Consider the following 144,179-nt stretch of genomic DNA (forward strand, 5'->3'; position numbering starts at 1 on the left):
CTGTAGTTAATTATGGTCAGCTCGCAAGCACAGAACTCAGAGGGAGGAGCAATGTTTTTCTTCCTTCTCTTGTTAACAAGGTATTCATACCAAGAGCATACTTATGCAAGACATTTGCATAAGCTATCAAAGAGAACTATTAGACACATTCCTATCTCTCTCCATTCCTCGCGTGCATTGTGTCTGAGCTCCACTGTTTTATGCATCTGCTTATCACAACTCCTTCAGCTCCTTAGAGCTATCTAGCTGGCTGCTGGAAGCAAGTGAATCTGGAAATATAGTTTCCCAGCACTTTCTGAAGGCAAGAATCCACCAAAAGTAATACAGCTAATTTGAAATCACAAAACAATTTGGATCCAAATTCAGCTGTTCACCTCCTGTCCATTATGACTGATCCAAAGGCCATTGTATGGTTAGTTTCATTTGAACCAATTTTTGCCAGCAGTATCCTTTTGGATGTCTATCCACAGCTAATAGTTCCTCTCTGCAACATGACTTATTAAAGGAATATCATCTAGTCCAAGTTAGCTGACAGATGAAAATGAGATTCAGAGCTAGAGTGCAATTACATTAGCCAGTATAGATTGGAACTTTGGTTAAAATGTGCCTTGGCTTCCCCATAATGGAGTATGCAATTTATAACAATTCTGGCTCAAGTGTACCTGCTCTCAGTGTCAGACATTTTGCTTAATTCTTCCTTTCTTTTCATCTTATTACAACGCAGACTAAAAGTTTCCATTAGATAACATTGGCAAGTCGAGCTACAGAACAAAAAGTGCAGGGAAATGCTGACAAAAGGCTTTGATGCACGAGGATGGTATTTCAGAGCGCTTCATAAATAAAGAAATGGAGGCGTGGGAGAGAGAAGAGTAACAAGGCCCTGGTGAGTCTGGATCTTACAGAGGACCCAGGAAGAGAGAGAGAGAGAGAGAGAGAGAGAGAGAGAGATCAGAATCTCCGGGGGTACCAGAGGCCACCAGAGGGTTGGTGACTGATGATACTGATGAGAACCTTTGAGTGCTGGGTGGAGGCAAGGTTACGCTGCGTCTGGATAAGTGGGTAGACCTCAAAGACGAGGCGCATGGCGTGTGCCCACTTAATGAAGGGTGCTCTCTCTCTCTCTGTCTCTCTATCTCTCTCTCTCTCTCTCTTTCTCTCAGCAGAGCAGAGCACTACATCTGTGCCACCGAGTACATTGTTCCAAGTAAAAGTCAGATGACGCTTCAAGATTAAGAGCTGTACTCTCACAGAAATTGGGGGGAAACTTCTGCCTAGCAATGCAACTTCTGCTTGAATCTACATTTTCTCAGATAGTTCATATTCATCCCACACTTATGATTAATCACATACAGTGTGCTAATGTAAAGGTAGGTGTGTGTGTGTGTGTGTGTTTGTGTGTTGGAACAAATAATTGCACTTTCTTCTGCATATGTTTCCCAAGGTTTTTAATGCACATCGCACAAACTAACAAAGCCTGATGCAACTGTCATCTCCCTAACCCACTCTGTGTTCTTGGGTAAGAATATTGTTGACATTGTTGATTGTGTATTGTTAATATTATTCAGATTCAGACATCATTGATTATCATGAATTATTATCACTCACTCAAGTCATTAATAATCACTTTGATTACTTTCATGCGTCATACATATAGACCTATGCATTATTTTATGAATTGTTTAAGACTTGACAAGTTTGAAGGTTCATTACTTTGTGTGATACATGGTTGCCCTGATCATGTCTGTGTTTCAAATAAACACCATGATGAAACAGTCCTCCCTTGACATAGTACATACCGTAGTCAAAGCATTAGTAGAAAGAGTAGGAGCGAGTGAGAAAGAGAGAGATGGGGGGGGGGGGTAACAGGGTATAAACATCATGATTCTTGCTAAATGAATTACAACACATCTGTGCTGTGACTGTGTCCTTGACTACACTAGAAGTTGTGTGTGTTATTGGATGAAACTGATTGTTAAACAAATCCACACAGACAAACATCCTTCCATGTACGCACCGACAGATACAGTACATATACCGATAAATATGACATCAGAAATTGAAGATATGAATCTTGTCTTGGTCCATATTATGACTCTCGCAGATGCTGATATAGAGCAAAATCTGTGTAAGCCATAGCCCATCCAGAGCCCTGTTTTGTTTACCGTTTTCCAGGGTGCTCATCAGAATAGTGTAGTAGTGATTCAAGTCAGTGGGGTCTATGTGGTGCTAAATTAATTTCATGTACAGTACAGCTGGGAATGAAGAAAAGCAACAACCAACAATTGATATTACCAGCTTAACAACTCTATTCCATCCCTCCTGTCGTAGAGTTACATTTTGTGTCTGACTAAATCATATTGTGGGAGCTTTTTCCTTGATTTCCTGTACCAACGCCGGTGGGATTTAAAAGGCTGTGACAAAGTTAAGCTTTGAGAGAGTTCAACAAAACATAGTATTTACGGAGCAGAGCTGCCTGCAGTGGAGACACAAATGGGCTCTGCAGGGGAGGCCAATCCAGTTATGGCTCCCTCCTGTAAGTCTGCAGCACTTTACTTCCCGTTTCTCCGCAGAAACATAGCAGCTTCAATCAGCATGAGAAGCCAGGTGGACAGCACAATGTTTAATGACTTGCCTGTAGTGGGAGGAATTGCTTGCATTTGTGTAATTATGGACATGCTGCTTACATTTTTGCGTGTTTCTCTATGTACCTCTCAGAATGGACTGCTACGATAAAACATAGTAACACCATGGATTAATGCAGCTTTTTGGCAAGGACAGCTTGTTCCTCTGAAAACATATGTAATTTATTAGTGTTTGACTGTCTTGTATGGGCAATATATTAAATGTCAATTCTGTCATTGCAAGACAAGAAGGAATATATGCTCTCTCTGAAGACTCTTCAGTGAAGAGCCCAGTGTGTTCCTTTCTCAGGAGCAGCCCTCTGGAGGATGCAGTGCACACAAACATAGCTTTTTATTGCCTCACTGCTTGTAGAACTGACTGCAAGAAACATCCTCAGTGACCTTTATTTCATGTAAGTAAACAGCTGTCTCACTTTTTTTTATTTTATTTGTGAAGCAAAGTGATGTTTTGACATTTTCTCACATTGCCAACCACTGAGTCATGTTTGAGGAAACTTGAATTTATTTAAAGACTATAGTCTGCTGTAAAGACAAAAGGCAAAGAAAGAAGCCAGGAAACAAGGGAAGAGCAATACCCCCATCCCCCACCCCCAGGTCCAACCTCCACCCACCCCCACCCCCTTTCTCTTTCCTTTCACAATAAAAGTGTTTTCTTCATCAGCTGCTCTGATTGAATCACGTTCAGCTCCAATAACCAAGCAGAAAAAGAGCTGGCATGGTCATGGTGGTGTCTGGGGTGGGGGTGGAAGTGGGGTAGGGGTCTGCTGCAAGGGTAAGGGCTTGACGTAAGTGGTGGCTGGGGTTCGGTGAATGGGCGAAACTCCTCTTCACCCCCACCCCCCATCTCCATTTTCCAGTCCATGGCCATACTGTAAATTGAAATAAAAGAGGGTAGCCACCATCACTTGTGGTGAAAACAACAGCCAGCCTGGAGACCTAAGGCCAAGGTGTATGAGATGGGGGCTGGGCTGGGCTAGAAGGGGCTAGACTGGGCTAGACTGGACAGAGGGCCTCCAGCCTTATGGGCATGACACTAATGCAAGAGATGGAGATGCCATTATGTCTGCTTCTATAACAAGGCCTAAAACAAATGGATTTCAGGACAATCTGTGTACATTGCTACAGTCGAATGAATCGTAAAAAAAAGGAAACTGTGGGGAGAGAAGGACCATAGACTAGAGGTTATGTACAACTGGCAGAGCTGCAGGATAAATGCTGCTTGCATTGTGTTAGATAACTTAAGGAGTGCAGCCACTGACTATCTCATCATCAGGTGCAGGCTGATACAGGACTGGGAAGCACCCATGGAGGTTTCAAGCGTGTGATTCATTTCCTTGTAATGAGCTGCTCAAACAGACGGCCTTCGTTGCAAAAGTCATTATTTCTAAGGTCAGACTCAACTCTTCTTCCCACTGATGCCATATCTCCATTGAAAAGTCCTTAATTGTGGCAACATCAAATAGCCTCTTCAGAGAGAGCACAGACATGTCCAACTCTGAGAAGTTGGTGTGAGACGGACAGGGAGCTGACAGCAGGCCCAGTTGTGTCTGCTAAAGCATAAAATTGAATGGTTTTGCGATGTGGCAGCAAGAGACGTCCCTCATGATGACCCAATATTCTCTGTGTGTGAACAGAGGCAGAGTTTGGGTCCCCTAACAGACGCCTTCAGACTGATCAACTGGAGCATGACGCTCCGCACCCCCACCCTGTGCAGCTCACAAATATGAGCGAGAGCCGATCGTAATAAGGCACATTCATCATACAAAGCTCATGCATTGCAAACGTTATGGGCATAAACAAGTACTGCAAGCTATCAATACTGCACATCTTTAAGGTCAGAAATGAAGTTTGCAGCGGAGCACGACAGCTTGTCACAAAGTCACGAGTGTTTTCCAATGAGTTATATTGCTCCAGTAGATGCAATGGACTGTAATATACAACATATAAAACGCTGTTAGCATACTGCACCTGGTAAATTCTTATAGAGGTACAGCCACATTGTGTGATTTCCTGAATTATCTAGTGTGGGTAATGTGTAAATATTGTTTCTCTGTTGCTGTCAATAATTGTTTTTATGTATGCTATGTCAGAATTGAACAGATGTAATGTACAGCTGTGATGATGTGTGTCAGTGTGGCATTGAGAGCATAGTTTACTAGCCTGACGTAGTCATACTCAAATAGTCAGAATATGAGTCTGATACTGCTCCATTGGGACATAATTATGGGGCGTGTTTCAACCGATACAGAGGGGGAATGCCTCTGCACTCAATTGGATAGACCTAACCAATCAGAGCAACGAAATAGCTTACTGTGAGGTGTAGGAAGAAAACACACGAACCATCCTTCTTTTCCACAAATGCCTTAACATTGTTTTCTGGTCTTTTGTAAAAGTTAATAACTCCTAGCCTACAACACTCATTAGCGAAAACTAAGAGATACGTAGTAGGGTAGGCTATTAGGAAAAAACGGATAGCCTATATCCCCACCGTTTTAAAAAATAATTCTGTTGAACACTGATATGCTACAAACATGTTAAACAGCTGGGAAAAGCTGTCGCAAATCCCTGGAACAGGTGGTCAATCAGAGATTTCAAACGAACGAGGAAACATGTCGCAATGCAACAGCGCTGTTTTCTCTTGATGAAAGTGAAACCACAAGTTTTCCCACATCTCAACTTTGGCCAAAGTTTTCAGAAATAATCATTTTCAGTGATAAAACCTCATTAAATAATATGCATTTTCCATATGGGGTCTTAAAAGACGTTTTTGTTTCAAACATAAGCCTAATCTAAGCGTGCTCAGATGACGTGATAGACCAGGCGCTGTTGCTCACCTGTCCATCATCGTAAAACGCCCGATTTGATTGGTCCGCCTGATCTGATGCCAGACCGAACTTCCCAGGGGGTCAAGAGCGTGCAGATTAGCTTCGGCATGTTAGCATACGCCATTTTCAAATATGGCGCTGCATGGAGCATTTGGAACCAGCGCCATGCACGAAAATCCGTGTTGGGCACGAGCTCTCATGCGCGTACATGTTGGTGGGCGGGTACCTATCCGGCGGCTACAGCCAAACGTTATTCAGTGAGTATTTCTTGAGGATCCTATGAGAAGACGTGCATATTATGGTTGTTTATCCATCATATGACAAATAAACAAATAAAGCAAATTGGGTAACACTTTCTATGAAGGTTGTATTTATAACGCCCTATGAATGCATTCATAATGTTTTATAAGGTGTCTATAAAGCATTGTAATGCTCATTATTACCATCTATATGTATTCACAAGTCGTCATAACCAATTTCATGATGCATTATGACAGCTAATTATGAATGATTATAATTTTAATCTGAATAATGCATTATAAATATGTCAAGATCTGCCTACTCACTTGTCAGTTTTATGATGCATCATAACTACTTCTCTCTGCTAAATGCGTATAGTGATGCATAAAGAGTTTTGACTTCTACTGTAGTCCTATATATATCTATAACTATAAGTATATGTAATAAAGTTATCATAATTTATACATCTCCCTATAGCACACACTTATAAACAGCTATGCAATATCATAAGTGTTATTTGTCAGCTCTAAGTAAAGTGACAAGAATATGACCCTATTATTAACAGATATAAGTTCACTGAGTAATTAAAGGGGCCCGAAAGTTCATAATCCGCCCATGGGTGCAATGAACTAAGTATCGAGTCTAGCATCTTTACCCCATATGCACAATATTAAATCACTATGTTAATGTAATAGGTGTTATTTGTCAGCTTTAGGTAAAGTAGAGCAAATGAGGTGTTGTTATAAATAGATATAAGGTTATTATAAACAAATATGAGGCACAATTAAATGAGAGCCTGGACAGTAAAGACAAAAGGAATGACAAATGAAAATAAAGTGAACTAAATGCATTCCTTTTGTCTTTACTGTCCAGACTCTCATTTCATTGTAGAATAATATGGTAATATTCTTGTCACTTTACTTAGAGCTGACAAATAACACTTATGATATTGCATAGCTGTTTATAATTGTGTGCTATAGGGAGATGTATAAATTATTATAACTTTATTAAATATACTTATAGTTATAGATATATATAGGACTACAGTAGAAGGCAAAGCAAAGAAGGTATGATGCATCATAAAACTGACAAGTGAGTAGGCAGATCTTGACATATTTATAATGCATTATTCAGATTAAAATTATAATCATTCATAATTAGCTGTCATAATGCATCATAAAGTTGGTTACGACGACTTGTGAATACCTATAGATGGTAATAATGAGCATTACAATGCTTTATAGACACCTTATAAAACATTATGAATGCATTCATAGGGCGTTATAAATACAACCTTCATAGAAAGTGTTACCGAAAATGGTATTGATCTTGTTTCGTTGTTGTTTGTCCCGAACAAACGTAGCCTAAACATATTAACAGCGGCATAAAGACCTTGTCTCGTTACACCATCCAACACGTTGCTCTCAACCTAGCCGCCCCCTTTGGAGCTTGCCAGAGGCTGAAGCACTAGGCTACTACATTTAAACACAATTATTGCCGCGAGGCATTCCAGCCTACGAATTTAATAAAAAGTAAACCATGCATAATTAAAAAAAAAAAAAAACTCAATTTAGGCTACTTCTCTATGCAATAAGGATTCCATTAGAGCACAGCGCACGTTCAATGAATGAAAATGGCCTTGTCTCGCAAACAGCTGGAAATTCCAACACTTTTTCAACTACACGAAACTTTACAGTGATCATCAAATACCCTCTATATTTAAATGCCCATCAGCCTCAACATTTAACTATATAATAAAAGTCAAAAAGTAAATTAAATCCCATACCAAAGCCGAAAATCGTCTGCGTTTGATAGCCTGGTATGCCGCTCCAAACAAAACGCATGTCTCACAATAACGTACAATGTAAGAAATAAAGGTCTGCCTCGAATAAGCATACCTCAAATAAATACTTGTGCTTTGCAGCCTAAGTAAATAGCAGACCCTGGACATAATTTAGGATTTACGGAAATGCAATCATACGATGTTGGACGCCTGGCGATGCTCTGGCCGTCTACTGTGCCTCTGACACCGCTGCTTCATTTGGATGGTAACTCCACAGGTGAGCGCAAAGATTGGACGTCGTGGATGCGTAAGTAAACTGTTTTTTGCTGAGTCCGCAGACAATATTCTCTTTAACCGTTACTTTACGGTTGTGCGGTGTACAACTCAAAGTAAAGACTCCACATTTTAGATGAGTTGGGGACGTAATTGTCCGCTCAGGCTGACCGTTTTGTGCGTTATCTTCAATACTATCTTCAATATTATTTTCAAAACAGGGTGGCTATTGAGGGCTCTGGCTCCAGTCATTATTGTGGCTACTGGCTATTATAGGCTTGATTTGGTCATGGGCCAACGCTAGAATACGTTTAGAGCACCCGCTATGAGATGGCAAACAATAAAATAAAAAACAAACTAATCATAGACTGTAAAAATGCGCTACACTTGGCACTAAAAACAGAATAGTTTATTTATAGTTCGACTACGGATATTTCACGTCAAGTTCGAATGCATATTTGCAGCAGGACAGCAAGCAGACCGCTCCTAGTTAGAGCCGCTGTGTTATCCAATGAAATTAAGTTGCGCTTCAGGGCGACTCCACTCGGACTCCATGCGCGTTCCCGAGCAACTTTTTCTTCTTCTTGTTATGAGGCAAGGACTTTATGTGCATTATCGCCACCCTCCTACTGGAGGATGACACTCTTTTTACAGAATATCCAATAAAAATCGACGTTGGTCCATGCGTCATTTCCAGCTTTGTAACTGGCGCATGGTCAGAGTCGACTGGCGCTGGATCCGAACCCCAGTGTTCAAGATGGCATTGACTATGAATTGGCCGGATTTACTAGCCTAGCCTCCACCATTCATTTGTATGGAGGGCGGGACTTAGTCACTCTCTCCAGTTATATATAATACCTCCATGGAACTTCCCGACCTCAAATATTGTGGGCGGGACTAGGTTCGGAATAGCACCCAGGCTAATAGTTTACTAGAAATTCTGTAAAAGCAACAGGAGGCAGAAAAATAACAAGATGTGTATGAACAAATAAATGTTTATGTTGCCAGTAATAAGAAAAAAATATTGGATTTAATCATAGCATTTAACAGGAACATCAAATGGAACCAAAATGGGAAAGCTAAAAAAAAAGTCCTAACAAATCACACTCCGCAAACATGTGCAATCATCCTTACCACTGACAGAAATCATTCCACTTAGATCTTGAAAGGCTCCGAAGCTGTGTTTGTCCTCCGTGTGTACCTGCGCACACACGCTCACAGTGAAGATGAAAGGATCACCTGTCATCCCAATATGACCGCCCTCTTCTCACCATCACTCCTACCCTCTTGCCAAGCTCTTCATTGGTGCGTGTACATATGCACAAAACAAACACTCTCTCGGCCTCCTTCTCACTCACACACACACACACACACACACAGACACACACAGACACACACAAACAAAAACACAAGACTAAGACATACACACTAAAACCAACATCTCTGTTGTGTGCTCCAAATTCTCCAAACAGAGCTCTTTTAACCCTCAAATGTGCAATAATGTTTTTTGTTTTTATATGAAAGCACACTGAATTGTCCAGTGTCCAATTCTCACAAAATGCACCACCAAGAAAGGCCAATTGGGTTGAAACCACTTAGGCCGTGCTTTTTTCTCACTGCACCAAATTACACAGACGATTATAATTAGCAACACACACAGAGCAAACGTTTGGTTGACCGACATGACATGAGTATGGTTGCATCAACATCAGAAATGACTATCATTGGAATTCCATCAGTATACAGTGGATATGATGTGATTATACAGATATGGACCCATGAAGGACAAAGGAGACGCCTCTGACGCTTCGGCACGCTTTGGCCCTGTCGCCTATCATGCAGAAATGCGCGCTGAAGTGGCAGGTGAAGACAACTGAGAGATTACCCTTTCTATTACCCCCGATGACAGCTATTATGGGGCAATTTAGGATTATTTCACACCCTTCGTGCTCTGTACTCCAGTGTCATGGTTACCTGGTTTAGTTGAGGGATCCTATTTATGTGCCTTTCCACCTTGAAACTTTAAAGAGAGAGAGTGAGGGAGAGAAAGAAAGAGAGAGAGAGAGAGATTTACAGATCATCCCATCAAGATGGCAGGGAGGAGAGAGGAAAAGAAAGAAAGAGAGAGAGAGAGGGGGAGATGAGAGAAGGAAGCAGCTCCTGTCAGTTAGGAGTCATTCTTTGATGTTGTTTTTTTTGTGCCGTGGCTGCACCACCCCATCATTTGAATATCACTCAGCGGCAGGTTGGAGCTTGGACACTGTGTGTTTCCCCACAGCCTTTGTGCGCCGGTGATTAAAGGCAGCGCCTCAGAGGGATGTGTTTGTTAACGACATCTTGTATTTAAGAAGCCGTCACTCCCCTGTCACTGCCAAGCAATTGTTTCCTGAGCTGAGCACAACTCAGTGCATATGCTTTACATAGACTTAACCCAGCAATGCAAATTCACGCCGTGAAGGAGTAGGTGCAACACTTCACGTGCAGTTGTTTGTGCACTTGACAATCCCTTGACTAAGAGTTGGCACCGAAAGTGTTACAAAAAAAATCATTTTAAATTCCTAAAGAAATATAGTATTCCATATAGGCTTTTCTAGACTCTGCTTGGGATAACAAATAAACACAACCAATCAGTGCAAACAAGTGCAAACTGCAGATTTTTGCCTTTCACCTTCCAAAAAGACATAGCTGAAATATAAAAACTTCAACCAGCAAAAAAAAAAAAAAGCATAAGCCAACCCTGTTCAAATAAAAAGACCTCTAATGTTAGGATATGGCAGTTAGATTTTGGACGGAAGATATTAAATTCCAAGAATGTGCCTTGATGCTAACGTGGGTACTGGGTAGCAGTAATAACAGGGTCACAATAAGTTATACCAAGAATTAGAGGAAAGAACAATTTTGATGTTGAGTTAACACAAACACCTCAAGTAAATAACACTCATGCATTAATTTATGCATTGTTTTCATAACACTAATTAGCTGCAGAGACCAAAATATATATTTGAATATAAGTTGTCGGTATGTTTTATAGCCTGGTACTTTTTGTGATGTATCATTGGCTGTGTTATATTGACTTAATTCTAAACACTTAAAAGATGAACGTGAATAGAAAGCAAAATATAGAAATGTCCAAGCTGCTGCTGGAAGCTTATTAAACACAATTAATCTGTTTCATGACAATTAATGGTGCCCACTCCCAACAGCCTTCTGTACAATCAGGGATTATTTTAAGATCAAGTAACTTTCACTAATTAGTTTCCAGGGACCCGTTTTTCTGAGACATGTGACCACTTAGTGTGATGGTGCAGGCAGAAGGGAGGCTTGGAGTCAAATGTCTCGTAGCTCTCTGTGTCCTTCTGACTGCAAGACATTCGTCTACAGATGAGATATTAATAAATAAGAGGCAGTGAGGCACTGTGCTATTTCAAAATTTTTATTGTGACCGCAGATTCTGTTGGTAAATGCTTGATCATAAAAAGTGTTGCTTTAACAAAAAGAAACTTCATGAAACTGTACAAACAGTGTGTCTTAGAAGAAGGAAGGGCACACATTTGTTGATGCTTGCTGCCCATGTGACGCAAACCGCTAATTAGACCCAGCCAAGCTTGCTTTGTTACCAAGCAACAACCCTGGGAGGCAGTGGTGAGATTAGCACATTGGCTAGCCCCCCTCCTTGGCGCCTTGGATCGACACTTGGGTGTGCTGTGCAGCAAGACTCCCTGCACAGTACGACCTGCAAGGTGCCAAGCCTTGTTTTATAATCTGGCATGTGCGGTTGGGAGGGGCAATGAGTGCACATTCTTATATGGTGCTGAGATGCTGTAACTTAGTTGGGGATTTCCCTGGCCTGTGGGGTGAGCTGGACATGGCTTTGTCATTTGGTGATTGTGATATGTGGTTAGTAAGGCTCTAAAAAGAGAGTGGACATAGTGGGCCTGTTCACAGTGAGTGATGTCCACTTTGTGTGATGGCTCATTCCACCAAGCAGGAGTCGTTCACATATGTCATAACTGAACAGCATGTCGAGACATTATTCTGTTGCAACACTGGTTACACCTTTGCAGAGCCGTATATCTCTAAGCGCACCTTTGGCAGAACTGATTGTCATAGAGCACAAGGAAATAAAGGGTGGACATGAGAAAATAGAAAAATGTAGGTTGTCAAAATATACACAGCAGATAACAAGCCATCAATATTATAAGGATCTCATGTTATGTTGATATACTCGTCCTTCTCATCCTTGGACATGGTTAAAACTCAATTACTGTAAACTCCATATCCTTCCCAAGAGAGGAGAAACCTTCACTTTTAAAAGCAAGGCATTACAGCAGCACTCATAATTAATTTTCAGTTAAATTGACCGCTTTTTCCATCCTTTTTCCAACATAATTGCAAAAGGGTTCTTGCTGTTGTAGAAATAAATGGCTGATCTTTAATGCAATATCTACATTGCCCATTAACAGCAACCATTCATCCGATGTTGCAAAGGCACATTCTGTTTATCAATCTGATATTATTTTAAAAGGCTAACTGAGAAAACATTGGAGAACCCTTTTGCAATTATATGTAAGCACGTAATGTAATCTGAAAACTGCTGCCCTGATAAAAAAAACAATGCAAATGATCAAATGATGGGGGCAGCCGTGGCCTACTGGTTAGCACTTCGGACCTGTAACCGGAGGATTGCCGGTTCGAACCCCGACCAGTAGGCACGGCTGAAGTACCCTTGAGCAAGGCACCTAACCCCTCACTGCTCCCCGAGCGCCCCTGTTGATGCAGGCAGCTCACTGCGCCGGGATTAGTGTGTGCTTCACCTCACTGTGTGTACACTGTGTGCTGTGTGTGTTTCACTAATTCACGGATTGGGATAAATTCAGAGACCAAATTTCCCTCACGGGATACTTATACTTATCTCAGCCGGTATTCTGTCTATAATGGAGTGGAATGGATATCTCTAAGTGTCTCCTAACTTTTGACTGGTATATATATATATATATATATATATATATATATATAAATATATGAAGAGTTTGGTTCCAAAATATTTTAACGGCGTTTTGCTAATATCAATACATTCTGCCACTGGATCGATTCAAGGAAGTAGTTTTCCGCTGTCATGTAACCTGCCCCTTTTGTGGCGCCCCTGCAGTTGCAAAGGCAATCCCCTTATTGTGGCACTGTCATTAGCGGTGAAATCAGCAGTGATGTTGGGAAAGCATACAATGATGTCCAAAAAAATAATACCTCTCCTTAAGTATGTGTATTTTGTTACTTCTCACCTCTGCATATATGTAAATATTGCAGTTTCACAAAGTACACATACTGTATGTTGCATGCATGTTTTTAAGATGTAGGAAATTGGTTTAATTGGTTAAATCTCAAACTATTAATAAAAGACATGGGGCATACAGTAGGCCTCAGAGCTCTCACCTTCTCTGTGTTAGCTCATAGCCTCTCACACATATGGAGGTGAAGATCGTCTGCGTGCTACCTCGTGGTGTCATGCGGGCTTTCATTTGTCGGTGCTGATGTTGCTCCGGCCTCCTCCCTGACTCCCTCCTGTTTTTGAGGCTAATTAAAATGAAAAGCAGATTTACGGGTGGGCTCCTTCCTGTCACTTTCGCTTCACAGCCCGCCTTGTGACTTTTTCCTTGAGGGATTTGTGCCTATTAGTCATGGCTCCTTCAGGGGTCGACTCTTCACTGCTCACCCAAGCCCCATCCCACACACACACACACACATACACACACGCGCACACACACACACTCCTTGCCTCTGTGCACTCCAACTCCCTGCTGCCCTAGGCTCTGGGAGCCCTTCTGAACTGACTCCCCCTTTAAAATGCACCCACAGCACTCTCAGGTCTCAATGCTGTTATTACTATACCTCACACTGACCGCTATACCTCACACTGACCCTATACCTCATAATGAATAGGCTGAAACGTACCCAGAGTCTCAATGCTGTTCCCCTACCTCATAATGAATAGGCTGTTTCCTGCACGCTTTGGGAGTGAAGCTGTGGGTCAGCTCTAAGAGTAATGCTAATACACCTTCTCACATTTCCCTATTTGTTTATGGTTATGATTAGGGTATTCAGCAGACACTGAACAAACAAATACTACTACTAATGATTATTATTATTATATTATTATTATTAATGATAGTGGTTGAAAAGTAAATGCAGTATCCAGTAGGAGAGACATGGTGTATGGGCATGTAAGCGGACAATATGAGCTATAGGAACAGCAAAATAGCTGACTGTACTACTTGGGCACTAAAGTTATTGTGGATAAATAAATCATAAATAAATCATTCTTATTGTTTGAGAGTATATTGGATAAACACCACCTATTCAGAGATACTGCCAGTACTGCAAACTACAGTACTACACACTACACAGCTAGTGTCCACCTGTATAGGATTTTAAAAAAACACATGATTTATTTATGAACTATATATTGACTTATATCTTTTCAAATTGATGATTCTTTATTCATTGATCCCAAAGGTTGGTGCACAACTATGGATAAGGCTCTTGTTCATTTGCTGTGAGTTTGTTTATGTGTGCATGTCTGTGTGTTCATTCATCAGTGATGGAGCAGCATCCTTTAAGGCTGCCCTCTCCCAACATCGCTTTTTACACTCTGCTGCACGGCACATCTGCAGCTGCTGACCTGACTTAATGTCTCAGTCAGGCAGAGAAGATTGCCAAAGAGAAAAGGAAACTAGTCATCCCATCTTTCTCTCTTTTTTTAAAAAAAGAAGACATTTGCGTTGGATTGTCTCATGCATGTTTAGTGTGCATCCTAGATAGTGCGCATCCTAGACTGAATGGAAGTAATTGATTTATTTTCTGTCTTCCCTCCTGTTTTGTCCACAGTCTCCCTAATGGAATGAAGTCAGGCCCAACAGGAGAAAAGGTCCAGGGGATCTGTTGTCAAGGTGTAGTCGTCAGCATGCATTAGAGGACCTGAGAGACTTCAGCGAGCACGCTTCACCTCTCCTCTGCCTTCAAGGGATTATCAAACAGACAACAATAGCCAGGGAGATTAGCACAAGGCGTGTGCACAATTAGTCGGCAAGCTGTAAACATCTTTTAAGGCAAAATGCGATTAGAGACACTTGGAGTGCACGGGAGTCTTTACATGCTTAATTAATTGTCGATGTACGTTCAAAGAAAACTTGCGGCTCTGTCCTTTTCACGTATTTAACGGTATTCTGTGCAATGAGATCAAGCCGAGAAAGGTTTTATGTCTACTAGTGCCTTCAAGCATACATCTGAGACAGACAATTTTATAGACAATTTTATTTTTGAAAAAACAAATTATAAATGTATATATGGTAAATATTTTTGATGCATCCACATTGTGTGTAAATCGTCTGTGACTTTTTCTTTATTTATATAGGGCTATCAGTCACCACTTACAGATATCAAGTCAAACGTATATGACCAGATTCTTCAACCAGACATTCAATAGTGGCTTTTTGTCATTTTAATTCTGTGCAGTGCTCAGACGCAGAGATTAAAGGGAAAGCTGATACTGTAGCCTCTCAATATTTCACCACATGTGAAGGTGTCAGCCCCACATGATCAAATCCTTTCACAATTATAGCAAAAAGACAAGTTAGTTTTTTATTTCCTTCCAAATACATTTTATTATATTCGGCACACTGAAAAGCAGTGAACTTGAATATATAAAGTCATTTAAATAGCACCAAAATAGTATAACGCTGCTATATTGGCAGGTTTCTCACTAGTGCCCCCATCAAATACTATGAGGAGATGTGCACCATATAAATGTCATGAAGCCTTATAACATGGTTTTGATATATATTCTCTAGTGTGTCTTGGTGGAAAATTCTCATTATCCCAAGCTTGATTTGAGCTTGATGCATACAGGCTGTCCTGAGAGACTGCCCTGTAGAAATAAGAAAAAACCCTCAGAATCCACTCTGAGACCAGATAAGGGAAGTAGGGATGCCTATGAAGAACTAAGCCTGTGCTGCAAATTAGGCTTTGGGTCCCTTTGTGATCATCATCAAGACTGAGAGACTTTGGGTGACCAGGATTCGTTCCGTATATGCATTTGGGAAGAAATCACAACTTAAAGGTGCTCTAAGCAATGTTATGCGGTTTCTAAGCTATTTTTTTTATCACATACAGCAAACATCACCTCACCATCTGTTAGCTGCCTGTGCCCTGAATGCACTGCAAAATACTGTATGTTACATGCTCTGTGGACAGGCCAGGCTACAAAAATGGCAACAAAAACAACCTGGTCCAGCCTGGACCATAAAAACATAACAAACTGTTCCAGCCAATCACCGACAAGATGCACATTAAGGAGAGTTACAATTGCACAGGAGGGAGGGGGAGGGAGTAGCGAGCAAGCTGTCTGTTTGTTTGAACATTAACAGAAGTTACGTTACCCAACATCGCTTAGAGCACCTTTAAGGTGATGCAACAATTTGGGCAATGTGGCTGGCAACCACATAAGATCAATGGTTTCAGATTGAGTGATCATGATCATTTGCATGCATGATGATAAAAAGTTCTCCAAAAAAGAAAAGGTTTCTTCCAATATCAATGGGAGTGTGCGCCAGAACAACCACACTCAGGAACACTGTCCAGCAACACTGCTCAGGAGGTTGCCTTGCGTATGATCAGGTTAGGAATAAGGTGTTTCATTCATTTAGCATATGCCAGTAGAGAGCTATTATTTCTTTTCATCATAGTGGGAGCTCCTTGGCCTATCAAATCCATTACCTGACTGGTTGGGGTTTGCACCCTACTGTCAACCTGCAAGAACACTCTATTGTTTTAAAATATATATTGTACTTGAAACCAACATAAATCATATGTACTAGAACAGACTATTGAATCATGAATTGTCTACATAACTCTGAGATAGGGAAGCAGAGTCAGTCATAGTTCTTCAATAGATGACTTGTAACTGGAACACTCTGCTGTTGCTTTTTATCTTTAAAAAATCAATCGCTTCTGTCATCACAGTTTGCTCAAAAATCCTTGAGAGCACACACCTTTTCATGACTATATAAATCTGTATTAGATGATAAGCAATAGACGTGTAATATAACTCTTCTCTCCTTTGACATTGCCTCATCTGTTCATCTTATACTGTAGTATCTGAGCCCCGCGTTGTGCCGGCATGCACGGCAGTTTAATATCGGACTGGAGAGATGCGGAGTTCAAACCCCTGGGGTCTGGGCCCCGGTGTGTCCTTCCAAGCGCTGCTGCTGCTGCAGATCTCTCTCCTCCCCATCAGGTCTCCCTCCCTGTTTGTGTGTGATATTTCAGAGCTGTTTAAACACCCGCTGTGCGTCGGATGTGTTACTTCTTTCAAGCCATCTCCCTTTACCACTGCGACACGGTGGAAATGGCATGGTTCATAGCGTAATGTGCTCTACCCAAAGTCAACGGCAAGGCAGAAAACAGGACTGGCCCGTATTCCTTTTAAGAGGAAACGATGAAAGAATTCAATAAGAGAAAAACCCGCTCCACCAGTCAACCCGTCTCCCCATCCCCTCACGAAATCCCACTTCCCACAGATTGTTGTGTTACCTCTTATTTTTTCATCCGTCTTTTCAATTGACTGTATTCATCCCCTTTTTTCAAAAGACTGCTCGCAGTGCACAGGTTATTTTCTGATGGTAATGTATGCATTTTAACGGCTCCATTCCTCTATTTGAAGCATGCCTGGGTTACCCACACAGAGATATGAGAGTGCTGTTTGAAGTGAGGGCTCCCCTGCCCGGCTTTGTGTTCTGGGCTTGTTACAGGCATGAATAATGTATCACGGATTAGGAATTCATAATGCTCTTGTTTTCACCTTCTGCGGTACCTCCCCCCTCTCTGATACACCTTGGCTGGCCATTGAATAAAATCTCATTATAACTTTTTCCCTGCATATGGCGCTCCAAAATCCAAAGTGAGGCTGGGTCAAAGGTTAGGGCGAGTCACCAGCAGAGAAGAGGAGAGGTGCCGTTTTAATTACTTCACACACCCTCATGCACTCCAAAGCACTGACTACGTCTGCAAGACTGTGGCTATGGAGGGAAGTAGTGATATACTGTAACCTATTCTTTCAGAATGCTGAGAGACAAACAGCAGTAAAAAAAGCACAAGCAAACCTGTTTGTTCTTTCACACTGCCTGTGGTGATTTGTATTCCCAGTTCAAGGGTGTGTTGATGTTGATATTATACCTAGTTGGAGGCGGTTATTTAAGAATTCTGTCTTTCTTGTTGGCAGCGATCTTTTCTGGTGGGCAAGGTAACTCTTTGGTTAGAAACCAGTGCGCCCAACCTGACAGAGCTCTTAATAACATCTTTAATAACGTCTTTTCATACCATTTGTTTGACCAATGATAAAACAATAAAGAAAAAACTCCAAAGTGCTCAGGAATTGTAGAAAAAAGATCTTGAAGGTGCTCTTTGGTGTGGGGAAAAAACACACAAAAAATAGCCATGTTTAAATAAAGGCTTTTTATAACTTTTTGAAGAAGAGTGCCTTGAACTCCCTTTTCTTTTAATGATAAAACAATGTTTGATTTTGCATTCTGAGCACAAACCATGTTGCTTTAAAAGACACCTATCCTTCCTTACAGATAGGCTTAGGCTTACATATGCTTCAATGGTATGTGTTTCACTGTGCTAATCTTTTACTTTTAGCTTTTCTCCTATGGACCCTTAATTATACAGCAGTCCTCCTTTAAAAGTCACTATTATGAAACTTCCATGGAATTGGCCCCACCTCCAGGGGCTGTTCTCCTATTCACATCTACAGAGCATTTTGCTTGGCAATGGAGAATATCCGGCGGGCATTTCATTTTCTATTCTTCAGGATTTCCCACAAAAATGCTGATCAGGAGTGGAAATCAGAGGCTACTCCCCGTGGCCAAGCCTTTGTGTCCTGAACCGGCTGTTTCTTTATCTGGGAGAAAGACACGGCAGGGGTGCACACAGCATTTTGAAGAAGAGACTCTTAACTGCACAATTTACAAAAAAAAGAGGCAGAGACCAATTTAATTTAGTCCAACTTTCTGCCGACAAATTACAGGAGGACACCAAATTGAATTGCGCAATGCCCTCTGAGAGTGTTGATCATCCATCTCACACACAAAAGATGCCATCAGGAAACAAGCTCAATTACGGGGAGGTGTCGATGTCATCAATTTCACAGGAAAGCATATAGATTATGAAGAGGGACACCAGTTTAGGGCAGCATTAGACAGAAAGGCTACAACTACATAACCCCTTCATGGCAAGAAAAGCAAGTTTCATTATTAATTTCTTTACCCATCATTTCAAATGACAATTTAACTTCTTGTTCTCATCCACCCATGTATTAGTCCCATTTCAACCCACCCAGGCTCCTCTGACACTGAACAGGTCAACATCTGTGAAATCCAATGCAGTTGAGCAAAGGAACAGCAAAACCCACAAAAGTAGAATACGTTCACTCTGTTTGTACTGTACATTACTCAAATTGTTCAACGCTGCCACCTCCAACTGTTCTGCATGCCGAACCATAGCGAACAACAGGAAATCTGCCACTGGTCAGTGTGATCCCTGCCATAAACCATACCACTGGCTGATCCCTGCCATAAACCACAAAGGTTTAAAGGTTAAAATTTAAACTACTGTAGATGATGGAGAAGGTTGGTTTTCAGATAATTGTCAAACAAAATATTGTCCAACAAAATATGAAACTGGAATTGGAGGACCATCGGAAAGGAAAGACAGTGGCGCCAGCAGAAAATGTTGAAAGAATATGCTAGGCTATATCGTATATCGTCAGTCTAACCTACCCATATCTGGGAAAGTATGATGTGATCATGCGTGCATATATCTATGGCAAGCGATTTTAACATTTACCCGCTAGACTGGATATGTATTGCAGATATCTGTAATTCAGTTTTGCCTAGTCAAAATGAACATTTTAGATATCCGCAATTGAATTCTTCCTATCCATAATTGTCATTTCAGATATCCACAAAGACATTCTTCCTAGGACAAATAACGCCACATTTGCCATTCATTTCTATGGGGTTTATCATTACGGATATTTACAATTCAGTTGCAGATATGCAACTGAATTCACTATGTGAATTACGGATATCTGCAATTGAATTGTAGATATCTGTAATTCCAGTTAGAGATATCTACAATTTGATTCTGACTAGTCAGAACTCCTGTTGAAGATATCTTTAATAAACCTCAATTCAAGATATCTACATGTTCCTTTTCAGATATCTTGAATTAAGTTTTGACTAGGCGAAATGACATTGTAGATATCTGTAAATGGAATTATGACTAGTCAAAATGACGTTGTAGATATCTCAAACTGGAGTTAGGGATAGTGATAATTTGATTGTAGATCTATTATCAAGTTATAGATATCATGAATGAGTTTTGATTAGAGATATCTGAAATTGGAGATATCTATAACTTTCATTCTGCCTAGTCAAAATGTAATTATAGATATCTTGAATTAGAGTTTTGACTAGGCGAAATGACGTTAGAGATATCTGTATTGCTATGCAAATTAGGCCTGCATCCCACTTTAGGCGGGAGCAGAGCATGTTGTTGATCAAATCATCAAATCACATAGCACCTGTTAACTGTTAACTTTGTAATTAGCACTATGTCAGAGCAGCCAGAGGGCGAGTTTTTAATTGTCTTTTTAATGCTGCAGCCTATGCAAGACAGGAGCTGGCAGCAATAATTGATTATTCAATGTTGCTTTGATTTTTTTGATTACAGCCAACACCATTATGAATGGAGTTTCCTGTAGATGGTGCTGGTGCATTTAGTAGCCTAGCCTAGCCTAGGCCTACAAATTTATGTAGGCTACGAAACAGAGATCAAGCCAGTTGATAACGTGAGAGTCTAATAAACCACACGGTGTCCCCGAGTTTTAGTTATTTTAGATGTCAACAACCCTGATAGCACAGGGGCGTTGAATCCACGTTGAATCAACCTCCGCCGCTTCAAACAAACGTGGATTCAACGCCCCTCAACGCCCCTTTGCTATCTGGGAAGTAGCCTGGCGAGCCAGACCCACATTAAAATGTAGGGTCTGGGCACTCACCGTTCGCAGTGCTCAGTCCGAGGGGCGGGATAATCAGTTGTCTTTCAAATTCCCTCTGCACGCAATAGGACGCATAGGATATTTGTTTTCAAGTAGCAGGGAATTCAAGTCAAACCGTTGCAACTCTGCCATCAATCATTATGTTAAGCCCACCAAACGACTCTATACACGATTTCAATGTCCTGATTAAGTTTCGATTTCTGGAGCTCACAAGCCAACGGAGAGTTGCTAGACTAGCCACCCTAGACTTGCTAGTAGACTATGAATGGAAGAAGAAGAAGCAGTCATGGCTGTAATGTCTTGTTGACTAGCCTAGAAATCTAGACGCGCCCCTAGCGGCAGCAAGTAATTTGCTGCCGCTAGGGGCGCGTCTAGATTTCTAGGCTAGTCAACAAGACATTACAGCCATGACTGCTTCTTCTTCTTCCATTCATAGAAATAAGGAAATAAGCCCACTTCTTCTTCGATTAGCCTATGTTGGGGAGGGGAAATTAGCCTACGGACAGAGAATGTCTAATAAGTAGACAGGATCTGCTACGGATCTAAAGAGCAACGTCTTGCACAATAATTTGCACTAGTCATAATGACGTTTGAGATATCTTCACCTTTCATTCTGCCTAGTCAAAACTGAATTAAAGATATCTGCAATTGTCATTTAAGATATGTGACGAGTTGAATGTTGTTTTCAATGACGTGATGATAGATATCTGTAATTCAGTTTTGCCTAGTCAAAACTAAATTACAGATATCTCTATCTGACGTTTCGACTAGTCACAATTACGTTACAGATATCTTGAATGACAATTCCAACTATCCAAAATGTAATTGCGACTAGTCAGAAAGACGTTGTTGATATCTACAATGTTAATTCCAGATAGTCAAACTTAGCGGGTAAATGATAAAATCGCTTGCCATATATATCTTAGGTCAGCCTTTATATTAGGGAAAAATACTTTGTGTCTGCATCCATGCCACCTGAAGCATCTAGACATATTTATTCAAAAGCACAGTTGATCTGTACATGCCATGACCAACTTTTGATTCTTTGATTTGGAAAGCAAGTTCATTATTTTGGGCTGCTATTAGAATATATTAGAATTTCAGCCCAAAGTTGGATAACATGTAGAATTTTGCTGCAATTTTAAAACCGGATTACTTGGGATCCGCTTACTCTACAGATATATTGTTGATATATGGTTTGCTATATTTTGACCAAAGTGTTCTTGAGATATACCACTGAGAGTAATGGGTGTGGAGATAGACAACGCGCTGTGTACACAATGGAAATATGATTAAATAGCATGTATATCCAACGTTAATTTTCTCGCGAACCGTTTATCACAAGACCTAGCCGCTAATATCATGGGAAAGCTCAGGTTCTGCTCTTTCACGTGATATCTGTGTAATTTATGTGTGATAAGTACTCTGTGAGCAATTCAACAGAGAATAATGGATGTGAATTTGGACACATTTTGCGTCCGTCGGTCACATAGCCAGTGGTGGCCACAAGGGTGGCCAGAGTTTATGTTGTGGTGGCCGCGGCCACCCCTGGCCACCCCTTGGTGGCGCCCCTGAGGAAAGAGTCTTGCTTGGGATCTCCTACTACGTTGGGGTGGCAGCACCAAATATTATTACTGTATCAGATACCAGAGTGTAAAATAGAGATCTAAGTGAGCAAGCTTATGTAGATGGTATGTAACTGCATGACACAGCAAAGACTTACCAGACATGGCTTTTTGGAATCTGTAATTCTTCCAAAGAGAATACTGCAACTTTAACCTTGAGACATAATTTCCAATTAAGCTAACTCCTCTGAGGAAAAGAACTTCATTTACGGCTATCACCCACCTTCCCGCTATCCCACACTGCCTGCCAGGCCTGTTGGTCTTGTACACACGGCATGTAAGGGGTGAACCAAATAAGGCTGTAAGTAATAAGTACTGGCCATCAGGGTGGTGTTTCCCATTGAAAAAGATACTCGGTGGAGCTAAGATGGCTTACTGAAACTGAAATAGTGCTGGCACAGGTTCAACATTTTGGGGCACCCAGCACACTGTCCTAAATCTCCTAAAATGCCAGGTCATCAAGGGTGAAACCACACACACACACACACACACACACACACACAGACATAGAGAGAGAGAGAGAGGAGGGAGGGAGAGAGAGAGAGGGAGGGAGAGAGGGAGCAGCACTGAGTCAGCAGACTGAGTGATAGAGAGAGAAGAAGAAGAAAGGAGAGAGCAAAGGAAAACAGATTTATTAAATTAATGCAACACTCAGCAAATTACACAGAGCGCAGCCTGAATGGATTTGTGGAGTGACTGGGTGGGCAGAGGGCTATTTATTTATTTATTTATTTATTAGTTGTTGTATAGAAGCTGGTATGACAGAAATTGTCGTTATCCCAGTTCAAGATGTAACACTAGTCCTGTTTGTATTCCTTCACAAAACTATTGTGAAAGAATATATGTTTGTGTATATATGTTATCAGTTAAGCAGAGAGAAAATACTAGGGGTGCAATGTTGTTTACTTCGAAGCCAAAGGTTGGACTGAAGCTTTTGCCAAAGGCAAACATTTGCTCTTTGAAGCTTGTATCTCATTGAATCACTGAGGCACTGTCTACTCCAGGAGCTTGGAGATGCTGATGACATGCCCCCAAAGTATAATTAGCTCTGCCTCTGGCTCCGCACCAGCCCCACCAGAGGCCCATATTACTCACGATTCCCCAAAACATCCCGAGGAGCGTCTGAATGGTCAGATGGAGTGGAGATGGAGGACAGGGCTCCATGAAGACGAAGAAAACCTAATCACCTATCGCTGCCTCGCGACAGCGTATCTGCATGTCACCCCAGCGAGCACGATTGTCTGCTCTTTTCCGTATTCGCCGGAAGCTTCGGCGTCCTTCTCCTCCTCCTCCTGCTCTGTGACGGCTCTTCTGCTCAGCAAGGTCCTGGAGGCGTATGATTGATGGTCTTGGGAAGATGTCCTCGGGCATCTGTTTAACCTTTAGCCTCCAGGGCTACACATCCCCTTTCAAAAGGAAAAAAAATGTCTGATTAAAGGTTTGAAGGTATGGAGAGGTGGACAAGCCAGCACTGAAGTAAAGCATCTTCAATTAAAATGGATTACAAAATCAATGGGCTTGCTCATCCCGTCCAAGGAGAAGGAATTGACTGGTGTGCTATCTGGGTCTATCCTTACCATGGTGAAGTGGTGTCAGGATAAAGGAAGGAGATTTCTTATTTTACTAGGCAGCAGGCACAGGCAGCCCTTTGTCTCCACAATGTACAAGCATTCGAAAAACACTGCAAAGTTAAAGTTACTAAACTTATTTTAAATTATAGGGAATAAGTGAAAAAGACTAGACAACTTATCTTTATTGATGTATCTGAATTAATGCTTTTATTAAACTAAATTATGCAGACATATAGTACTTTGCAGATACTTTATCTGGCAGCTAACAAGTGAGTGGTCGTTAACGTGGAAAAAAATTGACTAAATTGATTCCAATCAACTTCAGTGTCAGCTCCAAGTGTTTTATCATTAGACAAACTTCCAGACTAATCACTATTGCAGCTGTAGTTGTACAATACTGTTTTGTGTGTGTGTGTGTGTGTGTGTGTGTGTTGGGGGGTAGCCGAAAGCTCAGTGCACTACCTGTCACAATCTATCTCAGTCTGATGGAACAATCAGTGAGTGATGGAATCATTTTCAGGAGGCGCTGTCTGAGGGGGTTTTGTTCCATGTTTCTTCCGCTACATGTGAGAGCTTTTTATTTAGGCCGATCAATGCTTTTAAGGTCAGACTAGTAAATTATGGAGGCCTTCTTGCATTGCGGAGCAAGCTTCCTGTGTGAAGTTGCTCGTCATATCCCAACTGTGCTGCCTGATGAAGTCCGAGCATGATGCCAAACTCAAAGCCGCGACCTTTCAGCAAGCTGTGTTGGGTGTGATTGGGAGGGGGTAGCTGCCGGGGCTCCTCTGACAGACTGCCGCTGAAGGGCTGATGTTAAATGTAGTGTAGGCTAGCTGATGACAGGGTAATGGCTGAATGCTCTTTTTTGCAGCGAGGTCTCGGGACTTGCCTCCTCTCCTCTCTGCAGTGGTCAGGGAATGCCCACTGGCTTTCATTAAGACATGCCAAATTATTATGGATCTCTTCCCTGTCTGCAACGACCCCCCCCCACCACCACCACCACTGAAAACCCTCTCCGCATCACGGCCATGGGCGATCATTAGCAGATGACAAACCCCATTAGTAGTTCTCCTTCACTCAGGCCAAGTGAGTCTGACAAGTCCTTTTTAGCCTTTTCCCAGATCATATGTACCAGCCCCTGTTTGTGTACAAACACAAGCAAGCAAATACTCTTATACATCCTCTCTTATGTCAGCTTCTCCTCGCCTGCTTCTTACACAAACACACAGTTCCTACACTCTCAAGGTCTCTTGCTTTCTACAGTCAGTTTTGCTGGTCCCTGCCAGTACAACGCCTCAAAAATGATACATTTTTGCAGGATGACAAATTCACCATTCTGAGCACTATAATGTGAATGCAGCAGGGAGAGTAGTAGTAGCAGTAGGACATATCAAATGTAACACCTCATAATGTCTTATTGACTGACTGATATATTGGAGTGAATGCCAGAGGTTGCATTTGGGATTCAAAGAACTGTTTGGATTATCACCGTACTAGTGATTTTCACCAGAAGACACTGCATGGCATTTATGCCTTTTTGATGTTTTCTTTGGACTCCAATAACAAAACTACTCCTTCATCGACAAAAGGTTAGTAGAAACATTGATCAACGTGATCTGTTTTACTTATTATTACCTATGACTGTTTTAATGCAATTTTACAGTTTATTATTTAGGAGACATTTTAGCCCTTCCACATTCATATAATATATTACAGTGAACCGATAATGAATAGAAACACTTTTTGAAAATCGCAAGCAGCGATGAGGGGACCAAGCCAGTGTTGCCATAGAAGTTTGGTGTCACAACAGAAACGTGTCTACAAAGACAATAACTAAACAACCACCATTGATCATTGGCTGATCTTACTTCCTGTTTGGCAGCTTCACTTCTGAATTTTGATTGGCTGTGACAGGTAAACACTTTCAAAAATGTAAATGCCATGTAGACAGCTGGTGAAACTTCTTCATTCAAAACTGTGGCCTGTGAACCATTTTGAAACGTTTTGATAAAATCCAATATGGCGGCTTAATCAATTAGGTTGATATAGTCATTCTATCAGGAAGCTTAAAACTGTCAGAACTTGCCTGAAACTTGCCGTGTGCCCAGTGGTTGTCATAGTGATCCTACATGTCAAGTTTCGGTTCTCACCTTCACACCACAAGATATTGGTGATGCAAGTGCCCGATTCTTTCATTTACATTGGTTGATGCACATCCCTGAGGTAACATATCACACACATTTTGTAATCTTAACAGTAACAGGGGCAACAGTTGGCAAGTTATCCTGTGAAACTGCTTTCGAACTACCCGGTTTTCGTGGGGTCAAGCTTCTATTCCTTATAAGCCTGTGGGGCTACATGCCCAAGTTTCATGTGCCCTAGTGGCTACATGCCCACCAAGTTTCATGTACCCCAGTGTTCTGGGGTCCCAAGGATCATCAACCAAATATTGCTGGAAAACAAGCAGAAAAAACTGTTTCGCTTCTTGTTCCAAATTATCCACACAAAAAGCTAAAGACGTCTTACCCATCTGGTTCACTTCAATCCATGGCAGATCGACCACTTCAGACCGTGGTGCCAGATACCCTGTGTCCTACATATGGCTTTAATTAGCCCACCGTGTGCCATTAGGATCTGAGGTTTGGAAAAGTTTCAGTCCCTTACCAATTTAAAGAGCACAGGACATCTGTGGGCTGCTCTGACAGCGTGCAGTGCACAACGCAGTGAGCCACTTCTTTATTGTGGAAGAGGAGGGATGTGTGACAGAGGGGAGTGGGCCACTCCGCTGCACCGCGGTCGGTTTGATCCTGGGGTTCAAACGTACACCACAGCTTTGGGTATCGCCTCACCCACAACCAATAAAGAGTTTGCGGTCATGCGCACGTGTGTGTGTGTGTGTCTGTAATGTGTGTGTGTGTGTGTGTGTGTGCGTGTATGAGTGAGTGTGTGAGTCAGTGGGTGGCTGTGGGAGGGGGATGAGAAGTGCTTGGTAGGAGGTGGCGGATGTGTGCGTGCACATATGTGCGTGTGTTGGTGTGTGTCATGTGCGAGAGATGTGGATGGGTCAGAGGAGGGGACCAGGGTGGGTTAAGAGGCTAATGCACAGCTGGGTAAATTCACTCCAGGGCCATCGGGGTGTCTGCTGCATCCTCCATCCATGAGAGGTGTATGGTGGAGCAGTGTGTGTGCAGTGAAGAGTGTGTCCATTGTCTGGAAGTAGGGCAGTGGTACAATGAGGTCTGGACCATGGAGAGCTCATTCCAGGTTTGCTGCAGTTGTGTGGTTGCCCAGGTGAAGAGAGTCAGCCACGGAGCGTGGCAGACAAATGACCTGACAAGTGTCGGGATATATTAAGCTGTCCGAAATTCAGCCACTGTTAGACTGGGTTAGCTTCATGTTACAATCTCTGTCTGGGTGGATGTCGACTGAGCCATGTTACATGTCAAACATTTCATGTCAATGAATATTTCCTGCACACGTGATGTGCACAGCACTCACTCACACACACGCATGTGTTGCCCACACTCACACACACAAACAGAAAACACACACACACACACACACACACACACACACATGTGCCTGTGCATGCACGCAGGAACACACACACACACACACACACACACACACACACACACACACACACACACACACACACACACACACACACACAGTCACTCTGAAGCAATCCAATGAATGAGTGATGTCAATGTCAATGTCAAAATCTTTCTCTAGCCCTCTGATTTGTCCTATAACCATCACAGAAAAGAATCCATGGCTGGCTGGTAGCTGTTCTTGAGAGTCACCTTCACACTGACTGTGGCATGATCACAGGCTGCAGGTAGATATTGTCATCAGCAGAAAAAGGGTCTTACTGTCACCACTCTGTGAAAACGACATTAGTCTCACTTCTGAGGCTATCTCCCACTTTCACAGCAGCGCTCTTCTCTCTCTCTCTCTCTCTCTCTCTCTCTCTGTCTCTCTCTCTGCTGGCCATATGTTTCTCTCAGTCAAACTCGCATCTTTAGACACTGCTCCATGCAATGCTATACCAACTGTGTCCTCTCATTGAGACAAGAGCAAGTAATCAGCCCTATGATGTGTCTGTGTTTCTCTTTTAAAAATACACCATCAAACCAGCATAAAACAATTGAAACAAAATAATGATACAGAAGCTGAATAGGCTACAATCATTAGCCAGTTGATTGAATCCATATTTCAACAGATATTGGCATTTGTTTTTTTTGGTTATAGAAAAGGAGTGTGCCAGTACACGTCTATTTTATTTCCCCCTTTTGTTTGTGTTGTAGACTTGGCTATTTGTACTATTTTGTAGGCTATCCCTTTTGTATTCGTCACGCTTTCACTCGTCCTCATCGCTAGAGTGTAATACTGACATCTAGTGTCCGCTACAAGCACTTTCACCCACAACAGACACTGTTACAAAATAACACATACAAATATCAAAACTTAAAGAAAGTAATCTGATTTAGTTGACAACAGTTTCAAACAAACTTGCGAGATGTCTAACAGTTATAGTTGCATGACTGGAACCGTTAGCTGGTAGCAAAGTCTGATACTACCCACTTTGCCCATGCCACACATAAAATGGCAGGAAGTAGTACCCTTCATCGGCCTGCAGACCCAGTGACGTAATGACAGCTTGTCCAAAGAAATCGAAACTAGCCAGCCTGCTAATGGCTTGCAGTAAAGTTAAAACCATTGTGTACATGGATTTATTTTCACGTTTTACTGTCTTTGACATAAAAGCTGCCTAATCTGCAGTGTTCTTCATGCAATAACACGTAACATGGCGCGAGTAACTGCTGGTCAGGAGTATGACACACTTGCTGAGGTATGTGCAAAGTTAGCCAGGCTAATTTACAACAAAACCCAACGTTAACGTTACCTACTCCATGCTAACTAACCTATTTGTTATGATGATTGGGTTATTTGCGTTGTAAACGGATCTGTCAATACAGTGGATTCATTAAACATAATCAGTCTCCTTATGTCACACTCGTTGTTGTGTTGTTGGTAGATTAAATGGGGCGGTTGTTTGTTTTGCTGTTACCTTACCCTACCCTACCCCACTTGTCCATAAGCTGTTGCTACTACTACTGCACCCACGAAGTGCATGTAGGAACTTTGCAAGCTGGCTAGAAGGGATTTTTCATGTTGACAGTTGTCAGGTGTGACAGTAGCCTATTACAAATAGAGAAATGGTTAGACAGAACGAGTGGTTTCAGCAACACCGTCGCAGGCTGTTTTCTCGGATGTCCCAAATGAGAACCAGAGTTAGCCTTCTTCCCCATTCTGGTGCATTGAATGCACAACAAACATATTAAATAAAGCTGAAGCAATATTTTTGTGTTAATTATAGCCTACTTTAATTAAATTAACTTATGCAATTTAGTACTAGATAGATACTTTATTGATCCCCAGGAGAAATTCAAGGTCTCAGTAGCATACAGACATCACACACACATTCACTAACAGCAGAAAAAAGTAATTAAAAGTATATAATATAAAAAACACAACTAAGCAATAAGGACAGTAGAAGATAAAGAATATACTAAATATACTAAAATAGTACTGTCTGTCAGAAGGTACAGAAGGCAGTTCTTCATCATCTTCTTCCTCGGCAGATTGGTGTGAATAAAACAGCATATTTTTGTTCCATTATAGTTTGCTTCCACCTAGCATTTTCACAGTGTGATGTTTTCATTGGGGTGTAATTGTTTTTCATCCTGATTTGTTATATTTCAGTGCAACTACTGCTTCCCTAATGAGGTCCTGGCTGACATTCAGAGTGCCATAACAACTTACACAGATCTTAATCTACATGTTGATTTTTACAGTAAGTACAATGTGACTGTAAGTGAATGCCTCTATGCTTAAATTATATGTTTTTTACTTTGTATTGAAGCTTATCTGCATTTTTGTATCAAGAAAGTGTGGGTTGAGTTTTTTACTGAAGTGCTATTTTTGGGCCGAGCGTGACACTTAGGTTATGCTCACCACTACAGAAGCAAAGTGGATTAACCTTGCATTGAGAGATGAAGTGAATGCAAGTCCTAGGCCTAAAATGTACACTGTTAAAACGAATGTGTTGTCCCTATCTGGACACAGAGATGTGCAAGTTGTGTTGTTTTTAATGCAAGTTGTGTTATTTTCAATACATCGTGTAACAAATTTAAAAAAAAGGAAACAACACAAACTGTGGTGTCCCTATCTGGACACAGAGATGTGTCTGCAGCCATTGGGCCATGTTTTGTCTTCTCTTGTGTCCTGTCTCGTATCCTAGGTTACCCTAATAATGAGAAGAAGAAGTTAGTTTACTTGGGTGGCACTATACCTGTTGTCTATGAAGGTACAGTCAACCTTATGGCTCTCCATGTGACTCATCAAATATGAATAAATAATTTTCTATCTAATTTATCAGTGTCCTTTGCTTTGCAAATGAGCAGTTATTGCATTTGGTTTGTTTAGGCAACACATACAACATCCCTGTTCGTATATGGATCCATGAGACGCATCCCCAGAGTCCCCCCAAGTGCTGTGTGTGGCCCTCCGTCTTCATGGTGATCAACACTAAGAGCAGTTTCGTGGATGCGAGCGGCCATGTGCATCTTCACTGTCTGAACAACTGGAAAATAGTGAGTTCTTGAGGACCGAAAAAGGGCCTTTGTGTTCTTAACTACTGTGACAGATGGTGTAACAAGAGATGGTCTGTGGAAGAAGCTACGAAGGCAGGACTTCCACTAGATCCTCAGTGGAAAGGATGTTTGTGTAATGGTATTTACACACAAGAAACATATGTTTCTCCAATGCCTTTGAGGGAGTTCCAAATTCTGTTTGTTTGTTTTGAATTGGGCGACAGGGCTGGTCCAGTCTGTCCATAGTGCTGGAGGAGATGAGGGCTGCATTCCAAAGGGAAACTCCACTGTTCACAGCGTACCCGGTGAAGTCTGTGACTCTGTCAACGCCTGCTCTGCCCCCACTCACTGGGTCGGCTGATGGTCATGCCTCTTCCTCTGGCACGTGAGTCCCTGTACTTTCTGTCATTCAGAAAACGTGTGTGTGTGTGTGTGTGTGTGTGTGTGTGTGTGTGTGTGTGTGTGTGTGTGTGTGTGTGTGAGAGAGATGGACAGCCTAACATTATTCTGTTGATGTCCTTTTATTTTAGTTGGCCATACTCAAACAGTACAGCTTCACCACCAAACCCAAGTGAGCCACACAGGAGGACCTCTGCATCTGTATTGCAGCCTAATAGCAACAGTGAGTACTTTCCAGAAAAACAGCACACTCTCCATTCATCTCTGTCCTTTCGTCTCTCTCGACTGTCTCTCTCTTGTCCTCTCATGCTGCTACGGCAGTCCTGCATGCCCTTGTTTTGCCTTGTGTGCACACTTGTACTGTGTACTGTTGCCTCCTGGTCATTCCACCCCATCCTTTAACTACATGATGTCATCCTTAGCTCTGCCCAAGAGTTCAAAGTCCAGTCAGTCCCTGGCCACCAGCGATCCCGTCGGCGTGGTGAGACGGTCGTACACACAGGAGCTACTGGACATGGGCATCATGTTTGAGGATCCGGCGGTCAGGACGCACCACCCCACCAACCCATTTCTGCAAAGTGCCTCTGGTAGGGGCCGCCTGCCACCCTCTTTGTCGTGCTCTTTTTTACACTTCACTCCACACGCTGTTTGTCCGGAAATATCCAGATCTGTATGAGGCATTGCGTTACTTGGCCGTTGATCTTTTTCATTCTCTAACGTTAGCAGCTGGCTAAGAAGGCTTTGTTGATGTGTTGATTCTTTAATCAGTGCTTTTCCGTGTGACTCATCCAATCAATGGTAATTCTGCTGTTGTCTCAGTTGTCTCTGTCTTGTCTCAGTTCCAAACGTCGCTCCCTCTAATCTGGAAGACGTGGACAACTTGTTCAAGAGCCTGCAACTGGAGAAAGTTGTTAACATATACCAGCTGGGGACCAAAGACGGTGGTGTGTGCTCACTTTTGAATTCTGGAACGCCTTGATCTCTTTGTGGTTTTCATGTTTGACTGATATTTTTAATCAGTCTTACTTATTAACATACTTCCGTACTTTCATTAGGGACAAAAACTACAGAAGTCCATTCAATATTGAGCTAACAAGCATGCTAAAAAAAAAAACGCCTGAATGCTCCTCTAAAACTGTTCTCAAATCAGATCTATGTAGTTGAGTCTGGTAGAAAGGAGACCATGTGCCCTGTGAAATGTAACATCTTAACTGTCTCTTGGCCATAGCGTAATTACCTTACTCTTAATGGCTTAATATTGAAATGTCATTGAATGGACTGAAGATATGGCTTTGTGTCTTGGGCAGACATCCCAGAGGCGTGGAGGAGGCCAGGGCCAGCTGAACAGCCCCATGATGCCGCAGGCTTGCTGGATGACCATCACACTGTGGTGGTGGAGCACCTGCCCCGCGGCGTCTCCCCGAGCCGCATGAAGAACAAGCTGACCATCTACTTCCAGCGCAAGCACAACGGTGGCGGGGAGGTTGTGGACGTGACTTATCCCGCCACTCTTCCGGACCAAGCCTACGTCACGTTCCGCGATCCTAGGGGTACGCACGTGTGAACTTTCGGGCTAAAGCCCAGGGCCCACCAAGCCGACTGCAGGGCGTCTAATAACATCGAGCCGGTTGATGAGTGATCGTTGGCCAACGGTGTGCGCAGTAGTGTCAGCTTGGTTACGGCACATTTAACATGTTGAAATCGGTGTCTGAGCTGTCGTTAAGGTTTGCTCTGCCTATTTTGCTTTCCTACGTTCTCCTTTCTCACAGTAGATATCACTGAGGAGCTTCAGTTCCGTTAATTAGTGTTTTGCTTCTCATGACTGGATCTAGAACTGTGGTTTTCTTTTCTTCTCTTCTTTCTTCCACAAACCAATCACCAGGACTGACGGCAGTGCAATTTGCAACTTACTTTTGCACTTGATGTGCGCTTAGCTTATGGTTTCTCAACACCGATAAATTCTACATCTCATAATGTGATTATCATAATAAGTGTAATTCATCCTTGTTTCATACAAATAGTGTGATGAATGAACAGGAGACGTTCACAGCCTTAGTTCACGGCGTTGTGTTTCTCCTCAGATGTCAGGCAGGTTTTGAGACAGCCAAATCGGGTGATCGGGTGGAACGAGCAACAGTTCCCCATCCAGGTGAAGAAGTTTGATCGCTCTCAGGTAAGATAAAGAAGAGCCCGAGCTCTTAGGCTTCATATGGCCTCTGTGCCCCGCTGCCTCTCAGCATCTTGTTTAAACCAGCCCACTGGATCTGGAGATTTCCTTGGCACTTAAAACCACTAAAAGTGTTTGTTTTCTATTACTCTTATACTGCTTTTTACAAAATTAATTTGCCCAGTTGCATTGACAAGACATGAAGTGCTGATCTTATCTGTCTCTTCACAGATCCAGATGCCTGAGGGAGTTGTGGGTGAGAAGGCGGCCATGTTCAAGAGCCTGCTGTCGATGGAGGGGCACACGTTCAGCCCGGCGGATGTGCTGGAGGCGGTGCAGGCGTGCCGCGATCTGCCCTCTGCCCTCAAGTACCTCTCTCATGAGTGCCCCATCTGCCAGGAGCAAGTGTGCTTCAGCAAGGTAAGACACGGTGGCGGTAATCCCCGAGCTTGTCTCCGAGCGAGACTCGAGGTCTGACGCCCAGACAGCTGCTCTCCTTGGGCGATGTGGATTTTATCTGAAGTTCGAGAGAAGTGGTGACCTTTTCCTCTTTGCTCTGCGTCACCGCTCTCCTTTCTCTCCTTTCTCTCTTTGTCTCTCTCTCTCTCTGGCTGTGTCCTTTTTGTTCTTTGTCTCGACTGTAGATGATCACCATGACTCACTGCTTGTGTGCCTTGTGCGAGAGCTGCTTTAAAGCCTATTTCTCCTCCGTCATCAAAGAGAAGAACATTGTGCACGCCGTCTGTCCCCTGTGCAATAAGCCGGACGTGCATGGACCTCAGAGCATGGAGGAGTCCATGGAGTACTTCAGTCTCCTGGACACGCAGGTCAGCTAAGGCCCTAATTTAACCCTTCTGTAGGTACAGTAAGAGCCATATCTTTCTATGGGTCTGGGTTCATGAAATCCATGGAATTTTAAAACCTTAGGTAGTTGGGGAGTGGGATCTTTTGTTAGAGTGTTCAAACTTCCCCTGCTGAAAAGCGAAGTGCAAAGTCTAACTAAACACAGTTTAATATCTAGGTAAAAATGTATTTGCTAATGTAATACAACAAGTATGTGCCTAAGCACAAACATCAGTGAGACTACTCATTTCTCCTACACTCCTTGTGCCCCCACACAAGTGTTTATTTTAGTTTATGAACAAGACACTGACGTTGGCTGGCTTTGCACCCTTCTTTTAAATTATATTTTCATTTAATGAAAATATTGTAAACATTTAGCATGTCAATCAGTGGGTAGTCATTCTCTATATTTAGTTAGTTAGAATGAGTACATACAGTGATGGCCAAAAGTGTTGGCACCCATGCTAAAGTTGACTGAAAAGAGGAATATAAAATCATCTTTTGGAAATTGATCTTAATGCCTTAAGTGAAAAATTAGGAAATATCTAACCTTTAAGGACACCAATTTATTTTCTTAGTGAATGAATAATGTATCATAAATAAATAAATGTTCTTCCTTAAAATACAGGGGTCATAAGTATTGACACCCCTATGTTAAATTCCCATAGAGACAGGCAGATTTTTATTTTTAAAGGCCAGTTATTTCATGGATCCAGAATACTGTGCATCCTGATAAAGTTACCTTGGCCTTTGGAATTAAAATAGCCCCACATCATCACATACCCTTCTCATGCTCATTGAGCTCAATGCAAATCAAACCAGCTAATAGGCTAACTGAAATAACACCATACCAATCTCTAGGTATGGTGAAGGGTATGTGATGATGTGGGGCTATTTTAATTCCAAAGGCCAAGGTAACTTTATCAGGATGCACAGTATTCTGGATCCATGAAATAACTGGCCTTTAAAAATAAAAATCTGCCTGTCTCTATGGGAATTTAACATAGGGGTGTCAATACTTATGACCCCTGTATTTTAAGGAAGAACATTTATTTATTTATGATACATTATTCATTCACTAAGAAAATTGGTGTCCTTAAAGGTTAGATATTTCCTCATTTTTCACTTAAGGCATTAAGATCAATTTCCAAAAGATGATTTTATATTCCTCTTTTCAGTCAACTTTAGCATGGGTGCCAACACTTTTGGCCATCACTGTATATTACTGTGCTCATTTACATAGCCAGGCCACACACATGAATTAATAAGATGTAAATACACAATGTCACATTGATATTTGGGTAATGACTTAACTGGTGTGGCTGTTCAAATGATATCTAAACTATATGGTATTTATAGTTATGGTAACGATATGAGAGTACCATTCGACTCGTTCGATCTTTTTCTCACAAGTATCATCAGCATACAGTCTTAAGCCAGCAGAGCAGTTAGGATTCAGAACATTCAGAATACAAGCCATGCAAACACAAACAGTAAAACTTAATCTTTATCTTGAGCTAGTATATGTGGAATATGAATTTTATTCACAAATTCAGAAGAATCCAGTGAGAATGTAAACATAATCAATTATAATATCATGGACAATATGATACGGCACCCGGCAGTATGTGATGGACGCCATGATATGGCACAGCTGGACTTGGCGCATCCATAGTTGAAATGCCCCCATGTGGTCTGCGTTTTCCAGATAAGGCACTACCTTGACCTGGAGACCCATGAGCTGTTCCAGAGGAAGCTGAGGGACCGGGCACTTCAGGAGATGCCAAACTTCCGCTGGTGTGCCCATGTAAGAGGCCCTCACCCCCCATCTGGCCCCATGCCTATCCCCACTGTAAACAGAGCCAGACAGCCCTGTGCAGTCATGCGCAGTCATGCCCTAAGGCTGAGTCTTGAATCTGTGTGTGTTTTGCAGTGCTGCTTTGGACTGCTGCATGAGGCCGATCGGCTGAGGATGGACTGCCCCAGCTGTGGCAAGAGCACCTGTTCCAAGTGCAAGACTGCTGTGAGTAGCTTAATCACACTCAAATACACACACACACACACACACACACACACACACACACACAAGCACAGATGCAAGTGCAAACACCCGTTATGTAAATAATTTCTGAAACACATACTCTCGCACTCTCTTAGATAAAGCACCAATGCATAGAGATTAAGACTTGAGAACATCTAGACATTATTGTGCAATGCCTCTTTTAAAATAATTAAATTTGTGTGTGTGTCAGTGGGCTCCCCAACACGAGGGCCTGTCTTGTGAGCGGTTCAAAGAGTGGCAGCTCCACAACAGCCCAGAGTACCAGAACACACGGCTAGAGCACCTCATGAGCAGAAACAAAATAGGTAGGACATCATCACCCCCATACACGGCCTTCATCTGTATATACCGTAGGCTCATATATATATATATATATATATATATATATATATATATATATATATATATATATATATATATATATATATATATATATATATATATATATATATGTATATACACACATACACAGTTCACCCTTTATATGTGGCCTATCTTCCCCAAGTGTGTGGTAATGATGTTCAGTTGCTCACTCTTAATTGGATTCCCTTCATTTGTCTTTGTCTTTGCGTCTTCCATAGATTGCCCCAAGTGCAAATTCCGCTTCTACCTGTCCAAAGGTGGATGTCTTCACTTCAAATGCACCCAGTGCCAGCATGAGTTCTGTGGGGGCTGTGGACGACCGTTCAAGCTTGGCTCCGTAAGCCACATTTCCTGAAGTCTGTTTTGTGATTGTGCAGTGGTGTAATTTCACCATCTGTTATTTTTATGCACACGTGTGTGTGTGTGTGTGTGTGTGCACCTGTGCATGTGAACATGTTTCATATCCACAGGCTTGCGGGTTTTCTGCAGAGTGTGCCACTAAGGGTTTACATGCCCACCACCCCAGGGACTGCCTGTACCACCTGAGAGACTGGAGTGTTCATAGGCTGCAGAGGCTATTACAGGTCATCTCCCCCCACCTCACCCCCCCAAACACACACTCTGAGGCCACCAGGCCACTTATCTGATGGAAAGAAAAAAATTAAAAGCACTTGAGTGACGTGTCCTCTCTGTCCCTCCAGTGTCATCGAGTGTCCAGCCCCCTCCTCCTACGGCACAAACACGGAGCAGCGGGCAGGAACTGGAGAGGTACGCTCAGACCATACTCTTACAACCAACAAAGAACTGGTTCTTGAACCGGTTCCGTTCAGAATTCTTTGAACCTTGTCAGTGATAGCCAGGCAAGCAAGACTCTTGGTCAGTCATGATGGATTCGTTTACAAGCTAGCGTGGTGACAGGCGTAGACATAGTGTTAACTTTGAAATCATTGGTCCAGCCTAACCAGTCACATTGATCAGAGATTCCTGATGTTACTTCCTACTAAATTAATTTCTGCATTTTTTGATGTTTGCAGGCAGTGCTCCTACCGTTTACTTTAGGTCCTTTCGGTTTCAAATCTGTAGTGTCATCCCCTCTCGTTGCTGATTGGGCAGGTAGCCTGCGGACCTGGGGAAACACTAGTAATCTAGTGTGGGCGTGGCATTTTTGAACGCAACGGAATGTCTCATCAACAGACGGTGTTACGTGCATAACTGAATTGTAGATTCACACGGCCACTACGGTTCACATGAAACAACCAGCTATTTTTTTGGTATACCAGCTCCAAACCAAAACCATCCCAACCGGAAGGCTCCAAATAGTTCAACATCTAGAGCATGAATCATAACGGAGCCAGTTCTCTGTTGGTGGAAAAGGTTAATCAGTGAGAGCAGTTATCTGGTATCTGCCCTATTGGAAAGGTAGAATGTGCAAGAAAATGATCCATAGGCCTTCTGAGTATGTTGACGTATTAAGTTGGATAAGCTCCTAACCCTATAAATGGAGAGATGTTTGTGCCAGTATAAGCCTATTATTTCTGTTACAAAGTAAATACATATAATTATGAAATGGATAAATGACAATTGAAATTGAGTAGGTGCCATTGGGGGGTCTGTGGTGCAGGTGCGTGTGGGGTACTGGAGCACAAAGAGAGTGGCGGTACGAAAGAGGAGCCGTGTGGACGCCCTGCGCTCCTGGAGTACAGTGGCTACTGTTCGTAAGTGATCACCGTCCTACAGTAACTCCTTCATGGTCAGCCAGACTGTACTGCATGTGACACAACAGCAACCTTTAACTACTTGAGGAAATTGTGTGAAGATAATAAGGTGTAGAAGATGTATTTCAAAAGATATGGACAAACTCTCAAGCTATTGTAACTATATTTAATTATATTGTTATCCAGCAATGCAATGCATATCACCACTTAGTATTTTTTTTATTATCATATAAGGTCAACAAAGTACAACACTACTTTTGAACCTGATTTTATCCACAGATTTCAGAGTATAGATTTCTGTTGAAAATGTATGCAAATTAGTGTATATTTGAGTAGATAGTACCTAATTTGCATATGTAAACAAATATTACATTTGAAGACAGTCCAACCACTCTCCAAACATGAACATTTAAAAATGGCATACATACACCCTCTACTATTACCAAAGATTCTAGAGCGGAGCGGAGCGCTCTAGAATCTTTGCTATTAGTATCTACCAAAGATTCTAGAACAGAGCTCTGTTCTAGAATCTTTGGTATCTACTACTGTCAGAGCTCCATTATAATGATCTGCATCCTCCAAAAGGTTGCACTATAAAGAGTGCCTTGTTGAGCTGATCAACCAGAAGCACCTAGATCCTGCTCTCCTGTTCGACATCCAAGAGATGGTTGCCGAGTTACAGAGATGGAGGATCCGGTTTCCACAGCAACAACCTCAAGAATCAGACCAGCTTTACAGAGAGCATCTAAGAAAGGTAAATTAATTCTCATCATAAACTTTTTGGAAAGTGCCATTTGCATGAAGCGCGAGTCAAACTAATGTGTTCCTATTGAGCATAATGCTATATCCTGAGGCGCTAGTCCTGTACAGCACAGCTACTGCCTGTCTGAATAATGTTTAGGGTAGTAGCAAGCATCCACCCTCCAATGTTCCATCAATTCATGTAACGTATGCATTCCGGTGTTACTCCTCAGATTCTGAGTGCGACTGTGGACCTCTCTGCGGGTCCTTTGGGTGGGAGCGGGAACAGAAGAGTGGAGCCCTCCTCCCCCTCCTTCCCTGGGCCCCCCGGGGGAAACCCCTGGTCCACCCCACAGGCAAGCCCTGCTAAGGGCCTGTCAGAAGACTCCCAACTTCTGCTGCTACTCAATGACTAGGGCAAGCTGCTCTTGGCCAATAACATCATAATAATAGTTTCTGGCACACATGTATGCTGTACAGAAGTCCTTCTGCTTGGGCCTCATGTCGTGTTTTTAAATGACAGCTTGTGACAAGGAGTGCAGATGTATTGAAGGTGAAGTGTCCTATGGTTGGGTAACACAAGTGTACTGTTTTCAGTTAGTTCTCAGGGCTGCAGTACTGTTGAAGCACTCCATGTACTTTCTGTACAAGATAATTAATGTCTGTCTGTTAGCGCCATCTAGTGATCACTGTGATTATATATTTTCCATTTTGTTGTAGGATTTGAATACTCATTCATTGATTTTCTGTGACCAGGGGGGTATACTACAAAGCCAGATTAGTGGTATGTTGAGCATAAAACCTGAGGTATGTTCATATATGACAAAAGCTGATTTTTTTTCTGAACAAAAAGGCAATTGTTCACTTTAAATTGTTTACAAAATGGCAATCAACAAGGTCAGGATGCAAACATTTGCCTCTGCTTGCTGAATTTGAAGTTGCCTTGGGTGTTCCGTACCACTTGTGTTTCGTAGCATACCCCTCAGAGGTGCTGGTTTGCATTTACAAGACTACTAAGTATGTGAAGCTAGTTTTTTGTGGGCTGTAAGTTATTAATGTCTTCATTCTTATCTTTTTACGTGGTTGCAGTACCACACCTTACAGTGAATGCATTGTGTTGAGCACTGTTTTGCACTTTGACAAAGATAGTAAGTGTGGCCATCCTCAAATCCATGAGGCGTTGAAAGACCAGATGAAAATACTGTTACTAATATTACTGTTTCACTCTTTTGACTGAGTACATGGTACACATTAGTTCGATATTCACATATATTTTTTATTTTTCTACTAAACTAACCACAGAAAAGTGAAAAGATGACAAGAAACTTGGGACATAGGTCTTTTCATAGTTTGTATTTCAAAATCGTGTAATTAAATAACTGGGCATGTGCACAATGCAGAATACAAAATATAATTTATACTGTCAGTGTTTATCTTAAATTATGCAAGAACTAAACCCCATTAAACCATTGTGTTACTTTCACTATAACAACAGATTACTGTTTCTTGTCATTCACTATTGCTGTACATCAGAGCCTATAACACAAATAAAATTACCCCCCCCCCCCCTCCCCCCACAAACACACACACACACACACATCACCTTAACCAATTTAAAAAAACCATGGCTTCATTCCTTTGAGTTTATAGGGGCGTCATCTCTTTGGGCGGGATATGCCTCGATCTCTTTGGTCAGTCTTTGTGCGATTGTCTTGTTGTTTGCGGCTACCACTCTTCTGGACATGAGGTCTAATGGTCCTCCTGAGAATAATTAAGGTCAAGTTAATCTTCTAATGCACTGAATAAACTGGTTGGTAAACAAACCTCAATATTCACAATTGCAAACATGCCACGTGTGTGTTTGAGAGTTAAGTTGAATTGATTTCAAAGAATTACGTTGGCACAAATGCTATTTTATGGAATTACCGGTAACAAGAAATAGACATATACAACTATTCTGAATACCAGGCGCTTCAGACCAAGAATACGCCAAGTCCCCCCCCAACAACTAGTCAGTTATCTTGTGCATTGTGCATCCAGGGAGTTAATTGTTCATGATACACACACTTCTAACCCAAGTATACACATTGGGGCCATGAGCATACATACCAGTTTTGTCTGTAAGAAGATAACTTACCTTCCACATCCATAAGGACTCCACCTGCCTCAGACACGATGACTGCGCCAGCAGCAATATCCCAGCAGTGAATGCCGATCTCATAATAGGCCTCCACACAGCCTGCTGCCACCAGACACATGTTGGTGGCCGCCGTACCTACACCTCGCATCCTGCACAGATAAGGGAAAGAATTTACACCATAGGATCCAGAGAAAGTAGAAGACAAAACATTCTACATTTACATGTAATGACGTTGTTGTCTTCACGAACTAAAGCTGACTTTTACCACACAGAGGATGTACATTTCATGTTCCCTGAGTCATGACCCTGGAGCAGGAGCAGGAGAATAAGTCTAAACTCACAGAAATAGATCAAATCTGAGGCTACAGTACAGTACGTGTTTGCTGATCCATACCCGTGTATAGGGAGGCATAGGACTTTCCTCATGCTGGAAAAGATCTTGTCAACAACTTCAGGGTCTCTGTTAGAGCCAAACTCTGTGGCGATGATGGACTGATTGATATCTGAAATAAAGATGAGATTGCTTTTAGTAGAAAATACGATTAGTCCTCCTACAGTGTCATCCATTTTTCTTTAAAACTAAAGAATCTGATACAACAGGTAAACCTGAGATTTTTATTAAGGCGATCCGTTCTGCCTCACCTGTCTGGTCAGAGACCTGTAGAGGCTCACCATTGCAAAAAGCACCCTTGCCCTTCCGAGCTGTGTACATTTTATCTTCCAGACAGCTGTAAACCACTCCAAACTCAAGCTGCGGGTGAATGAGGTGAGAATGAAAGCACACGCATTCACAAGAATCGAGGACATATGAATACATTACTGAAATCAAGACAGTATATCATTGGCCTCACCTGCTTATTAGCAGCGAATCCAATTGAAATGGCTACAAATGGGTATCTGTGTTGACCCAGAAAAGAGCGAAGAGAAAATGCTATGAATTCACCGTTTTCTTTTATCTTTACAAGTGAAACTCTGGCCAGGGTCTTGGTGCTAAAATAATCATTATATCATAAACTTTGTAATACCCATGCACAAAGTTGGTGGTCCCGTCCACAGGGTCAACAATCCAGGTTGGGTTGTCTGAAAGAACACAGGGCTCCCCAGCCGCCACAGACTCCTCTCCTATGAAGCTAAGACGCACACAGACAAAAGTTACATTGCCACTTAATGACCCAAGCCACTTTCACAGACCCTCAAGTACTACCATAAATGGTCTCTACAGCAAATGGTTTTTCTCCTAAACAGCAATTCAGGTGCAGAGATGTAGTACAAAATAACTGCATTACTTCAAGTGTCAAAACTGCAATTTTCTGAGTATCAAAACTCCAGTTTTGGAGGAAATACTTGCAGTTCTTATGCAGCATTTTGGACACAAAAAAAAATCCATTGTACTGCACAGCACTGTACTTTACTGCAAAAATGCAGTATTTTGGACATGCAAATGGGTCATTTAACCAGGGCCCACGCACTTAGGTCTCAAAAAATTCTGAAAAAATTACCAGGTGTACCTATGTTACCCAGGAGACACACTGTAAAATTACTTTTATGTAAGATCAATACTTTCCAAGATACAGCAAGTTGTACAGGGGGAGGGGGGTGTTGATTTTGTTCGGCCTCTTTTTTTTGTCAAAGTTCACAAGCCCAAAGCACAAGAACTAAACCATGTAGGAGGCTCAAATTTTGCATGCTGGTACATCAATAGAAATAGTATGTAGCAAAATCGCCACGTTTGGTCTGGATTATCCTGCATGGTCATAGCTGTCCCTCAAAGTTGATCAACATTTTATTGGAGTTTTTGGCTGGGCTCTGTTTAGGCCTTCAGAAAACATGTTTGTACTCTTAATGTATTTTCCTTATTGAGATAAGTAGACACACTCTCACAAAAAGCAATGAACAAAAAAGAAATCCCTTCAGGGTCTGAACAGCAGACCTCACAAGTTTGAAAAATAATTTTGGTTCCCATTTTCAGAGCACCCAAACACCTTGTGGGAATATACAAATATATTTTTTTTATATTTGTTTCTTTATTCTCCATGATCCCTTCTTTTTAAAGACACCAATTTGACTTGTCTTATGCAAATCTTTCTTTTTTATTTTCCACCCTGAACATGGGCAAAATGCATCATTGAGATCAATATGTTTTATATACATGTAGTTACCACAGTGCCACCTGTGGTTGTATAGAGTAACCTGTGGTAACTCTATACAAAACATATTGATCTCAATGGTGCATGAGATTTTGCCCATGTTCAGGGTGGAAAGTAAAGAAGAAAGATTTGCATAAGGCAAGTCAAATTGGTGTTTTTAAAAAGAAGGGATCATGGAGAATAAAGAAAAAAATATTTAAAAAATCTTTGTATATTCCCACAAGGTGTTTGGGTGCTCTGAAAATGAGAACCAAAATGATTTTTCAGACTTGTGAGGTCTGCTGTTCAGACCCTGAATTTTTTGAGACCTAAGTGCGTGGGCCCTGGTTGAATTGACGTGGAATGACCCAAATACTACTGTACTGTAGCATAACTGCACAAGTTGTAAGTTGCACATGATGGGACATACCCCCTGTGACCCTTGCTCATCATCTGTAAGTGACATGCCAATAATTACATTACATTACAATAATTACATTTCCCCTCACCATCTGTCTCAGTCCCCAATCAGAAACTATCCCAATTTCAACTATCCTAAAGTGCAGGTGCATGTCAGAAGTCACTGTTAGCTTCTGAATGTGGTTTGCTGCACTATATGGCACCTGAATTGAGTTATGATTAGCTATCATTATAATGTCAAAGGGTACCTGTGTGTGGGAAACTTCTCTTTGACAGAGGCGATGATGAGCTGCTCCACCTTTTGGTCAGTCTTGGTGACCAGGTCTACAGAGGAGCTCTTGCACATGATCTTCATGTCATTCTGCAGCGCCTCCCTGACAATCTGTGGAGAGAGGAATAAAATAGCACAGGACACTTCAAGATAACACCAACCATGATTTAAAAAGGAACTGAAGAGACAGCACTAGTACCCAACATTTACTCACCCCTCCTGCCTTCCGAGCCAAGGCCACAGCATGGTCCATGGCTTCTTGCCAAAGGTCTGGCATAATGGCTGGGTGTTTGTCCTCCTCTACAAAGTGAAGAAAACCTGTAAGAGTTGTTATAGAGATGTTTAATAAAGTTACACATTATAAAACGGCATTTGATCGAGACAACCAAATGCCACAGTAATGCAGAAGAGATACTCTGGCATTAAATTAGCCTACTAACTACTACTAACAGCTTTTCTTCACCAAAACACCATCCTTCCAACCTCTCGGTAACGTCTGTAGTACTGCATGGCGCTTCAAACGAATTTAATGTCAGCTTTGCATGAACAGTCGGGACTTAAGGACATTGCACACGCATACTAGTGACCTGACCTCTCCAAAAATAACTCCCGGCTTGACACAGCCTAGCTAAAATCACCGAGGTGAAGTTAGTTTGATATTTGATATTCGGATATTCGACAGATATTCAAAAACATTTTTTATGCGGCTGGTTTCACCCTGTGTTTGCAGACAATGTACAAACAGATGACCTGTCTACTTGCTCCCAGCCGACCTTAGGGACCGTCTAAAAAGTACCTTCTGAATTTCCTTCAAAGGAAATAATGTATTTTTTTACAAAATATTCATATAAAATACAGTGTGCATACAGTGACTATAAAAAGAGGTGTGTCTGATGAGTCCCATATAGGATAACTATTCTGCATTGGTTTGGAGCCACTAGGTCACATGACCTGGAAGGTATTGAAAAAAGGAGACTGTTTCTTATATGAAATAATGTATTTTCTTTAAAATATTAATGTAAAATACAGTGTGCATACAGTGACTATAAAAAGAGGCGTGTCTGATGAGTCCCATATAGGATAACAATTCTGCATATGTTTGGAGTCACTAGGTCACATGACTTGGGAGGTATTGAAAAAAGAATACCATTCATATAGGATATAATGTATTTTTTTTTACAAATATTCATATAAAATACAGTGTGCATACAGTGACCATAAAAAGAGGTGTGTCTGATGAGTCCCATATAGGATAACTATTCTGCATTGGTTTGGAGTCACTAGGTCACATGACTTGGGAGGTATTGAAAAAAGAAGACCATTCATATAGGATATAATGTATTTTTTTTACAAAATATTCATATAAAATACAGTGTGCATACAGTGACTATAAAAAGAGGCGTGTCTGATGAGTCCCATATAGGATAACAATTCTGCATATGTTTGGAGTCACTAGGTCACATGACTTGGGAGGTATTGAAAAAAGAATACCATTCATATAGGATATAATGTATTTTTTTTTACAAAATATTCATATAAAATACAGTGTGCATACAGTGACTATAAAAAGAGGTGTGTCTGATGAGTCCCATATAGGATAACTATTCTGCATTGTTTTGGAGTCACTAGGTCACATGGCTTGGGAGGTATTGGAAAAAAAGGAGACCATTCCTTATGGGAAATAATGTATTTTCTTTAAAATATTTATATAAAATACTGTGTGCATCAGGGTATCTGCACATTTTCCAAGTGCAAATTTAAAGACTTTTAAGACCTTTTCAAGACATCTAAATGGAAAAATTAAGACTATACCACGGCAAAAAGATACATGCGACAACTTAAAACTGTTTTATGCAATAGTTTTTTTTCTACTAATTTTAACCCCCACCCCATTTTGGATGTCTACAGAAGTTACCAAATATATTTTGGCGAAAGAAAAATAATTCTGTGTGAATTACCTTCACAGCTATGAATGCCCAATTTTAGGGTCTGGGCTGCTTGCTTTTGAAGCCGGCTGTACATATTTGGTTGTGCTTACTGGCTGAGGCTGACTGTTCTTCACCTGTGTCTGTAGTAGCCTAGGCTACTTGCCTAAGACATGTGCACTGGACTGGATTCCCTTCAATATTTTTTTCAAAGTTAGACTAAGCTATTTAAATATTTTAATAGGCCTACTTTATATAATTTACTATCATCTATTGTCCCATATGCAGCACAGCAAATTAAAGTTAATCCACTGCTTTACATTTTGCATACCAGTTGTATCTAAACCAACCAAAGCTTGACTGAAACATTGTAAAACCATTGACTTGTTTTAAATTAATTAAGAGACAGATCCTCTTGAAAACTGCTGGTTTCATCTCAAGCACGCACATATTATGACATAAAAAAAAATGCGGTTATATTTCACAACTTTTGCGAAGTAGGCCTACTGGGAAACGCTGCCATCAAGCTGCTGGCAGATATTACAGGTATTATAACTTAGACAGATATTTTCTTCCCTAGGCTAGGCCAGCAACACACACTGGAAAGATGCAAACAGATCAAATTAACATGTACAGTATTTCCTCCTGATTGCGAAAACGTTTGATTTCTTTTTCTGTCAGTCCGTGGTTCCTTCATAAATTGCGCAGCAAATTATCAGACGAGTGACAGAAGCACTGCGCATAATTTTACCAGCAGTCTTCGTGTCCATAGTTTGTGAAACGATGCTGTGTCCAAGCAAAGATTCTAGATGCCCAGTGCAACTCTGCGCCGGACAGGACTTTTAAAATCCATGTCCGGCCAAAATTCGAACGTATGCCCACTCTATCGCTAACTGGCTTACCAACTCTTTCTCACGTGGGCTACCTGCGTATGTCTCAGGCCTCGGCTACACCACAAAAACGTCAGGCATATTTGTACATACTGTATTATTACCGTTTTCACACCTTTAACCACACCCGTGAAAAAACATCTTCACTCTGCAACCACTACACTTCCTCCCGCAGACTTATAGTCACTACAATACACAAAACCGATGGAAACATTTGACTCGCTCTCTTGCCCTCGCGCACCCGCTGGCGGTCCCATACGCAAATTTAATACCTCCCTTTTGAAAATTCAAAACATCCCAGCCAATTTAAGACTTTTTTAGGCCTTAAAAACCGAAAGTTGTATTTAAGACTTTTTAAGACTTTTTAAGGATCCGCGGGAACCCTGGTGCATATAGTGACTATAAAAAGAGGTGTGTCTGATGAGTCCCATATAGGATAACTATTTTGAATCGGTTTGGAGTCACTAGGTCACATGATGTCAAAGCTATTGACAAAGAAGACTATGAAGGTAATTCAGAAGGTACTTTTTAGACGGTCCCTAAGGTCGGCTGGGAGCAAGTCTGCAAACACGGGGTGAAACCGGCCGCATACATTTTTTTTTGAATATCTGTCGAATATCCGAATATCAAATATCAAACTAACTTCACCTCGGTGCTAAAATCATAACTTTCCTAATGAGCTTCGGAGCTCAGTCAGGCACACCACGCAAATCCCTTCACTGTCACTTCCACACCAGGCACGCAAACTCACTAGACCGGTCTTATAAGGTATGTTTAATGTAGGCTATTCTGACATAGTACAGACTATAGTTGCATATTCTGTTTTCTAAGACGTCGTTGTTAAACAAAATAAATGTATATTCGTTTTACATCACCAAAGAGCACTACTGCACTACCGCTATCTTAGCCTAGCTTCCGCTTCAGAACTGTAAACGGAGTTGAGCTGTTCACCCGCTGTGAAAAGTGCATTGGCTATTCGGCTATGTGAGTAACCTGAATAATAGTGTCCTTCACTTCATCGACTTAAATCACAATCTGAATCAGTGAATGTGTCGTGCGTAAATAGATGGTTTGGTTTGGTATGATTTGACAGTCGGCTCCTCCCTCCTCCCTGGTTCAAATTCCTATCCGCACCTAACGTTAGGCTACTTAATTTAACATTAACGTCTTTGAGTATGCATTTGCTGTATTTTTGTGTAACCAAATGCCTGCATTCTACCGTTGTGAAAGATGATATAAATGCATATAATCAAATGTGAAGGCAATGTTTAGAAAACAAATTTAAGCTCACCCGGTACACGGGGAAGAAGAATGAGCTGGTCTTCTTCCTCTGTGGCTGGTTTAGCATTAACTGTTAAGCAAAAAGATACCGTGCACCACCTGGTGGTGAAGGTGTGTCGGTTGCCTATTTTTCACATTAGAGGGTCTGTCAGCTGCCTGTTTCACTTTTATAAGTACTAAGGACAGACAAACCATTATCACTAACTGGCAGGACACGATGCAAACAAAGAGACAGAAAAAACTCTTAAAGTATGACGCAGACAAATGTATGCATTTCCAATCATACAATTTATTTTCTCAAGGATGTCAGTGCAACAATGTGCACATACACAACAACAACAACAACAACAAAAAAATAGGCTACTCTTAGTTCCCTTGACATCACAGGCCATTAGAGATGTGATGGCCATCATTATTCATCCTGCCATGGTATTCATCATCACGAGCACAGGGGAACGCCCGCACCACCTGAGCAATCCTCTTGGCTACTGGCATGCTGCTGGCAGCAATCACCTTCCTAGACATCATGTCAAACTTGGTCCCTGAAAAGAGAGTAAAGCTTTGTTGAGGGCCTGTATCCACCTGCACATTTATATGCACTACAATTTATACACTTGAATTAAAACCCAATGCACACACAATATATACATGCTTTTATACATGAACATGCAAACATAGACTGTCATGCTACATATAAAAGCTGTGAAAAGAACACCATAATAAAGACAAAACACTACCATCAGTGTCCAGGACCACACCGCCAGCCTCCTGGACTATAAGGGCAGATGCAGCAATGTCCCAGCAGTGCATGCCAATGTGGTAATAGGCATCTGCGCCACCTGTGGCCACCAGAACCATGTCCACAGCAGCTGTGCCCACTGCCCGGATCCTGTCAAGGGCCAAAGGCACAGAGGCACAGATAGAGTACTGCACATGACACAAATCGCCTTCATGGGGTCTGTTGTTACACATTCTTAGCTATATCATGAGGAAAGTAGAGGTACATTTTGATATTTATATTAAAAAAATATCTGTCGGAATAAGACAAATTCTAGGATGTGGAAAATATCAGACTTGAATATCTCCTATACTGTATGTCCACTATATCCTGTAATTGGTCATCCATTTACCCTTGAATGGGGACCTTGAGCAGATTCATGATGTTCGTAGTCATTGTAGACAGGGCCACATCATCTCTCTCGGCTCCTATCTCGGTCACTACCAGCGATTTGGTGATATCTGGAACAGAGTGATTTTTTTAGAGCCAAATCTGTTTTGGAGATGATAAAGTTAGCATCTCTTTGTGTATGATGAATGATGATGAGTTTCCAAGAGAACTGCAGGCTCAGTAAACAGACTCAGTGGGAACAACATACCCTGCTGCCCAGAGGTGTGCAGTGGCACATTGTTCAGGAAGGCTCCTCTGCCTCTCTGGGCCCAGTACATTTTATCCTCCACACAGATATATACTATCCCAAACTCAGTCTGCAACAAAAACAACAACAATAACTAAACAAACGTAGGGTTACCTAGGCCATTCAAATATGTTATAGACACAAAATGCTAAAACCAGGAGTACTGGTCCATTATACAAACCTGCTTGTTTACGGCGAGGGCAATTGAAATGGCAACAAATGGAAACCTGCGAAGAAGCACAGTAAATGAGTAGTAAAATTCAAAGTGATTTGGAACGTAACTGAGTGGGACGACCTTCCATCGGAATTTCATTAGGACTCCTGATAGAAGTAGACTTTGTCTGAGGGATATACTGTACCTGTGCACAAAGTTGACAGTGCCATCGATAGGGTCTATGATCCAGGTGGGGGCCTCTGTCAATTCAAGCTTTTCACCTGCAGCCACTGACTCCTCACCGATGAACCTGCGTGGCCAGGTCAAGAGCACAGCACACTTAACATAGGCTACTGGTCAACAGTGCAGAAGAAGGAAGAGATATCCTGCACTCCTGCACTCACAATTCATTGTCCAATTCGTGGCACTGTTGAATTCTCCCAAAACCATAACCATGTAAAAGAAACACTAGGAAATTCCATGTCCCTATATTTTCCATGTAATCCTTTAAGCGCTAAGAGGGTACCTGGTGAGTTTAAAATGGACAAAAAGGGCATGCTCCTACATAGTGTAATACTAGGCATTCCGACACACATCTGCAATTTCGGAAACTCCATTCTTCCTATTATGAGTCATTTTAAGGTAAAATAACTACACTGTGTTGCTTCAATTGAATGATATTCAGGTTTGTCATCTGGCACTGGTCCTGCTTGTCATCTACCAATGTTAATAAGCACTTTTTAATACCTTTTTAATTCTGGAGGTCATGCTCCTGCTCTGTACGAATAAGACCAAGACCTACTTATGCGCAGGATATCTCGCTCTAATGGCGGAGATGAGCATCTTCTCCACCCTCTGGTCTGTCTCGGTCACCAAGTCTGCCGGAGAGCTCTTCAGCATCACGTCTTTCTTAGATTTAAATGCCTCCAGAATTACCTATAATAATGTGGTGCAGAAGTCATTACACCAAATAAAACACTTTTAGCCATCTAAATACAACAAGGGATGCTTGGATATTTAGGGAGTGTGGACTCCTACCTCACTGGCTTCCCTGGCAATAGCCATGCCAAAGTTCATGCACTCTGTCCATTTGGCCATGATGAGAGGTACTGTATGATGCTGATTGTGCTTACAGAAGAAAAGTCCATCATTTCATCCCAGTTTCTACTGGTGGGCTGAACATGCATTCATCATTTCTAAAATTATTGGCAGTCTTTTTAAATGCTATTATAAGAGTCTATATGCATTGACAAAGAAAGCAAAGTTTAAAATAAATGAATATTCAAGAAGCACTAAAACACATACTTACTATTGAGATTTTAGAAGTACTCTGTGAAGTTGAAGATGCTTGGTACAAAATGATCTGTTTGTGTTTGTATTTATATGAAATCGTAATTCGCCAAGACCATGCCTCTGTGAACATAGACCAATCATACGATGAAAAGCAGTTCCACCCCGGAGTAGGATATTTTTGATCTCCAGTTCATGACGTTTTGTTCATGTGTAATAACGTTGCCAATGTTGCATATGCCATCAAACAAAACATGAGTGTTCAGATACGGGGATAACTTTTCCCCAGCTTCTTACCGTGGCTTGACTAAGCTCATCCACACCAGACGAATCGTTCACGTCTTATGACAGTGAGACAACTAGGATAGCCTGTGCTCGGTGGACTAACGCACAAATAAGCCACGTTAAACTTGAAGGTTTTCACTGCACGTATGGCTTACCATTAAAAATCACGAGTATTTGAATGCAATGATTGATTTAGGCCTACCGTGGTAGCCTAATTTAACCCACGTGCGGACCAAGAGTGTCCACTGCACTGTGGATCTCGTGCCTGTCCAGTTGGGTTTCATCAATGTAAAGTGGGAGCGAAAGGAGTAGGCCTATTCTCAGCCGCTGCTTCAAAATAGCCTATCTTCAAAAGCAGGCTGGCGTGTGTGGTTATCGTTCTTCAGGAGCAGATATTTTCAAGGAAACTGGAACCAAAAGCTAGACTGAAACTTAACACATTTATTTTTCGCGTTTTAGTATACTCTTGGTATAGACACTTGGCTCTGGGTGAGACGTTATTTAGGGGGGAAGGCAGGTGTATCAGTGTGAGGTCATTTATCCTTTGCGTTTTGAATGAAAGAGATATTGCCTACCATTACATCACTGTGTTACACTATCTTATCATCAAAACATTACTGAATGTTTTTCAGGCTATAGGCTACGATAGCACAAGACTTTGTATTCTAAGAACAATGTTGAATGTGATAAAAGTACCTGACAACTCTGTGTGGATTTATATGTTTATTCAACTTGTTTATTATTATTGTGTGTGTGTGTGTGTGTGTGTGTTGCCAAGTTTGGTCTTAAATATTTTTCATTTATTCAGTTATAGCCTACTTCATCCATTATTTTTAGTTTGATTAAGTCCATACTAAGTCTTCCCATTCATCATTCTGACACACACACTGGTATTGCAAATAATTATGTTTCTCTTTACTTCTGTGATGATTTGTCCTATATCATTTATTCACTGTTGACAGAGAAAACCTCTGTGAGAGCCTGATTAATTTGCAGTGTAATCTCTGGTAGATGCCTGCTCAGTGTTTTGAAGACACTTTAAGTGCACTTTCTTCTCATTCTTTTATTTATTGCGGATTCATCAGTCTCCAACACACACATAGCGGAGTTCCTAGCCGTATTCTCCAGTATTAGTTCAATTATTGCGGTAAGTTGGATGTTTTCGAAGGGTCATGGCTTTATGTCTGGATCCACTAATGTTTAACTCTCCTGTTGTGTTTGTTTCATGTTTACTAGTTTTGTATTCCCAGTCAAAAATGGCTGCTGCATTAACTTGTTATAAATCCATAGTATGACATATATTATCATCTAATGTTGTGATCTTGTGTATCAACTTATGTTCTATTGTATATAACCAGTTTTGAACTTCCATTTGCTATTTATGGCCTGCAGGCCTCATTGACCGGAGCTCACGCAAGTCAGAAAGGGGAAGATTCTATTGGGGAAAGGTTCCATTGGGGACTGGCATAGAAGCCAAAAGGGGGAGTGAGGGTGTGTTTGTGTGTGTGTTTTAATGAGAAGCACACATACAGTCCATCTGATCAATAGGTGTGTGCCTGGACTCAATTTTATACACTGACCATTTTCTCACCCATTCTTTTCTAATGGCCAGTCAATTTTGACCAGGCATACAGTGTTCTAAAGTTAAATAAAACATTCAAATTGTTATGAAAATGCTCAAAAATTGGTTTGTGTGTTCCGATGCCCTGTATGAACAAAGTCATGGAGCCTCATGTTAGAATAAGTTAACAATATTTTTGAGAGAAAATAATTGTCAATCATTTGACTGCGAACACAACAGGAGGGTTAAATTTGTGTGGTTACAGTAATCACACAAATATAATGTTAAGAGGTACAGTAGGATTGTTGATGGTTTAATTAATGACATTATATGCAGTAAAAAAATAGAAACCTTTAAATACTTTAAATACCTCTTGTGTGTAATTATCTCTGTTTGTGAGCCACCTTTGCAAGCCAACAGGAGACCAGTGCAAACACTGAGTTTACGTGAGAATAACAGTGAAGAGGACAGACTAACATGCAGACTATGTCAAATGATGGGAACAACGCTGACGGAGGTGATCACAAATGCTCGTCTGGAGATGTTGTCTCTGTTCTTTTTGAGTGTTGGACAGCATCATATCTCAAGATATGTCAAATCGCATCCAAAGGCACCATAATGAACATAAACTGACATCAAACTGATAGACTACCATGGTATTACAGTCATTTTCTACCAGGAAGGTACACTGATAACATGGTCCATCTCATTATCCTGTTTTATATGTGCACTGTTGGGAACTGATACGGTTATACCACTGTGCAGCAACTCAGCCACTGTGCTATTCAATTGCAGTTAGTGGCTTTAGTATTCTGGACTGTATTTTTATTTTGATTCTGTTATAGGGGATTGGGAACTGTCAGATTCATATGGTATTACAGTAGCATTGTAAAAATAAAACCCCCAAAGTTGATTGGATGCTCAAGGCAGTAAAATGACTATAGAAAAAGGTAGAGTAAAAAACTGAAATATTACACAAGTGATATAATAATAGATATATATTTTTTATTTCACCATAGTGTTCCAAATTCTCTGTTAAACAAACCACCTGACATAAGCAGGCTGGTTCTTATAGTGATTTGACCATTATGAAAGTGAACAAGACATCATAATAAAAATGGCACTGTACATTAAAATTCCCTTGGAAATAGGATGCAACAAATCATGAGTATCTGACATATAGCACTTGAGAGAGGGTGCAAAGCAAAGTGACATGTAATATCCAAATGTATGATTTCATGGTCTAGCTACCAATGTAAAGTAAGAAATGCTCCATCATGATAGTGATTGTAACACTTTGTCATGATCTGTCATGATCGGTTATTTGAGCTCAGAAATCATTCCGTGTCTAGCAAGAGACACAATAAGCTATGGAGCCTTGTACATTGTCTTGTAAACTGCCTCTCTCCTGTGCACATGTGAGTACATCTACATCTTCATTGAACTTAATCTCCATGACTGGGTCTCCCGCTTACTTAAGTAAAAATCCAGCAAAAATCCCATCAACTTGAATGTCCTGTAAACGTCCACGGACAAACATTTTAGATAATGCTTTTGTAATTGATTGTCTTAACATTTTTTTTAATGTTATACTAAAATAGTCTTCTATTGCATATTCCCTGTAAAATCATCTGAGAGGACATCAAGACTAATGCAATCAACTGCACTGTCTTAAATGGCAGAAGCTGAAAAGTGGTATGTATGTACCTGTCAATGTCAAAATCTATTTGGCTCTTACAAAAAAATGGCATAACAAACATTGCTGTAGAGTAGTTAGTTTAAACCCCTTTTTAAAGTAAGTATCCCTCAAACAATCTGAATGTATGGGTTTCTAATAAAAAAACTGTATCACAAAAACATAAATACAAATTTCCCTAACCATCCACATTAAATACAAAAGAAGGGCCTGCACCACAAACAGAAATCACCCTTACTGGACAGAGAAGGATGTGGACATCAGTGTCACATTGCTACAACATGAATGCAGAAGTCCTCTCCCTGTGTTCCTACTCTTCTCTTATCCCCTCTGCGTTCAGAAGAAGGCAGGGTTCGTGTGCTCAATGACGCAGCGCTTGCAGTGGCGTTTGACGAAGCGCAGTGCCTCGAGCGACACGTCACAGTCCTGCACATTGAGCAGCTGCAGATCGAAGCAGTTGGCGGCGATGACCTGCAGCCCACGGCCCGTGATGCTCTCGCACGACTTGAGGCTCAGCCGCTTCAGGTTGAAGCTGTTGAGCGCCAGCATCTCCAGCCCAGCGTCCGACACCAGCGGGCATTTGCCGATGTCCAGGGACTTGAGCTTGAGGCAGTTCTTGGCCAGGTGCTCCAGGCCGTGGTCCGTCAGGCCCTCGCAGCCGCGCGCGTTCAGGTAGCGCAGCCGGGCGCAGTACTTGGCCACGTAGCGCACGCCCACGTCGGTGACGCGTCCGCAGTGCGCTATGCTCAGGTAGCGCAGGCGCTCCTCCAGCTTGGCGATCTCGCGCAGGCCGAAGTCGCTGACAAAGCGGCAGTCACTGACGCTCAGCTCTCGCACGGCCGGGCAGTAGAGGACCAGGCAGCGCAGGCCCTCATCGGTTAGCCGCGTGCAGCGCCGCAGGTACAGGTGCGTCAGCATGGGACAGTGTGCCGCGATGGTGTGCAGGCCGTCGTCCTCAAGTGCGAAGCAGTCCGTCATGTCCAGGTAGCGGATGGAGATCTGCTGGCCATGCATGGGGGACAGCTTGAGTGACACCTCCCGCGTCAGGCTGATGCATGTGACCTTGGAGCAGCCTGCAGAGGGCATTCATGAGAACAAAAAAAAAAGCATTGTTAGAGAACATATGGGAAACAGGTGACAACACAACGCACAACACAAGAGAATGCATAGGGTTGCTATCATACATATGGTTGTTGGCGGACTGGCCATCTGGCATACCGGGCATTTTTCTGGTGGGCCGACACTCAGTCGACCATTGGTTCATTTTCATACTGACACTGGATTGATCCAATAAAAGCTCTTGTCAGGCCCCACCCCTCCCATATATATATATATATAAGTATATATACTCTTGTGATCCCGTGAGGGAAATTTGGTCTCTGCATTTATCCCAATCCCTTAATTAGTAAAGACACACTCAGCACACAGTAAACACACAGTGAGGTGAAGCACATACTAATTCCGGCACAGTGAGCTGCTACAACAGCGGCACTCGGGGAGCAGTGAGGGGTTAGGTGCCTTGCTCAAGGGCACTTCAGCCGTTCACACTGGTCGGGGCTCGAACCGACAACCCTCCGTATACAGGTCTGGAGTGCTAACCAGTGGGCCACGGCTGCGCCATCAAATATAGGCTCAGAGCCAAGGATTCTGTGAGTGTGATGTAAGTGCATCAAAATTGTTATTCAAAGTATCGCTATACATTGAAGGTGCGGCGGGTAGAGGCCAGTGCCAATTGTGCAAAAAATAACACCAATGTAGAAGCTTCAACAATAATCAATATTGCAAGTAGCCTGTAGTCAGCAATAGGTTGAAAAAACAAGATAGGGTAAACCACAACCACTCAAGCAATAATACAAATATGTCCAGGCACCATTGGTGTTTATAAGGATAATCATTAGCTTTTATCATTACTGACTGCTTGAGTGGGTTGTGGTTAGCCTTACCTTGTTTTTTTAATGCCCATTTATCCATTTCCAGCTCTAAAAAAAGGCAACAATTTATTTGTGTTAGGTTTAAGTTGTCCTATGTATAGTGGTAACTGTTAAGATATGTTATAGATTACAGTTAGGCCTAACACAATCTGAGTAATTTAACATTTATTGAATAATTTGAAATGTATTTGTATATGTGAATATGGAGATGATGTGCTCCCTAATCACCAGTGAGTCAGATAGCTAGTGCGTAGGCCTACACTTGTCTACTTTCAGTGCTCCAAAAGTTCAAAAGATACACATATTTAAGGGTACTGCCAGCATTGTGTATTAGTGGGTGTGCCTGACTGATTGGACCAAGTATGCCAGGGCCGATTTTTTGTCCAAGTTCGGCCCTAGTTGCTTTAGGGAGTGGTATATCGACTCAAACTCCAGGAAGAATCTCAGCTGAGGGGAGTTGGTAGTGTCGACACCTTTTACCATGAATGGGCTCAGTGTCCGTGGGAACCAGGAGTGAGTCCTGTGGTTATTTACCCAAGCTACACTCCATCTCTTCCCCTCCCTCATTTCCTCTAATCTCTTGACTGTCCTGTCAAATAAAGACTGAAAAAACCTTAACATATAACCTAGAAATAATCTCAGATGAGCACCAATAGATCATCTTTATCAACTGAGGATTTATACAAATTATTCACATGAGGTCAAGTAATTTAGGATTTCCAGTCGTCAAGTATGTTCCAAAAATTGTATAATTTTTTCCACTGTATACATTTTTTTCTCTCCCTTGTTAATTTCTTCATCTATCTTTTAAAAACTGCACTCTTGAAGCCCTCCTCTGCTGCATTGTTTAAGGTATCAGTGGAGAGGAATGCTATGACACGGGCCAAAGAATGTGTTTGTGTATGAAAGCTTCAATCATAAAGACGAGTGGAGCACAGGCATGTGCTGAGAAGAAAAGGCTTAGCATATGAGCTCGCTAAACCCAGTTTAACCAAACAACGTTGGCCTGCACTTACAGCTGGCAGCCACGGCTGTGTTGGAACGGCACACTTTTCAGATGAGTCTTACGTAACACATACTTAGTTTACAGAACACCTCAGAAGATATGAACGTTTGCATTTCATTCGTTCAGGATTCCTTTATAGCAGTGACTGTCATCAAACAAGATGTCTAGTTTTTCCAATAAAGCCAGTGTAGATTGTCACAGTTGTTTTATAAAAGAGCAAAAAGTGATAGTGCCTTCGTAATTTTCTGTTGAAGTACAATTTTAGAGGTGGGGTTTTTTTAATAGTGGGGGGAGTTGTAGTCTTATTTCTTATATTTGTACGTTTTGTCTGAATATTTTATGGATAATCACTACGCAGATTCTTCCTTACTATTGCAGGGGTCCTTTTAATGTCAGATTCTTGTAGCCGTCCTATAAAAGGTAAGTGGAGAGGTGGTTTTAAACATCTGAGAGAACATCTGAAACTTGTTATTTGTGTGTGTGTGTGTGTGTGTGTGTGTGTGTGGAGGGGAGTGAGTGAGTGGGGGGATGGTTCTGTCTACGGGAGATGACTGGAAATGCAATGCTGAGGTCAAACAGCAGAGGGAACATGTGTAACACACCAACATTCGCACAGTGAGCTCAACAATGCACTCAGACAGGAAGTGAGGTGCAGGAAGTTGGAAATCAAACACCAGGAAAGGCACTAAGGGGAGGAGGGGGTGAGTCCAAGGGAGGAGAATTCTAATGTGTTGCATTCCATCACAACCCCGTCCTTCCCTACGCCATATTCTCTCGCCCCCCTCTCAGAGATCTGCCCAATACACAGTGAAACAAAGACGCAGGTCTTTTAACTAAACTGAGCTGATGTGATCAATACACTTAAGGTGTTCCAGTTGACAACAGGGAAAAATTGGATGGAGGTCAACTTGGATTGTCTTCTCCACAGACACCAAAAAAAAAAAAAACAGCACAGCCAAATCCACTTTAAATGTACAATAACCCAATGGGATCAGTCCTGTATTCGAACATGACATCCACCCACAATAGAATGCCTGTTTATGAATTTAAGTTCATGTGACTGCCTAAATGAAGACAGCAGAGAATAATCATGTTGGCCAACGATTGAGAGCTCAGTTCTGAATAGGCTTATGTTCCTTATGGGACACAAAACACATGGAAAGAAAGCCAGGTCTATTAATATATTTCCCAGCTTGTGGAGGAAATGAGGATATTTTGAAACAACCAACCGTGTGAGGAGACAGACTCCTCCTGTTGTCTTGAAATCTGTCCATGTTTTCATGGCTCAGCACAACCTATAGAAGGAAGTTTCTTTCAAGAACAACCCCTGTCCAAGTAGTCTGAATGACTGATTATTTCCTTGCAGATTAAGTTTTTTCTACTACTAATATATATACCCTAACCTTCACAGCAAACTATAAATCAATCAACTCTTTGAAGCAGAAATCCCATAGCTCTGATTTCAGTTAATAACTATAGCAGAACAACAGCCAGCTCTCAACCTCTCTCCAGCTCTGCACCCATAAGGCAACATGATGGCATGCAGGGTGACCACTGCTTACCAGAGACGTCCAAATGCTCCAGGTTAGGACAGCGTGACACCACCTCGAACACGGCCTCGTTGGATACGTTGTAGCAGCCAGCCACCTCCAGGCGCCGGAGCTCCGGGCAGCACTGGGCCACCGTGTAGAGCCCACGGTCAGTGAGCCGGCGGCAGCCACTGACCACCACTGTCTCCAGGGTCAGGCAGACGTTGGGCGTGTCCTGGCAAAGGCGGCGCGTCAGCACGCGCAGGGCGCGGTCCACATGCAGCACGTCGCCGGTCAAGCGCACGGTCCGCCACAGCCGCGGGTCCCACGCCAGGTTGTACCAGCGGCGGCAGACGCGCGCACATCGGCACAGCTGGTTGGTGGGCAGGTGTGTGAAGATCTGCAGAAACGCATGGTCCGGCAGTATGTCGATGAGCGCTTCCTGCTGGTCGCGCAGGTGCCGCGCACCCCGGTAGCCCACGCGGGTCAGGCCGGTGGGCGGTGCGTGCACCATGGCGACCGTCTCCGCTGTGAAGGAGGAGGAGGAGGTGGACGAGCCGTTGAAGAGGGCCGCCGGGGAGAGCGAAGAGGACCGCGGGGGCAGGATGAGCGCCGGACTGGGTGTGCTCAGCGTCCTCATGCTCAGATCCGAGTCTAGGAATCATGGGGAGAAATAAGAACACAAAGCCTTTTACAATCAATGCTCCTTGACACAGACAACAACACTGAGCCGGAGTTAATGCTCCGTTACACAGACAACAACTGAGCCAAACTGAAAAGCACAACGCACCTCAAACAAGAAACAACCCAGCAACTCCTGTTTTATTTTAAGAACTTGCTTTCTGTCCCACGACAATAAAGCTGATGATGACTTTTTGTGCAGCTTTCCTGTGTGCCTACCATTTTTCTTCCTGATTTCATGGCTGTGTAGGAAACGAGACAGTTCAACTAGTAATTCTCAGGGTATGGAATGTGTAAAGAACACTGGCTGCAGAACTCATATTCATCAAGGCTAATCTCTTCTGACAGAGCCTGAATTAGTCTTACTCCAGAGTAGGCTTGGGTATCGAATATCGAGTATTGGTTGGAACCGGGACTATCTTTGCGATTTTCCCGGAATCGTTCAAAAGTTTAAATTTCGATTCCTACTTTCGATTCCCAGTCTGCCGACAGGAAGAAGAAACGTCTGAACACCAACGAAGAAGCGCATAGTTAATATAATTAAAATTCATGGAGAAGGTCAGACTATTTCATTCAGAAAGCAGGGTTCCCGAGGATCCTTAAAAAGTCTTAAATAGGCTACAACTGAATTTTCGAAAGAGAGGTATTAAATGTGCGTATGGGACCGCCAGCGAGTGCAAGAGAGCGAGTGATGTCTCCATCCAGTTTCGTGTATTTAAAACGCAATTGTATACGTGATAGGCTATTAGGCTACGGGAGGAAGTGTAGTGGTTGCAGAGTGAAGATGTTTTTCACGGGTTTGGTTAAAGGTGTGAAAACGGTAATAATACAGTAGGCCTATGTACAAAATAATATGCCTGGCGTTTTCGTGGTGTAGCTGAGGCCTGAGAGATAGACAGGGTAGCCTACGTGGAATGAGGGAGCCTACGGTAGAATGAGCGGGAGAAAGAGTTGGTAAGCCAGTTAGCGATAGGTTGGCCATATGTTCGAATTTAGGCCGGACATATGGATTTTAAAAGCCCTGTCCGGCGTCCGCCGCAGCCTCAAGCCGGACGTTTATTTGTTCTCCTTTTTGGAGTTGCGCTTGGCATCTAAAGTCTTTGCTCGGACGCAGCATCGTTTCACAAACTATGGACGCGAAGACTGCTGGTGAAATTATGTGCAGTGCTTCGCAATCAGGAGGAAATACTGTATACCGGTATGTTAAGTTGATCTGTTTGCATCTTTCCAGCGTGTGTTGCTGGCCTAGCCTAGGGAAGAAAATATCTGTCTAAGTTATAATAGCCTACCTGTAATATCTGCCAGCAGCTTGCTTGCCAGCGTTTCCCAGTAGGCTAGGCCTACTTAGCAAAAGTTGTGAAATATAACCGCATATGTTTTGAATGTCGGCGACTGCTACATAAAAATACATGCGTTCATACGTGCGTGCTTGAGATGAAACCAGCAGTTTTCAGCAGGATCATGCGAAGAGGACCTGTCTCTTAATTAATTTAAAACAAGTCAATGGTTTTACAATGTTTCAGTCAAGCTTTGGTTGGTTTAGATACAACTGGTATGCAAAATGTAAAGTAGTGGATTAACTTTAATTTGCTGTGCTGCATATGGACAATAGATGCACATAGTACATTATATAAAGTAGGCTTATTAAAATATGTAAATAGCTTAGTTAACTTTGAAAAAAATATTTAAGGGAATCCAGTCCAGTGCACATGTCTTTGGCAAGTAGCCCTAGGCTACTACAGACACAGGTGAAGAACAGCCTCAGCAGTAAGCAAAACCAAATATGTACAGTACAGCCAGCTTCAAAAGCAAGCAGTCCAGACCCTAAAATTGGGCATTTATAGCTGTGAAGGTAATTCACACACAATTATTTTCTTTCGCCAAAATATTTTTGGTAACTTCTGTAGACATCCAAAATGGGGTGGGGGTTAAAATTAGTAGGAAAAAAAAACTATTGCATTAAACAGTCTTATATATCTTTTTGCCGTGGTATAGTCTTAATTTTCATTTAGATGTCTTGAAAAGGTCTTAAAAGTCTTTAAATTTGCACTTGGAAAATGTGCAGATACCCTGAGAAAGACCGTTGGTTAGCTAGCTCATTTAAAATATCCTAAACTTTTTTTGACCCTGCCTTTAAAAAAAATCGGAATCGAGAATCGTTAGGAACCGGAATCGAAATAAGAAATCGGAATTGGAATCGGAATCGTTCAAATTGAAACGATACCCAACCCTACTCCAGAGCTTAACCCACACCACCCTCACCCCAGTGGCAACTTACAAAGCCCTCACAGGCCACAGGCCTGCTCTGCCTTCCTGGCACCACTTCATAACGTATAGATGATTCACAGGTCACACACACACACACACACACACACACACACACACACACACACGCTTACTTCCACTTAAAAGGCTCCAAAATGCTTTTAACCTAACGTTTCAAGACCCTTTCTAGACAGATGGCAAGCATTCGCTGTTTCATGTCACAAGTGTCAGGTCCCGTGTCCCCTGTGGGTTTGACGTCTCGGCCGAGGTTGAGCTGGGAGGAATTTTAGTAGACGGAGCACAGGGCACAAGTTTCCCTGCCAAGAGGAGAGCAGTAGCCCTCATTCAATGTGGCATGCCGTTGGCATAATTGCAAGCCAGTTTCCAGTTCAGTGACACTATGTGTTCTCGTATGGAAACCACATCTTTTTAAAATGCCCCAGATAGAAAAAAAAGCAGTATTGGGTTGAGAGAATCACATAAAAATGAGTTTAAGATCATTTTTTAAAAGAAAGACAGGAAGAAATGAACAAAAGGAACCAAAGAGAGAAGGAAGAGAGATGGAGAGTGACAAAGAAACTTCACTATATACGCCCTTTCTTTTATGACTGCATTAGTGAGATCTTTTGTTTTGTCCAACAGTATGACACATATTGCTGGGAATCCTGTGAGTGTCAGTGTCTTTGGGTGGGTGTGCAGCCATCTCTGGACTGTACACAAGCCAAGAGCACTCACACACTTTGACAGGCTGGGTCCCCACCCTTCAGACAGCACCTCATAATAGCAGCACCCTCGGAAACAGCATGCTGTCAGCGGAGGGGCCCCTGGCACTTGTTTGGCTGTTACGCGCCAATTATGTCTTTAGTCAGCTTTTATGTCCCCCGTCCAGAAGGAGGAGGAGGAGGAAGTGACCCCATGGGGTAGGCTGAAGCTGTCTGTCTCACTCGGAGAACACTCTCCTTCTTGTGTGCACACATTAGCCTAAACTCCGCCGCGGTGACTGCTGCCTCCTGGACACCTTCTAAAGAGGTGTCACAATTAGAGTCACTCAGTCGCGTCGGCTCAAACACTCAGGTCATTGTGCAGTTGGGTCCTTACCAAGGAATTCCTCATTCAGCTCTGGCCAAGGGCAGCAGACAGCTCAATTAGAGCATTTACACTGCCCAACTGGATCCCTGGAAATACCTGACCATCAGAATTAGAGACTCCATAAGCTCCTTAACTGCATAAGCCCATCTATTATACATCACTTAACTTGTCAATACTTTAACAAAAACACTATAATATCAATATCAAGTAATGGCCTCCTCACAAACATTTTTTTTTTACCCTTGCTCTGCTGAAGATCTGTGGCTGCAACGCAGCCAGCAAACAATTATGAGGGCACAGTGGAGTCGTTTAGCAGACAGTGTGATTTCGGCGAGCTTAGATCACCTCTGCTGGGGCTGGGGGTTGGCCTAGTGGACCGAGCAGAGCGCCAGGCTGCTAAGACACTGTAAAAAAGCAGGATTAGTGTGATTTGCTAATCCTCCCATCAGCGTTGATCAGGCTCCCATTTGTTAGAGCCTGTGGCCCCCTACCCCTGAGCCCCTTTTGCTTCATATTAGGGGTGTGTGTGTGTGTGTGGGGGGGGGGGGGGGGGGGGGTGTTCTTGGGCTACCCTTGAGCTGGCTTCCTTCAGACGACGTTCCCCAAGACCTTCAGTGCAGCTAGCAAAAAGTCTTCCCTCAACTCCAAATCATTTTCCCACACCCCGAGGACCAAGCTTTTGGCTGCGGCACCGCTGTGTTGTAGACTGCTGCATTCTATGGCAGTGGGATTTGGATCTCTGCTGCACATAACCTGTCAATACCTCATCTGGCTCCTCGTGCGCCGGCCCATAGAAGGGGCTTCCTGCCCAAACAAACAAAAACTCCCAAAAGCCGTGTTTTCTCTCTCCTAATTGTTGCTGATATTGGCCGTGCTGTCCCTATTCTTTCTGAATGCGAGTCAACGCAGGTTTCCATGCAAAACGGACTTGGTTAACGCCAGGATCACCACTGGTTCCTAAATAACCAGATTTATAGCCATGTCCTTCTTTGTTGTATTCGGTCTGCAGAGAAACATAGCCTGCACTAAACATGAGAGGAGTTCAACTGTGATCAGGATTTATTTTGGTGACATTTTGTTTGTTTCTGATTTATATGTGGCTAGACTGCGTTCGCTGGTATTTCTGACCACTGTTTTGGACATAGACGTTCATGTAACAAATATAGTCACCCAACCAGAGCACTAACTCAGCTCGACGGGGGGAAAAAACCCTCGAACCACAAATTATTTCAGAATCCCACAATTATATAAAACCAAGGATCGTAGCCATAAATTAATATATGATATGTTTTAAAAGCAGTTAATTCCATAGCAGATGGCATTTTATTAGGGTGCAAACGAGGTGATATGTGTGGTTACAGAGAAAATGCCCATGCCATCACTGTAAATCACTGTCCCCATAGGATGCGGCCTTCCAACTACTATGCATGTGAAATGCTAGCTGCTCATGGCAGACTAAATGAGGGGAAAATCAAGCGACCACCAGGTTCAATTTCTGTCTTTTGAGCACTCTCACAAATTCTGCCTCCTCGGCTGCTCCGGCTTATTAAGCAGAGCTCCTGTTTTGCGTTGGCCTGCCAGCCTGATTGATATTCCAGACCAATAGCTGGAGATGAAGAACACAGGCATAACTTGGACCTATCTGCCCAGGAAACACCTTTTAACCATTTAGACAACTCTTAACAAATGTCTGTCCCTCAACACAGCACCGGATGAGAAACGTTCACCTCCTGCCAAACTCTATGGTTCAAGCTTCAGTAATCATTATAACACTTATCATGTGAAACACTATTTAACTGGGAGACTGTAAACGCAAAAAGATAAGGAGATCTAGATGATTGACACATCATGACTGAAAACAAAGCTTGATGTGACATTTTGGAACAGATTGTTGTTATGTATGGAATATTTGGGCAGTTTGTTCAGATTAGCAAAACAGATGAATACTTGAACTGCTATAGGCCTACCTGTCTAAATCCACTATAGGGTTCTTTATGAGACATAGATAAACCTAAGGACAGGTAAGCTGCCTAAGATAATCTATAGCTTTGTCAACACTGTTCTCACCAGTCAAAACATCTTCACAAAACCACTTGTGTCTAAATAATCTGTGCCCAACGCTAGTTCAAATCTTCTTATGGGGTAATTCCACATGAAGTAATAATAAGGTTATTCTTACGGATAATTTCTTGCTTGAGAAAACTTAAGCTGCCCCCAATCCCAATAACTTTATGGCCCCAATGAAGCACATAAATTAAAATGTGTTCAGAAATCCTTTTTAAACCCACAACATATCGCATGTAAGCATCACGTTTAAGAAGCACTAGGTTGACCTGGTGAAACACAAACCCTGTCCACAATCATAACAACCCTTATTCAGTCTGCTTCAGTCGACACATAAGGCAGTGAGTGATAAGCACAAAGCGTGAGCTAGGACTGACCGATAGGTCTTAGAAGTGACACGTCAGAATGTGAGGAATGCCATTGGCCAGCCTGCCTAGGGCATGCAGGAGGCTACTGCTAGAACCCAGGAGAGTCCCGCTCTGCTCACTTCCTGCCATTTGACCGGATCATTGGGAACGACTGGTCTCCAAATGAAAACCAACCCCCGACGCGCACACACACACACAGGGCTGTTTGGGAATGGCTGAGAGGAATCCCAGGGTTTGTTGGCCCCTCGGCCGACTCATGCTGCCATCTCGGCATATATCGGTCCTTTAGTCAAGGAAAACAAACACAGCAACAACATTTACAACACACAAACAAAACGTTGTTTCATCTCAGGAGGAGGGACCTCCAAGCAAATTGTTTGGTAAGTGCAGAGAATCCAGATAGTGGTTTATCTGGAGACTGACCTCTTTGGTGCAATCACGGCTAAAAATCAGCTCTTTTGAAGGGCCAAACTGAGATTAGAATGAGGGCCAAGCTTTCAGTGTGTTCAGCGCACTCCTTGAGGCCATGGTGAGGGTGAAGGGGAGGTCAGACAGACACAGTTTTATGGCGTTTAATCCTAGTACAATTTCATCTGCAGAGTGGAGATTGAGTTTAACACACTGGCATGCACAAGTGGAACTGACGTGCTAGGCATCACAGACACATTTGGTTACTGTCTAGAGTTTTTATCAACTCCTGATATCCCATTTACGTTTGAAACAGAGTTTAATGTCAAGTAAAATCTACTGCTCTGCTGCACATGCACACACACACACACACACACACACACACACACACACACATACACACACACACACACACACACACACACACAGGCTCTCTCACACACACACACACACAACACCAACCACTCACACTCACTTAACACACATTCTTCAATTTTTGAACCGGCCAATTTTGACATCCATCTTCCACAGTTGTAGTAAATCACCAGTCACATTCAGTCAACTCACAAAAGCCTTTAAGTTCTTTGATCACAACGCGTTTCTCGGCTCGCAAAGCCTCCTCTCCGGCCGCCTCCTCTCGCTGGTTATTCATCACAGCTCTCTTTAGTTCACAGACGTGAAGTGTGATGTCATGAGCCATTTTTCACGCCGGCCGACACAGGGCTTGACCTCTGGCAGCCGCCAGCAACCTGATCTCAGCACTGCCCAGATAACTTGTCACATTTCAGCACTGCAATCCCACAGCCTCAGGTCGTGGTCAGTGATGCACTGTGATCTGGCACATGTGCGCGCTTCTAAAATGTGGCCTAAGTAAAGCGTTCAACTGAGAAACAAACTTTCATATGATTGTGTAAACTTTCATATCATTGTGTAATGGCACGCTGGCAAAACTAGCTTAATTTTCTATCCCATCTAAACTCAGTGTATATATATATTTACAGAGATGAAAAACTACTTTGAGCTGAAAAACTCTTAAAAATTTGATTAGCTTTTTTTTTTTTACTTTTATCCTCTCAATACGGTCACACTGGACTTTTTCACCTGGACTTTTCTGTGCTCGACTGATGATCCTGACTAGCGTGGTGCTTGCTGACAGACCTATGCTAGCCTCAGCCTCAGCCTGGAGCAGGGCATCTTGCTCTGATTAAAATGCCTTCTGTGCTTCTCATGCGAGATTCTCTGGCTCATCCGAGCAATGCAGATGCATTTCGGAGCAGCTGCGCTCGCAGACCATCAATGAGACCACATGGACGAATCATTTACAGCCATCTCACCACACATGCCTGTAACTATACTATAGGAGAGAGACTTGCACTTCTCGGCCTCTTTTTTATATTTCATCATAAGCACACTTGGCTGTAAGCTATGTCTGAAGTGCTGAACCACTGCTGCTACAATCTGTGTAGAGAGTTAGGAGTGCAATTGTGCTATTATTCTCTGTACTGCAAATTGGCTGAAACAAAGCACTGTTCAAGGTAAATGACCAGCATGAAACAAAGAAGACTTTTAGAGCTCAGAGTTGTTTCTTTTTCCTTCAGAAGCGCAAAAAAGCCAAGAGCTTCTATTTTGATTTGCAATGCACATTTTCCGTCCAATATTCTTTGTGTGAACGTAGCTAGGTCTCCCTGCTACGTCTTTGATGTTTCCCTTCTCTAATTATTATATTAAAAAAAAGAGCCTGAGTCATCGTGTCACCATAAATTCTGGAACATATCCGACAAAGTTCTTTCCTGAAATTACTCATCCATATGGGCACAGGGCCCCCTTCTTTTATTAAATCAAAAACATCATAGAGGAAATATTCAAACATCTGGTCTTTAAACTAAGGCTTTGCCACAGTAAAGGACAAAAAGTAATGCATTTCATGTTTCTAACCAGTTCACCCTACTCTCCCCCCTACCCCCACCCCCCTTCTCTCCCCCTCCTCTCTGGTGCGACGGAGCAGCACTGGTGATGTAGAAAGCAGAAAGGGTCTGGAGAAGTATTCTACTCCGCCTGGATGGCTGGTCGTCCTGGTCTGGGCTGCTGTGGATTCACAATCACCAGACAGACGGAGGGGCCAGCCAGATGTGCTGTACCCCCCCCCCCCCCCCCCCCGGCCTCAGCCCACGTGTCCACACCAGCAGCACAATGCTAATGACCCCCACATACGCCATGGCAGGTGAGAACGAACGTCTCCCAATCATGTCTTGATTTCTTTGTTGAAAATGGCATCAGGCATTTAGCTGATGCACTTGACTGAACACAACAGGGGCAGTCCTCCAAGAGCCACTTGGGGCTAACAGTAGCAGAGCCTGATATCAATCCCACAAGATTCTGCCATTACACTTCAGATCTCCAGAACCCTAACCACTAAACCAGCACCACCCACATACATAGGTGAAGATGCTGTTCATTAAATGAGTAGATGGTGTGTGTGTGTACTTATGAACTTAAAGACGTCTCCACGCAGCAGAGGTCTGAGACAGGAACAGCTGACACTCCGCAGCTGTGGCACGGCGCGGGCGCCCAGGAGGGCAGCGGGTGACCTCACTGAATGAAATGCTCTGCCGTGTCATGAGTCGCCGGAAGGCAGGCCACATAAATAGCCTGTGCCAATAAGCCAAATCCCATTTCCCAGTGCGGCCCGATTCCCGCCCTATTCAGGTCAAACTGGGAGGTGAGGTGAGAAGCAGGCACCTGGCTTGGCCGCTCTCGATTCACCCGGTGTAATCACATCAGCTAGTGACACCGCAACCCTCTGCTCTGTGGGCTGATTATTCAGCGCCTTTGTGTCGGGCTCAGAGCGCATTCATCTCGACCCAGAAAGGGTTTTAGCTTCACACTGTGGTACACACGGGCAGGCAGGCAGACTGAAGAAAAAGAGAAAAAAGAAACGTGGCAATAAGACACAGTCTGGAACACTGAAAATTGTTCCTCTAGGGGATGTTTTAGTAGTCTGTGAATGGGCCCTGAATGCAGTGCCTTCCATTGCCACAAATATCTTCATGTGAACTTCCCTGAAGACAATTTATTTCCATGCTCTCACTCCCCCACAACTCACGTGTTGCACAGAGGTTCATCACGACACCCTGAAGGCATTCCTCCTCAAATCGAAGCAGTTAGGCCCTTATCGGACAATATAATGACCAGTGCGCCTTGGCCACTGAACGATTCCAACAGAGAGTTTCTCAGACAAAAACATACTGCACCTTTTGGTGGAAGGCAACACTGGCTGACCTGCAGGAAGCAGTGACATCATGAGTGTGGTTTGGGCACAATGGGGACGGCTGCCCACTGCCTTCCTGTTCTCCAGACTTCCAGAGTGTTCCCCCAGGCAGGAAACCAGCAAGCAGCGCACAAGCACGGGCACTCCACCACAAGGCACTGATTGTAAGGCTATGTGTTTGATGTGAGCCTCAGGCAGGCGTCGCAATATCTCTCTCTCTCTTTGCTTCTCTCTCTTTCTCTCTCTCTCTCTCTCTCACACACACAGTACACACACACACACACACACACAGCATGCATGTCTTCCACCTTATTATATCAGTCCCTACTACATGACGCCACCCGATAGGATTTGCTCTCCTCCTCCCACGACTGCCTCTCTCCCTTCAGCCAGCGCTGTAAGTCACAGCGATGTTTAGAGAATCCCCCGCTCAACGGAATAGGTATCCGTTTGAGGAATTCTGAAGTTTGCTCGGGACAGATTTCCCTCTGTGATTGTGTAAGGGGATAGCCACGCTGTGAGGCATATGGAGACCACGAAAGAGAGCTGGCTCGGGGAGATATGTGCCTGGCAGACCACATTTGGGCAGACGAGGAACAGAGATTAAATGATTTTCTGCATTCTGAATTTCACACAGGACGTCATGTCATCACTGTTATTAGGGTGGCAGAAAGCAAACACTTTCCTTGCACTCATGTCATCACTGTTATTAGGGTGGCAGAAAGCAAACACTTTCCTTGCACTAGGAAATGGCAAGGCAATTACCTTATCTAAAAAGAATTATGACACTTCATTCAATGGCCTATACCGATACACAAAAGTCCACTAATGGTACCAATCCACTATACAGATCTGTGGCCATGCACACATACAGTATATTTACCACTGTTATAAGTCTGCACACATTCATCCTCATAATTCAAGGTCTGATCTAGCCAAGCTCTCTTTTTTTAAAGTGTGGTTTATAAGAGCCCACAAATCCACATAGTGAAGCATCCCTCTGAAGCCAGTTCTAAGTGAACCACATCCCCTCTAGACGACGGAGACCGCTGCAGCCCTCCGCAACAGTGGCGGGCCCCACTGGGCATAGTGTTTATATAGTCCTCTCTCTTCACATAAGAAACGCATTCACTTGCCCAGCAGATTGACCTAGCATGACTACATCTCTATCTTGCTAATCAAGAGCATATTGTGGTTGCTGTAATCAGTCCGTTGTTTGACATGAGAGTGCAACTCTCTTTTGGCGAGTACTTGGCACCATCTTTCTTGGGGGGAGGGGGACTTGTGCCTCTCAGATGTCGGTGCAGATTTCATGTCGGGCGTTTGTAAGGGGGTATCATCTGACATTTCACTAAATTGCAGCACATTTTTCACAACTCTTTCATTTGTTATTTTTCTATGTCAACTATAAAGTTATTTCACAACAAAACCAGATGAATATAGTATATCCCATACAAGTGATGATTCCACTTTTCTGATGTGAAATTGAGTATGGAATGAAGCTTAATAACAGCTCAAGCCCTGACAAACCTTCTATAATCACTTTGGAGTTAGAGGATTTTATGGCTGAGGCTCCTTGGAAAGAATAACAGTGTGGTTGGGTTTGGGACTCTCTTCAAATCCGTAGCTCAGATCACAGAAACAAAATATTAAATTCCAGTGAGTAGCTCACAAAATATTGAGTCTCCTTCCATTTAGAATACCTGTTAAGTCTGTTCCTCTCCCCCCTCAACCATCCCTGTCCCTCTCTCTATCCCTCTTTCTCTCTACCTTCTCTTCCACCCCATCCCCCTCTCTGGTGGGTTTATTATAGTGGCAAATCCTGCCTCATACCTATCTAAAAATACAATGTAATAAACAACAGGGAACTATAGGACAGTCTGCAAATGACTGCTGTCTCCTTCATTCTCTCACCTCGGCTGCAGTCCTATCTTGGCATCTTGGCCACACCTGTTTCCGGTCTGAAGACACAGTGACATGTTGGTCATCACGACCCAACTCGCCGCACTGTACAATGCTCTCACAAACTGAGCTTGGGTCTGAGGACAGACACAATGGGATTCCCTCATTTCCATCGGATACTGTGCCAGACTATGTTTGTGGTGACATCTCACACAAAACCATAGTAGAACACTACTAGCTACATCTTTCAGAAGAACATTAAGGGATAGCCTAATGCTAAGCAGCTCTGGTCTTTGCTGTTAACCAACAACGGGGCTTTTCAAGTGCTGCATGCAATCAACATATCCTTTTATCTAATTCTGGGGTTACAGCAAATAAGCTAATTTTCCAAAAAGTTGCCATATTCCAATGGCAATGCCCAACAATCCACTAAAGCTCTTCCAATTGGAGCATCAATTCCTATTAGGCTCCATGGAACACCTCCATAACCAACATTGCTCTCATCTCCACCACCCATCCCACAGCTTGCCAAAGAAAAAAAAAACCTCAAAACACACAAGATTTGGATTTGATCCAGTGTCTCTGAAAACAGTGGTGGACCAGATGACTGTGCGCAGTGCAGAGCAGGTGCTCCACACCACCAGGGAAAAGGCAGGAAGTAAAGTCCAAATCACAGCCCTCAGTATTATCATGCTATGGCACCAACCCAATCAACAGCTGCTGAGCAGAGAAGTTTCAAGGTGCCACTGGTGTGGATTTGTTTTCCCCAAACAGTCTCCTATCAGTCATCACAGAGATGTGTGTGATTCACTTAGATAGATAGATAGATAGATAGATAGATAGATAGATAGATAGATAGATAGATACTGTGTGTCTTTTAGACAGTATTTTCTCAATCAATACATAAGGAATATATATCTTCCTTCGTGTCAGTTAGAACAGCATCCTGTGTGCTCATTTTGTCTCATTTGTCCTCATCCTACCAGTGATATAGTCAGCCCTGCGGGCCTCTAAAATGGGAAGATGTGCCAGTAAGTGTGAGATTAAGAGCCTTATTAAATGTGCTTTCAACGCACTTTGTCCAATAGGCCTATATCTGGCCTACATAAAGTATCTTGACTATTTGTCTTGTTTTTTTCTATACACACAAACAGGTATGAAAATATGACTGACTCCGCTTGTACACCCAAGAGTTGGATGTGGTCAGAGACCTACACAATCAGGTTTCTGACAGACAGGTGTTTGGCGAGAACAACATAGGATGAGTAAGTAAGACTTCCGTTAAAAATATGTTGACCTGTAAAGTTAGAATAATATTTGTACAATTATTTCAAGGGTTGTAAGCAGTTCTGGGTGTTAGTATTGTGTTGTCTACTCATGCTTCCTTTAAAACCAATGAAGGAAAGTTTATACTGCTGAATCAGCCCAAATGATGCACAGTATTATTTTACAATCTAAAGCAAAACCACACCAAAATACTGCTCTTGCAGTGTGTATTAGAGTCTGTAAAGTGTTTTTGTGTAAAAAGCCTATCTCAAACTTCCAACCTTATGTTGAGAGGAATGTTTACAGAGTATTGCTGCAAGACTGCTGGAAATGCTTGTCAGACACAGGTGTTTGGTTAGACCTCAGAGGGCTATTGTTGATATGTGGCAACTGTATATGAACAACCTATCAGATTAATTTCATTTCAAAACAACTGACCAAACTTTCACAAGCACGAACAGCCTGCTTTCAACATGTGACAACTAGATAATTTGGCAAGCATATCTGATATCTTGCTAAACATTTTCTAGCATTTCTCTGAGGAATTACCTGCACAAAAAGACAAGTGGACCCACACCCATACCCAAGCCCACACTGATACGGCTGCTGCACACGTGACCCCAACCCCATCTCCGCCCCCTCCCACTACACCCTGGCACGTCTCCCCGCTCAGTGAACTGCAGCTCACCCTTGACTCTTTTCTCCAGTGTGCGCCAGACACACAGATCAGATTTCTTCCGACCGGCCGACCCACACACACTTAGAACGCCCGCATTCTCCTCCTCCATCCCCTCACTTGATGTGTGAGATAGCAGGCCAGTTCTCGGACAATGACAAGATACAATGTAGCAACAAGTGTACACATCATTACTTTGACTGACAGAAAAGAGGGATTAATTTGCAGTAGAACAACCTCTGTTTTGCTCTGAGAAAATGATTTGAGAAAGCACTGAAACATTTTCAGACATAAACATATCAGACTGTTCTCCACTATACAATTTCTATGTACTGGTTCATCTATTTCTGAAAGAGATGGCCTTTACATTCATTGAAGCCCAAGATGGAGTTCTGCTCCCAACCAAGCTTTCTAAAAATGTATTGCACAGAGCGGGGGAGTGCATCTTAGCTGGGCTATAAAACCCCACATCCCCACACTGTGCGACTGCTATGAGTAATGTCTGCATTACCGTGCCCTCCTACTGAGTTCTCTGTGGCAGTTGCCTCCATCTCCCACAGCCCATACACTTTCCCTAAATAAAGAGCTCTTCAGCGTTGTCCCTGTAAGTGAACCCTTAAAGCTGCCAATCGGCGCCAAATGATTTTGAAGGAAAACCTCCATGGCAATACAGCTGTTTTTAGGCTCTGGCTTCAGGTTCTGAGTAAAACCAATTCTGCACAAGTACTGTCGTTGTTGGAGCATAGAACAGACTTTTAGCTCCATGTTGAAACAGTTGGAGGCCCATTTTGAGGTTAGCAGAACTCTGTGTGTACTGTAGCTTCTAGCTTGATGGTTTAAAGTCAGCTCTTGGCTGCAACCTGTTGAGATCTTCCAAGAGATTCACATCACCCCTCCTCAAACACTCCGTGACTAACGATGAGTTTGTCTCTGCCACCGGGTTGGAATATTACTTAGTCTGACTGGTATGGGTATAAACTCTATAGCGGTCTTAAAAAACATAATTCTCCAAAACATGGAGAATGATGCTATGAAAAAAGTCAGGAGTATCCGTAGTAAAGACAACATTTTGTCAGAAAACAATCTGATCATTTCACAAAATCCGCCAGCACTCTTTAGTCTAACATGTTGCCTCAGTGGGAAGGCCTCTTTGGGTCAGCTCTTAAGTGTTCTGTTGTTTACTGCTGAAGGATTAGCACAGCAAGACCATATGCTGCCTAAAGATGTGGCTGGCGTGGGGCTACTGATTGCTTCCAGCAGGGTAGTAAGGGCTGCTAGGCTAATTACACTTGATAAAATCAATCCAGCCTTGTTGCTTTCTTTTTGGAAAAGAAAAACAGAAAAAATGTTATGGCCAAACACCCATCACAGAGTGGTAGGGCAGTTGATAGAAAGCCTTTGGGTTTTGGGTAGAATCTGATAGGTAAAGGCCTAAAGGAACATTTAGGTAAATTAGCTGCTGTCTACCCCAGCCCAAAGTTAGACAAGAGGATACACACTCTTCTTTTCTCTGTGCGTGCAATAACCCAGTCTGACACCTAGGGTGGTTGTACGTCCGGATTTTAAACGCCCTGTCCGGCGTCCGGCACAGCCTCAAGCCGGACGTTCATTTTTGTCCTCCTCTTTGGAGTTGCACTGGGCCTAAAGAGCTCCGCTCCAGAATCTTTGCTGGGACGCAGCATATCGTTTCTCAAACTATGGGCGAGGAGACTGCTGGTATGCATGCCATGCGTGTGCACGTCTGCATGAGAGAAACTGAAACCAATCCATAACGTTCAACTTGGAAGAGCTGACCCTAGAGGTGTTGTCTCCTGAGCTGCTGCAGAGGATGAAGATGGAGTTTGCTGAGGCTAAATTGAAGAACAAGATACTAAGGACAAGAACTTAAATCAATTAAAAATTCAGATGGACTGCTGCAGCACATACACAGACACACACACAAAGACACTGCAGACAAGTCTCCAATAGACTGAATCGCTGTAGAAATACTTGACTATTTGAGCAGTTGAATGTTAACCAGTTGCATAGGGTTTTTTCCACACTCTCTTTTGTTGTTTACATAAAACAAGTCATTTATGCTTGTTAAGAAGTGAAATGTATATATTTTTTTTATTTTTATGTGAGGTTAATTTGCCCGATTTTAAGTCCAGAAAGGTTATGCTTTTTAGTCAGTTTTTGAAACAGACACAGTTACAGTAGCCTAGCTTAGCGTAATTCAGACCCATTGCATACTTACATACTTGGAACTACTGCTTCCTCACCTGTAAAGGCTACTCAAAAAGACGCGTGCCTGGCTCTGGATCTCGATTGGTCAATCAATGTAATCATCATCTGAGGATTCCGCTCTCACAAAGTCAGTCATGATTACCAGTCTTTTGCTTTAGTCACTCGCTACTCATTAGTCACATTGGTGTTATTGATGGAAGTCGATGGAAGTCAATAGAAGAAATGCTTGATTGGTGCATTTGGCTGCGTCTAGATCATAATAAATTATCTCTTCAAACTTTCAGGAAATGTGTGGAAGTGCATGAAATCACACAGCTTAAATAAAGAGTAGAGACCACAAACTGAGGTGACAATATTCCATGGTCCCCACAAATCCATTCACCAGGGCACTTAATAAGAGGCCTGTTTCTTTCCTTGGTTGGTTGCTACCTCAAAACACACACACGCCCACAAAACCAGTACCAAAGCCACTTACTTGGAGCTGACTGGCACATGGCCTTGGTAACTTATCACTAAGGAAACGGTGGTGGAAAACGCTGCCTTTATAACAATGCAATCTAAAAGGCTTAACGTTGGACTGCACAATGCCCCTTGCTCTACTAAAGATATCAGTACAGACCAACAACTAACCCCTGGTTCCACAGACAGGATAGATACAAACACATAAAATGTAAGAATAAGTCCTCAAAAAGACGGCAAGAAGATTCTCCTGTTAACACTTTGTGAACACTTCACTGGATCGCTGTCAGGGAAGGCTTGTCCGACGCTAACCTCCACCCAACACACAGAGATAAAGCATCTCAGTTTACGAGTGGTGTGTGACCAAGCCACAGGACAAATTTCCCATTCTTCTGTTCACAATGGATCAGCAAATTCTATTTATTCTAGCAGCATCACAGAGCTATGTCCCGGAGGACCGAGACAACACAGCCAATACAGCACCATAGGCTGCTAAGCACACGGTCAGCCCAAAAGTGCCCCTGTTACTGGGAGCTTGTTAGTCCTACCCCCTTCTTCATGTTCAGTCACAACTACAGTATGTGCACGCTGCACACACTTCCTTGTGAGTGTTGCTGCTTTCACATGAGTACACAGTACACACAGTCTGTGGTTGGGTGCTTTGCATGTCAGTCAAAAGACCCACTTTTTGTCAAAGGCAGTTCTTTGTTAGCCTGGATATTCCAGACCCTGGTAATCTAAAAAGATTAAGGGTCTGGCCACGAATAATGTAATGGCCCAACTCGAGGGGTCCATTGATGTGATTGGCTCCCCGTGATACAAGTGGCAAAAGTAACGTGAATCATTACTCAATGCCAGAGTGTCTCGCAGAGACAATTGAAATTGTGCTCTTGCGAGAACTCTGGAGTTTTCAGGGTAGTTCTTTGTCAGAACAACGTGAACAATCAGCAGTGAAGCAGTGCAAGAGACTTGTAAGGTACAGTAGGTCCTCCAAATGTTGCTGCCTGTTTTTTGAGAACACATAACCCAGTCAGAGAGAAGGAGTGCGCCTGGGGATGCTTTGTCCGCTCACCACCACAGCTCCTCGGAGCAGCTCCTCTGTTTTCTTTTTCTTCTCTTGGCTGACGTCGCGACGCTGCTCTATAAATCAGAGGCGCTCCAGGCAGTCATTCAGCAGCGGGATACACACACACAACACTGACATTACAGCAGCGTGCTCGAGACAAGTCCTTCCCACTCCCAGGCGCTGGACAGGCCACGGAGCAGCCCATGACCACAGACGCCGCAACGTGAACGCTCACCGTGCTGCCCTCCCCGGCGCGGTGCAGCGGCCAGCAGCAGGCCGCCTCCCTTCACACTCCCAGCAGGCCCCCATGCTTCCTGGGCCGGCCCAACCTCCCGCTCCTCGCGTCTCTGCTCCGCACTGCCCACATCACTGTTATTTTAGAAAGGAGAGGACAGCCCTCCCTGCTATTATTATGGAGACATAATGTCCAGAGCTGCAAATTACGGACTGTGTGCTTTTGAGTTTCATCATGTGTGCGTTTGAGTGACTGAGAGAGTGAGTATGTGCTCGCATGCATTCAAGAAAAACAAACAAAAACAAATCCGTATCTTTGAGAACTCTGGCACTATAAAATACGATTAAACGGAGTCTCATGAAGAGCAACACAACTCAGCGTTGCACATACTTAAAGTTGTTTTCATTTTATTGTAGAACGTTGTGGGTGCGCAGCAATTTTGTGAGTTATTCATACCAGCTAGTCAGTCCATAAAAAAGAACAGAGGCAAGGCCTCAAAAAGACACCCCTGCAGAAAGACAGAGCCTCACTGCACACCCTCTCTTCCTCCTCCTCCTCTCTCCCTCTCTCTCTCTCCCAAACACACTATCTCTTTCCATGAGGCTCTCTATCTCCTAAGCACCTCCATGGATTTAGGCCCTTCTCCCTGTTATTGGGGGCCTGGGTTTTTCAAAATGGAGTTGGGAGGTGGGTGGGTGTGGCGTGGGAGCGCCTCTTCTCTCTCTCAACGGTGAGGGCTCTGACCAGTTTGTTTTTAGTATAAAGCACCTCTAAAACACATTTTTTTCCAAAAATAGTCAACACTGCACGAAAAAAAGAAAAGAAAAAAAAAAAGAAACACAGACCAATGATGGATAATGAGGACCATATGCCCTACCTTCACTGGTAGCTGCATTCTTTGGAGCCTTGGTCGACGTCTGATCCGTACTTGAACTCAGGTCGGAGGAAATACTGGAACTGCCTTTCCCTATGAACACAAAGAATATCATGAGACGTGTCAGTACACCCGTAGCATCACTCCAAAATGGTACTAAAGCTACAACCACAAATCAAACAGATCAATTAAGCAGATTTAAATACAGTATATCACAATAACATTCTTGAAAGAGAACTGCTAGCAAAAGAAGAAAGTATAGGCTATTGAAGCGCCATATTTGCTCGCACTTCATTAATGTGGTCATTTGAATCACAATGACTCTTTCGGAAACAATTCTCTCACAACACATCATTTAACAGATCACTTCATAAATGAAAAGGTTTACTGTAATTAGGCTATCGCTCACTTGTTGAGTCAGTGTTTGGAGGTCATTTATGTCATTTTGAATAGCAAGTGAATAGGTAGTACTGAGAGATCACCTCCATACCCTTCCCCCTTACACAGAACAGTGTAGGCTACACTGTTAATAAATGCCCAGCATTCCATTTCACTTCATCACATAGGCTGCTCTGAGCAGAAGCATTCCAGATGCCTCAAAACCCTCACCTCCCGTGCACATACATACAGGACACAAAACCCTCACCTCCCGTGCACATACATACAGGACACAAAACCCTCACCTCCCGTCCACATACAGGATACAAAACCCTCACCTCCCGTGCACATACATACAGGACACAAAACCCTCACCTCCCGTGCACATACGTACAGGACACAAAACCCTCATCTCCCGTGCACATACAGGATACAAAACCCTCACCTCACGTGCACATACGTACAGGACACAAAACCCTCACCTCCCGTGCACATACGTACAGGACACAAAACCCTCACCTCCCGTGCACATACAGGACACAAAACCCTCACCTCCCGTGCACATACAGGACTCAAAACCCTCACCTCCCGTGCACATACAGGACACAAAACCCTCACCTCCCGTACATATACGTACAGGACTCAAAACCCTTACCTCCCGTGCACATACTGTACGTACAGGACTCAAAACCCTTACCTCCCGTGCACATACAGGACACAAAACCCTCACCTCCCGTGCACATAGAGGACACAATCCTTTACAAAAATACCCAGTTCTGTATGTACACATTCATCCAATTAAATAACATGAGAACATTTCAGTGAATCTCTACTAAAGAAGAGTCACTGAAATGTTTAGCTGAGACAAGCTTCGCCGTAAGAAAGAAGATGCAAGATCTTTATGCCTTATGCGTTTATTCCCAACTAAGTAAAAAAACAGCATGACAGGTTTTCAATCAAGTCACACCGATTGTGTTATTCATTAAAGTCCAGACATTTCTCCACATGTGTGAGAGGGTTAGTGCAGAGGGCTTCCCTGATGTTTTTGTTACATAGGAGACATAACTACCTGGAAGGCAGTACAAATTTAGCATGTTTACAATCATACCTGGAACTCAAGGTCAACATAAGTTTGGCTCAAGACTTTTCTTACCATAGAAGGAATAGTTTGATGGGCATACAGCATCCTGAGCACATTTTAGAGTGTAAACACACTTTCTTTTCAATTATCTGAAGGATTCCATGTTCAGAAGACACGCTGTGTTTTAGACTTAGGGTTTTGCAACGGATCAAGAAGGTGGGGTGCAAATGGAGCTAAACCATACACCAGGCTCCAGTGTATTGTGTAATTAGCCTACATCAGAGGCATTGTTTATTGTCTATTGTCTCTCAGGAATGTGGGTTATGATGTCGAGGAGATTAATTAGCAAACCATATTCAGTAATGATGGGATTTGGGACAGCCCAAGCAGTGGTGCTTGCCTGTGGTTTGCTACACCTTAGCACTCTGACAATGACTCATGGCAGCTGAAGAGTTTTCTGTGGTTGTGCCTGTGGTTTTCTACACCTTAGCACTCTGAGTGTGGAGGCCCAAGAAGAGATGAAGATGCTTGTGAGAAGCACATGATCATTCAGTCTGGTATAAATGTTGAATCCGAATTTGTTTTAATGATTAGTTAGATATAACACGTTTCACAAATCACAAATACATGCCTTGCCTAGATGTATTCCCAAAACTGGAAAGGACACTGAAATTCACCAAAGTTCCAATCAACTTAATGTTGTGAGTGCCACTGACAAATGTAACAGATCTACAAGGCTACTTAATCTACATACATCATATGTGTTGCCATTTTATCATATATCATAAAATAAGGGTAACTTTTTGATAGACTGTTAACAAAGCTGCATAAGGAAAACACAGACCAGTACACTTCCAGTCTGAAAGCACTCTGGGAGAATGCAGCCGTAAAAATAGGAAAGTATATATTACACCATCTTTGTCTGCTTCCTTTTCAGATACACTGTATGTTTCTTGTGCTAAAAATGTCCATCCTGTCAAACATTTGTGGCAGGAATAGTTGTTTTTCACAATTCCTTGTAAATCTCTGCATCCCTTAGCAGGCCTTGGCAGAAGTCTGGAGAGAGAGAGACTTCAGGGAAGATCTACCACATGAAGAGAGCCATGCTCAAGAAACATACTTCACACATGAATAATGCACAATTACTACAAGACACCTCAATCTCAGAACTTGAGAAAGAAGTTTCTTTTGTGTGCCATTTACCATCTACTGTTTACTGTGGAAAGTTGCTGATGTCATCCATGAGTGCCAGTTCTGGGAAAATGCCAAGACGTAACCTTAGAAAAAAAAAAAAGAGTGTGGTGCGGTTTACAGCACCACTTTCCACAAGTCTTTAACAAAGTCAAAACTTGCTCTGTGGGAAGGACTGCTATGGCCCTGCTAGTAGTTATGAGTTAGAACGCCAAGTTAAAAACTTAATACTACAATTGCAAGCTAATGAATACAGCTATATGCAAAGAATCCCAAAGGCAAACTTCAGACGCTCCAAGGTCAACGTGGGCTTGATACTAAAGAAGTATTAAACTTTATGTGCCAAGGCAGGCAACACATCACTTATATGGGCAGCAGTGCAGTTAAGTGTAGGCCTAGCTAGTGCTACTGGCTCATAATTACTTTATAAACTTACTGTGTTGACAAACCTGTTGCTTTCCCTTAAAGTACACAATCGGGGTAGCCCATGTGGTGGGTCACTAATAACCCCCGAAAACTCCACACGTACACTTACAGTGTGTGACACTCCAATGCTCCTCCTCCTCCACCACTGCAGCTCTGTGGCTGCCAATGTTACCATGCACAATAGGGATGACAGAAAAACGCACTTAGAAGAACAGTGCAGCCATTTCAGGCTGTCCTTTATTTTCGCTCTACTCCCTCCTCCCTGAGTTTCTTCTGCAGTTGTTTTTGACTGCACACACAGGCCGACTGGGGGATGCCAAACCTGCTGGGGCCTTGCATTCACTCCACACTATTCCTGGCAATAGACAGGACATATCCAACTCAGACTGACAGGGAACTTTCCCTACCGACTGCCTCTTGGGGCTCTGAAACGTGTTCAGGCTTTCTTTAGAGTGTTTGAGTGCACCAGGACCAACCCCCTTATGCTTCTAGGGGGGGATCAGAAGGCCATATGCAAAACATTAGGCCTACTTTTACCTTCTACATGGGGTAAATCAGGCCATTGTCAAAATGTAAAACAGATCAAAAGACCAGAGGAGTTGATTGTCCAGCCTGGTTACAGTATATTAGGTAAGGTAGGTAAGGAAAGTAAGGTAAGCTCATATCAAACCTCATTGTCCATTGTTAATTTATAATAAACTGGCACCAAGGCTATCCTAAATTAAGCCCTGTTCTGGCATTTGGTTAAAGAAATGTGGTTGGCTTTGTGTCTTGTTCTTCCTTTATCTGTAACAGAAGGATGCTTTAGCTAACTGCCACATAAAATGCTGAGCTCATTTCAGGCACAGTGATCCCTGGAGATACGCCGGCCACATTTTTTTGGCCATGCCTTCTATAGTTTAGTCATTTATGTAACCTACAAAGACTTAAAAAACACAAAAAATACATTAATGAACGCGTGCAAGACAAATAAATAATAAACATCCATGGTATAAACACATACAGGCTATAATCAATGAAGGAAAAGTACGCGATAACTGTAGACAATGACTCATGGCAGCTGAAGAGTCCTCTGCACACTCTCATTTTGCTGTAGAAAGGGGCTATTTTCACTCCCTGCGAAACTTTGGGCTTGGCACCTACCTTCACTCCCACTCTGTTTCCCATTGTTCGCACCCATCCTGTGGAATGCATACTCTATCTGCAGGGCTCGGTGAAAATATCCATACAAAATGAAAAGAATAATCCTGAAATAATGCGATGGGTGAAACTGGAAGGCAGAAAAACTAGGTCTCTGAAGAAATTACTTTCTTGTGCGATTAATCCACAGCTCGCAAAGATAACGGTGAACCGAACAGTCCCATCATTATCAATCCAATGGCTGTAATATTTAGTGTAAAATACCAAGGTGATTACACACTACAACAGCCGCATGGTCTTAAAATTCGGTTATAGTATTTAGGGGAAGAGAATTAGAGCTCCGCGTTTTAGAGTTTGATATCTAGGCGCAGAAAAAAGACTGGAAACCAGAAACTTGTTGCGTCAGGACCACGCATTCGCTCTCGTCGAATATGACCGTTACCATGCAGACACTGCTCGCGTCCGCAGGAGGCGATGAGGATTTGCAGTAAAATCCTCTCTCGTCGTAGGAGCTTGTCAGTGTCCTGCTGGAAAAGAGCAGGGTCTACAATTAAAGAGACAGGAACGTTTGGAGGCTTGAAAAGGATTCCACATTTAGTAAGTTATTTATAGTTTTTTTTTTTTTAATACAATTCTTTGCATATCTTTCAACAAGACAAAATATTTCAAAGGTTGTCTCCCATAAGACACTCTTTAAAACTGTATAGGCTAATAGTAAAAAAAAACAACAACACTAGGCAACGTTTCTCGAAAAATGGTGTGAGGTAGAGAAGGGTGAAAAGATTTGTAAAAGTGTGCTACACAGGTCTGGAATGACCTTATGTTGACATCTTTGTGTAGCCCCCTCTGCTGGCTTTAAGAGCCAAGGCTACTGTCAGCACACTGCTTTAGTCACTTGCCCCAAGTCATTAAAATCACAGCTACAAACGCTTTGTTTTTATAAGAATGTGCAGAATAGGAACATTTCATAGGACCATTTTTGTTGGTCAAAAACATAGGCCTACTGGTCAATCAAGACATCAGGCCTATTGCCAAAACCAATCTGTTCTTAAAGTCAGTGACAGCACAGCTAAGAAAGTTCATTCACTGTCAACTGCACATGACACTCGCCAAATTCCAGCTGCATATTTAGATGTTTCAAAATGCCTTCATCTGAGGCAGTTATGTCCATTTGAAGACAAACATTACAACCCCACAATCAATTCACACTAATAGAAATAAATGGGTGGGTTGTATGGAGTCCACAGACTCCCTGGGGTAGCTCTTCATGCATGATGACTTTAGAGAACTAATTAGAGGTCACTCTTATCTCTGTACCTTTTGGAAAACAGAGCGATGTCTGTTCTATGTAGGCCAACGGATGTTTGCCCTATCAGGCTGGATTAATTAAAATGACTGTGAATATTAAACTTGACAGTTGGAACACATTTCTCATTTTCAGAGGTGAAACCTTGAAAGGAGTCATCAGATGTTGATAGCCATCCACATAATCTGTGCCATTTTAATAGAAAATAAAATCTAACAGAAAGAAATATACAATAAATGTGTAATTTGTTGCATCATTGTCATTTATTGATTAATTTCTCATGCCAACATAGTGACAACTTAGAGTGGAGTGCACTGTGTTTTAATTAAGTTTGCAAACATGGTACATGGTATGCACACTTCAGATCTTAGAATACAAGGTCTGAATGAAAATGTAAGTAACCAGCAGGCTATTCAATACCCAGACATTGTTTTCTCGTTGTCTCCTGTGTGTAGAGTTTGACTCTTGATCACCCACCTTCAACAGCTGCTTGAGGAAGGGAAGTTAAACATCTGTGGAAATATACAATAAGGTTTCGATATTGACAAATAATTGACACAATAATGTGCAACTCTCTGCCAATCAGGTAGGTTATAATGCCACCAGCAGTATCACCAAAGCAAGCATATAAGGTGACCTTTGACCTTAAAATAAGGAAATGAATCAGAGAGGGATGTGTCTCTATGTTATCTGTGAACATTAATGCCTTTATCTCAGTAACTCCTATTGCCACAGTCTGCTGGTTTGGCAACCTGAATGTGACAAACAAAAGGGCTTGGGAAAATTGTTCAACTGTATAGACTCGTTATTAGGAAAAATATAGGCCTACCTGATATCCCATTGCAAGTACTATGTAATGTTATGTAGGCTATTATGCTTGTATTTATGCTCTATTTATGATCTTTTTGCTAGTTTGTGATGAGTGCATTGGTGCTTATTCTTTGCAGTAGGCTAAACCAAATTGCTCCTTAGCTGGGAAAATAAAGAGAATTTGTGAGAGAATGTCAAACATCATGTGAAAGCTGCGAAGTGCACATGGAATTGCCCTAACTTTCAAAATTATCTTATCTTTCTCATATCTTTTTCATTAGTTATTTACTCTATTTATAGGCTTACATTGATACTAAATGCAACCTTACGCACACATGTTTTTACTTTTGTCAACCAAAAAGTAGTTCCATTCCTCCAAGACAGGTGGCGCATGCAACCTTGCCGAAGAAAGTAGAGATGTGCTAAAGTGTCGCAGAGTTAGTGGAGGAAGCCAAATGCGAGCTGGAAATGGTCAAACTCATCTTAATAGAGAGTAAGTTATACATTTCTACACAGCATAATATATCAACTTATTGACAGAGGCGTTAACTTAACAGCATATGATAACGTATGGCTGTGTGTTTGGAGTTATAATCAAGTATGTCGTAATCAAATGTTAAAAGCATTAGCCATCGTTAGCCGGTCGGCTGTCTTGCTGTGCAATGCAATGTCCACGTATTAGCTAAGTTAGCCAGTCTAGCTAGCTAGATTGCCCGTGTTAGCTGGACAGTAGCAACCAACTTGTCCAGTACAAAACCAGGTGTCATCGACAAATGTACCTTTATTCAAAGCGAATAGAGTAACCGCATGTGTTATTATGGATTCGTTTACGTTAGGCTGTTCCATATGAAAAATCATATGTGGTGATACTCGTTGGAGTTGAGGTTATGTTAATGGTAAATTAACGTTAGCTATCACCTAGGGTAAAACATCTAACGTCATAAGTCAGCCAAAAGTGACTACCCACCTGGTTGATGATGTAACAGGTGTGATGAACGTTACCTTGTATTGCATTCTCATTGAGCCAGATGACTTAAAATTAGACCCCAAATCACAGTGGGCCATATTGAAAGTGTGTTGATTAGAAATATTCATGTCAGTTTGTTGGCTTAACTGTAACATTGCCCTCAACCACTTTTACTGTAGTCTTTTTTTTTCTGTGTTTCCCATGTACTCCAGAATGATGCAACAGCGATGGCGACCCAGTGTCTGCTAACGTTACAGGACCGGATCAGGGTGGCCAAGGAGCTTCTGGAGCGTGTAGACCAGCTGTGCAGTAGACAAACCAGAGATGTGGAAGGCAGGGCCAAGCTGTGCAGCAAGCTTCGAGCTGAGCTCAAGTTCTTACAGAAGGTTGAGGCTGGCAAGGTGCAGATCAAGGAATCTCATCTGCAGAGCACAAATCTCACCCACCTGAGAGCCATTGTTGAGTCAGCTGAGAGCCTAGAAGGGGTGGTGAGCGTACTCCATGTGTTTGCTTACGAAGGTCCGGATGGGCAGAAGCAGACCCTGGTAGTAGACGTGGTGGCCAACAATGGACATACCTGGATCAAAGCCATTGGGCGCAAGGCAGAGGCACTGCACAACATATGGCAGGGCCGAGGCCAGTACGGGGACAAAAGTGTTGTGTGTCAGGCCGAGGACTTCCTTGAGGCCAGTCGTCAGCAGCCAGTGCAGTATAGCAACCCTCACATCATCTTTGCATTTTATAATGGCGTGTCCAGCCCCATGGCTGATCGCCTCAGGGAAATGGGCATCTCTGTGAGGGGAGATATAGTCGCTGTGAATACTTTAATTGGGGAAGACGATGGAGAAGAGGAAGAGGAAGGGAGCAGCAGCGAAGATGAGCAACGACTTGAAAATGAACCTGCAGAAGAGGAGGAGGTGGAGGGTGGTGATGACGATGATGACGAAGAAGATGGGGGAGATGGTGAGCTGACGCACACTCGTGTGGACAGAGACACCATTGTAGCTCGCTTGTCCTTCCCGACCGAAGTTAAGGTGGACGTGTGCAACAGGGCCAACCTGGACATCACCACACTCATCACCTACGTGTCCTCACTAAGCCACGGCCACTGCCACTTCGCCTTCAAGGAGCAGGTGCTGACCGAGCAGGCCGCCCAGGAGCGGCAGGACAAGGTTCTGCCCAAGCTCGAGGAGTTCATGCAAGGCAAGGAACTGTTCGCCTGCCAGTCAGCCGTGCAGGACTTCCGCGTGATCCTGGACACGCTTGGCGGACCGGGAGAGAAGGCCAGGGCGGATGAGTTGCTTGCCCGTCTCACCGTGGTGCCTGATGAGCCCTCGGAACGCACAAACCGCCTGGTCATGAGCTCCAAGGTGAACCCGAGGTCCCTCATGATTTTTGGAACGGGAGACTCACTACGCGCAGTCACCATGACCGCCAACAGCGGCTTTGTGAGGGCTGCAGCCAACCAGGGCGTCCGTTATAGTGTGTTCATCCACCAACCTCGTGCTCTTACAGAGGGGAAAGAGTGGAGAGCCATCCCTTTATGAGAGGGGGAACAATCTGAAGTTGCCTGATGGTTGTGGTTGTGGGTGAACTCAAACACTGCTGGCTGAAAGAATTGGAGTAGATTTATTTAAGGTTTGAATATTTTTTTTTGGAATACGGCCACCCCTGAAAAAAGGCCTTAAATAAATGAGCTATTGATTGATTAAATAGGCTTGACCATCTCAGTAAAGAGAATTGGACCAGCACTATAAACTGGTCTCAAGCCTGTTAAATATAAAAGAGCATCAGATTCCTATTTTCAGATTCCTATTTAGTGTGAAGTCATTGTCATTTGCTCACAGATTAAAATATTTTAGGTCAATCTTGATCTCACAGTCTGATCAGATGTGTCAGTTGCCATGTCATGTATTTTATTTACTTATTATATATATCAGATATATCAGATGATGCTTGTATGTACCATAAAAGTAAATAAAACTCATTCAGTAAATCATGGTTTATGTCTTCGTCTCTTCTTTTATTAAAGCTAGCAAAGTGGCTGTCCTGGTAGTGTGCTTCGTAGGATAAAGGTTATTCTGAGGATTTTTCTGCTTTCAAAGGGGTTCAGAAGTGTTTAGATACCAGTGAATAAATCAAAATCTATAATCTTAGGCTTAACTACCATGTTAGGCTGCCCACCACAAGATGGCACTGTTATCTGTAAATAATGTATGTCATACGCTAGTAACAGTCACAGATACACCATACAGCTCTGGAAGAAATTACCACTGCACATTTTCTCAATGAGTTGACGGTCATATTCAGAATCACCACTGCAAATTTGAATATGTACGTCAACTCATTTGAATATCACTCAGCAACCGTACATAGGATGAAATCAGAAAAATGTGCAGTGGTCTCTTCATTTTTTCTAGAGCTGCGTATGTTCCAGGGAGAGCATTGACCATTGCAAAGGTCCGAAAGGGACAGTGTCATGTTCATGTTCAGCATCTAACATCTAATTTTTAATACAGATGAAAAACTAAACTTGAAAGTCTTAAAGATGAACTGAACTGAAAGAATCAACATTGATAATGTGTTGATTATGACAATTAAAAATAAAAGACACTAAAAAAATAATTTAAAAAAATCAATACGTAGCCTTTTTTAAGCAACACCAAAATTGCGTTTGTTAGTATTAGAACGCTGCCAGGTTCAATGACGTCACTGGCATGGTAGGACCTGAGAAGTTCTATAGGCAACAGCTGCAGCATATTATGTATACACGAAAATTTGTAATTTTAATGGCATGGGTTACAAATTTGAGCCTGTGAGGGACAGGCCTGTAGTGTCTTGACTACCACTAGATGGGTTTCAGGCTCCAGCTCAACCTTCAGTAGGATCATTTGGGTGAAAATGACTGTGTGGGCGCTGCCGGAGCATGGACACTGGAATCTATCTGTTGCAAAGCAGTGGCGAAACGTAGGGAAAATGTTCAAGGAAGCCAAAGTGACGGGAAAAATGTGTTTATTTATGTATGTGTTTATTTCGGGGGGTATACATTTTGTGCAATGTACAACATAGATACATTTTGTGCGGCACAACATAGGCTACTGTAGACCTAGCCTAGGTCATGTAGAAAACTGGACGAGGGGCGCTTGAGACAGCAACACGCACGCTGTCTCTCTGTCTCCCTCCATCCCTCACACACATACATTGCCTACTGTACATCCTCCACACAACTGCATACTCACTCACCACCACTACATTAGGCCTATGCGAAGGCTACGTGCATATACAAATAAGCTATATAACACGCATTGTCACGTCAATGTAGGCTAACGCAGTATGGACTACTGGCACTAGTAACAGCAACTCACACGGGCTCTCTCTCTCCCTTCCTTGAAACTGTTAAAAACTTCGTTACCCCAAGTTGACCCCAGATACACGGAGGATACACGAGTTTGCCGTTTATTTTAGGCTAACGTTAGTGGAGAGTTTGCAGATTTTTACCTTGTGGATGTTGATATTGCACGAGTCTCTTGGATAGCAGTACTGCGAGTTAAACTCCCTCGCATCAACAATCTGTCCTGAGACGGTGAACAACTGGCTTCAGGGTGAGTAGAAAGGGACATTGGATTCTGTTTACAGACCCGCTGTGGTTTAGTTACCAGCTAGTAAAAGCATTATTATCGATCTGTGATATCGTCGGAGTCATGGTTTACTCTCTATGGTCGGAGTGCTAGCTTGTGGAGTTTGACATAAGAGTGTTTCCAAGGTGTTAGCTGCTAGCCCTTTCCTAGGTTGGATCGTATGGTAGCCTATCTAACACTGGACCTCACCTGAGGCTACTTTGAGATATTATTCCAAAGGAGACAGATAGGCTACTGCACTTAAAACTTTAAACGATTGAACGAACCTTCCCAGACTTTGTAATTGCGACCAGTGACTGCATTGAATGAACGAAGCCGAAGTTGAAACTTAGGCTCCATGGCACATAGACTGTGGGCTCGCCTTTCTATGAATTGAAAAAGACTACAAGCTGTTCCACCGAGTTTGCGATAAAGTAAGCAAGAAAAGGGTTTTTTAAGTCAGGATATGGCAAGTCAATGGCATTTATTCGTCCAAAGTTACAGACCAGTTTCCATAGTGCACATCTTATCAATAGTTTGAATGTCGTGTGTGTTTCTGCTCATTGACAAAATAGCGTTTAGTATGATTCATGCCAAATTAATTTCCCCTGTTAAAGTGTTCGCCTTTGTTTCACTAGTTTGGTTTCATTTTGTATGAGATTTTGTGATGTAGGCTAGCCTATGATAAATGGCTTATGGCCAATATGTAACTCAGCTAGGCCTAATGTTAGTTTCCTCAGCCATGTCAGCTAGCCTCAGACTCATTATCTGCTATGGCTGCTAGTGCTAGTGCAGAGTAGCTTACCATGCCAGTGACGTAGCCGATTGTTGAAATCCAACATGGCGGCGCCCGTGTAACAACAACACCACTTTCAACGTACAATTTTATCCCTTTTAATAAATTCAGCCATTTTAATCATTGTACCAATGAGAAGAAATAAAATACATCTGTTATATCACCTTTACTTCAAATTCCAGTTCAGTTCATCTTTAATCATGACTTCACAATATTTTGTTTGGAAAGGTCCAGCATGATTACATATTTTGCCTTGAATAATTCTTCAAGCACATTTCAAGTTTAATGGATGAATCAATCAATCTTTACACTTAAATTGCATGGACATTTTTGAGTAAGTGAATCTTTTAATTGAAGCATGTTTAAATTACAGATGTAATTTGTTAACTAATTGAAAGTGTAGTAAACATGCAGGTCTTATTGATCTCAACCTGATACTTCAGACAGTGATGCCTCTGTCTCAGATATGCTAAATGGTCTCTCCACATGACGTTTCAAGCATATGTTTTCAAAACAATGTCTCAAAGTAACAGAAAAATGAAAAGTGCAACACTGTTTATTCCAAGTACAGCCGGTTCATTGAAAGAATGTCTCACTTCTTGATAATCATGATATTATGTCTGACCAAGGTATCTCATACAGTCAACCCTGTGGACTGCATGTGACCAAATATATTTGTCTACAAAGCGATTGTGCCAATTACAACAGTCATCCTCCGATAACTTAAGTCAGATTGGTCATCCTAACTTGCTAATACACTAGGCCTACATTTAATTAGTGTTCAAAATCAATCCATTGGGGAAGTGGGGTTGGTCGGTGCAGCCAAGCTCATCCAGGGCGGGCACAGATGACTTCCAGGACGGGCCCGGCCCCCCAAAGCCCCTCCATGACGCCGGGACTGGTGACTGATGCAATAATATTGTTTCATATGAAACATTTTCATTTGCTTATAATAATAAATATTAATTTGGTTACTCTTACAATCTTTAACAAATATGTCAGGTAAGTTTCAAGAAGCATTCTCTACCATGTGGTGTGTGTGTGTACTGTGTATATAACAACATTTTTTAGCAACATTTTACTTTATACGTTGTAGACAGTTTGTGGAAAGTTTGCTTGCTAACAACATACTGACAGAATATACTGTGTCTATTTATCGGTAACTTTTACTAAAAAGGCAAAGGCCAAACAAATGACATTTGTAACTAAACATGCTATGTGAAGCCTCGCTTTATCATTTATCTTGGATTTCTTAATTCTGCCTTTGTAAAATACCACTCTGGAAAGCTTCACTAGAGTGTACAGACAACAGTGTCTATGGTGACAAGTCCACACAAAACCATAAATCAGCCTTGCTGACTCCTGTAATGTGTAGGGAGGCCTGTAGGGGACAGCATTCTCTGAATCTCTTTCTCTGGTAATGCCCCATCACACCAAATGCTGATGTGTTTCTGTGCAGCCTCCACCACCAGCTCCATGCAGGATCCCCCTCAGCCAGACTCATGCTCTATGCCAAAGTGAGGAAGACATGACACCAGAGCTGCAGAATGAGGCCACTGCTGCAGTTCACATGCACATCATACATCTCCTGTGATTGTGATTAAATGAAGGCCTACAAGCAAAGCAAAATTAAAAAAAATTCTTGTCTTTTTCCGGTTACTCTCAAACCGTAAAAGGATTGATTTCTTAGCTTGATCTAATCTTTTTTTACTGCATATTTCTTTATTTCTTCATTTATATGGAACAAGATGGCAAACTCTAGACCTAGTGTAGTTTGGTCAGTGAATCATATGTGGGGCCAAAAATGTCTCTGTCTGGACAAGACTATTTTATCACGATAGTCCAGCTCCAGGTACAGTACCTGTGTTCAACCCTGGAAAGAAAGTCTGCAGTCTAGCCTACATGTGAGAAAGAAAAATGTTTTTTAGTTTGTTGTGATGAATGATATACACCTAAAGTAAAATAAAAGGCCTCGCAAGTCGCAAGCTCGTTGTTGCCTTCAAAATTTCCTTTTAAAAGTGTCTTATATTAATAAGGAGATACACAATGACAAGCCAATTGCAATCTGTCACTCTCTTTGTCTCTCTCCTGCATGTAACATCACATTTTGACATTGTAAACAGTCTTGAGGAAGAGTGAAAGCAGTTTGCAGTAAAGCTACTATTTATTGGCTAAATTTGGGTACCCCCTTTGTCCTTTGGTGCCAGTGTGTGATGCGCGTGGTGGGAGCAGTGGCACTGTGTGTCTTTGTGTGTGTGTGTGTGTGTGTGTGTGTCTGTCCCTCTCTCTGTGTCTGTGTGTGTGTGTGTGTGTGTGGTGCAGTACTAGAGTGATAGCCCCTGACCTTCTAAACCCTATAAAGACCTTGCGTAGGTTCAATTCCCTCAATTTTCTGTGTCCATGATGCTCAGCAATATATGCCTTTGCTGTATAAATTTGCATATTATTCAGACAGCATTTTTAAATATTTCTCACTGTTTCTCTGTACAAGCCAGTAAGGTAAAATTTTGTGTACCTGACAAGTTTCGGCTACCTTGCCTCTGTAGCCTTCATCAGAGGTGTCACGTGATGTTGGTGTGACGACGTCTGAGCTGTGTTATATGGAGTTTTCCATCCCACCTGATGTGGTGGGATGGCCGTGTCCCCTGGGGTGCTCCAGGGGTGGGGGGGGGGATGGAAAACTCCAACGCTCAGACGACGTCACACCAACATCACGTGACACCTCTGATGAAGGCTACAAAGGCAAGGTAGCTGAAACTTGTCAGGTACACAACATTTTACCTTACTGGCTTGTACAGAGAAACAGTGAGAAATAGTATAATACAGTAAGCCTAATGAACCTCTTCAATATAGCATTTTTTAATATTTGCAATTGCATGTGTTGCCGTTTGCTAATGCCACTTTGGATTTTAAAACAAATGTCATCCCCTCCCATTGCTGATTGGCCCTCTATCCTGGTGGCTGAGGTAAACATGCCAGTTTCACAGTGGCCCTTATTCACCTGGCGGCCACTGTGAAAACCAAAAGGAGTCTAAGGGATACACTAACTATATCATCAATGTGATTTCGCCATCTACTGGCGAATGCATAGAACACAGCAATCCTATGGTTTGTGTACCCTGTAGCCTCATTTTTGTCTACAATGACCGTTGTATGAATCCTCATGAAACACAACCACCCAATGAAGACAAATGATCCTGTCTCCTGCAATAATTGTTATTTTCCCATGGTATATAATGCGATCTTAACAATATTGTTATATAAAGATAGTTGTATTAGGCTAATTAACTATTAACATAAAAACATGACATGAACATGATTCTTTATGTATTTTATGAACTGATGAACAAAACATCTGTGAGAGTGACTGTAGATTAGGTCACCATTCTTCAAAACTTCGGTTTAGAGCACCACTTTGTAATGGGGGAAGTTAGAATAAGCTGAAGGTAGGGCTTATCTAACACCTCTCTCCAGCCAATGGGCTTGAAGTATTTTCATCATGCTCTAGGTCTTCCCATGAGCTCAGTACACTCTAAAAAATGCTGGGTTAAAAACAACCCAAAAGTAACCCATGTGCTGGGTCATATAGAGCTGCACAGTCCCGCCCACAGCCAAAACGCGGTTAGGTGCCGGATGTAAGGTTCCCATTCATTTGTCCCATTGACGTTTGGAAAAATCCGTATCTAAAGAGTTTTACAGCATGTCTTAGGCTAACCAGCTACGGCATAACTCATAAGCATACAACATATCATTTCGAGTGAAAAAACTAAGAGAAAATCCAAAAAAAGTCAAAGGTACAAGACTGTGTACATATTTTCATTTCCGAGCGAAGGAACTACTCAACCCATAAACCACCGCTCCTCACTGAATAATATAAGCAATGCACGAACCGCGCGAAATCATTTCAAAACCGGCGACAGCAGGCGAACCCTTTCCTCCAAACAGTGATTTTTATATAGTGAATGTGCAATTAATAGCAGTTATTTCAGGAGTAATCGTGTAAATAATAGTGTTTTGATATTGAATTTTATATTTATCATCGTGTATTTTATATCGTGTGTGAAAGCGGTTAACGTTAACGGCAGTGCTTCATAACGTTACCTGACTCATCCTATGCTGTCATCACTGCTCAGTCGGGCTGATGCATGGTCTGCTCTTGGACCACCATATTCAGTTTATTAATTTGCCGTGAATTATTACACAAAATGTTCATTAAATGCACGAAGTATTCCTAGGTTAATGATTAATATGAATCATACAGTATGAAGGCTACAGTAGCCTAGCTAATGTTAACTAGCACTGCTAGCAGCATTAACATTACAACCTCCCTGCTTAGCTAACTCACCACAACTTTGTAGGTCTTGTCCCTCATGCTGCTGACCCTTACAAAACCCACAAACTGACTCTCGGACACACAACAGTCAATAATGTGACCCGATTTAAAGTGGCTTTCACCCCTTTGGACACTCACTAAAACATAATATTCATACCTGTGTTGCAGCATGTAGGCTAATGTTAGCTGCATTATGTAATGACATACCATAGATATATACACTAGATCGCCTTCTGCTTCTCAGCATGCGTCAACACCGCCGCCATCATGGTACAGGGATCTGAAGCGCTAAACTAGTTCTCCTGTATTGTCAGCGTTACCTATTTAGCGACGTTTGGCCATCCCCAGCGATAGAAAACCTTTTTAGCGATTAGCGACAAATTTGGGAACTTCTCACAATGATGGCAGATCGGCTTCTTTGTTGTTGAAACGTAAGAAAATCACCTTTCTCATGGCTTTGTCATTTATGAATTCAGCTACATCTCGTTTGCCCATGGCACTGACCCATGCATATAAAAGTAACGACTGGCGTAGCCTATGTAGTAGCAGAGGTAAATGTTCTACAGATATACAGCAACTTCTGGTGAGATTACAACTTACATGAGTAAACGAGACGAGGGGTATGTGGCCTCAACCAGAGCCTGTCTACGAAGAGCCTGTTTCCGTTCATTGTATCGAACCTGGTTGCAGTTTACTCATTGTTCCTCTAGGGGCCGCCGCTAGCTAGTGCAGAATGAATGGGAGTCTATGGGGCTAGACGGGTAAAATGTATCTTTATTATCGTCTTAAGCTTAGTTTTCTCTAGACTCAACCATAAATACATGCCTGTCAGTTGGAACGACCCAAAAAACTAGATAATTGCTTGAGATTTTGACGATTTATGGTGATTTTATTTTCGCTAGATCTTTGCCCAGATTGACGCTAATGCATTATAGAGGAGTGGATCACTGAAGCAAGATGGCGTCTCGATTGACGCATTCGTTCCAATGAACAGCAGTAGTCAAGGCGACATCTAGTGTATATATCTCATGTTCTATATATACAGTCTATGATATATCTATGATGACATACAATGTCGGAAATGCTAAAGGTTAGCCTGTCGGCTAGTGCTAGCCTACCTGAAAAGTTTGAGTGTTTAAACTAACATTTACAGTGGTCTATTTGATAGTGTATTGGCCCTGACTAAGTTTGTGTGATGTATAAACCCCAACCCTTGTTGATACAAGTACCAATATTCGTCAAGAAAGTTTTTAATCACATTAAGATTTTCGCCATAGGCAGTAAAAAACTCCGCCATGTTTGTCAATATTTTTCCGCTGAGAAAGTTTCAAACTATGACCATAACGGCCTTTCCACCAATCAGAGGCATCATTGTGGGATTGTTCAGGATTGTGGGTAATGAAGTACTTATCCAAGAGATCGCGAATAAAAGGCATTTATCTCAAAACAAGGTTAGTGCCCCACGAACTCTTGGTGTCTATAGGAGCATATACAATCGCTTAGTACAACCGTAGCTGGTTTTAAGTCTACCACGTGCAGTTAAGTTTTTATGGCTTACATCGCAATTGTCAATGGAGAAATTGCATTGAATTTTTACATCCGGCATCGGCTGTGGGCGGGACTGTGCAGCTCTATATGGACCGACCCAACGCTGGGTTGTACTGACCCAGGCCCTTGGGTTACATATGCTAACCCAACATGCTGGGTTACATAATCAACCCAGCAGCTGAGTAGAAATAACTACACAGCAGAGTTAAAACAACCAAAAGAATGGGCTAATCTTTTTTTTTCCTTTTTTTTGGTGTTTTACTATCAAATGCTAAAAAAAGCTTATTCTTCTTACTTCTTATGTAATAGTAATGTGACAAAACAGACAGATCTGATTCACTGTGTTTTTTATTGTATGTCAACAATAAACAATTCACAACTGGCCTGTGGGCATTCTGCAGTGAGAGTGAGAGTGTCACAACTGTAGTGCAGCCGAAGGCACAAAATAGTCACATTGCTGAAGAGCCAAATAATTCAGAGAATGTGAACAAGGTGTGTAAGGTACACCTATACCTTTTCTAAAAAAAGAAATAATAAAAAAAAAAAAAAAAAACACCCTGACTGAAGGATGCACTGGTCCTGGGATTTCGCAAACTGTCTGGATAAATTCCTGTGCACATGCATGAGCGTACTGTACATCAAAAACAAAGAACGCTTTAAAAGCAACCATCTACAGCACCCAAAAGAGATGGGTGTTCCAGGGCAGTGCCATTAATGATGACAAATGCTTGAGAGCAGTGATAACCCTCCCCCAACATCAATACGAATGGATACTCCTGTGGCTTAGAGAGGTATTCAGCCATGTTGGTTCCAACCTGTAGATGAGAGGGGGCAAGGTAGATTCCATTACACACGATTATTGGTACCCAAAGGAAGACAAAGTGCAACTTGACTTTTTTTATATATATTCCACTGCAATGTAATTTTAGCCTGACAAACACAACATTAAAATGTATAGTCTGGCCACGGCAGATATACCGCAGATATACTGGGCTCACTAGGTAGTTCATGCTATATTATGTAAAAAAACGGTTAAAAACAGGTATTTAGCAGACACTTTTATCCAAAGGGACATGGACTCGCAGCGAGGGGATTGAACCCCAGTCTCCCGGGTGTCAGTTGGGAACACTAACCACTCCAACTCTAATTTTCAATCTGTTAACTAAACTGAACTGAATTGCCTCAACTTACGGGCTTGGTGTCAATGAATGCCTTTTGACATTCAAGGCTGCTGGGACGGACCAGTCTCCTCCCAACTTTATAGGGACTCGGTGGTATGAGTCTCGGTAGTAGCAGTAAAGCTAGCTCTCCTCGTCTGTCTGCAATATATTAAGAGAAATATGCACACATGATGAAACAAAGTATGGAATGTGGAAAATGTCTGAGCATGTTAGATTAGATAGATAGATACTTTATTGATCCCCAAGGGGTCAAGATGATGTTATGACATCTAGAGGGTACATACTTTTAGAAAGTATATATTTTAGGTTATTTAATTATATTTCCCTTACTAGCACATGCCAAAACGTACTTGTACACTTTCTTCACCAAGACCATTAGAATGATGACCGCTGCATGTTCCATTCAAGGATGTCATGATAAACTTTGGAATGGCAGTTAACGTAAATTATTACACAACTCTTGTATAATGCTGTAGAGTACCTGCAGAGAGGTCATCTATGTTTAGGAGCAGGTCATCCGTCTTATCCTTCCTAAACAGGCAGATGATTTTCTCCGAAAACAGCATGTTCCATCTTTCCGTTAGCTTGGCAGAAGCATCAGGATATAAAATGGAGAAATCCTGAGAAATCTACAGATGAGAAAAATGCATGTCACTTGAAGAACATTTATTTGGTAGGTTACATTTGCCACCACCTCAGATCTACAACATATCAATGCTAGTTTGTTAGCATTATTAGACAACAGGCAATTTTCCATTGCTTTTAACACCATTCAACCCCTCAGAGTAAGATGGCAAAGACACACTCATACTACAACGACTATTGTTGTACAATACTACCGCATTGTATATAAGTATATAGTATAAGTATATACTCTTTTGATCCCGTGAGGGAAATTTGGTCTCTGCATTTATCCCAATCAGTGAAACACACTGCACATAGTGAACACACAGTGAGGTGAAGCACACACTAATCCCGGCGCAGTGAGCTGCCTGCTACAACAGCGGCGCTCGGGGAGCAGTGAGGGGTTAGGTGCCTTGCTCAAGGGCACTTCAGCCACTTGTCAAAGTCATACGGAACACCACAGATTATGGATAGGGAATCTCACCATTCCAGGAGTGTCGACCAAGCGTGGAAACTCTGCAATAATGTCTTGCATTGAATTTGTCCCATTGGCTCGGATCCACTGTGCCGCCCTATGGATGGCAGTCTCCAGTATGAATTCAGAAACCTGCTGCTGTGGCCACAAGTTATTTTTTAGCCACTGTGTCACTGAGCCCGCTCTCCTGTTACAGTCGGTTCTGTGATGAGCAGGAAAAACAAACAAAAAACAGGAAAATACAAGTTCACATAAGAACAGTTAATATGAAAGTACATGAATATTCAGCATATAATAGAATCATACAATGCATAAATATACTTGAACATTGTTAGTGGCAATGGGGTACAGGTGGGGCTTGACAGTTCTGATATTCTAAGGTGGAAGAATGACAGAAACCATTTGAGAACCACTGACTGGGCTAATGCCAGACCAGTTTTACTATTTGCTAGCAGGTCATCTGGGTTTACTTAAAAAACAGAATGTTCGCATACATACCTTCGAATGTAGGAAGTAATTCAGACAGGCCCCAATCCAGCAACTTCGTCTGTACAAACGCATCCATCTTTCACAATAAACACAGCAATACAAAAACAAAGTTAAGGCCACATGGGATATGTAGAGACTCAGTAAATTCACACACTCCCGTCATGAGCAGAGATGGCTACTCGAGTCTGAGACCGTGCCAAGTAAGGTTCTGCGTAGACGGGCTCTGGTGTTGACTAGCGTTATGTGAAAATCAGAGACCGACTGAATATTTATCTCCTTTGATAGTCACGGAACACATTAATGGGTTAAAGACAAATAGGGTGTTCCAAGCACAAAAAAATAAAATGATTAAATTGTGTATCTTTTTTTATTCAATAATGTGCACAAATGTGTTACCTAGGTAAATATATATTTTTTTCCTGAGCATTTTGATTATTTTGTGTTTTTAGTGTTGTCGACAAATAACAATGGCGCAAAAATGTCATTCAGTGCAACGACTAATTTATGAAAAAATACATACAGAAGAAACAATCTTAGCCATTTAAAATGTATGAGTTCAGTATATCTCTTACAATAGATTTTTTAAAACACAAGAAAGTGCTGTTAGTCTGTTTTAAATTGTCTGCACCTTGTTTGCATTCTAATGCGTCTTGTGATTTTGGTAGTTTGTATAAAATAAGTTTTTGCTACGCCTTCTATTCTATTTAAAAATCAATCAAACTCCATTTTCTATAAAACAGGCATGGTTTCTCTTACATTCACATGAAAAATTATATAATAATATGAATTGTAATAGTTATTTTAAGCAAAAGTTTCTGTTGCACTGTATGACGATTTTCTGTTGTACTGAATGACATCCTCCAAAGTGTCCCGTTTCTTGGTAATATGTGGATTAAACGTCTTACGCATACAGTATCTCCTTTAAAGTAGCAGTAGTAGAATGTTAATATGCCACACCAATGGCAAGTATGAGTTATGGTATTACTACATTATGAAAAAAAGTAAGGCAAACAGAGGTACTTGTTCAGAAAAAGCATCATCTTTATTCTGAAGTAAAACAAGAGCCTTGTTGCTGTTAAAACAGCATTTCAATATGAAAACATTCATACTGAACTCGTAACAACTCGTAAGGCACCATAACACATTTAAGGAAACAGATTTCTTAAAAAATGTGGAATCAATTGAAGTATGAAGTAATTGAAGTCTCATAGCATGTGAAAAAATGTGGTCTAATGTGGAATAATTTCAAGTATGTTTCAAGATGTTAATATGTCATGTAAAGTAACTTTCAGCATTTCAAATATTTGAAAAAATGTAGTATAATGTCATTTCAATCATTTCAAGTATATTTAAAAAATGTAGTATAATGTAATTTAATCATTTCAAGTATGTTTCAACTAGGGATGTCCGATATTGGCTTTTTTGCCGATATCCGATATGCCGATATTGTCCAACTCTCAAATTTCGATTCCGATATCAGCCGATACCGATGTCGATATGTGGGTTATTTTTCCTCAAAACTAATTTAGGTAACATCACATATCTCCTGTTATGGAATTAACATGCTTAATGTTATTGTGATGCCCCACTGGATGCATTCTTGAATGCAACAAGGCTTTCCAAATGTTAACATTGTCTGTGCAAAATAAGAAAAATACTTCAACTTAATTTAGGGAAAAAGTGCCATGTTTATTTTATTTTTTTAATTGTCTCAAACAACAGTTTGGATTACACTCTCCCTGAGATAATCTTGACAATGCCCACAACAAATAGGGCAAATTTGACTTCTTCACAAATGATAAAACATTGTACCTGAACAACTATGTGCAACATAGCAGAATGTAAAGCCAACTAAAACTAGATGTACCGCAGGGCGGTACAAAATATGACCGCCGCTCAGTCCGGCACTTTTTTTCCACAAAAATAAATGATGCTTGTCAATTTGTCTATCTCTTATTTTTGCAATTTATGTGCATGTAATTGTGCTCTTGCAAATTATATATATATTAATGAGTGTGTGAATGTGTGATTTTGCTTTTGTGTATAAGAGTGTGTGTGTGTGTGTTTGTGTGTGTGTGTGTGTATGTACTTGTACGTATGCGTGCGTGTGTGTGTGTGTGTGTGTGTATGTGTATATATGTGCGCAGTCGTGGCGTACTGGTTAGTGCTTTGGACTTGGAACTGGAGGGTTGTCGGTTTGAACCCCGACTAGTAGGAAGGGTCTGAAGTGCTCTAGAGCAAGGTACCTAACCCCTCACTGCTCCCCGAGTGCCGCTGTTGTTACAGGCAGCTTACTGTGGTGGGATTAGTGTGTGCTTCACCTCACTGTGTGATGTGTGTTTCAGTACTTCACGGATGCAGAGACTTGCAGAGACCAAATTTCCCTCACGGGATCAAAAGAGTATATATACTTACTGTACTATACTATATTATATTTGTGTGCACAATTTAAATGAGTGGGTAGGGCTAGGTTGATGTGGGCAGTTACACACCATAAACATTTTGTTATCTGGGTGCTATGGTTTAGGTAGTAATTTAGAAAAAAACTGCATTTGGGTTCTGGGGGGCTTAGGATGGTGAGGAAGTGGTTAGCAATTTTTATGTTGCTTATGTTTCAGTGACTTGGGAGTCATTGATCAAAATTGATGACGGGAAAAGTATATATATATATAGTATATCATGTTTATATATATGTTACATCACTGTCTTGATTATTCTTGTGGATCATGGATAATTTAAGAGTTTTATAATTATTTGCAATAATTTGGTAGTTTTTAATAATTACTATTAATACTTAAGTATGTGCTTTATGTAGTTTGTTCAGACATTTCACATCCATGTGAAAATGTCACATTAATAACAGCAGTTTGCTGTACATAATGCATTACAAAAATGAGTTTAAAAAGTGCACTTATTGTGTTTATTCAAGTCTTTTTCATGCTACGTATATCATGGTTTTGGCAGTTTTTTTTTAATAATTCACAGAGTTTGTAGAATACTTGTAATCTCTTCTAAAGCTGTGTCTATTTCATGTTATGTCCATAATGCTGATAAAATGCTATGTTTTCATAGGATGTAAATGATTAAATTAAATTTGAGGATTTTTCAAGATTCAGAAGACAGATGTAACATTAAAAGTTATGCAAATTAATTCAGTGATACTATTTTTATTAACAAAGTAAAGTTTAATTAAGAGTTAACAAAGTGAATGACATCAGAATCAGAATCAAGTACAACATTTACTTAACATATGGATAAAAAATAAAAATATAAAGGAGTAAAAAGAATAAAAAGGGAACAGTAAGAATAGAATGAAGGCAGTAGAATATGTCTATGTATGAGAATAAATACAGTATGAATATATGGTATATGGTAGTGCAGTTGGTCGTGGACCCCTCAATAGACACATGCACGATGCAATACAGTTGAACTACGTCAACAGGTACAGGAGGATGTAAGGATATACTGAATGTAAAGATACATTGAATTTATTTTTATTGACATTTGTATATGACTGTTATCCAGTGGTCACCAATGGCATGCTGTGTGAAGGGTCCTGTTACAGATGTGGTATTGACAATTGATATGAATGTTTTGTTGTGGTACTGTTTTCTGCCCAGGTGTCGTTCTATGCTGTTTGTGAAGTAGTTGAATGGTAGTAGTGTTATCCATGGTAATCCAGTTGGACAGTGTGATTTGATGTGTAGTATTCGGAGGATTTGGTCGTCTGTGAGGAATGATGCATGTTGATTGTTGATGTTGAGTATTGCATTGTAGTGGTTAAGGATTCCTGGGTTTGTTATGGCAGGTAGGTAGTTGTGTGTAAACCAGTCTAGTGAATTGTGAGCTTCTAGAGCAGCACATGCAGCTATATATCCACAAGAGTTGGTGGCTTGCACTCCAGGTAGTAATGTATTGTTTTGTATGAATCCATGGTTGTGAAAGAAGTCTTGAAGGATGTAAACATTGTTGTTGCCACACCATAGGTCTATGATTACTGCTTTGTGACGTCCTTGCGTTGTGGTTGGGTTTGCTGTGTAAAAATGCATACATATAAATGTGATGTCATATTTCTGTTACATTTTATTTTTCTTTACTTTTATGGGATGGTTGGATTTAAGGAAATAAAGTTGAGGTACTTACATGTTGGTTGGTAGCATGTAGGTTGTGGTGACTGAAGTTCTGGGAGGGGTGTGGTTGTGGTTTGATGTTTTGATTTTTTTGTGTGTTTAGTTTTGATGTTTGCAGTAGTTGTGTGTGTCCGTTCATTGGTCGGCTGGGTCTTTGTGTCCTGCTGTGTGAAAGCCTTTGTATTTGAAAGGCTTGAGCATGCATCTGTAAAGAAAAGGCATAGAAGAACAGTATTGAATATGTGTTAATTAGTGATTTGGATGTTATATGTGTTTGTGTGTATTTTGCGATTCAATATTTGTGTGAGTATTTCTTGTAGCATATACAAGGTGTTAACAAACCTTTTGTTGTGAAGTTGCAGCAAAACATTGCATATGTTGCATGATGTACACTAAAATGTGTTGAAAGGACTCCAGCAGTGGAAGGCAACATGGTTTTTGTATAGATGTGATCTATTGTAGTTCCTGCCTTGGTGGTAGGTTGGTAGATGAGTTGTTGGTATCCTTGCAATGTGAAGGTTTTGTTGAGAGGTGTCATGTTACTGTGTATGTTTTCATTGAAGTCTCCAATGATAATTGTGGAGTTGCAGTTGTAGGTTTGTGCTAGTTGATTAAGTTTTGATGGTAGTTTTTGCAGTGTTGTGATTGGTGTAGATGGAGGCCTGGTGAGAGAGGTAAAGGTAAAGGTTAGGTTTTGTTGCTTTTTTTGGACAAGAAAGTATTACTTTAGTTGATATATTGAGTTGATAAAGAATAGTGATAGGTTCAAGGGTGTCATTATGCATTTTTGTATTTTACTGTTTTTGTTGTGTGTGGCAACACTTTCATTTTGTTTCTGTTGTTATGTGCATGATGGTGTTGGATGGAGATTACCTGTAAATAGCAGCTATTAGGAAGTTTTGTGGATGGATTTTGAAGCATAACATTTGATTATGTTCATCCATGTCTTGATGAAGAACTGTTGTTGTAATGTCTGTTTTGACATAGCAAAGTAGTCCTCCTCCATGTTTGGATTGTCTGTCATATCTGATGGTGGTGAAACCTGTGGAAATAGAATAGTTTGTGGTGGTTGTTGTTAGTGTGATTTTTTTTCTTTTGCTGTTAATATTTGCATGACTGTTAGGCATCTTAGATTGTGTTGAAGTGGTTACCTGGCAAAGTTAGAGTATCTGTTGGTGTTTGTGGGTATAACCATGTCTCAGAAAGTACCAGTATGGAGGCGTAGAGAAGGTCCTGTTGCACTAGAAGGTCTTTGTGGTGTTTTGAGAAGGATTGCATGTTGAGGTGTGCAATGATGAAGTGGTTATGTTCTGGTTCTGATGTGCTAAATGTTTTGAGTGGTGTGAGTGTTGTTTGTGGTATTTGTTGCATGGCTTTTAATGCGGGAGTGATCCTTGGGTCTGTGAATATTTTCTTTTTGTTGTAGTTTGCAATGTACAGTTTGGTAAGTGTCTGTGCCCGTGACAGAGCAACATATGCTTGTCCTGGACTTCGAACATGTTTTAGATCCACACAGACTGCTGGTAGAGTTGCTCCTTGTACTTTGTGTATTGTGCTGGCAAATGACAATTTTAGAGGATATTGATACCGGATGTGGGTTTTTGTGCCTCGTTGGATTGCTTGTGATTTATGTGGTTCCAGTAATACCCAGTTGGGTTGCATATTTGGTAGAACAGGTTGTTGTCTTCTGCGTTGAATTCCGACTTTGTTGTTGTCAAATTGGATGGCAATATATTGAGGCAAGTTGTATTGTTGCATTTTTTCGTGAATTAATTTCACTGTCCCAATGGCACCATTGACAATTCCATCTGAAAGCATAAAGTCTATTTTAGTTTGTGGGATGGTATATTTTGTATGGTGTTGGTAAAAGAGATGGTGTGTAATGTGTATGTAGAAAGTTTGTAAATAGCATGTTAGTGTTCTTACCAGTGACGTCCACGTTTGCAATGACCATTATCCTGCAGTCCACTGCCACAGTCAAGGTTTCTGGGAGCATGCAAGCTTCAGAGGCGTGGAATTGGATTGGTGCTTGTTCAACTCTTGTTTTCCCTTTCATTGTTGTGGTTGTGTCATGGGCAACAAGTGTTGTAGTTGTTGTAAATGTGGTCATCCTCTTTTTATTGTATTCGTCTACTTCTTTGTTTGTGGCGTATAGACGCAATACGGTAGGGTCTGGGTTGTGTGTTGTACTGCAGCGTTGTATGAGCTGGTGTTCGTCCTCTTGGGTGATTTGGTCTTGTTTTGTGAGAGTTCTGATGCGGTTCAGTAGAAGAGCAAAGTCAAGGTCATCTTTTTGTCGCATTATTTCAGTTAGGGTGTATATGCTGAATTGTTCCCATAGTGATGGGGACAAAGATCCTGGGTCATGGAAAAGAAGTGGTGATGCACGAACTGGGGCAAGTTGGTAGTAGTCTCCTAGGACTATTACAGCTATGTTTCCGAATGTAGCTGTTGAAGATAGGGGCTTCAGTATCTGGTTAAGTCGAAGGTTAACTTTGTCCAGTATGTGTGGTGGAACCATTGATACCTGTGTGTTAGAGTGGAGATGGTTGTCAGTGCATTATGTGAAATTGTATTTGATGCATTATGTGTATATATTGTTGTGACATGTGCATGCTGTGAAAATTCTGATTTAATAATAATAATAATAATAATAATAATAATAATAATACGTTTTTATTACCTCATCTATTATCAGCATTCGGAGATTGTTGTACTGCATTCTGAATGAGTTTGCAGTATCTTCATTAAGCGGTATGTAGTGGCGCTGTTGAACAGGTATGGAAAATGCATTGTGAAGTGTACGTCCACCAATGTTGAATGCAGCTGTTCCTGCAAAGTAAAATGTTTTGGTTAGTGTTGTTTTATTTCACAGTAATAAAGAGTGATTGAATTTTAAGTGATTTTGATTCAGAAAAGAGTTACCAGTTGGTGCACATAGAAGCACTGTAGAAGTGTCTGGTGTTTCTGCTGTTTGTGCAAATATTCTTTGCACTTGAAACTGGATGGCCTTAATCAGTAGACTTTTCCCTGTACCTATAAGAAGAGATTAGTTCAAATGTGTGTGGTTTTTGTAGGTGTAGTGTTGCATTAATGATATTGCTTGTGTTGTGTTGTACCTGCTCCGCCAGTGATGAATGTACGTAGAGGTGGGACTTCGTAGCTAATAACTTTTTGGTAGCACCAGCTGATGATGTGGTTGAATATTGTTTTTTGCTCTGTGTTAAGGTTTTGAATGATGTTGATGCCTTCATCATTGGAAATGGTTGTTTCTGATTTGTTAATTGTGTATGGAACATTTTTTATTGAGTGAGCATCAAGAGTTGAAAGTTCTGGAATGTCTTCAAGGTCTTCGTCGGCATTTGGTTGTGGAGTGGTTGGTGTTGTGTTAATGCGATGTTGCTCAGAAATTGGAGCTATATCTGCCCAGGCATCTGAGTTGTCGTTTTCTGCCATGGTTTTGAATGCTTGGTCTAATGTGTTTTCAGATAGCGTTGAAAACAGTTTCTCTCTCTCTTCCACCAATTCCTTGATGGTTGTTGTGTTGTCTGAGTTGTCAGTGTATGTTCCGTTGTTGTAATATTCTTCATAGGTGTCATAATTTGGTGGTTTGAGGGTATGAGTGCGATGTGGCAGGTATAGTTTTAGGCGGTTGGTGTAGAATCTTTCTGGGTCTGTTTCTTCAATGAATCTTGGAAATCTGATGACAGATGGTTTTTTGGTGCTACAATAAGAAATAAGAAGGATGTAGTTATTTTCTTGAACAAGTGATGTTTATAGACATATGAAAATATGAGTAAGGGAGTGTTTTCTTGATATTTATTTTGTGTTGCAGGTTTGGTGTTTTGAAAATGTGTTTGTAATGTTGGCTGGGGGTGGAAACATACCGTTTCATTATGCAACCCATGTTGTCTTTCAGTCTGTAGACTGTTTGGTCTTCATCTGAATCATCACTGTCATTGTCCTCTTGTGTTTTGGATATTGACTTTTTGGAACATATCCTGTAGTAGGAACAGAACTCGGCCAGTGACATGTCAACAAACATGTGGTTGTCAGGACGAGCTATGTAGCGATCCACTATGTTTTTGCACCAGATGTCTGTGCAGCCTTTGTTGAGTGTTTGTATTTGTTGAATTGGTATGGAGAGCCTGTAGTGAAACATACATTTTGTGTTATTTCAAGTAGGACAATGAGGGAATTTGTTTGTGGTTCTATTTGGTACAAAGATGATGTTTGTTGTAAAAGAAAATGTACCTAGTTGATTCAGGGTCAGTTGGGATGAAAATGACATCACGAGTGCAATTTTTGAGTTTCAGTCCTGTAACTCGATAAACTGCTTCCATGGTGCTAACCTTAAATAGGATAAGAAAGTGGATATGGATTAAAGTTGTTTGTATGTGGGTGTTTCTACAATTATGGTCGTTTTGTAATAGTTATGATGTAGAATTTGCCATTTGTTTGTGTTTAAATTGTATGTTTCTTATTGTTTGTTGCTGTTTGTTATTATTGTAATATGTTGTAATGTATACATGTCTTTATTGTTTTCTAGATAAGATTGAAATGTGTGCTAATACTGCAGATAATATTTCTGGTAATACAATAGGTTATGCAGCTTGTGGTACAACTGTAATTATTTTGTTTAATTGTTAAAATGCTTAAGGTTAATAGCTTTGTTATCCCATTCCTGTAACACATTTGGCAAATGAATAACTGTAATGTAACTGGTTACCTCTCGATGATGAACGTAGATTTGTCCTAGGGTACGTAGTTCTTTGACTGCATCCATGTTCTGATGTTCTCGTGCTTCTTTCTGTGCAGTTTTAAGCAGTAATCCTAGTTCTCTTTCTGCTTTGCTGATGTAGGAGACTATGTACATGATGCAACTGTAAAATGAATACAGAATAAGTGGTTAGTGGTTTGTCCCATTGGTCTTTTGTGATTTTTGCGAATAAAGTTTTATATGTTGTATGTGTTGTTAGGTTTACCGGTAATTTGTTAAATGATAGTGAGTGTGATGATGAATTTGGTGTACAGATGTATGAGGTAGACCTTTTACCTGTATGCATCTAGTACAAATTGGAGGTCAGTGTTTGCAGACCAAGCACGCAACAGCCATGGGTTGTATCCATTAATCCATATCTCTTGAGGTGTTCGTTTTAAGTAGATGGTTTTCTTTGATGTTATTGCACAGATTGATTTTTCAAAGTTGTTTTGGGTCATACCTGCTTGCACGAGGAGAGCTTCTGTTGTTATGTTTTCATCTTGATTTGTAAAGACAATATCCCAGTATCTTTTGAGTTGTTCTTGTGCTTCAAGTTTTTCCTTTGGTTTCGGGTGAGATGGAATGGCTATAAAAGTCCTACATGACGGTGGACGGGGAAAGTTGAATCTGCATGTTTTGTTTCCTTTTCTGCATGACTTGGAATGGTGTTTGGAATGAGTTTGTAAGCTTGTAACAAGCTCATGGAGTTCTGGGTCTGTTTGAGAGGTTGGTTTGGAGCAGGTGATATGTGTGTCAATAAAATTGCACACACTGATGTCATCGTCTTTGCCGAATTCCTTGGCATCTTTTATCCAGATTAGACAGTGCAGATGTGGCCAACCTCTGGCTTGAAATTCAACTCTGTGGAAGTAATCTGTTACTTCACCAATGACATTGGCTTTTGACATCAGGAAATCTTTTAGGAATGTGTTGACTCGGTGATCGAACATCCTAGAAGCGGTGACAATGTTTTCATTGATGAGTTGACAGTATGTTGACCAGTCCATGTTGTCATCAAAAGGTTTGCCTAGCTGGATGCATATGCATTTGACAATTTCTGTCCATCGTCTATCAGCTGCTGAAAAGGATGCAAAAAATGTTGGAATGCCTAGCTGGCGTATCATTGCTTTTAGGTCACGGAGGGTTTGTTCCCAATATGTTGGTGTACCTCTGACTGATTTCATGAATTTATATCCTTCATCAGTTCTGAACACATCTTTGATGTAGTTTTTGTCCAGTAGTTTGTCAGATGTGATTTTTTTGCCCTTGTGTGTGCTTGAAGATTTTCGCATTGCGACAGAAACACAAGCTGAGATCTCCTTCATTTCCTTCACATACTGTGCCCAGAAAATGTAGGTGGGATCAGAAGCAAAAGTGTTATCAAGATTGAACAGTCGTTGATTGAGATATGTTCCAATCCCTAACTTGACTGGACGTTGTTGTTCAAAGGTGTTTTTTCCATCTGGGAATTTTGTGGGAAAGCAGTCTGCTTCTGTACCGAGTGCTTGTAAGGGTTTATTTCCTTCTGCTGGTGATATGCAGAAAATGTCATCTTGTGATCTTTCTGCTATATGTTGACCAATGTCTACTGGTTGCATACATGAGTATAAGGGTGCACTTGTCTTGATTTCAGGGTCTTCATCTGTAACACATAACACATACATTGTATTAATGTATGAATTGTAATGCGGTAGAGATGTAATGATAAGTATTTTGTATATTTAGTAGCCTGTTAATGGAAATGAAGGATAGGGTTAATAGGTTAGGGTCAAAGTATTGATTTTTTGTTTGGAAGGAAATTGTGTACCTACATTTGTAGTTAGATATTTATGTGCTGATTTAATTATACTTGATCTCACCAAATGTTGTTTACTTGTGAATGGTATGTAAAATAATGCTAATTGGTTAAGTTTTGTCAAATCAAAATAGTTTTTATTGTGATGAAAGTTTAAATTTGGATGCAATAATAGTAGTAGTATTACTAGTAGTAGTAAATGTGAGCTTTGTATTATGGTTGTAGTTTTGGATGTGTGAAAGAGATGAATTTCAGAATATTGAATGGGTGTTTTTGTGTTGTATATACAGTAGGTCTGAAGTTTCAAAGTACAATATAAATTTGATGTTAAACTTACCAATGTTTGAATGTTGATTGGAATTGATTGCTGAGTTTTCATCCATCTTTGGTGAGTTTTCAATGGCATTGTCCATGGTTCTCATGTCAGATAATTGATCTGTAATGAAAAGTTTTATGGACATTTTATTAAGTATTATTTTTATAATAATGGTAGGTGTTCAAGTGTGTCTAGTTGAAAACTTGTGATGTGATGTGATTTTGTTTTACATGATTTGATCTTTAAATATATTGGTTACTAGTGGTGATGTATTAAAGCAATTATGACATCTTTGGTATAATCAATATGAGAAGTAAGAAGTAGTTATTGATTTGTTATTAGTGGTAGAACATTATGTGAAAGTAGTAATTAATTTCTGTTGTAACATGTAAGTGTTATTTGCATTGAATGTGCGTTTACCATTTGTTTGTGGTTGTTCCAATACATTTGGTGAGTCGGTATGGAATTCTTCAATTTGAATCATGTGTTGAGTATCTTCTGAAGTTGACTGAAGGTTGTCCATATCAATTGTTTTGTCTGGTAAGTGAAAGTGAACAGTTAATGTGTTCAGACATTAATTCAAATAGGTGGATGTTCATATAATGTTGTTTTATTTTTATTGAATAAAGTATATTATAACTTGTTGTTTAAGTATATAAATTTGTGTTTTTTTGTAGTTAGCAAAAACTTGAAACTGTTTGTGTATTTAGTAGCTTATTTTACTTAGTTAATGTTGTATAATTGGGTGTTTGTTTTCATCATAGTTCTTACCAATATATCCAGGATGATAGGTCTTCAAGTAGCGGAGCCAAGGCTGGAGTTTAAGTGGATCAACTTGGCGATATAAGTAGTGTCCTGAGTAACTTAATTTCCGTTTCAGTTTCACTTTTATTACTCCGTTGTGATCCACACTACGAGGTAGGATTTGTGTTGCCTTATGTACATCAGATGGAATGCACACAACTGGTCCATGTATTCCTCTTTGGCAGCCTTTTGGCAGTGACACTACTTTCATGAATGGAATGGTTGGAGAAATGAGGTGACTCTCCAGGTCATTGAGTGGTTGTAATCCATTCACATGTAGTATAGACAGATTGTTTGCTACTGCTTGGGGTGGCATGTTATGTTGTTTGATGTGTCTTTTGCAGGTATGACAAAGCCATTGCATGCCATTTTTGTGTATATCTGTCACATGTGGTAAAAATTTGCAGATGAAGGAATCATCTCGTTTTAGTATAGTAACTCCTGTACGCCAAAAGAGTCTGTGGCACATACAACAAGGATATACACACAAGGCATCTTTGTTTGTTCTAAATGTAGCCAATGCATTGTAAATATCTGCATTTTTCTGAGATGCAGCTGCACGTTTAGAAGATGCTCTTTGTTTTATTTTCTTTTGAACAACAATATTCTTTTGATATCGTTTGCGGGAGTAGGTTTTTGCTTTGTTGTTGACATCATCACTGTGATATTTTGCTTTTGCTGCTTGTTTTGCTTTTTCATGTACCTGAGGTTGTCTATACCTAGCTTTAGATTTTTCCTTTGCTGTTTGGTATACGTCTGGTTGTCTATACCTAGCTTTAGATTTTTCCTTTGCTGTTTGGTATACGTCTGGTTGTCTATACCTAGCTTTAGATTTTTCCTTTGCTGTTTGGTATACGTCTGGTTGTCTATACCTAGCTTTAGATTTTTCCTTTGCTGTTTGGTATACGTCTGGCTGTCTGTACCTAGCTTTAGAGTTTTCCTTTGCTTTGTGGTACACATCTGGCTGTCTGTACCTAGCTTTAGAGTTTTCCTTTGCTTTGTGGTACACATCTGGCTGTCTGTACCTAGCTTTAGAGTTTTCCTTTGCTTTGTGGTACACATCTGGCTGTCTGTACCTAGCTTTAGAGTTTTCCTTTGCTGTGTGGTACACATCTGGTTGTCTGTACCTAGCTTTAGAGTTTTCCTTTGCTGTGTGGTACACATCTGGTTGTCTGTACCTAGCTTTAGATATTTCCTTTGCTGTTTGATACACATGTGGTTGTCTGTATCTAGCTTTGGATTTTTGTTTTGTCACCTCATAGACATCTTTGCGCCTGTACCTGGCTTTTGCTTTTGCAGAAAGGGTTTGTTTATATTGAGCCTTTTTTCTCTCTAGCACAGCTGCACGGACATTTGGTTGCCTATACCTACATTTTGAATATTGTCTCTTTATTTCTTTATGTTGCTCGTTGCTTTTGGTTTTAGCTTCTTGTTGAAGTGATTTCTGCAGAAATTGTTTGGCATTTCGAGCGTTAGATTTTGCAGCTGCATTATTGTTGAGAGTTTTGTATGTAGCTTTTGAACCTGCAACATTTTTTACTTTTGTTTTAGCAGAGTGGCGTGTGTTATAACTGTGTTTTGTATTAGATGTTTCACATGATCCCAGGTCAACTGTATCTTGTCTCTGTAGAAAAAAGCATAAATGTAAAAATTGTAAGTAATAGAATTGAAGCACATAAGACAACTTTTAACCTAACTGAATTGTGATGTTGTTCATGGCAGTTTATTGGTTGGTATGAGATACTTAAAATGTGAAGATAAAATGTAAAGGTACATGCTTAACATGTAAAGGTATGCATAATTAAAAGGATTTTTTGAAATATATGAATAAGACTTAGATTTGAATGTTAGTGAAAGTGAATAAGTTTAATGGTGCTTAATTAGTAATTATTATGGTACATTCATGAATAATGTCTATGTAATAATTTATTATAGATATGTTGTATTATATATTGTCAGGTACAAAACTTGATAATGATAATATCTTCATAAAATGAACAATTGCAAATCATATTTCTTCTTAATGTGAATAATGTATTATTAATTATTCATTTATGATTTTACCTGTTTAGTGTTGGTCTACATAGAAGGAAAATGTACTTACTCTTGCACGTGCTGTTTGACGCTTATCTTTGTCTGCTAATCTTCTTTGTTTTTTCGTGTTAGCTGTGTCTTTATGCGATGCATATTTTTTTCTGTGTTGTGTTTTCTCCTTTGTAAGTACCTAAAAGTTATGGACAAAAATATTAATAAAAAAGATAATAATGATGGTTATATATACTGTATATATATATATATATATATATATAGTGTGTGTGTTTGTGTGGCAGTGTACAATTAATTACCTCTGTCTCTGCATCATTTGTGCTTGTGTTTTCCATGAATGCATTGAGTTGTATGAAATTCTGTAATGACAGTAATGTAACTTACATGAATGTGAAAACATTATGATGTACATTGCAAATACACACTAGAAGTAGAAGTATATAGTTAAGTTTTGGTAGATAATGTGATACATAGTGAGTGAGAATGTGGTAGGCTTAAACATGTTGTACACTAAGCATCAAAAGCAGTTGGATGCTGTACTGTATGTTGTGTGGATATAAAGACTTAAAATAATATATCGAGGGGTGAGAACCAGAGGGGAAAAGTGCCAATTTTGCCCAAATTTAGAATTTAGTCTATTAATCTCTTGATCTGGACCCGGTTATCCGATATCGATGGATACACGCACTTTTGAGGGTTTTGTTCTTCATCTTAAAATGGTTCGTGTAGCGTGTGCACTGCTCTTAAGACGCTCTAAAGGAGAGCTGTCCACGTTCTGAAAAATCCTCTAATTTGGTGATGTCAGGTGACTGTACCATCACAGATGTCGTTTAAACTAGCTCTGATCTACACATTATTATGAACATTAACTGTATGATATTATGCACGTTAAAATCTGATTCCTCACAGGTAAACACAATAAAGAATGGGATCGTAAATTGATTGATTAGGCCAAGTTATAATTCCCCTGTATGTCCTGTTGGTGACCTCAGTGAGATGTCTTAGCCGGTAACGAGAACTCTGGAGCACTCGTAGATCTACGAGTGTCTTCACAAAGCTCTTACGCTACGATGGTTTTGGGGAAACAGTCGGCAAATCGTAAGACGTTAGTAAGAGAAACTTTACGATGCTCTTAGGCGTAGCCTACGATGCTTTCGGGGAACTGGGCCCAGAGGTTCAAGGCGATGTAGGTTACATTGGTGAATGAATGTTAGTGATTGGCTACCAAACGGTACTGACCCACAGAATCCTGGGTGCAAGGGATGAGCTAAACTGTCCATGACCCCAGGTAAGGGGGCGCAAAGCAGGATACCTCTGCACACGGGCCTTTGATATCTCTGCACATGGAGCATTTGTGCGTAGCTCTGGGCCCAGTTTTCCGATAACGACGGAGACACGCTCTTAAGAGGGTTTTCTACGATTCATCTTACGTTTGTTCGTTTGGTTTTTCCAACTGTTTCCCGAACATGCTCGTAGCGTGAACGCGCGTGCACTGCTCTTAAGACGCTCTTAAGGGGAGCTGTCCACGTGAATAGTTCTGAAATATTGTCTGATTTGATGGTGATGTCAGGTGACTGCACGTCACAGCTATAGGCTTACCGTTTAAACTTCGGATCTACACATCAATTCACATCAATACGAAAATAGAAACACTTTGACATCTGCATGTAAGCATCCCAAGTAGGCCTAGGTTATATACCACACACTGACATACATAATTGTAATTATTTAAGTTTAGATTGTTGCACCATGCAATACTTTTTCGCTGTGTCACTTCAGAACACGTTTGAAGATAAGAAAGAAGTCGAGTAAGAAAGTGAGGAAATGTGTAGGCTTAGATTTAGATGCAGTACAGACTAAACCACATGTTGCTTTCTCTGCTTTTTACTTCATAGGCCTAATAAAATATAGACTTCACTTAGCAAAGATGATGTCAATCTATTCTGGCAACGTCTCGTTTCATAACTTAATTGCATTTTTGTCCTTTTCATCAAATTATTATGACCATCAAATGTAGGATATGCTATTTAATTTGCACGCTAAAATCTTGATTCATCACAGGTAAACACAAGAATGGGAACGAACGTTGGATTATGTATTCTAAGTTGTAATTCCTCTGTATGTCCTGTCGGTGACCTCAGTGAGAAGTACTGTTAAGACGCTCTTAGCCGGTAACGAGTAGGCTACTCTGGAGCACTCGTAGATCTACGAGTGTTTTCACGACGTTCTTAAGGTACGATAGTTTCGGGAAAACAGTCGCAAATCTTAAGACGTTCGTAAGAGGGAATTTACGACGCTCTTAGGCTTAAAATGCTTTCGGGGAACTGGGCCCAGGCTATTTGAGCGCATTGTCAACTACGCACACTGCCACATTCTTTTACTACCTTACATCGTGTAATTGTAACCCCCACACACACACTGTGTCATAAAACATTACAAACATAGGTTAGCCTATAGACACAAATAAGACGAGGATCCCCTTGACTATAAGAAGAAGCAACACATTTTCTATTAAGATCTCTGTCTAAAGTGCCCAAACAGTAAGCCTTAACAAGTGCAGTTATCCAGAATTTTGAACATGTAGTAGACAGACTCTCCAACCTATACATTGTGTAATATCACTGTGCAAACGTTGGCTATAATCCAGAGTCAGGCCTAAGTAACCTAATTAGGCCTACACAAACTGTTCAACAGGGTGGTAATAGTCGGAACACCAACGATAGCTTACATGAAACGATAGCTTACATGATAATAATAGTTTACCGCAACAACAAAAAAACAATAAAGTGATTAGCCTATTGATAAGAACAAATAATTGCAAAACTCACATGCGGATGCACGGCAATGTCCGAGAATGGATTTTTACTAATTGCCTTATAGAAAATCTTCACTTCTTCACTTCATCAACTTTCCTGTGACAAATCTGCACTAACACTGGGCAAGGGTGAGACCACTTTATATACTCTAGTGTCCACAGGTTCAAGGTGAGGTAGGTCTTAGGTAAATGAATGTTAGTGATTGGCTATTGCTTTTGGGGTGTCTTGAAACTGTCCATTGGGGGAGGGGGTGGGGGGCTGAAAACGGTGCTGACCCACAGAATCCTGGGTGCAAGGGATGAAGTGAACTGTCCATGACCCCAGGTATGGGGGTGCACAGCAGGATACCTCTGCACACGGGCCTTTGGTATCTCTGCACTTGGAGCATCTGTGCGTCATAGCGCAAGCTATCTGAGCGCACGAACTGTCAACTCCGCACATTGACACATTATTTTCTACCTTACATCGTCCAAATCTAACCGGGATATTTTATTTACTTACGGTGCGTAAAGCCCAGGCCTTCATTTGGAGTAGGCTTGTAGTACAAGTTAGCTTTTATTTGTTTGTTATGACGTATGGCAAGTTAAGGCCTTTGGTATCTCTGCACATGGAGCATCTGTGCGTACGTAGCGCAGGCTATCTGAGCGCACGAACTGTCAACTCCGCACATTGACACATTATTTTCTACCTTACATCGTCCAAATCTAACCGGGATATTTTATTTACTTACGGTGCGTAAAGCCCAGGCCTTCATTTGGAGTAGGCTTGTAGTCAAGTTAGCTTTTATTTGTTTGTTATTAGGATTTTTACGAATCGCCTTATAGAAAATCTTCACTTCTTCACTTCATCAACTTTCCTGTGACAAATCTGCACTAACACTGGGCAAGGGTGAGACCACTTTATATACTCTAGTGTCCACAGGTTCAAGGTGAGGTAGGTCCTAGGTAAATGAATGTTAGTGATTGGCTATTGCTTTTGGGGTGTCTTAAAACTGTCCATTGGGGGAGGGGGTGGGTGGCTGAAAACGGTGCTGACCCACAGAATCCTGGGTGCAAGGGATGAAGTGAACTGTCCATGACCCCAGGTATGGGGGTGCACAGCAGGATACCTCTGCACACGGGCCTTTGGTATCTCTGTACATGGAGCATCTGTGCGTACGTAGCGCAGGCTATCTGAGCGCATGAACTGTCAACTCCGCACATTGACACATTATTTTCTACCTTACATCGTCCAAATCTAACCGGGATATTTTATTTACTTACGGTAAAGCCCAGGCCTTCATTTGGAGTAGGCTTGTAGTACAAGTTAGCTTTTATTTGTTTGTTATTAGGTATGGCAAGTTAAGGATATTTTTATTCTAACGTGCATTTTATGTATTGTGAGACATGCATTTCGTATGCCCTACCAGTAATCTCTCATAACCAAAAGACATTGAGTTCTGCATGTTTGGGATTTGATTTGCGTTTGGACTGTTTGATTGTATTGGTAAATGCTGAGGCTGATGAGCACTGAAATATGTCAGGTACCCTATTTGATGGTAATTGAAAGAGTGTCGGGATTTCCACCTGTTGTCCACGCAAGAGGCAGCCGCTTTCATCTATTCAAGTGCGCTGTGCTATGGAAACCGTAGGCCTATATGCGAAGGCAAGTAGCCTAAATTGAGTTTTTGTAGCATATGTATGGTTTCCTTTTTTGGTTAAATATGTAGACTGTAATACCTCTTGCAACAATTGTGTTTAAATGTGGTAGTCCTAGTAACTGTTTTCGCTTCTGGCAGCTCAGAAGGGGGCAGTAAGCGAGGAACCTTGAAAGCGACGTGCTGGAGGCCCACGGTGCAACACAACCACTCTTTATTGGCAACAGTATAAAATATAGATTGGTATGGGGTAGGCTGCTTTCCATAAAATCGTTTCTCAATGCAAATCAAACTAGCTATTAGGCTTAATGAAATAAAACCATGGCAATCGTATGGTAAGGGTAGGTCTATGTGATGGTGCGGGACTATATTAAATTCGAAGGCCAACTTCATCAGTACGCATAGTATCCTGGATCCATGAAATAACTGTAACAAGAACAATCTGCCATATGAGATTAACATAGAGGTGCACATCCATGCGGAACTCTGTAAACTAGGGTATGCTTAGCCTGTGGAGGAGTAGGCTATGGCCGCAAATATGTGATTGGAATGTTTGCGAACCGACAGTTCCATATTATGATGCGACAATTACACTCAGAGATTTTAAACAACACAGAAACTGTAGATCGTTTGCTTGGAATTCCAAAAGGAACTAGGAAAATAATTCACTCCTCAAAAAATTAAATTGTTTCATTAGTCAAAGTGATTTTTCCGTTACAGCAGAGGATACTGCTGTTTATAATTAGCATTCTCATAAGTTTATTTAGCATGTTAACCATGTATTCTATGTGTTATGTATAATGTTCACTCGTGGACAAAAAAAGTTGGTGAATTAAGTAAAACAATTTTATTAAACAGTCAGCAAAATGTAGCCTAATACTCATAGCCTATAAAAGACATAATTATACCAATATAATTGTGATGATAATAATAATAATAATAATAACAATAATAATAATATATAATAATTTAAACAAATAAACAGAACAAGTAAATAGAACAAGTAAAACTAGATAATTGCACATGAGACAAAACGTTTTTAATGAATAAAAAACATGCTTAAACTAAAAGAAAAATACAAATAGTGCGTCAACAAAATCTGAACATAACAAATGAACTAGGCTACAACAAATCAGGAACAATTTTTGCCCTCTTCCTGTTCCTCCTGTTGTGTAGGCCTCCCTGGTAGTATTGGTAATGGCACATTATCTGAATAGTGAAAAATGGGCAGGTGAGTTTATGATATTTACATAGCCTATTTAAGGTTGTTTACGTCGACTATTTACATAGGCTACCAACCTGTCTCGCACCAATCTTCCTCATAAAGTGCGAGCCTCTCCTTGTTCTCCTGCAACTCCTTAGATAATGTTTCAATTTGTTGCTGTAAAAACTGTGCCCGCTGGACTGCAGCTGTCTTCTGCCTCTCTGCCTTATTGATCTGGTCAATCGAATTGGTAGCGATCTGCACAACTTTTTGCGCAAGACTGCTCCTTGAAATAGTGTTATCACAACACTCGTACTGTGAAGAATATACAGATAGTAGACAAACATAAGTTACGTTGTCATTAGTGATGTTTAGTCTGTTTTCCTATGGTGGAAGTAGGCTAAAGTTATTTTTTAGTCATTAGGAAACATTACAGAGCAATTCTAAAAAAGTAATGCTCATTCTTCTTATTATAAATTAGCCTAGGCTAAATTGTTTTTCCAGTAGGCTAGGCTATGTCCACTTTCCGTTTAGGCTATGCTGTAGGTCTGCTTGTGCTGTTTAAGCTATAGGCTAAGCTAACATAGTTAACAGTTAGCTTTTTAGATGAACAAATATTTTTTGTTTCTTACAGTCAAAATTTGAAATCTCTCTCTGAGATGGTCATTATCCGGTACATCCATCTTTGGAAGCTTTGATGGTGAAGAAAACGCCATTTTTTCAGGGTTCAGTTGCGGGTGTCAGACTGTCTAGTCTTCAGACCTACTTCTTCCTCCAACACTGATGTTCTAGTGGTCTTGGGTTATACAGCCTCTCGCGCATTGTGGGTAGGCCTACAATAGCCTCCCCCTTAACTATATGTAGATGCATATTTGTAGTTGCGAAGTAGTCTTTTAAGATAGGAAAGATATTTTGCATTATCAGTGGATAATATTTTATTATAATCGATAGATTTATCCCCACCCCCCCAACCAACATGTAACTTTTGCCCAAGCTTCTATGTTCATTTAAGTAATGAAATCTAAATGAATGCACATCAAATAGCTGTACATATTTATCCCACATCATATCAGCCGTGTAGGGCTACTCGCACTCTGCGTTCGCATCTTAATTAGGCTACTTAAGTCTTGGGCTATAGTAGGCCTAATCTTACTGTGTATTCTGACAAATGCATAGGCCTACAGAATCTGTTATACTTTTATTATAATGTTTATTAAAGGCAAGAATCAATTTCGCTTTAACTCAGTGAAATAAACGCTCTTATGACAAATGGAATATGATAATATGTGGCTATTTTAATTCCAATTTAATTCCAATCAGATGCATAGTAGCCTATCCTGATCCCAATTCTGAAAAAGCAGAGGTCGTAAAATCCTTCAAAACGTGTTTGCCGTCTAGTTCACGAAACCATCGCAGCTTATAGGCTAGTGAAAAGACTTCGAGCTCTACGAGTGATCCAGAGTATAGCCTACTCGTTAGGCCTACTGCCGTAACCTTAAGAGCGTTTTAACAGGCTACCCTACTTCTCACTGAGGTCACCAGCAAGACAGGGAAATTACAACTAAGGATATAATTATCCAACTTATGTTCTCATTCTTTATTGTATGTAATGAATCAGATTTTTGAATGTAAAACAACATAAAAACTCGGAACAGTCAACCGTAAAAACTCTCGTAATAGGCCTATGTGTCCATCATTACCGGAGAACCAGGTCCTGGTTCCATGAAATAACTGGTCTGGCGGAATTTAACATGTGTATTTATTCCCCTGTATTTTAAGGAAGATGGAAATGCTCATAAAAAGCAAGTCAGTTATATAATGTTTCTTTGTAGGACTATTCGATTTGGCACACATAGTATGTGCATATTTAACACCACCTCAATACCACCATCTACAGGTCAATGAGTGTACATTCACTAAATGTGCACGCCAATTAATTTATGTATTTTGTTTTTATTTTATACCCCCCCATGGATGAAATTCTACAAAACTTGGCATACCCCCAGAGGATGTCAGGTTAATCATACACATGACATTTGGTGCAGTTCTGAATATCTCAACTGAAAATATGGGCAGTTAAATCAGAATAGAATTGCATTGTCATTATTTACCGGGGGGGTGCAAATCACAAATTAATGTTTATGGGCTAGGTTGATGTGGGCCCTTGAGACCAACATACCATAAAAATGTCTTCATCCTCGGTGCCACGGTTCAGGTAGTTATTTAGGAAAATCTGCATTTTTTTTGTTTCGGGGGGCCCAGCGCGGAGAGGGAGTGGCCCCCGGGGACCAAACGAAATTTTTCCGTAAAAGTCTAGTGGGGCTACATACCCACCAAATTTCATGTGCCCCGGTGTTTCGGTGCCCCGGGTATCGTTGACCAAAATTTCAGGAAGTAGATGACGGGAAAAAAAAAAAAAAAAAAAAAAAAAAAAACTTTGACAATCCCTATATGACCGCTTCGCTAGCTACGCTAGCGGCGGTCATAATAACAGGCATAGTGTATGACAGGCTACCCTTTTTCTGTGTTAAATGAGCCTGCATTTGTAGGATGCTTCATGAACTGTTTCTTTAACTAAAACTCAATCACCTTAATTGAATGAATGCACAAATATGAGTCACGGGTGTCTGTTTTTACAGACAAGACAGACCCTCACTCTAAACCCGTCCTTCCTCATATACAGATATCTAGGCTATATTTAACATTTATTTTATATTTGGCCTGTTATGAAATCATGTATTGAACAATTTAAGCACAGCTCAGCTTTAAGAAACTCAAATAGCCTAGATGCATGCTTAGCATTTTGTGATCATGAAGGCTACTTTCACAAACTCTTATAGTCAGCTGTCCTCTGATTTACCGATATCTAGGCGTCATTTGTAATATTTGTTTTGTATTTGGCCCGTTATGAAATAATGTGGAACAATTTAAACACAGTGTAAAACTTAAATCCCAAATTTGGAGACATCCATGTATGTTGAAATTTACTGCAAATTCAAAACGGGATTAGTCTGGAACGGCTAACTGTACAGGGGACTGCTTTACACCTTTCTGTTCGGTAAGGTCTGCTGTTTATTCTGATATATGGTTTGTCATGTGTTAAACGAAGGGTTCTGAAGTATTCCACCGAGATGAATGGGTAGGGAGATGGACGCAAAACCTTCGGTAGAATTTATGATTAAATTGAATGATATTATTTACTTTTCTCGCGAACCGTTCACCACAGCAATTAGCGGCTAACATCGATTAAAAGCTGAGAAAAAGCTCTTTCGTGTGATACTTGTGATGTCTGTGTGATGAGTAGGATGGGTTAATTTGGACGCACTTTCTTTCTTGCGCTGTCACTTTCTCCACTGCGTAATTTGGCCATAGGCCATAGGCTAAATATATATCGCTATTAGTAGGACGCTGTCACTCCCCGATGTGAGTCGCTACCCGATGTGAGTCACGCATGCTCAGATTGATAGGTTTTACGGCATAACGCCAAGGGATCCGACTGAAATCCATAAAATAATTCACTTTTCTGTTTCAAAAACGTTTTAGCTATCTAAGATTGTTTGGTTGCTAACGTTAGCAAACGCCATTCAAGTGACAGCCTTTGTTGTGCTTGATTGCTTACTTACTTGCCAGCAGTGAACAAACTTCATAATTTTTATTGATATTACAGAAGTCTCTCGCTAGCAGGCTACTTCAGCCTCTAATCTAGAACTGACATTAGAGATTATGCCGTGAAAATGTGATGCCTTACGCTAAATAATACATTACTGCTGTGTAGGCTAATGTCATTATTCTGTGGCTAACAGCACGGGTAGTGGCAAAGTAGCAAAGTGACGCATGCACGACTCACATCCGGTAGCGACTCACATCGGGGAGTGACAACGCAAAGCAGAATATTTAAAGAAGGGGGCACCAAGGCCACCGTGGCCTGTAAACCTCTGATTTTCAAAGGGGCGTCACGGCCAACGCAAGGGGCTACTACGGCCACGAGCAAGTTTGTTACTGCAGCCATCCACGCTTGTTTGTATGCTTCAAGACGCAGATTGATGAGGTCATCATCTGTACGCCGGTAAACGCTTCAGGAGCGCATAGGCACTATTTGTGTGTAACGCAAGCATTATGTTATCGGTTTTAAGGGAAAAAAATCCGATAACGATATTAACAGATATTACATTTTTATGCTAATATCGGGCCGATAATATCGGTTGGCCGATATTATCGGACATCTCTAGTTTCAACATGTTAGTATAAAATGTGCAATAACTTTCAGTATTTCAAACATTTAAAAATATGTTAGTGTTTAACTAGTTAAAAACTACTTTTAATATCAAAACAGCCTTTCTAATGGGTGTCTTAAGTTTATAACATTTCAGTTCATGAACTGAACAAATGTTTCCCAGTCCTTTTCTGCTAACTTTGAGGCTCTATTTGAAGATGGCTCAGGTTCTGCGATAACAAATTTGACGTCTGTTAGCACGCTCGCCTCCCGATCCGAGGTGCTGCTGTTCGCGGGTTCGAGTTCGGGCGTGTGCAGGGCTTAATGGCGCAGGTTCAACACAACGCAGGTTACATAGGTGCCGTGACCCGGATCGGGAGTGAGGTTTAGGGGGTTGAGTGTAACGGCTGCCAGCTAGCTTAGCTGTGCTTGTGGAACGTTGGTAAACCTCACTCCCCGACGCCTCAAGAGTGCTGCTGGCATGCGAGCCTGTAGCCTGGGCTATTGGCTCAATTGTTAGCACGCTCGCCTCCCGATCCGAGGTGCTGCTGTTCGCGGGTTCGAGTCTGGGCGTGTGCAGGGCTGAATCACGTAGGTTCAACACAACGCAGGTTACATCTACAGAGGAATGAGATCACGATCTCTCTCCTTTGTTTAGCCTTCAACACCATCTCACTCCTTGCTACTTTTTCTGACCTTTTCAAAAGCTTATTTAATGTGTTGCACCGTAGTTTGGTTTGTGCCAGGTGTTTTTGAAGAGCAGCAAGTTGTTTATTCAGATCTCTTTTCTCCTTTTTGAGTTTTTTAAAGCGCATTGGTAGTCTTTCTGGAGTGGAAGAAGCCAGAGGAGCATTCACCGCATGTGTAGGGGACAGAGGCCTTTGTTCCACCTCTTGTAGTGGTATAGGTTCAGGCTCAGGTATATTAACAATGTTTTCAGGTGGTGCTTCAAATGAATCTGGGGTGAGGTCAAGCACCGCTTTTGCTTGCTTTTGTTTCTTTCTGAACTTCCTCTGAGTTTCTCTCCAATTTTCTCTTCCTTTTTCAGCATCAGCTGCAGAAACATCTTTAATTGAAGGGTGATCTGGGTTTCTGCCATTGAGAGCTTGTTTTCTTCTATGATAGCTAAAATGTTAGGAGGACATAGGCTTAATTAGAATCTTGCAATACAAGACAAAATAATTTGCATAGAACATGTAAGTGATCAAATAAATAAACAATCCTTTCAAACACATTACACACATAAAACCGTTAAAATACATATGACATTTGCAAAAAAGCATCACGTTTGTCTTACATCTCTTCATTTACTCCTGTTTACAGACTCTTCCTTTAGCTGTCCTACATTAAAATGTACTTAACACACTTTATTCATCTTATTTCAGGACATTACAATCACCTTTATTTTCTCTTTGCTAGTTTTTCCTCCCTGAGAACAGGATTTTCCTTCAATTTCTGTCTGTACCTCTGATCTCTCTTTAACAGATAAAGAAAAACATAAAAATATTAATATTTATTGTTCAAATTGCTTTTATTAAGAAAGCCTAGAATGGCATCATGTGGTATTAATATTTAACTTATTTTAAAATGTAAAAAAAGTTAGTCATCGTCAATTTAGGGCAACAGTGAAATTCTGTTGCACTGAATGACTGTTGTGGTACTGAATGACAGACATTTTACTTCAGCACATTTTACAGTTAGCCCTGTGATTAGCCAAAGCTAACACTGACCTTAGCTTAAAGCTACATTGTGTACTTTTTTGAGTTAATTCTTAGCAAAAACCCATTTGTTCTTTCAAAAATATGTGCTCATTCATGTGTAATTATTTCCACTTACTAATCAAAGTATTCTCGTAAGTGTAGAATCTGATATTCCAAATACATACGCGCGAGTCGCGCAAATGGCTGAATCCATGTTGCGCCTCCATCTTTGAAATACATTCGCCAACGAGGGACATTCCTGGAAATTCAGCTCCGCCTTTCGCGCTTGTAGGCAACACTCATTGCATGATCAGTCTACTCGCGACTGCCGGCAGATTTGAAAGTCTGTTGAAAATGGAGGATTATAACTATTCTCGAGGACATGAAAAGGAGTCGCCAAGGAAGCGAAAAAGAGAATTAAAACGCCAACGCGACCGGAAAAACAACAGACCAAAGTCAATATTGGAGTGGCTTTTCTAAGATGGAAAGAGCTCGTGAGGAGCAAGGATTTTAAAAGGGACGCCGAAATGGCCTGCTTTCTCCTCGACAGGTAATTTGGCCTATTCGTGTAAACATACAGTCTATGGTGTAAATTCGAAGTTTTATAGTTGCTTGGCTTAGTATAGCATGGTTGTCCATAACGCTAGAATGACGTCTGGGATACTTTTCCTCGCGTCGATGAAAAAGGATTGTAACATAAATCTGCTATGACGGATCACAGGCAAAGGGCACTAAATTGTAGTTATTTTTCATTGCTTTTGCTTTGTAGCCTAAATATATCCTAATCTGATAATGCTAGTATAGCCAATTCCAAGGGTGACGTTCACATCCTGAGGCCTGTCCTGTAGTCTTATTAATTGTAGACGTAGCCTACTAAATTGTCTGAACGTTTTTCACTGCATGAAAACAATTGTTGATTCTATGTGATTGTTGTTTGATAATAACTGAAAGTATATTTTTAATATCTTGGTGTTTACCATTTTATGTACTGTTATATGTTGTGAAACGCTCTGCTTATTCATTTCAGATGAGCATCTTGGCGCAATTGCAGAAGCCCCTGAAATTGAGAACCTTGAACAGAGGTAACCCATCAATGCTCATAATGTCTATACCCGATGACATTCTCTATTGTATATTTTCATGATATAAGCATTTATATATATTTTTTACAAAGCCTACATGACATGAGCATCGTGGAGGAGGATGTGGACGAAATTCAATGGTCTTGTTATGTGATGCACGTGCATGCCTTCATTGTAACCTTGCCTGTAACTCAGTCTAGGCAAAATAGCACTATACAGATTAGTAACAATATGTTGAACTATATAAAATGGCGTGTATGTCTAACGACACTGCATGTCTTCCACAGGATCAGCTTTCCAGGAGACTGCAAATTTAGAATGATGGCCCATGTTGCTTCAAAGGCACCATACAAAAAGGAAGGGTTCATGTGTAAATACCATAATTTGTTAATTTCTGAAAATAAATATATTGCAAATAACATTGTTGACCATGTTACTGTCATTTGGTGTTTCAAAATGGTAAATTACCACAACTCCTTTTTTAATGATAAGTTTGTGGATGTAATGTATGAGGTACAGCATGAACAGTCTCTTATCAATTCTAAAAGTTTTTATTATCATGAAAGCAAAATATAGCGATGTACCGGTGTAAAATAAATTAAATACAGTTTTAAAAGGAACAGGCAGTACAAGAACACTAATACAAAACTATTTACAATAACACAACATTACAACATTATAGGAAGGTGAAATAAATTCCAGAGATGTCCCTGAGGGTCAGGGAATTTATCCCTTATCCTACACACACAGCTTGGGATCACTCTTCTATTACCCTGTCCTAGAGACCCATGCTGCCAGAAAATGAAATGTCTGTAGGTAGCATATCTGAACTCTATTGTCATCACCTGGCTCTCTTACATGGCCTAATGCTGTGATGTCTGTGATGTACTGCCTGTGAATCGGGAGAAAACCTTCATCTAGGCAGTGCTATGTGTAGTGAGGCAGAAGGCTCACACAGGTGGCAGGGTTTTGTCCACAGCATTTTCTCTTCTGATCGATTGGCATGTCTCTGCAGTGTGTACAACTACACCAAGGCATCCCTGGCACAGGTGGGGGGACGACATGTCTGCACTGATGCATCAAACACCAGACCTGGCTGCCTCACTATAGCAACTGTGTGGTGAGGTTCCTGTGCTCTTGCAGGCTCATTCCATCCACAAGTCTGAAGAAATAAGACACAAGAAATAAGATCAGATAGGCTTGTTTAGGTAGCAAAGTTAGATTGTTAGCAGAGTAGTAGTAATAGTAGCCTACTCTGTGTCATTTTTCAAGTGTTCACACAAAATGATGAATACTATGTATGTGTATGGACAATGAAAAGGTGAAAATGTTGTGTAACATTTTCTATACACCATAACGTAATTATGTGTCGTGATTTCACTGGGAGACAACTCGCATCATGCAGTTGACTGGCAACAGCTAGAAATTGCTACAAACAATTGAGATACAAACAGGCAGGGAAGCTACACCAAGCGCGTGACTGAAGCGTTCCGTTCACAACGCGTAAAATCAATTTTAGATGAATGGTCTATTTTTTTTCTGCAGCAGACGCAACGCAAACGAACGTGCCTGGTGCAGCTTCCGAGCTAATTTCGGTGTCATTGACATTGATACTGTTCAGAGAAATATATTAAAAACACAAACCTCCGTTGCTTCTCTCCTTTGTCTTTGAAGTTCTTCCAGTCTCTCCTCGTCATCTTTTGGAGTCTTACTTTTTCTTTGCATAGGAGGTCTCATCGATCCTCTGCCACCGGCTCTTGGCTTTTCTTTACCTTTCCCTCTTCCTTTACCTTTCCCTTGCACCTCCGTTGCATCGACTGATCTCTGACTCTGCTCACTGAGAAAAATAGTAGGCTACGCTGTAAACATTGCCTTTACACTATTAATCTCGCACATACAGAATAACGATAGCACTGAATCTACTGTACTATAACATTAGCATGCATTCGTTTGGGAACCTGATAGCTGATGCTAGCAATGAAATAGTAGCCTACCAAAATAATGAAAACGTAAAACTAGGCTATTCACTTTACATAGAGGTCATACCCAACATGTTTACTGGCTATATAACTAAATGCAATGTGTAATTGTTTTCTAAAGTAACCTTATAACTGGAAGGAACACCGGACGAAGTCGTAGTACTGGAAGCAATGTTAACTTTGGCATGAAACGGCCACCGTAGGAGTTAAAATGCGCTCGGAATGGGAGGGGCTAGAAAGTAATATTCAGTTGGTTGTCATATAGAATTTCACCGCTAGATGGGAGAAGTTCTTACACAAGGTAGCTTTAATGACATTTCTACAGTTATTCATATTTAAATGTTAATATCCTTGTTTGTTTACAGAAATAACTGCAATATTACATTCTCTGTGTTGTACTGTATGACACTCAGTTTTGTACTTTGATGTGCCATGACAGTAAAAGGAGATTTTTATCAAATCATTTTGAAATATACTGACCTTGCATGTGTGATGAAGGGTCCACAGGGGTCTTCTTGTGATGTCATAATTGGTAACATGACTGCAGCAACTTGATTTGATTTCAAAATAAGGGTCTTTATCAAAGTTGCACTGAATGACAAATGAAGATTGCGGAAATGGGGACTGAAAGTGTCTTAAATATTATTAATATTAAAGAACACATCTGATGGAAAATATTACGTTTTACTGTAGATTAATTTGTTTTTTCTTCATGTTTTAATCCTTGAAGAGGTAGGAGGACAGTTGCGCTGAATGACATTTTGGGGGTTTCAGGGGATATTTTTTAAATAATTATACATTTTCTGAAAAAAGCACTTTAAGTTTCAGTAAACATGTACAATGTGTATAGATTGAAGGTATGTCCACTCATATAAATATATATTTTTTAACATTTATTAAGTGGGGACACCAAAATGTTATGTCTCGTCTTTGACCCTAATGCAACGAAGCCACGTATTTCAAATCAACACTGACCATGACGACGGCAAGTTCACCTGGAGCTGTGCGATATCGCATAATGGTAACAGCCTTCACACAGACGGCTAACAAGCAAAAGGCACCTTGCAAAGTGTGTGGCGTCAAAATAAATGATGCCAGCTCAAATAACGTCCAACCAGCCTGTTACAAATACATTAGTGCAAGCAGAATTTAGTAGTGTTTTGTCCTAATGCTATCGAGGTCAAATCTATCTACCTAGCTGCTACTACCTCTTGGCAATATTGGCAGTTATATTCTCTCACAAACTTGCAAGTTTGCTCTACATACATCCTGGCGTTACATACGGCCATTGCACCTGACCTGACTAACTTTAGCTGGCCCCTGACAGTGAGCTTACCATTAGCTGCTAGCTTCTAGCTGTGGATGAAATTCTACGGAAGTCTTTCAAGCGAACCTCGCCCAAATTATACCATGACATTAAGGTTGTAACCAATAAGTACATACTAATGTTGTTGTAACAATATGTTGAAACACATATGACAAACGTTAGCCTACCTGCAGTGCAAACTTATTTCAGTAGCGCTAGCTAGATTCTAGCCTTCGATATTATCTTATCTAAGCACCTAGCAGCTACTTGTAGCTTGTATTCTACTCTGAGGTAACGTTAGAACTTTCTGGCAAACGTTAACGGCTACTAAAGATCCTTGAGCTAATTCTAGTAGCTAGCAATTCTATATCGTAAACGTGCTAATTACCAACCATTTCATTCGAAAATTCTAACAACATTTTTAATACTTCAAAATAACATTTGCTAAATAAACCTGAACTTTTTCAGTAGCCATAGCACTGTTATCAGCTTCTAGGTGTGTAGATTTGAACAAAATCTAGTTTGGTTCTCTTACCAGGGCTTTTACTGCCTGTAATATCCGATTTTGTTTAACGTTACCACGCTCGGAGTTTAGTGCGTGCCTATTCATGGGTTTCATCAGGTCCCTTTTCTATACAGGTGTATTAATCAAGCACCATGCAGTCTGCATTGATAATTAGGGTGCTTGATTTTATACACCTGTGGAAAGGGACCTGATGAAACCCAAGAATTCCCAACGTGTCTCACGGCACATCAACTGTCTCTGACATTCTGCTGCCTAGGCAAAACGAAAACCCATTTCCCCGCTTCTTATAGCTAGGAGATACCCTAAAACGTTAGCAGCTAGATATTTTGACGATATGAAAATGACATTAGAACTAATAACTCCAATGTCCCTTTTAAAATTATTTTGGGCTGGCTCGTCACCTGAAGATATTAAATTAACGTTAGCTGCTAGCACCCAACTGCTAGGCTAAAAACCATTCAGTAACGTTAATGTCAATGTGTCTAAAGTTATCATATTACATTTGAGCCACAAACAAATGTTTCCCATTTGAAATTGTTTAGAATTACTCAAGAAAAACGTTTTGTTGTAAATGAACTTACCTGATACAGAGCAGTGGTGTTTGCCTCGCAGTCATTGACGAACATCTGACAAAATGGCGGTTGATATGCAGAGATTTCTTATGAAAAATAGGAGGAGCCAAGTTTTCTCCAACCCAAGGCGTTGGGTTACTAATCAATGAGCGTTTACAACCCAACTTTGGGTTGAAACTACCCAAGCTACCGTGCTTCTGTCATAACCCAGCAGTTGGGTTACTGAAACAACCCAGCATTTTTAAGTGTGTACTGCTGTTCAGACCCACCACGCTTTGCCTCGGCTTGATGTGCTGGTGTTACTGTTGATACAGAGGCTTTCCAAAAATTAAGTTAGTATCAGTTATCAGTGCTTGATCTACAGTTTTATTATCGAGATACATCTGCACTGTTCGAAAGAAAGTACTACAATACCGACTAGCAAATTTGAATGGCTACTTGTCAAAGCAGTATGACATGGTTATGGTTATGGATTTAGCAGACGCCTTTGTCCAAAGCGACACATAAATACAAAACAACATAATAATATTAAAAATTGAACAGGGAACAGATTAAAATGTAGGTCAAATATAGTAAGGAGAATAGTTGTAGTACACAATAATATCAATTCAACCCTAGGTCTCACACACTCATGCGTGTAAATAAAAAGTCAAAACGGTAAAATAAAAACACTAATCTCTTTTGCTTAAAGGCCCTGAACGACCTAGCAAGCAACCCAAGGTCCTGGCAGCTCTTCAAGTACTGGCTGTATGCCAGTCTTCCCTCCCCAGTCAGTGGCACCAAACTAAGCTCCCTGGCAGACCACACTCGGCTGGTGTTTGCAGGCATAACCATTGCCCTTGAGCGCTCAGGGACGTGGTCCTCTTCCTGCAGGAGCTGTATTTCTTCCGGCTCTGGATCGCTTTCCTCTGCCGGAGGATTTTGCTGCACAGCTGGGTCCACCCTCTCAGGACCTACTTTATAGGAAATGCCCGGTCCGAATTGGTACAGCTGCATCCCCTTGATGTTATGGGGAAGCGTGAAATTTCCGAAGACTTTTGCATCCCTGAGCCCTTTGATTGTCATAGGTAAGGTCCTATAAAGATCCAACAGCCGCTCAAATTCGACAAATGTCCCGTTCTGTATAAGGCCTATGCAGCTGACGAAAGCCATGAGCTTTAGCTGTCTGTCCTCGTCCTGCGGGTTTTGGGGCAACTGAAGACGGAAGGAGAGCCTTTGTAGGACATCGGGGATCCACGGCATCCCCCACTCCCGATACCGTTGCATCTCCGAGTCGAACAACAGGTTCCGGTCCACAATGAACCGGATTATTTCATTCTGGAGTGACAGGTTGGTTGTGGTCAACCGGTCTCCATCATTGTGAAAAACCTCCAGAAATGACCTCCCGTCCCAATTAACCCACCTGGTCCTCCCCTCAAAGCATTTTAAGGCGGGGAACCACCTTATCCCCACAGCGACCAGTCCCTCCATCAGGAGGAGTGTCATGTCCAAACCGGCATTGGTGACCATGGCCTCGGCCCTCTGAAAAACGCACGGAAATTTGAAATTTTCGACGTGGTCTAACACCCCCTTGACAAAAGCCTCGCAGCCTCGAGGTTTGGTACGTGACCTCAATTCGTGAAGCGGGATTCCTGTGTTGGTGCGGTAGATATCCTTTAAAAGGATTATCACCAACTCCCGGCCCACCACTGCTGGACCAGCAGATATCGAATCGGAGAAGAGGAATATCCTCTTAATCCTCTCCCTCTGCTTGTCGTACGAGACAAAGTTCTGCAGGGGTGGAGGTTCCAGCCCAGTACTGGCTGCAGAGTGTACGGCCAGGCCCAGGAAGCCACGGACCTTGGTACAGCTGTTAATATTGGTGGACGACGTTCCCAGGCTCACGCTGTACTGCCTGGACATGGCACACCTTGGCTGGCCATGGAAGAACTCTTCCAGAGCGAGCTCCCTCTGGAAGGCCTTCCATGAATTTTCATAGCCACCTAAGTGTTGAGCCCTGACCCAGATGTTCCGCAGGTCCCTGCAGAGGTACCTCCCCACAGCCTGCGTCACTGTGAGGAGCCCCTCACCCCCTGAGTCCCGAAAGGGAAGGAGCATAGGCTCTTTGCCTAAGAGGGCATAAAGGCCCTCCATGAGAAAGACGGACTCTGGCTCCAACAACTCGGGGATACCCCTTTCCTCTTCAAAAAGTAGCACAACCTCGACCCGTGCTGGGAGCACGATATCTCCCTTGGAAACCAGGTCCTCCATATGCCTTATGTAGTGTTCAGCATGCACCGACATGGCCTTGGTTTGCGCAGGGACCATAAGACCACACGCAGTTATGACCCCAGTCACCGGGTGTTTATAAAACGGTACCTGGTGTGTGTGGGGTGAGTCGCAGTATAACTGCATGTGATTAACCTTTGGACGTTCCAAAAGCCTTTGGAATATTCCGTAGAGCAATGGACTGAGGTCCAGAGCTCTACTGTCCAGGTTAGTCTGGAAATTCGCGCTCTCATGAATTGACAGATTCGTAAACATCTGCCCTCTTGGCCCTGTCACCTGCTCTAAACCATATCTTGACCACATGAGGTGGGTCAAGGAGCCTAAGGAGCCGGACGGATTAGACCGAATGGACATCGCCGTGTGCACAGACACTTTCTCCACCTCTGGAATGTCTATGATGTCAGACAGGCAGAGGGGAGAGGGGTCTTTTTGACCAAAAAGACTCATGGTCAACATGACCTTGACACCGTCAGGAACCCGTGTCTCCCTAATAGCAGTGTCCAGCAGATCTGGGGGACATACCGCCATCTTTGACAAATTGCTAAAGTTGTTCCGCTGTATGGTAGGCCTAGCCTTTTGAAAGGGGTTCAGGCCTGCGACCAGGGCCTTGAAACGTCCAATGACGTCCTTAAAAAAATCAGACGTCATTGTTTTTGCCACCGAACTGGATATGAACTGGTGGGACACCACCACTTTGTCCCTCGGAACGAGGGACAAAGTGAGGTGCCAATTCCCCCCAGGAAAGGCCACCCTCACACCATGGCAGTGGTGGAATTCTTCCAGCACTGCCTGGGAATAGTCCTCAGTCCTTATGTGTTTTTTTCAAAAAAGGCCATTAGTTGACCGCCCTGACGACGTCGCCCAAAAAGAGCAATATAAATGTATTTCAGACCAAATGCATATTCTACTGTATTTAGGATTTAAACATGCATATGAACGTAAGAATTAATATTTTAATTAATAATATTGATATCGTACAATTTTATACCTTTACATGACAATTAAAGACACTTTGAAGACCCTGTGCTCAGCAAAAAGATGGGACCGGGCTCAATACCTCATCCAGAGTCACTGTTCTCTTCTTAAGACAAAAATGTCACAATACTTCAAAAGACATTTGGTCATTATTCAGAATGTAGTATCAGGCGTTTGCGGATCATAAAGTGCACATTTTGGCATGGTCACTGGATGGTAAACTTTTTTTGCATCGTATTGTCATTGACCCTCCTGATGTCCCAAGACTGCATTTGCACCTTTGATACATTAAGCACTTCTGGCTGGACAACACATCAGGCTGGATCTCAACACCACTAGCTTAATGTCCTCTTCGTCTTAGACAGAACTGTGATGCTTTCGGACACTTAGGAAGTGAAACATGAAGGGAATAGAAAGAGAAAGGCCATGCTTAGTCCAAGGTAGATCCCCCCCCTACTCATTTTATGACAGGGGGTAGGGGGGTTATCTTTCTATCTAGGTTATTTGAGCAAGCGTCATCTGCTGATCATGTTTATGTCTGTGGAGTTATCAAAGAGTGGATTGTCCGCACACTTGCTCCCATCAGGAATTTTTATTGAGTTTCACCCGTGTGTAACGTTTCGAGCTAAACGCTCTTCATCAGACTTGAATATCAGACAGACAGTCGCCATATTTAAACAAGTACAAAAGGTCACATGACCCATCAGAGTGATATATTTAGATAGATTTACAAAACACTTATATATACATATATCCACAACGTCATAATATCTACAAAACATGCACTTATAGAAAAACATTTATATACTATACTTTGTAAAAACAATTTATTTATATAAAAAAGTACAAGCTTCCACCCTATCAGAGTACTTGGCTGTGTATCAGGCCGCATTAGGCCGTCATAATAAGTAAACATGATATTGGCGTCTATTCAGTCTACAGGTTACTAATCATACATTTCTATAAAGGAGACTACATTCACATTTAGAAAATATAATATATAATCATATCCAAAGAGCACTTCACACCGTCGAGTCGAGACATATCACAAAATCAGTTACAGAAAAGGCCTAATACTGAAGTCTTCATTTAAACCTTTAGGTGCCATTGTATCCAGTGTGTAAATCCAGTACAGTTCACGTTTGAGAAGTAGAGTGTCAATATGCCCCCCCCTCCGGGGACTCTTAATAGATTCTATTCCGATGTATTTTAGAGAAGCCACATTATGTCTAGCCTCTTTGAAGTGAACTGCCACTGAACTTTTCATATCCTGATTACGAATTGCGGATCTGTGTTCTGTTATCCTGGTTTTGAGTGCTCTTGTGGTTTTGCCCACATAGGCCAATCCACAGGGGCAAAACAGCATATATATTAAATTTTTTGTTTGACATGAGATGATGCCCTTCATTTTGTACTTTTCTCCTGTGTGGGGGTGATTGAATGTGTGTGTTTTGTATGTGAAGTTGCATTGTTGACAATTTCCACATTTATAGTTTCCCGATTTGACATTGCTGAGAAAGTGTGTAGGGGGAGGAGGTGGTAAGTCCGCCCTAACAAGCATGTTACGGAGGTTTGGCTGTCTCTTATAGACAACACGTGGTGGTCCTTGAAAGATCTGTCTCAGTGTTGGGTCTGTATCCACAATATGCCAATGTTTTTTAATAGTCCGTTCGATATCTTTGGCGATGGGAGAGAACTGGACACAGCAAGTAATCCTAGGCACTTGATTCTGGGCTTTTTTCCTGCTCAGACTCTCGGATTGGGACATTTTATCAAATCTATTAGAGGCTTCTGTGATCCAGTGTTCTTTGTATCCCCTTGTTCTGAATCGATCTTTTAGTATGGTAGATTGGATCTGATAGTCCTCATCTGAACTACAAATTCTCCTGATTCTATTGAACTGTGATATAGGGAGGTTTTTCTTAAGCGACGTTGGGTGATATGACTCCCCATGAAGTAAAGAGTTTCTATCGGTGCTCTTACGATACAGATCAGTTTTTAGAATATTTCCTTCCCTTATTACTAAGATGTCCAAAAAGTTCATTTTTGACTCATCCACAGACATGGTGAAATTTAGATGTTGATTACTTTCACACATGTATTTATGAAATTCTTTTAGTTGGGTCTCATCCCCCTTTTCAAAAGGCCTGTCGTTTGTTCCGACAACTCAATGCAATGACTTTAACACCTACATAGATATACAACGATTCTTTCGTAACCTGAGGCTTAAGGAATTCTTTAATGGCAACACATCTAGGCCTACTTTAACCTATGACAACGCTGGCTCTAGTAGGCCTACTGGTTCTAACGAAGTTACCGCCCTCCAGGTGGAGGTGGATATATCGACGTCAATGCTACAGCCTACATCATCTGTTGGTACTACGGGATCCTCACAATCATCCCAAGATGAACCTGAACACACGTCAATGCAATCGAGGACTCGATTCAGAGGTAAATCCTACTTTATACCTCCAAAACATAGAAACCCTTCTCTGGATACATTTTGCAGATTGGTTGAACATGACTTAACGACTGCAACACGCAACAAAACAGATTATAAAGTTAGAAATAACTTAACTAGAATTCAAAGGCAAGAATTGAGGACGTTACAAGAGGATAAAGATTTGATTATTCAAAGTGCAGATAAAGGCGGGGCTATTGTGATCTTAAACCGTGATTGTTACGTGAGTGAAATACAGAACCAGCTGAAAAACTCCAAATTTTATAGGAAATTGGAATCTGACCCTACCTTGAAATTCAGGAACCAGCTGCATGAGAAATTAAACCAACAAATGGAGATGGGACATATAAACAAACATGAACATGCATACATGAAGGTGGATTACCCTATTACACCAGTCTTCTACACTCTCCCTAAAATCCATAAAGTATTTACAGATACACCACCTGGACGCCCCATTGTTGCGGCTATTGGCTCCCTGACTGAAAAAATCTCATCATTTGTAGACCATACTTTACAATCTTTGGTCGTCTCGCTCCCTTCATATGTGAAAGACTCCATGGACTTTATCAAAATGATCCAGTCTGTAAAATTGAAAAATTCCCAACAATTCCTGGTAACAATGGACATTGAGTCTTTATACACAAATGTCCCTTTCCAGGGTGGTTTACAGGCTACAAAATCTTTCTTGGAAAAAAGGTCTATCAATAGCCCAAAAACTGAATGCCTTCTTGATCTGACTGAGTGTGTCCTAACATGTAACTATTTCTTATTTGGCACTGATTTCTATCTCCAGATCTCTGGTGTGGCGATGGGATCTAAAATGTCTCCTAGCTTTGCATCTCTCTACGTGGGACTGTTCGAATCAGAGGTGATCTTCGACACACAAAAGAATCCCTACATACAGAACATATCCTATTGGAAACGGTACTTGGACGATATTTTTTTCATATGGGAAGGGGATGAGACCCAACTAAAAGAATTTCATAAATACATGTGTGAAAATAATCAACATCTAAATTTCACCATGTCTGTGGATGAGTCAAAAATGAACTTTTTGGACATCTTAGTAATAAGGGAAGGAAATATTCTAAAAACTGATCTGTATCGTAAGAGCACCGATAGAAACTCTTTACTTCATGGGGAGTCATATCACCCAACGTCGCTTAAGAAAAACCTCCCTATATCACAGTTCAATAGAATCAGGAGAATTTGTAGTTCAGATGAGGACTATCAGATCCAATCTACCATACTAAAAGATCGATTCAGAACAAGGGGATACAAAGAACACTGGATCACAGAAGCCTCTAATAGATTTGATAAAATGTCCCAATCCGAGAGTCTGAGCAGGAAAAAAGCCCAGAATCAAGTGCCTAGGATTACTTGCTGTGTCCAGTTCTCTCCCATCGCCAAAGATATCGAACGGACTATTAAAAAACATTGGCATATTGTGGATACAGACCCAACACTGAGACAGATCTTTCAAGGACCACCACGTGTTGTCTATAAGAGACAGCCAAACCTCCGTAACATGCTTGTTAGGGCGGACTTACCACCTCCTCCCCCTACACACTTTCTCAGCAATGTCAAATCGGGAAACTATAAATGTGGAAATTGTCAACAATGCAACTTCACATACAAAACACACACATTCAATCACCCCCACACAGGAGAAAAGTACAAAATGAAGGGCATCATCTCATGTCAAACAAAAAATTTAATATATATGCTGTTTTGCCCCTGTGGATTGGCCTATGTGGGCAAAACCACAAGAGCACTCAAAACCAGGATAACAGAACACAGATCCGCAATTCGTAATCAGGATATGAAAAGTTCAGTGGCAGTTCACTTCAAAGAGGCTAGACATAATGTGGCTTCTCTAAAATACATCGGAATAGAATCTATTAAGAGTCCCCGGAGGGGGGGGCATATTGACACTCTACTTCTCAAACGTGAACTGTACTGGATTTACACACTGGATACAATGGCACCTAAAGGTTTAAATGAAGACTTCAGTATTAGGCCTTTTCTGTAACTGATTTTGTGATATGTCTCGACTCGACGGTGTGAAGTGCTCTTTGGATATGATTATATATTATATTTTCTAAATGTGAATGTAGTCTCCTTTATAGAAATGTATGATTAGTAACCTGTAGACTGAATAGACGCCAATATCATGTTTACTTATTATGACGGCCTAATGCGGCCTGATACACAGCCAAGTACTCTGATAGGGTGGAAGCTTGTACTTTTTTATATAAATAAATTGTTTTTACAAAGTATAGTATATAAATGTTTTTCTATAAGTGCATGTTTTGTAGATATTATGACGTTGTGGATATATGTATATATAAGTGTTTTGTAAATCTATCTAAATATATCACTCTGATGGGTCATGTGACCTTTTGTACTTGTTTAAATATGGCGACTGTCTGTCTGATATTCAAGTCTGATGAAGAGCGTTTAGCTCGAAACGTTACACACGGGTGAAACTCAATAAAAATTCCTGATGGGAGCAAGTGTGCGGACAATCCACTCTTTGATAGCCTAGCACTTTTTGTCCAGCACCTGCCTTGGATGTGCGCACCAACATACTACTTTTCATATGTCTGTGGAGTTTTCATCTTTCTGTTTAGATGTTTAGAGGATAATTGAGCTCAGGTCTCTGCCTCTCAAGGTGGTGTTAGCTGGGCCATTCTCTCTATGCAGATTCTGTGTTTGAGACTCTGTTCCTGTATGGGATGACACGTGGTTGACTTTGTTCCTCCCCGTAATGAAATGTGTGGCGTCTCTCTGCTGTGCTGTGCTATTTATAGTCAAGGGCCCCATTTGACACAGCTAGCATCTCTTTCTCACATACTGTAGTAGGTCATGACATTTTCTGTTAGTTTCAGTATAATGTTTCCTGTTTTAGAATGAAACACACTTGTTGTTTCTCACACAGTAAAATGGAGATGCATCTCTCTACTTTGCAATTTCTTGTGATCTACATCCTACAGACAGGTTAGTTGTTCTAATACCTACAGACAGGTTAGTTGTTCTAATATCTACATCCTGCAGACAGTAGTTGTTCTAATATCTACATATATAGACAGGTTAGTTGTTCTAATACATCCTACAGACAGGTTAGTTGTTCTAATATCTACATCCTCCAGACAGGTTACTTGTTCTAATACATCATACAGATAGGTTAGTTGTTCTAATATCTACAGACAGGTTAGTTGTTGTAATATCTACAGTACATCCTACAGACAGATTAATTGTTCAAATTATCTGGACTTGTTTGGACTGTTCCTACATCTATGATGCTCTGCAGACCTTGTCAACTTGAATAATTTTTAGAGAATAGATGTCCGTTTCTGCATGGAATTATCAAACAGTGCTCGTAATGTAGTGCTTATTATACCCTTATACCGGGGTGGCAGACTTATAAAGGCAGTGGTCTACATGAAGTATATGATAACATACAGTATGATAAAAGTATTTCATCTGTCAACTATTTTCTCTCTTTGATGTGTTGTTCATAAGTGTAACTAAGTAGTAGATAGTAGAGACCACTTTCAGGGGCTAAGAGATATTCAAAATTGTATTCAAAGTGCCAAATTACAGCATTACAGGCCATGAAAAACAAAAATAGACAATCACGCCTATAGCCCATCACCAGTGTCTCAATTTCGACGGCCAAAACATGTGTATTGAAGTTGTGCTAACTAATGTTACAGTTCAGCTGACTAATATGACATTTCCCACAATGCATATTCAGAATGCCATGCATGCACTGCAAATAATGACCTTTTCAGCTGCACTTACGCTATCAACAGTTTTCAGTACACCACTGCTTATGTTTAATTGGGGCTGAACACAACCTCTGTCTCTTCACAGCTGGGTCTCCTGTGTCCTCTATGTACAGACCAACTGGAGGATCTGTCATTCTGGAGTTACAGCAGCACCAGCACCTAGAGAGGGAGAGTGTAGATTTCATACTGTGGCACTTAGGCCAAGTTAAAATAATTAAATATGTACCTCACAAAGACACTCTTACAGTATTCACCCATAAAGGCAGAGAGTTTAATAATGAGACCTTCTCTCTGGAGCTGAAGAACCTGCAGAAGAATGACAGTGGACTCTACAGAGGAGAGATCAGTGCTGGAGAGACAGAAGTTCAGGCTGAGATCAGACTCTCTGTTCTGGGTGAGTGTGACTGATGCTGTGTTAAACTTTAAAAAAAGATCAGCTTTGATCAGATCAATTTTATCCAGCTCTATCATAAGGCACAATGCGTGTGTGTGTGTGTGTGTGTGCATGTTTGTGTGTGCGTGTGTGTGTTTGTGTGTGTATGTTTGTGTGTGTGTGTGTGTGTGTGTGTGTGTGTGTGTGTGTTTCAGATCCAGTGGAGGCTCCTATCATGTTTGTTGTCTCCAGCAAGTGGTCCAGCAGTGACTCCTCTAACATGACCGTGATCTGTAGAGGTCGTGACCTCTCTCTGACCTCCACCTGTAAGAGCAGCAGCTGCTCTCCAGAGGGAGAAGCCTCCAATGACTCCACCTTCACCCTCTCTGTCAGAGGAGGTGTTGTCATCTGTAACTATAGCAACCCGGTCAGCTGGAAACTTGCTACCTTGGAAATGAAACCTCTGTGTTCAAGTGATGCAGGTAAGAAGAGATGTTTAGAAGACATTATCTGGGGCAGTGAGCTGAAGACAGAACAGTTGTTCAGTTCAAAATACATTTTAGTTTGTTCACTAAGTTGATTACTTAAAGTTTTGAGACAACAGAATGATTTGAAGCGTTCTTCCCACTGCATATTTGTAAGAGTGATTATGTGATTATAACAATGATCATGATGAGGAGGAAGAAGAAGAGGATGTTGTGTATCAGGGCTGGAGAAAATGAAATCAGGATTTATTTATTACAATAAAAAGCACACTAGTCACAATGAAATAACACAAATGATAATAATTATAGTTAAAATAAATTATTCTCATTAAATCATGATGAGAATAATATTTCTAATAATATAAATACGTAAAGTAGTGTGTATATGTGTACAGTGTGTGTATAGCAATTGTGATAAAGGAAAGGCCCTTCCCTTATACCCTCAGAAACTCCCTCCATAACTATGATTGTGATCCCTGTGATCATAGCTATTGCTATAGTGTTCGTTGCTGGTGCTGCTCTATTTGTGTATGGACAAAGGAGCCGAGGTGGTGCAGCAGGAACAGCAACAGGTAAAGAGACATTCCTACATTTCTACATCTCTACGGGCACAGAGGCATTTGTAGCATCATATAACCTTCATTGGGGTTTTGAAAGAGAAGTGATATTCATCATGTACTTACAGGTCCAACTCAAGCAGAATACGCTGAAGATACGGTGAGCAGACTGTTCTCCTCCCTCATCTTCTAACGGCCACAAATATGAAATTATATTTCTAAGATAGGAAGCCGGACAAAGACCTGGGGCCTCATTTATAAAGCGTTCTTACGCACAGATTTGATCTTAGACCGTGCGTACGCTCAAATCCATGCCAACGCTCAGATTTATAAAAACCCTCTTTGACGTGGAAAAGTGCTTATCTCCATGTCAGGTTCAAACTTGACATACGACCATTTCCTTGTGGTAATGCCGGGGTACTGCAAGTAATCTGAGGTGTAAGTGCGATGCATTTTCAAAATTCCAAGACCAACGATCTCATGTCTTTCTTTGCCATATGTATGATCAATATCAGAAGATTTTTAAAGACGTTTTTGGACGCAGCTTAATGTTTCATGGTTTGGCATAAAACTGCTAATGAGAACTGTAGCCCACTTAAGAAAGTGAAAAGACGTACAGCATAGCTTACTTATTTCACAATATCTAAAAAAAACCACCAAGACGATAGAATAATTGAAACATTCTTACAGGTGATCTAGTATATTTAGTGTTCTCACCAATCTAATATTGACCATCAAATGTCCAATTGCCCTCGTTTAGGAGAGGAAGGCATTCAAAAAGGCATTCGAACAATTTGATAATGTTGGAGGTTATTGTGCAGTATTGGGAATATAGGATAGTATTTGATCATACAGTTTTAAATGTTAAAAGTGAATAAACTTTTTTGAGAGGTGGATAAACTCTAATAAGAGGTGGGTAGGCCTAAACTCTATTTCTGAAATTTCAGGTGGATAAACTGCGTTTACTCGCGTTTAGCCTCCATTACATCCTTATTTGCGCTCATAGGCCTATTCCCAGCTTCGTAACAGAAAGGTAATATTTGACTGTAAGCTATACAATGTAGGCTATAGATATTTTATATCATATATAGCCTACACAACCAAGGGACGGAAGTTATCCTCTGAAAGCAGGGCATCTTCATATTTAGTGTTGCGTCGGAGTTGCGTAAAGAGGTGCAGAGCGCGCACCTGTTTGCTTTTTTTGACTGGCAGTGCCGAAGATCAGATGACAATACGTGAGTTGGATAATGTAGGCTAAAATATAAAGGTAGGCCTAAAGCAAACAATAAAGGACAATGTATAAGCCATTGGACATTATTGAAAGAAAATGATAGCAAAGATATGCAGAATGAATGAAAAATGACTGGCGAACTAGGCTACTTTTTCAGCAAAAACATAGCCTACCCTAAAAGAAACGTTAAGCCTACATGACATATAATGCTTATAATTTAGTCCTCTGCTTTGTAGGCTAAATCAGCATATTACCCTGGGTCATGTTGGAAACGTACAGTAGCCTACTGTACCATAACGTACAGGATTATATAGACCTAGGGGTCTTTCCTTCATAAGCTAGGCCTACCCATTTTTTTTCTACAAAGTAGGCCTAAACATACGAAATGTTGATTATTCACATTACTGCAAGCAAAAGGAATGAAAGCGAGCAGAGGACAATGGACATGGATGCATACGATCTCTTTCCAGAAAGCTTTGCTGGAAAAAACATAATTAGTTAAGCTATTAACTGACGCATATAGTTAACATCAGATAGCATAGGCTAGGCCTATACAATGTTTTCAATATATAATTTTACATAAGCTACAGCTTTTAGGCCATTGATTTCATTAAAACATATGCTAATGATATTGATGAGGGGGTGTTTACAAGGCGGAGACCTAAAACCATCCGTCTGCGCACAAGTTGACGTTCATTTGTGATTTATAATGGGCACATCTGGAAGGGTGGCGTACGCACGTTTTTTTGTGCGTACGTTCGTTTTCTCTGAATCACACGTACGATCATTTCAGAAATTATCTAAGATCAATTGAAGGATGGTTTCTACGCAACCCTTTTATAAATGAGGCTGTACACGTGCGTACGCCACCCTTCCAGATGTGCCCATTATAAATCACAAATGAACGTCAACTTGTGCGCAGCCGGATGGTTTTAGGTCTCCGCCTTGTAAACACCCCCTCATCAATATCATTAGCATATGTTTTAATGAAATCAATGGCCTAAAAGCTGTAGCCTATGTAAAATTATATATAAACACTGTATAGGCCTAGCCTATGCCATCTGATGTTAACTACACTGTAAAAATTGGATAGTTCCTTGAAGAACCTCAATGTTACTCCAAGAACCCAGGGGCTCTTCTGAGAACTCAAACATGTCTTGATGCTCTTAGAGGTCTCTGCAAGAACCTTAACGATTTTTCAGTATGAAAGGAGGTTCCTCAAAGAACCCAATTTAATCAAGGTTCCTGGAGGATCTCCAGCTGAGAAAGAATAATTTTCTTGAATTTGGCCTATATTGCTGTGTAGCCTAGGCCTAACTGATTCAAAACATAGGCTAACCTAATCAGATAATATGATGCTAGGCCTGTGATAGACTATGACAACAAAATAAGAGTTTTGATGAGTAATCGCCTATAGTTTGACTAGTGTTTAATTGCGCAAAAGATCTGAAGCATTCAGCTACTTGTGTGGTGTTTTGTTAATTGTGTGTAATTAACTATTTTGAAAAACTAGACGAGCATAGGCTAGGCCTACTGCCTATGCCAAAATAGCAGCAGAACCAACTAGTGGTGTGTCGTTCGTGAACGAGCCGGCTCTATGTGCCGGCACTTTTAAATGAACGATGGGTGCCGGCTCACTTCTGGGAGCCGTCCGTGGCTTTTGAGTGGGCATGTCTAGAACGTTGATATGTGGTTAAAAGCTGAAATGTTTAGCTTTTCTCAATGGTAATCTTCCTTAAAGGATTGATTTGATTTTTAGGGATGTACCAAAGATCCTTAATATACCGATTGCAATTTTTAAAAAAAAATCTGTTTTATGTTTAGTAAGTAATTAGCCTACATTAAATGCATTGCCATTAATATGTTAATATTTAGAAGTAGGCTATTTTATATTCTGTGATTAAAGCTCAAAACATTTCACTTTATTTTCAATTTAAAGGCTACACTTAGGCCCTGTTATAAGCCCAACACTAATTAGGTGTCTGTCACTTAGTTTTATTATCACCATCGTAGACCCAGAGGAAATTAGGCCTAGTTGTGCCAACACTCAGGCAGTTCTGGATGATTTGATATCATAACAGTAAATAAATATGCAAAAAGGTTGGACGCAAATATATCTTCCATTGATCATTAAGGATATTGTGTTTTGACATTTCTAGTTGGCACATCCCTTTGATGTTTTCTTCATTATAAATTCATGTTCAGAAGGAGATCAATGGCGTGCTCAATCCTTTACTATCCTTTTCGGATAGTTCATGTCTTGACTTTTGTAGCCTAATTGATAGGCTATGCAAGATGATTATGATGACTTTTAATTGATGTTTTAATAGCCTAAGCATTAAATAAATACATGTTTTCACAGCATCCAATGTAGTGTTTAATTATTGTAATGATTTCAATTAAAGTGAAGTAGCCTACAAATCAATGAATTATAATTTATTCTACAGGTTATTACATTTTTTTAGAGAGCCGTATGAGAGCCGAAAGAGCCGGCTCTCATTGCTGAGCTGAGCCAAATGAACTGGCTCATTAAGATGAGCCGTAATTCCCATCACTAGAACCAACACGGTTGGATAACTCGATGGGCGCACAGGTGTTGCTCGAGGCGATGACGCGCGTGTGGAATGTTAAATGTTAAAAATGGCAACAGAATTTGACAGTTGAGTCAACGTTACTACAGGAGGTGAGTGCAACATTTTGACAGCCCTATCTCAAGCTTTTTTAATGTTGACGTTTGTCAGAAACTATACCTTAAATGATACATATTCTACATATTAAATGGAAACGAGACGTTTTAACCATGACCTCATTATAGGCTATAGCATACAACTAAAGGTAAGATCAACGTGTCACCGTTCGTGAACGTTAACCTTAACTTTTTGTTTAACATAACGTTAGAGCTTAGCAGCCTTATTTAGCCTACCGTTCGTTTTTTAAGTTATAAGATAGCATTATGCCTTGGCTTGTATGCTATGCTTAAACTGAATGTTAGCC

At 41.3% G+C, this 144,179-nt stretch overlaps 6 protein-coding genes and 1 long non-coding RNA gene across 11 annotated transcripts in view; 4 read left to right on the forward strand and 3 right to left on the reverse strand.

Annotated features, from left to right (window-relative positions):
• Positions 1–28,747: 28,747 nt before the first annotated feature.
• On the forward strand, positions 28,748–40,518 carry LOC143134498 (uncharacterized). 2 transcript variants are annotated; one of them, XM_076294912.1, is made up of 21 exons: positions 28,748–28,928; positions 29,843–29,933; positions 30,381–30,446; positions 30,566–30,732; positions 30,957–31,117; positions 31,263–31,354; positions 31,554–31,718; positions 31,971–32,075; positions 32,439–32,681; positions 33,213–33,304; positions 33,530–33,718; positions 33,943–34,125; positions 35,850–35,948; positions 36,075–36,164; positions 36,394–36,508; positions 36,785–36,903; positions 37,037–37,150; positions 37,268–37,334; positions 38,188–38,281; positions 38,867–39,035; positions 39,256–40,518. In XM_076294912.1, exons 1-21 carry the CDS (start codon positions 28,884–28,886, stop codon positions 39,436–39,438), a joined length of 2,649 nt encoding a protein of 882 aa, XP_076151027.1. In that variant the 5' UTR covers positions 28,748–28,883; the 3' UTR covers positions 39,439–40,518. The 2 variants fall into 2 exon arrangements, with proteins under 2 accessions (XP_076151027.1, XP_076151028.1); XM_076294913.1 differs by lacking the exon at positions 39,256–40,518 and having other exon boundaries at positions 38,162–38,281; positions 38,867–39,029.
• LOC143134499 (inositol monophosphatase 1-like) lies at positions 40,357–48,134 on the reverse strand. Its single transcript, XM_076294914.1, has 9 exons — positions 48,086–48,134; positions 44,194–44,297; positions 43,957–44,090; positions 42,188–42,292; positions 42,014–42,059; positions 41,805–41,913; positions 41,557–41,665; positions 41,160–41,311; positions 40,357–40,783 (listed from the first exon to the last, which is right to left on the reverse strand). Exons 2-9 carry the CDS (start codon positions 44,254–44,256, stop codon positions 40,653–40,655), a joined length of 849 nt encoding a protein of 282 aa, XP_076151029.1. The 5' UTR covers positions 44,257–44,297; positions 48,086–48,134; the 3' UTR covers positions 40,357–40,652.
• A 322-nt stretch (positions 48,135–48,456) lies between these two features.
• Positions 48,457–50,747, reverse strand: LOC143133498 (inositol monophosphatase 1-like). The gene is made up of 8 exons (XM_076293259.1): positions 50,683–50,747; positions 50,447–50,580; positions 49,850–49,954; positions 49,672–49,717; positions 49,452–49,560; positions 49,206–49,314; positions 48,813–48,964; positions 48,457–48,617 (listed from the first exon to the last, which is right to left on the reverse strand). Exons 1-8 carry the CDS (start codon positions 50,740–50,742, stop codon positions 48,457–48,459), a joined length of 876 nt encoding a protein of 291 aa, XP_076149374.1. The 5' UTR covers positions 50,743–50,747.
• A 3,023-nt stretch (positions 50,748–53,770) lies between these two features.
• On the reverse strand, positions 53,771–82,957 carry fbxl7 (F-box and leucine-rich repeat protein 7). Its single transcript, XM_076294916.1, has 4 exons — positions 82,009–82,957; positions 77,793–77,882; positions 58,976–59,596; positions 53,771–55,549 (listed from the first exon to the last, which is right to left on the reverse strand). The coding sequence occupies exons 1-4, from the start codon at positions 82,043–82,045 to the stop codon at positions 54,813–54,815; spliced, it is 1,485 nt and encodes a 494-aa protein (XP_076151031.1). The 5' UTR covers positions 82,046–82,957; the 3' UTR covers positions 53,771–54,812.
• Positions 82,958–84,506: 1,549 nt separating this feature from the next.
• Positions 84,507–87,089, forward strand: cunh7orf25 (chromosome unknown C7orf25 homolog). The gene is made up of 2 exons (XM_076294917.1): positions 84,507–84,614; positions 85,301–87,089. The coding sequence occupies exon 2, from the start codon at positions 85,316–85,318 to the stop codon at positions 86,633–86,635; it is 1,320 nt and encodes a 439-aa protein (XP_076151032.1). The 5' UTR covers positions 84,507–84,614; positions 85,301–85,315; the 3' UTR covers positions 86,636–87,089.
• Positions 87,090–124,010: 36,921 nt separating this feature from the next.
• Positions 124,011–125,030, forward strand: LOC143135267 (uncharacterized). The gene is made up of 3 exons (XR_012988870.1): positions 124,011–124,123; positions 124,601–124,655; positions 124,943–125,030. It is a non-coding gene; the product is annotated as an uncharacterized LOC143135267 (long non-coding RNA).
• Positions 125,031–137,661: 12,631 nt separating this feature from the next.
• The window catches only part of LOC143134503 (SLAM family member 7-like), a 23,235-nt gene continuing 16,717 nt past the window's right edge, over positions 137,662–144,179 (forward strand). For 2 of the 4 annotated variants that reach the window (XR_012988662.1, XR_012988664.1), the window contains exons 1-6: positions 137,662–137,745; positions 138,625–138,933; positions 139,128–139,394; positions 139,844–139,969; positions 140,083–140,114; positions 143,633–143,868. Coding sequence is in view for 1 of the 4 variants with exons in the window: in XM_076294918.1 (XP_076151033.1) it covers positions 137,691–137,745; positions 138,625–138,933; positions 139,128–139,394; positions 139,844–139,969; positions 140,083–140,114 (789 nt within the window). In the remaining 3 variants the exon portion in view is untranslated. Of the gene's footprint in view, positions 137,746–138,624; positions 138,934–139,127; positions 139,395–139,843; positions 139,970–140,082; positions 140,115–143,632; positions 144,021–144,179 lie in introns of all 4 variants that reach the window. The other 2 variants (XR_012988663.1, XM_076294918.1) reach the window with 2 other exon arrangements.

The sequence above is a fragment of the Alosa pseudoharengus genome, unplaced genomic scaffold (assembly GCF_046254945.1).
Source record: "Alosa pseudoharengus isolate Yale_2024_CS ecotype anadromous, Long Island Sound unplaced genomic scaffold, YU_APseudo_1.1 YU_APseudo_1.1_scf_2, whole genome shotgun sequence".
NCBI lineage: Eukaryota > Metazoa > Chordata > Actinopteri > Clupeiformes > Clupeidae > Alosa > Alosa pseudoharengus.

Bases quoted from the DNA above. Each gene is read 5' to 3' on its own strand.
- LOC143134498 (XM_076294912.1), top strand. From the start codon at position 28,884: ATGGCGCGAGTAACTGCTGGTCAGGAGTATGACACACTTGCTGAG. The intron at 30,733-30,956 runs GTGAGTTCTTGA...ATTGGGCGACAG, and splicing joins GTCTGAACAACTGGAAAATA to GGCTGGTCCAGTCTGTCCAT. The intron at 32,076-32,438 runs GTGTGTGCTCAC...TGTCTTGGGCAG, and splicing joins GCTGGGGACCAAAGACGGTG to ACATCCCAGAGGCGTGGAGG.
- LOC143134499 (XM_076294914.1), bottom strand. From the start codon at position 44,256: ATGCCAGACCTTTGGCAAGAAGCCATGGACCATGCTGTGGCCTTGGCT. The intron at 41,914-42,013 runs GTGAGGCCAATG...ATTCACCCGCAG, and splicing joins GATTCGCTGCTAATAAGCAG to CTTGAGTTTGGAGTGGTTTA. The intron at 41,666-41,804 runs GTGAGGCAGAAC...TCTTTATTTCAG, and splicing joins ACAGGTCTCTGACCAGACAG to ATATCAATCAGTCCATCATC.
- LOC143133498 (XM_076293259.1), bottom strand. From the start codon at position 50,742: ATGGCCAAATGGACAGAGTGCATGAACTTTGGCATGGCTATTGCCAGG. The intron at 49,561-49,671 runs GTTTGTATAATG...TTTTTGTTGCAG, and splicing joins CCCTCGCCGTAAACAAGCAG to ACTGAGTTTGGGATAGTATA. The intron at 48,618-48,812 runs GTAGTGTTTTGT...CTCTCTTTTCAG, and splicing joins TGTGGTCCTGGACACTGATG to GGACCAAGTTTGACATGATG.
- fbxl7 (XM_076294916.1), bottom strand. From the start codon at position 82,045: ATGGGTGCGAACAATGGGAAACAGAGTGGGAGTGAAG. The intron at 59,597-77,792 runs GTAGGGCATATG...CATGATTCCTAG, and splicing joins GAATGCAGCTACCAGTGAAG to ACTCGGATCTGAGCATGAGG. The intron at 55,550-58,975 runs GTAAGCAGTGGT...TGCCCTCTGCAG, and splicing joins GGAGCATTTGGACGTCTCTG to GCTGCTCCAAGGTCACATGC.
- cunh7orf25 (XM_076294917.1), top strand. From the start codon at position 85,316: ATGGCGACCCAGTGTCTGCTAACGTTACAGGACCGGATCAGGGTGGCC.